Genomic DNA, 144,179 nt, shown 5'->3' with positions numbered 1-144,179 from the left:
CAGCAAAAGCAAGGATACCAGCGATATTTTACACTGGTAACCAGGGTAAACATCGGGTTACTAAGCGCAGGGCCGCGCTTAGTAACCCGATGTTTACCCTGGTTACCAGCGTAAAAGTTAAAAAAACAAACAGCACATACTCACCAGCGCGTCCCCCAGCCTCTGCTTCCTGACACTGACTGAGCGCCGGCCCTAAACTGAAAGTGAAAGCACAGCGGTGACGTCACCGCTGTGCTGTTAGGGCCGGAGCTCAGTCAGTGTCAGGAAGCAGAGGCTGGGGGACGCGCTGGTGAGTATGTGCTGTTTGTTTTTTTAACTTTTACGCTGGTAACCAGGGTAAACATCGGGTTACTAAGCGCGGCCCTGCGCTTAGCAACCCGATGCTTACCCTGGTTACCCGGGGACCTCGGCATCGTTGGTCGCTGGAGAGCGGTCTGTGTGACAGCTCTCCAGCGAACAAACAGCGACGCTGCAGCGATCGGCATTGCTGTCGCTATCGCTGCAGCGTCGCTTAATGTGACGGTACCTTAATAGTGACTGTACATTGAGTGGCTTAAGCTTTGTTTATTGATGTGTGCTTATATGCTAATAGTGCTACTTAATCCCATCACCATTGTGTACCTTATCTTGATGTTGAACTGAAAGACCCTGGGTAATTCTAAAAATAGCTTACATGCCTTAAGGTACCGTCACATTAAGCGACGCTGCAGCGATAGCGACAACGATGTCGATCGCTGCAGCGTCGCTGTTTGATCGCTGGAGAGCTGTCACACAGACCGCTCTCCAGCGACCAACGATGCCGAGGTCCCCGGGTAACCAGGGTAAACATCGGGTTGCTAAGCGCAGGGCCGCGCTTAGTAACCCGATGTTTACCCTGGTTACCAGCTTAAAAGTAAAAAAAACAAATAGTACATACTCACCTGCGCGTCTCCCAGCGTCTGCTTCCTGACACTGACTGAGCTCCGGCCCTAACAGCACAGCGGTGACGTCACCGCTGTGCTTTCACTTTCTCTTTAGGGCCGGATCTCAGTCAGAGACGGAAGCAGACGCTGGGGGACGCGCAGGTGAGCATGTACTGTTTGTTTTTTTTACTTTTACGCTGGTAACCAGGGTAAACATCGGGTTACTAAGCGCGGCCCTGCGCTTAGTAACCCGATGTTTACCCTGGTTACCAGTGTAAAACATCGCTGGTATCGTTGCTTTTGGTGTCAAACACAACGATACACGGCGATCGGACGACCAAATAAAGTTCTGGACTTTATTCAGCGACCAGCGACATCACAGCAGGATCCTGATCGCTGCTGCGTGTCAAACTAAACGATATCGCTAGCGAGGACGCTGCAACGTCACGGATCGCTAGCGATATCGTTTAGTGTGACGGTACCTTTAGGTATAAAATGACTCAGAGTTCACATCCTGAGAGTCTTAAGTAAAGGTACCTTCACACTGAACAACTTAACAACGATATCGCTAGCGATCCGTGACATTGCAGCTTCCTGGATAGCGATATCGTTGTGTTTGACACGCAGCAGTGATCAGGATCCTGCTGTGACATCGTTGGTCGGAGCTAGAAGGCCAGCACCTTATTTCGTCGCTGGATCACCCGCTGACATCGCTGAATCGGTGTGTGTGACGCGGATTCAGTGATGTCTTCACTGGTAACCAGGGTAAACATCGGGTTACTAAGCGCAGGGCCGCGCTTAGTAACCTGATATTTACCCTGGTTACCAGTGTAAATGTAAAAAAAACAAACACTACATACTTATATTCCAATGTCTGTCGCGTCCCCCGGCGTTCTGCTTCCCTGCACTGTGTCAGCGCCGGCTGGCCGTAAAGCAGGGCACAGCGGTGACGTCACCGCTCTGCTTTATGGCCGGCGCTTACACAGTGCAGGGAAGCGGACGCCGGGGGACGCGACAGACATCGGAATGTAAGTATGTAGTGTTTGGGGTTTTTTTACATTTACACTGGTAACCAGGGTAAACATCGGGTTACTAAGCGCGGCCCTGCGCTTAGTAACCCGATGTTTACCCCGGTTACCCGGGGACTTCGGCATCGTTGGTCGCTGGAGAGCTGTCTGTGTGACAGCTCTCCAGCGACCACACAGCGACGCTGCAGCGATTGGCATCGTTGTCTAGATCGCTGCAGCGTCGCTAAATGTGACGGTACCTTAAGACAGAGCTACCAGCCAGACATTCTGCAAACCACCCAACAGACAAGAGAAAGGACTGCAGCCAATTCATCATGGCACCATCACGAGGGACACTGATCTAGGATTCTATAGGATACAACCTAGGGGTTTTCGGCTCCGGTTGGAAGGACACAGAACTGATCCAGTGACCATCTCTGCACCATGGATATGTTTGGAGAAAGCCAGGGTTTGGACCCGCTGGTCTCCTGGTTTCATGGAGATGGTCAGATAAGCCAGGTGGTGACTCTCGTGTCAACTGGCTTTGGACCTTGTATGGACTCTATGGACAGTTCTTGGTCATCTCCCTATGCTTGTCGTTACCCCTTCTCTGTGCATTCATCCACAGATGGAGTAGCGACCCTGGGAGCTCTGACATCATGTCATACTGGAAACACGTGGAGGCGCAGTGATATTTTATATGCACCCATGTAAACAAACAATTCCAGTCATGGTGGTATTGTTCTGTTTGCTATTGTGTGTTGTGGTTCAATAAAGTATTGCCACACTGTTTTACCTTAACCCTGTGTTGTCTGTGTAGTGTATTGCCCACGGGGAGATAGAGCGGGCATTCAATAGTATGAGCCGTGGTCCATGCAGTCTTGCTAAAGACAGCCGGGCCAGCGGACGAGAGCACCCACTGACCCCGTTTCTCCACACCCATCCATGAAGCAAGCTACACCGCCTTCTTCCTTTCTCAATCTAACCCCTCGGCTCTGAAGTGTCCGCTCTCCCTCTAGCTCTCTCCTTCTCACAGGTGGACTACCGCGTGTATTCACACTGTGGCGAATCTTTTGGGCCCAGGCATAAGAAGTCGTCGAGGTAATGGATAATATGTGCCCTCTTAGAAACGTCCATGACGACCCATTCGAGGAAGCAACTAAATGCCTCAAATAGTGAGCAGGATATGGAGCACCCCATGGGCAAACAGTGATCTATGTAGTATGCTCCTTCACAGAAGCAGCCCAATAGGCGGACACTATTCAGAGGCACAGGTAGTAACCGGAACACCCCCTCAATGTCTGTTCTGGCCATTAGGGTGCCCCTTCCCAACTTCTTGACTCGCCTGATTGCCTCGTCAAAGGAGGTACAGTATATAGTACTGTACTTGGTTCCGCATCGATGTTGTCGTTTACTGACCTGCCCCTTGGATATCACAAATGGTGGATTAGTCTGAATATATTGGGTTCCTTTTTTGGCACGACTCCCAATGGGGATACCACTACATCTTCTAAGGAAAGTGTTCTGAATTGACCCGCCATTCTACCTAAAGATATTTCTTTTTAAAATTTTTTAGTCACGACGTCTGGGTGTTGGTAGGCTGATTTTAGATTTTTACTCCAGCCTTTCTTGATTTTAGAAGGGCATGACATGCCTATATCTGTGTCTCCTCCTCCTTTTACTCCTCCACCTCTTTTATTTTCGCATGAATATATGTAGTTATGACTTTTCCTTGTGTTTGTTGTGTCTTCTGAGCAGTTTGTCAGCTTTTTTGTCAGTGTTTTCTATGTGTATTCTATGTGTTTGTATGTGTTTGTGTTTGCCTGCCATTGGTTTCAATGGGGTTCGACGTTGTTTGTCGAATGTTCGACGTACATTCATCGAACACGCCCCAATTCGATGAACCGAACCAAACTCGAACACTAGGGGGTGGCTCAACACTAATCGTGGATCACGTGGAGCTTGTTGCAGATAGAGTTGGCATTCCAAAGTGCCCCAGAGAGAGGGAGCAGAGGGGTGGGGGTCAGTGGCACAGATTTTAAGTGTGAGAAGGATAGTGGTGAGGATTAGTGGGATGTATGAGGTGAGGGGGCCAGGATTGGGGGATATGTCGACAACAGTGAGAAGGAGCAGAGAGAGGGAAAGCAGGTGGGTGAAGGAGAGTGATCGGCTTATATTATATTTTAGTAGGAGAGGTCCGATGTTAAGGAGCAGGGCTGCAGATGAAGCGAGGTGGGTGGTTAAAGAGAGGAGAAGATAGTTATTTGGTTCGAAGGTGCAGGGGTTTGGGGATAGCGAAGGAGAGTGAGGATTAGTGGAGCAAAAACGGTGAGGGCAAATGTGAGCATGGTTAAAGAGCTGGGGAAGAAAAGAAAGGCAAGTAAAATTAGAAAACAGTGATTACTCTTACCTTCTGACCGATTTCTGGACTATTTCTGGTATATTTCTAATGTTACACTTTAAAGATGTCATTTCAAATGATGTCATGTTTGGGGCAGCATGGTGGCGCAGTGGTTAGCACTGCAGCCTTGCAGCGCTGGGGTCCTGGGTTCAAATCCCACCAAGGACACTATCTGCAAAGAGTTTGTATGTTCTCCCCGTGTTTGCGTGGGTTTCCTCCGGGTACTCCGGTTTCCTCCCACATACCAAAGACATACTGATAGGGAATTTAGATTGTGAGCCCCAACGGGGACAGCGATGATAATATGTGCAACCTGTAAAGCGCTGCGGAATATGTTAGCGCTATATAAAAATAAAGATTATTATTATTATTATTATTATTATGTCAAGTTTGACCTGCTCCATTCAAATTATACCATTCAAATGTCCATGAAATGAAGCCAGGTGAGAGAGAGGGGAGGAGGATGGAGCGGGAGGACAGTTCACAGCAGGGAGCAATTAACAGATTGCAGCTAATAGAACATTTAATTAGCATCAAAGCTGATGAAATACAGAATAAGATGGAAGGATTGGGCTAGGTGTGAGGAGCATGGATATATCAATATGCATTCAGTAGATTTTAAGTATGATACATGGAATTAAAGCCAGGGAAAAAAGCAGCAGTATACCAGTTAGGGCAGAGGAAGACGAGTACATGGGATTCTAGGGTGCAGTGTGTATTCTGGATTCCCGACCTGTGACACAGCGTATGCATCATGAAAGTCGGTGCCAACCCGACTTCTGATGCATATGCTGTGTCACAGAATGCGGGTTGGGTGACCGGGGTCAATGAAAGGTCATCCGATCTGCAGGTACAGGAGGACCTATACTTGACCCCGGGGGGTGGCTTTGCCCCCCCCCCCGTGGCTACGATCGCTCTGACTGGCTGTGGAAAGTGACTGTTTCATTTTCACTTTCAATCAGAGCGATTATAATATTTCACCAATGAAACTTGGTGAAATATTACAAACCAGCCATGGCCGATGCTGCAATATCATCGGCCATGGCTGGAGACCGCAATCTGCCCCCGCCACGGACTGATGGCGGCGATCTGTCACCACCGTCAGTCTTTCCTCCCCTCTGTCCTGTCCTCCGCTGCCCTCCTCTCCCCTCTGTCCTGTCCTCTGCTCCCCCCACAGTCCGATCCCATCCCCCGTACCTCCCGAGTCCCGGTGTCCCTCCATGGTGTCCTCTAACGATTGGAGCTAATTTTCCATTCAAAAAGTCAAATGGTGCTCCTTCCCTTCCGAGCTCTGCCGTATGCCCAAAGAGTGGTTTATGACCACATACGAGGTATTGGTGTACTCAGGAGAAATTGCCCAACAAACGTTAGGATCCATTGTATCCTGTTACCCATGTGAAAATGAAAAAATTGAGGCTAAAATTAATTTTTTGTGAAAAAAAGTACTTTTTCATTTTTATGGATCAATTTGTGAAGCACTCACTATGCTCACTATGCATCTAGATAAGTACCTTGGGGGGTCTAGTTTCCAAAATAGGGTCACTTGTGGGGGAGCTCCAAAGTTTAGGCACACAGGGGCTCTCTATACACGACATGGTGTCCGCTAACGATTGGAGCTAATTTTCCATTCAAAAAGTCAAATGGCGCTCCTTCCCTTCCGGGCCCTGCCGTGCGCCCAAACAGTGGTTCCCCCACATATATGGGGTTTAAGCGTACTCAGGATAAATTGGACAACAACTTTTGGGGTCCACTTTCTCCTTTTACCCTTGGGAAAATAAAATTAAATGTTGCTAAAAGATCATTTTTGTGACTATAAAGTTAAATGTTCATTTTTTTCCTTCCATGTTGCTTCTGCTGCTGTGAAACACCTGAAGGTTTAATAAACTTCTTGAATGTGGTTTTGATCAGCTTGAGGGGTGCAGTTTTTAGAATGGTGTCACTTTTGCTTATTTTCTGCCATATAGACCCCTTAAAGTGACTTCAAATAAGAGGTGGTCCCTAAAAAATGGTTTTGTACATTTTGTTGTAAAAATGACAAATTGCTGGTCAACTTTTAACCCTTATAACTTCCTAAGGAAAAAAAAATGTTGTTTCCAAAATTGTGCTGATGTAAAGTAGACATGTGGGAAATGTTATTTATTAACTATTCTGTGTCACATAACTCTCTGGTTTAACAGAATAAAAATTAAAAATTTTAAAATTGTGAAATTTTCAAAATTTTCACCAAATTTCATTTTTTTTCACAAATAAACGCAAAAATTATCGACCTAAATTACCACTAATATGAAGCCCAATATGTCACAAAAAAAAGTCTCAGAATCGCTAGGATCCGTTGAAGCGTTCCTGAGTTATAACCTCATAAAGGGACACTGGTCAGAATTGCAAAAAATGGCCAGGTCATTAAGGTCAAAATGTTCAGACGTACCAGTTAGGGCAGAGAAACAGGAGTACATGGATTCTGGGGTGCAGTGGGTATTCTGGATTAAGAGATTGTTCAGACGTATCAGTTAGGGCAGAGGAAGAGGAGTACATGAGATTCTGGGTGCAGTGGGTATTCTGGATTATGAGATAGTTCAGATGTACCAGTTAGGACAGAGGAAGAGGAGTACATGAGATTCTGGGGTGCAGTGGGTATTCTGGATTAAGAGATTGCTCAGACATACCTGTGGATGAAAGCAGATGGGTCAGGGCATGACAGCATGAAGGAGACTATACCATGGGTTACCATTCTGGTATATTTCTGATTTTAAACTTTAAAGATGTCCCTTCTAATGATGTTGCATCTGACCAAGGTCATATCTGACCTGCTCCATTCAACTTTACCTCACAAAATGTATCCTCTGCGATCTCGTGCTGTAATGTCAGTATTGTCTTTTGCTTCCTCCCCTGCCCAGGAGCTATGGCACATTCTGTTCACGGTCAGACACAGTCAATTTTTCAAATGAACTTTCGTTTGTGGGAAAACCCCTTTAAAAAGCAAATATCAATGCCAACACGGCTCCTTCTAAAAACTACGCCAATGACAATGAAAGGAAAGCAGTAAAGGCACAACATCGAAGACAACAACGGGCAAATGAGACTCTTGAAGAGCAACAGCATCTCTGGGACAAAAACAATGCATATAAGTGCAACGGGACAGCATATGAGGGGAGAACACAGCACAGGAAGGATAGAGACAGCAGACAAGGGGGATAGCACATGGGGTAGACAGGTCAAAGAAGAGAGCACAGACGTGAGAAGTCAGCACATGGGGAAAGAGAGAGTGGGTAGGTGGGTGAGCACATGGGGGGAGAAATTCTCAATGCTGTAAAGCCTTCCCCCATTGTGATATTACCACCCTCCTGATGAGATAGCATCATGCCTCTATCTAGTCTATATATAAATATATATTCAGCTCTGGCAAAAATTAAGAGACCACCACATCAAAAACCCTGTCATTGGCAGCCCAATCTCCAGACCTGAACCCCATTGAAAACCTCTGGAATGTAATCAAGGGGATGATGGATAGTCACAAGCCACCAAACAAAGAACTGCTTAAACTGCTTAAATTTTTGCACCAAAAGCAGTGTGAAAGACTGGTGGAAGGCATGCCAAGACGCGTGAAAGCTGTGATTAAAATACATGGTTATTCCGCAAAATATTGATTTCTGAACTCTACCTGAGTTAAAACATTAGTATTGTTGTTTCTAAATTATTATGAACTTGTTTTCTTTGCATTATTTGAGGTCTGAAAGCAGAGGGTTTTTTTTTTAATTTTGACCATTTTTCTTTTTCAGAAAAAAAATAAAAAATGTATTGCTTGGAAATTCGGAGACATGTTGTCAGAAGTTTATAGAATAAATGAACAATTTTTCATTTTACTCAAAAAAATACCTAGAAAGAGAAAAATCAGACAAACTGAACATTTTGCAGTGGTCTCTTACTTTTTGCCAGACTGTGTATATATATAAACCTAAGGAAAATCATCCAGCACACTAAGGCTAGGTTCACATTGCGTTAGGGCAATCCGTTTAGCGCTAGCGCTTGCGGATTGCGCTAACGCAATGTTTTTGTAGGGGCCGCGTTCAGGGGTCACGCTAACGTCCCCGCTCTCGCAGATCCCCGATCTGTGAGAGCGGGGAACGGAACTCGGGCGCGCCGCGGACGCTGCAAGCAGCGTCCGAGGCGCGCTGCAAAAGAACGGCACATCGCTAGCGCGAGCCGAAATAGACACGCGCTAGTGATGCGCTACAGGCAAAATTTACATTGCTGTCAATGGGTGCGCTAACGGACCTGTTGCACGGCGTTAATTGCGACATTTTCGCCGTGCAACGCTGTCCGTTAGCGATCACCCACTAACGCAATGTGAACCTAGCCTAAGTGATGAGAGGGGTTAATGTTATGGTTCTCAATGGCAAGAGAACATAGCCCAGCAAACATACGAACTAGCTCTTGGAAGGATGGAAACTAAACTGACCATGAACTAAACCTGCCGCACAACTAACAGTAGCCGGGTAGCGTAGCCTGCGTTTTATCCCTAGACGCCCAGCGCCGGCCGGAGGACTAACTAATCCTGGCAGAGGAAAATATAGTCCTGGCTCACCTCTAGAGAAATTTCCCCGAAAGGCAGACAGAGGCCCCCACAAATATTGGCGGTGATTTTAGATGAAATGACAAACGTAGTATGAAAATAGGTTTAGCAAAATTGAGGTCCGCTTACTAGATAGCAGGAAGACAGAAAGGGCACTTTCATGGTCAGCTGAAAACCCTATCAAAATACCATCCTGAAATTACTTTAAGACTCTAGTATTAACTCATAACATCAGAGTGGCAATTTCAGATCACAAGAGCTTTCCAGACACAGAAACGAAACTACAGCTGTGAACTGGAACAAAATGCAAAAACAAACAAGGACTAAGTCCAACTTAGCTGGGAGTTGTCTAGCAGCAGGAACATGCACAGAAAGGCTTCTGATTACAATGTTGACCGGCATGGAAGTGACAGAGGAGCAAGGCTAAATAGCGACTGCCACATCCTGATGGAAACAGGTGAACAGAGAGGATGATGCACACCAGTTCAATTCCACCAGTGGCCACCGGGGGAGCCCAAAATCCAATTTCACAACAGGTTAATCATCCATGTTTAGTGCTAGTATGATTGAATAGCAGTAGAGTAGGAGGATTCCAGAGGATAAATACCAGAGGATAAATACCCAACTTTCTAGAGCATTTGAGTGCGGGTGGGTGTGGAGGGGCAAGTTCCGGAGATGTTTTTTTGGTGTTAAGTAAAGCTGGACGTATGGAGAATGCAGGTATCCTGGATTAAATGTCCTTTGCCATGTACTAAGCCATGTGGGCTAACCAGCACAATTGAATGGACTTGTTACTTTATATTTTACCTTCTGCCAGACAAATGCTGTATTTTGTAAGTTTTCTGGTAACATGGTTAAATAAGAGTGCAATAAACCAGGCGGCCTTTAACCCCTTCCTGACATGCATCGTACAAGTACGGCGCTGTGGGAGCTGTGTTCCCGCAAAATACCACATAGGAACGGCGCCACGATAGCGCGGGCTCACACTATGTGAGAGCTGACACCCTGCAGCAACACCCACGATGGGTGCTAGCACCGATTGCAGATGTTTAATCACTCTGATGCCGCTGTCAATAGTGACAGCAACATCGAGGAGCATCACAAAGGGAGTAAGTTCGCTCTCTGCTTTCATCGGCACAATGCGATGCAAACACGTTGTGTAAATGGACTGCATTGTGACCCCAGGCCACAAGATGGCCGCGTGGCCCTTCAGGGTTCTGCAGGACAGGTGGCCTGTGAGCGCCTGCGCAGGCATTGACATGCCTCCTCCCTGCCTGTCAGACGCTGCTCTGATGCCCTGCAGTGCAGAAGCATTGCAGAGTATCAGATCAGCAATCTGTCACTATACAGTGATGTCCCTTACTTGGACAATGTATAAAAGTAAAAAAAATTATTAAAGTGTAAAAGTATTTAAAAAATCCCCAAATAAAGACCAAAAAAAGAAAATATATTAATCCAATCAATACATTTATTTAGGTAGAAAAATAAATTATCAAAAAAGTACACATATTTGGTACCGCCATGTCCGAAACAACCAGACCTATAAAATTGTCCCACTAGTTAACGCTTTCAGTGTACACCATAAAAAAAGCCAAAAAACTATGCCTTATCATAATACTACCAGACAAAAAGTGCAATAAATGTGATAAAAAAGACGAATGTAAATAAATATAGTACACCTGAAAACATAATCTTGTCCTGCCAAAAACAAACCTCCATAAAGCTCCGTCAGAAAAATAAAAAGTTATAGCTCTCAAAATAAAGCGATGCAAAACGAATGATTTTTTCTATAAATTAGTTTTTATTGTGTAAAAGCGCCAAAGCATAAAAACATGATATAAAAGGGGTATCGCTGTAATCATACTGACCCGAAAAAAAAAAGCTGCTTTAGTCATTTTGCCATATGGGGACCGGTATAAAAAAAATGTAAAAAAACTATTCCTGAATTGCTGGCTTTTCTTAATTCTACCTCCCAAAATTTGGAAATCCCGATATAAATCTGGTATCGCTGAAATCACACCAACCCAAAGAATAAAGTGGTCTAGTCACTTATACCATATGAGGAACTGCATAAAAAGATTTTTTTAAAAAGCAATTCTTCACCTGCTGTAGATTTTTTCATTCTGCCTCCCAAAGATCGCAGTAAAGCTCGGTGAACATTTATCCTGCCCTCTGCGTTGAGCGCTTACACCAGGGCTTCTGAGTAAATCTCTGAAAAACGTGATTCAGATGGAACCTCTAGCAGAAGATTCCCTATACTGAGGCAGATGGAGGCACTGTGGATGACATAGGACCTGTGTTCCGGTGGTGTCCGCCTTTTTAGGCGAGCATAAAAGCGAGGTTGACCACAGTTTTCTGCACTTCTGAAAAGAAGGACAACACTGAAAAAAGGGCAGATGGAATCCAGAGTAACTCTGCTGCCTTATTATAATAAATGGATCCCTCGGGGGCTTCTTCTGTCACATCAATCAGAGATTTAGATGGAAACCTCAATGTAAATGCTCAGCGTAGAACGCCAGCTAAATGTTCCCACTAAAAGCTTCAACTCAGTCCACAAAAAAACCAAGTCCTCACTCAAGTGAAATGGTTCCATAACCCTCTAAAAGAAATTCAGCAAATTCTGCGCTCCCAAATCCAAATGCACCACTTCTTTTTGAACCCAAGTGTGTCTAAACCACATTTAGCATCCACATCTTAAGCATTTCTGTAGTGATGGTGGTGAAAGTCCACCCTATTTACCTCTGCGTGTCTCCAAAAGGATGAGCTTGTCATAATGTACTGTTCACTACAACATACTGGTCATTTCAATGTATTGGTCACAACAATGGCAGTTTGCAATTTTCCTCAGCAACATCCATTACCATTTGTTTCTGGAAAACACCCAGAGAGTCAAAATTGTCATTACACCTGTAGATAAATTCCCCAAAGTGGTTTAAGCTCCAAAATGGGATTCCTTTGGGGGGTGTTCTTATTTTCTAGCACTTAAGGGCTCTGTATATGGAGTCTGCGAACTATTCTAGGAAAATCTGCACTCTAGGAAGTACATAACGCTCAATTCCTCCCAAATCTCGCCATGCGGCTAAGCAGTACTGCACAGCCATGTCACGGTTTTACCCCTCAGGGTGTCTGGGATGCAGTTACTGACAGCTCGGCCGTCTAATCCAGTACAGGGGCATGCTGAAGCTGTCAGTACTTTGATTGACAGCATGGCTATCCAATCTGGTTCAGGGGTGTGCTGAGCTGTCAGTGTGTTGATTGACAGCTCGACTAGCCAGTCTGTGACTGGGAGGCGTCAGCTGTCTCCAAGTGTTCACTATCCTGGATGACTGCCATGCTTACTTAACTGAACAGCTTCTCCCAGACCACTGCCAGACGTACATCCAACTAGTGAGGTTTGTGCCCCTCTGTGCCTGGAGTTCTGTATGTTTGATCTGTTGTCTGACCTTGGACTTCGTTCTGACCATCCACCTGCTTAACCCCTTTAGCTCTGATCCGTTATCCTCCTGGTACTCTGACCTCGGATCCATCTCCTGTTTTGTGTTGGATAAATTACCTGCTGGATTGGTACTGGGGTTTCCATGGTTGCAGATTCACAATCTAGTTATAGATTGGTGTCAGAAGGAGATTGTGAAATGTCTAAAGAATGTAGAAATATGCTCTGCTAGTCTGGAGGGTCTTTCTGGGTACCTGAAGGACTTCGGAGACGAGTTCTCAGAAAAAGAGGCGGAAATACTACCTCCCCATCGTCCCTATGATTGCACTATTGACCTTATTCCTACCTCCAAGTTGCCAAAAGCTTGCCTTTACAATTTGTCAGAGTCTGAATGGGCTGCCATGAAAGAATGTTACCAAAAGTTTACAGAAGGGTCATATCCGTGTTTCCTCCTCCCCTATAGCTGCTGGATTTTTCCTTGCCTTGATTTCAAAGAACTAAATAAGATCACTGTTAAAAATACTTACCCACTTCCACTCATGCCCGACCTATATAATCAGCTTCTGGGGCCCAGGGTGTTTTCTAAACTTCATCTTAGAGGGGCTTACAATTAAATATGCATTCAGAAAGGTAATGAGTGGAAAATGGCGTTTTTAACATGTGAGGGTCTATCAGAAAACCTTGTCATTCATTTCAGATTATGCACCTGCCGTGTTTTAAAATTTTATGAATGATATTTTCTCTGACTGCATTGGAAGATTTGTTGTAATATACCTTGATGTTATTATAATTTTCTCGCCAGACTTGCACACTCACCAGGAACATGTCCGCGTTGTTATACAGAGATTGAGGGAGAACTCTCTGTTTGCTAAATTAGAGAATTGTGTTTTTTTCTGCGCAATAGATCGCATTCTTGGGGTTTATCTTGTCAGCAGAGGGGTGTAAGATGGACCCTGGGAAGGTGCAGGCCATAATTGATTGGGTGCAACCTTGTGATCTTAAGGCTTTGCAGCGTTTTCTGGGATTCACCAACTATTACAGAAAATTTATCAAGGGGTTTTCACAGATTGCTAAACCACTTACTGACCTTGCATGTAAGGAGATGAATCTCAAGGTTTGGTCGCCAGGTCCTATCAGGGCTTTTGAAAGATTAAAAGAGTGTTCTATTCTGATCCAACCAGATCTCCAAGAACCATTCATTGTGGAGGTGGATGTTTTGGAGATTGGAGTGGGGGCAGTCTTATCACAGGGGCACAAAACTCTGGCTAACCTGCGTCCATGTGCTTTTCCTTCTAAAAAATTTTCACCAGTGGAGAGGAACAAAGATGTTGGGTATCGGGAGTTACTTGCTGTCAAATTGGCCTTTGAGGAATGGAGGCATTTTTTGGAGGGGGCAGTTCATCCAGTTACGGTGATCACCGATCACAGGAATTTAGCTTACATTGAATCTGCTAAAAATTGACTCCTAGACAGGCCAGATAGTCCTTGTTTTTCTCTTGATTTAATTTTTATATTACATTCAAGCCAGGGTTTAACCCCTTCATGACCCAGCCTATTTTGACCTTAATGACCTGGCCGTTTTTTGCAATTCTGACCAGTGTCCCTTTATGAGGTAATAACTCGGGAACGCTTCAACGGATCCTATCGGTTCTGAGAATGTTTTTTGTGACATATTGGGCTTCATGCTAGTGGTAAATTTAGGTCGATAATTTTTGCGTTTATTTGTGAAAAAAATAGAAATTTGGCTAAAATTTAGAAAATTTTGCAATTTTCTAAATTTGAATTTTTATTCTGTTAAACGAGAGAGTTATGTGACATAAAATAGTTAATAAATAACATTACCCACATGTCTACTTTACATCAGCACAATTTTGGAAACAAAATTTTTTTTTGCTAGGAAGTTATAAGGGTTAAAATTTGACCAGCGATTTCTCATTTTTACAACGAAATTTACAAAACCATTTTTTTTAGGAACCACCTCACATTTTAAGTCAGTTGAGGGGTCTGTATGCCACATTCAAGAAATTTATTAACCCTTCAGGTGCTTCACAGCAGCAGAAGCAACATGGAAGGAAAAAATGAACATTTAACTTTTTAGTCACAAAAATGATGTTTTAGCAACAATTTTTTATTTTCCCAAGGGTAAAAAGAGAAACTGGATGCCAAAAGTTATTGTACAATTTGTCCTGAGTATGCCGATACCTCATATGTTGGGGGGAACTACTGTCTGGGCGCACGACAGGGCTCGGAAGGGAAGGAGCGCCATTTGACTTTTTCAATGAAAAATTGGCTCCAATCTTTAACGGACACCATGTCGTGTTTGGAGAGCCCCTGTGAGCCTAAACATTGGAGATCCCCCACAAGTGACCCCATTTTGGAAACTAGACCCCCCAAGGAGCTTATCTAGATGCATAGTAAGCACTTTGAACCCCAAGGTGCTTCACAAATTGATCCGTAAAAATGAAAAAGTACTTTTTTTTCACAAAAAAATTCTTTTAGCCTCAATTTTTTCATTTTCACATGGGCAACAGGATAAAATGGATCCTAAAATGTGTTGGGCAATTTCTTCTGAGTACATCGATACCTCATATTTGGTCACAAACCACTGTTTGTGCACACAGCAAGGCTCGGAAGGGAAGGAGCGCCATTTGACTTTTGAATGAAAAATTAGCTCCAATCGTTAGCGGACACCATGTCGCGTTTGGAGAGCCCCTGTGTGCCTAAACATTGGAGATCCCCCACATGTGACCCCATTTTGGAAACTATACCTCCCATGGAACTAATCTAGATGTGCGGTGACCACTTTAAACCCCCAAATGCTTCACAGAAGTTTATAACGCAGAGCCGTAAAAATAAAAAATAATTTTTCTTTCCTCAAAAATTATTTTTTAGCCCGCAATTTTTTATTTTCACAAGAGTAACAGGAGAAATTGGACCCCAATGGTTGTTGCCCAGTTTGTCCTGAGTACGCTGGTACCCCATATGTGGGGGTAAACCACTGTTTGGGCACACGTCAGGGCTTGGAAGGGAGGGAGCACCATTTGACTTTTTGAATGTAAGATTGGCTGGAATCAATGGTGGCGCCATGTTGCGTTTGGAGACCCCTGATGTGCCTAAACAGTGGAAACCCCTCAATTCTAACTTCAACACTTACCCCAACACACCCCTAACCCTAATCCCAACTGTAGCCATAACCCTAATCACAACCCTAACCCCAACACACCCCTAACCACAACCCTAACCCCAACACACCCGTAACCCTAATCCCAACCCTAACCCTAATCCTAACCCTAATCCCAACCCTAACCCTAATCCCAACCCTAACCACAACTGTAACCCCAAAACACCCCTAACCCTATCCTTAACCCTAACCACAAGCCTAATCTTAACCCTATTTCCAACCCTAGCCCTAATTCCAACCCTAACTCTAATTCCAACCCTAACCCTAAGGCTATGTGCCCACGTTGCGGATTCGTGTGAGATTTTTCCGCACCATTTTTGAAAAATCTTAGGTGAAAGGCACTGCGTTTTACCTGCGGATTTACTCCGGATTTCCAGTGTTTTTTGTGCAGATTTCACCTGCGGATTCCTATTGAGGAACAGGTGTAAAACGCTGCGGAATCCGCACAAAGAATTGACATGCTGCGGAAAATACAGCACAGCATTTCCGCACGGTATTTTCCGCACCATGGACACAGCGGATTTGGTTTTCCATAGGTTTACATGGTACTGTAAACCTGATGGAAAACTGCTACGAATCCGCAGCGGCCGATCCGCTGCGGATCCGCAGCCAAATCCGCACCGTGTGCACATAGCGTAATTCTAACCCTAACCCTAGTTCTAACCCTAATTCTAACCCTAATTCTAGCCCTAACGCTAACCCTAGCCCTAACGCTAGCCCTAACCCTAACCCTAACCCTAGCCCTAACCCTAACCCTAACCCTAGCCCTAACCCTAACCCTAACCCTAACCCTAGCCCTAACCCTAGTGGGGAAAAAAAAATATTTATTTATTTTATTATTGCCCCTACCTATGGGGGTGATAAAGGGGGGGTTTGTTTATTATTTTTTTTATTTTGATCGCTGTGATAGAACCCATCACAGCGATCAAAATGTATCTGTAATGAATTTGCCGGCCGGCAGATTCGGCGGGCGCACTGTGCATGCGCTCACCATTTTGAAAGATGGCAGCGCCCATAGAGCAGATGGATGGACACCGGGAGGGACACCGGAGGTTGGTAAGTATGAGGGGGGGAAATTGGACAATGGGGGGGATCGGACTGCCGGGGGAGCGGACAGGAGGACGGAGGGGAGCGGAGGACAGCAATGACAGGACGGAGGACGGAGGGGAGGAGATCGGTGGCAGTGGAGGGGGCAGATCACGATCTCCAGCCATGGCTGATGCTATTGCAGCATCCGCCATGGCTGGATTGTAATATTTCACCAATTTTCATTGATGAAATATTACTATCGCTCTGATTGAAAGTGAAAGTGAAACGTCATTTTTAGCAGCCACCCCCCAGGCTCAAGTACCACTCCCCCTGTCCCTGCAGGTCGCGTGAAATTACAGTTAACCCTTTCACCCGGCTTGCAAGAGCGTGATCCGACCATGACGCATATGCTGCGTCACAGGTCAGATTGGCACAGGTTTTCATGACACATACGCTGCGTCAAAGGTCGGGAAAGGGTTAAGAATGTGAAAGCTGATGCTTTATCAAATAGTCTAGATTCCATTTCTCCTCCAGAACCTCCATCCTCTGTTATTCCTCAGGGTATTGTGGTGTCTATGGTAACCTCGGAGCTGGAAGAGGAGATTCGTATAGCCCATTCATTGGCTCCTACTACTTCCCCAGGGTCCAAATTATTTGTACCTAAGATTGCGGGTGTTACAGGAATTTCATGATTCTGTTTTAAGTGGTCATCCTGGGGTTACTGCCACAAGGAAAGCCATTGCTAGACTTTTTGGTGGCCATCCATGCATAAGGATATTAAAGATTTTGCATCTGCTTGTGAAGTCTGCGCACGCGCCAAAGTCAGGCATAGCGGCCGGCTGGGGAATTGGCTCCATTGCCTATTCCAGAAAGACCATGGACTAATTTGTCCATGGATTTCATTACAGATTTACCTATCACTGATAGGAAGACTGCTATTTGGGTGGTAGTTAGTGTTGAGCGATACTTTCCGATATCGGAAAGTATCGGTATCGGAAAGTATCGGCCGATACCGTCAAAATATCGGATCTAATCCGATACCGATACCCGATCCCAATGCAAGTCAATGGGACGAAAATATCGGAATTAAAATAAACCCTTTATAAACTTGTAGGTTCATTCTGCATGAAGGAAAACAACTAAGAATAATGTAGGATGTATTGGGGGACGTGGCGGAGACATTAAAGGCACAGAGGTTTAGCCCAATGTAATAGAATAGCAGGTTTTTGTTTTTTTTTATGACGTTCGGCGGTAGAAAGATTTTGACTATGTTAATTTTTTTTTATTTTGTCAGATATTGATGTTTCACTACTTCCACGCCCTTCACCTTCTTTTTTACTTCTCCCACACTTTCTTCTTCATTATCCTCATCATCAGCTTCTTTGACATCAACTTCTTCACCTTATTCATCTTCTTCTTCATCTTCTACCTATTATTTTTTTTCTTACATTGTTCATATTCTTTTTATTTTACTATTATCTTCATCATATTCTACTTCTTCATCATATTCTTATTTGTGACAGGCATTCCCGTAGTTGTTATCTATAAAAGTTTGAAGATTACACCTTCCGTTCTGCCTGTCACAAAAGAGTTACATTTGTCCGCGTTCAGTTTGGCCTGCAGCATCAGGCTTTATCCAGGGGCACCACGAGGAGGAACGGACTCACCCCCATACACTGCTTAGTCTTCTTCTGCTTATAATTTAGATAATATTTTTTGCTCTGATATTTAGTGTTATGCTTAATGTTCTTCTGCTCTTTGTTCTGCAGCCTCTTGTTCTTCTGCTTCTCGGTCTTCCAGGTCGTCGTCGTCTCCAGGGTCGTCGTCTCCGGGGTCGTCGTCATCGGGGTGGTCTTCAGGGTCGTCGTCTCCGGGGTCGTCGTCATCGGGGTGGTCTTCGGGGTCATCGTCTCCAGGGTCGTCGTCATCACGGTGGTTGTCGTCTCTGGTGTCGTCGTCATCTTAGGGGTGGTCTTCCGGGTCATCGTGTTTAGTCTCTTCAACTTGGAAATGTAGCAGAAGGTACAAGAAGGCTGAGAAAATGCCGAGAACCAGCTGATGGAACTGGAACTCGGATGGCTACCCGAAGGTCCAAGAGCCAATGGAACTACCGAGGACCAGCTGACGTTACTGGAACCCGGTTACTAAGCAGGAGGTACCCGTGCCTGAAAGCACTACCAAGGACCACCTGACGTTGGTGGAACTCGGATACCCAGAGGGAGGCACCTAAGCCAAAGGCTCTGCCCGGAACCAGCTGACGGTACTGGAACCAGGATGGGGAGCAGAAGGTACAAGAGCAAAAGACACTGCCGAGAACCAGCTGACGGTGCTGGAACCCGGATGGGTAGCCGAAGGTCCAAGAGCCAATGGAACTACCGAAGACCAGCTGACGTTACTGGAACCCGGTTACTAAGCAGGAGGTACCCGTGCCTGAAAGCACTACCAAGGACCACCTGACGTTGGTGGAACTCGGATACCCAGAGGGAGGCACCTAAGCCAAAGGCTCTGCCCGGAACCAGCTGACGGTACTGGAACCAGGATGGGGAGCAGAAGGTACAAGAGCAAGTGGCTGCGTGGCTTTTGCAGGACACGATGCCGGCTGCACAGCAGGGGAACAGCTGGCGGTGCTGAACCCCACTGACACATTGGCTGGTGTTTTTCTCTGTGCAGCTAGCAGTACCGGGCCCCAACTGGCGGTGTTAGAGCCCGGGGTCAGCAGGAGGAGGAGATGGAGCAGAGTGTAGGCCGAAGCCTGCACTGGCGGCAGCTTTGGGTCTGTTGTGCCTGCGTGGCTGTTGCAGGACACGTTGCCGGCTGCACAGCAGGGGAACAGCTGGCGGTGCTGAACCCCACTGACACATTGGCTGGTGTTTGGCTCTGTGCAGCTAGCAGTACCGGGCCCCAACTGGCGGTGTTGGAGCCCGGGCTCTGCAGGGGGAGCAGAGTGTAGGCCGAAGCCTACTTGAACCAATTTCAAAGGTAACCTTTAACCCCCCCTCAGGGGTTACAAAGTAGAAGAGCCACAGCTTATGCAGCAGTAGTGCTGCACAAGTCAAAGGTTGCTCTTTTAATTTTGCTCCTTGCACACGCTGAATGAAACACGTATAACATTTAGCCCTTTATACAGTCAAACTGTGTTGGAGGCGCGAGTTCCCTTTGTAATGAGACGCAGCACAGATGTCAAGAATCCCACCTTGGTGCTGGGTGCAGCCTCCTGAGCGTTGTTATTTGCTGTACAGGAGTCTGCGCTGTCGTGTTATCCCTTGGCCTAGCGCTGTTAGCGCTGCCCATCTTCTGACATCATTTAATGTCGGTCGGTGCGGTTCGCGATGACTAGGGTTGAGCGAAACGGGTCGATCATTTTCAAAAGTCGCCGACTTTTGGCTAAGTCGGCGTCTCATGAAACCCGATCCGACCCCTGTGCTTGTCGGCCATGCGGTACGCGACTTTCGCGCCAAAGTCGCGTTTCAATGACGCGAAAAGCGCCATTTCTCAGCCAATGAAGATGAACGCAGAGTGTGGGCAGCGTGATGACATAGATCCTGGTCCCCACCATCTTAGAGAAGGGCATTGCAGTGATTGGCTTGCTGTCTGCGGCGTCACAGGGGCTATAAAGGGGCGTTCCCGCCGACCGCCATCTTACTGCTGCTGATCTGAGCTTAGGGACAGGTTGCTGCCGCTTCGTCAGAAGCAGGGAGAGCGTTAGGCAGGGTCCACTAACCACCAAACCGCTTGTGCTGCAGCGATTTCCACTGTCCAACACCACCTTCGGTGTGCAGGGACTGTGGAAGCTATTTTTTTTTTTTTTTCCCCTCAGCGCTGTAGCTCATTGGGCTGCCCTAGAAGGCTCCGTGATAGCTGTATTGCTGTGTGTACGCCACTGTGGAAACCAACTGCTTTTTTCAAAGCACATATCCTCTTGTTCCTTCCTTTCTGCACAGCTATCTTTTTTGTTTGTCCACACTTTTTATTTAATTTGTGCATCAGTCCACTCCTATTGCTGCCTGCCATACCTGGCTTACATTACTGCAGGGAGATAGTAATTGTAGGACAGTTTTTTTGTTTTTTTTTGTTTTTTTTTTGTGGGAGATTAAGATTGGCATTTCTGCTACAGTGCCATCCCTGTGTGTGCCATCTCTCACTGAGTGGGCCATAGAAAGCCTATTTATTTTTTCCGTGATTTGTGTTCTAAAATCTACCTCAACACAAAAACACTACATCAATCAGTGGGAGAAAAATATTGGCCTCAGTCAGGGCTTGTGTGCCACTGCTGTGTGTGCTATCTCTCATTCAGTGGGCTATAGCAAGCCTATTTTTTTTTTTTTTTTTTAATATTATTTGGTTTCTAAAGTCTCCCTGAAAAAAAAAAAAAACCTAAAAAAACAGTGGGAGAGTAATATTGCCCTTTCAGCTTGTGTGCCAGTCTTGACTCCTGGGTGTGCCACCTCTCTCCCTCTCATTCAGTGGGCCATAGAAAGCCTATTTATTTTTTTTTTTAAATATTATTGGGTTTCTAAAGTCTCCCTGAAAAAACAAAAAATACATAAAAAAACAGTGGGAGAGTAATATTGCCCTTTCAGCTTGTGTGCCAGTCTTGACTCCTGGGTGTGCCACCTCTCTCCCTTTCATTCAGTGGGCCATAGAAAGCCTATTTATTTTTTCCGTGATTTGTGTTCTAAATTCTACCTCAACACAAAAACACTACATCAATCAGTGGGAGAAAAATATTGGCCTCAGTCAGGGCTTGTGTGCCACTGCTGTGTGTGCTATCTCTCATTCAGTGGGCTATAGCAAGCCTATTTTTTTTTTTTTTTTTTTTTTTAATATTATTTGGTTTCTAAAGTCTCCCTGAAAAAAAAAAAAAACCTAAAAAAACAGTGGGAGAGTAATATTGCCCTTTCAGCTTGTGTGCCAGTCTTGACTCCTGGGTGTGCCACCTCTCTCCCTCTCATTCAGTGGGCCATAGAAAGCCTATTTATTTATTTTTTTTAATATTATTTGGTTTCTAATTCTCCCTGAAAAAAAAAAAAAAAACCTAAAAAAACAGTGGGAGAATAATATTGCCCTTTCAGCTTGTGTGCCAGTCTTGACTCCTGGGTGTGCCACCTCTCTCCCTCTCATTCAGTGGGCCATAGAAAGCCTATTTATTTTTTTTTTTAAATATTATTGGGTTTCTAAAGTCTCCCTGAAAAAACAAAAAATACATAAAAAAACAGTGGGAGAGTAATATTGCCCTTTCAGCTTGTGTGCCAGTCTTGACTCCTGGGTGTGCCACCTCTCTCCCTTTCATTCAGTGGGCCATAGAAAGCCTATTTATTTTTTCCGTGATTTGTGTTCTAAATTCTACCTCAACACAAAAACACTACATCAATCAGTGGGAGAAAAATATTGGCCTCAGTCAGGGCTTGTGTGCCACTGCTGTGTGTGCTATCTCTCATTCAGTGGGCTATAGCAAGCCTATTTTTTTTTTTTTTTTTTTTTTTTTTTTTAATATTATTTGGTTTCTAAAGTCTCCCTGAAAAAAAAAAAAAAACCTAAAAAAACAGTGGGAGAGTAATATTGCCCTTTCAGCTTGTGTGCCAGTCTTGACTCCTGGGTGTGCCACCTCTCTCCCTCTCATTCAGTGGGCCATAGAAAGCCTATTTATTTTTTTTTTTTAATATTATTTGGTTTCTAATTCTCCCTGAAAAAAAAAAAAAAAACCTAAAAAAACAGTGGGAGAATAATATTGCCCTTTCAGCTTGTGTGCCAGTCTTGACTCCTGGGTGTGCCACCTCTCTCCCTCTCATTCAGTGGGCCATAGAAAGCCTATTTATTTTTTTTTTTAAATATTATTGGGTTTCTAAAGTCTCCCTGAAAAAACAAAAAATACATAAAAAAACAGTGGGAGAGTAATATTGCCCTTTCAGCTTGTGTGCCAGTCTTGACTCCTGGGTGTGCCACCTCTCTCCCTTTCATTCAGTGGGCCATAGAAAGCCTATTTATTTTTTCCGTGATTTGTGTTCTAAATTCTACCTCAACACAAAAACACTACATCAATCAGTGGGAGAAAAATATTGGCCTCAGTCAGGGCTTGTGTGCCACTGCTGTGTGTGCTATCTCTCATTCAGTGGGCTATAGCAAGCCTATTTTTTTTTTTTTTTTTTTTTTTTTTAATATTATTTGGTTTCTAAAGTCTCCCTGAAAAAAAAAAAAAAACCTAAAAAAACAGTGGGAGAGTAATATTGCCCTTTCAGCTTGCGTGCCAGTCTTGACTCCTGGGTGTGCCACCTCTCTCCCTCTCATTCAGTGGGCCATAGAAAGCCTATTTATTTATTTTTTTTAATATTATTTGGTTTCTAATTCTCCCTGAAAAAAAAAAAAAAAACCTAAAAAAACAGTGGGAGAATAATATTGCCCTTTCAGCTTGTGTGCCAGTCTTGACTCCTGGGTGTGCCACCTCTCTCCCTCTCATTCAGTGGGCCATAGAAAGCCTATTTATTTATTTTTTTAAATATTATTGGGTTTCTAAAGTCTCCCTGAAAAAACAAAAAATACATAAAAAAACAGTGGGAGAGTAATATTGCCCTTTCAGCTTGTGTGCCAGTCTTGACTCCTGGGTGTGCCACCTCTCTCCCTCTCATTCAGTGGGCCATAGAAAGCCTTTTTTTTTTTTGGTTTTTTTAATATTATTTGGTTTCTAAAGTCTCCCTGAAAAAAACAAAAAAAACATAAAAAACAGTGGGAGAGTAATATTGCCCTTTCAGCTTGTGCGCCAGTCTTGACTCCTGGTTGTGCCACCTCTCTCTCTCTAATTGTGGGCCATAGAAAGCCTTTTTTTTTTTTTTTTTTTAATATTATTTGGTTTCTAAAGTCTCCCTGAGAAAAAAAAATAAATAAATTAGGTGGGAGATTAATATTGACATTAGTGCTTGAGTGACAGTCCTGCGTGTGTGTCATCTCTGTGATTTTGTGCCACAGAAAACAGAGTGTGTAACATTGTGCCTGATTTTCCTTGTGGTCTCACCAACCTGTTAAGGGATATTGAAATCATACTGAAGTTATAGCTCACCGTGTAAGTTGTTTGACAGCAACAAATAAAGTTACTTTGGTTAAGATTTTAAAACAATGAGGAAGTCTGGTGCAAGAGGTCGTCGTGGGCGTTCATTGTCAGCTGGTAATGATGGTAGTGGTAGTGGAGCATCAGGTGGTCGTGGGGATAAAAATATTCCACCTAAGTCTGGAGCTGTGGAGCCAGTTTCGTCGTCAGGCTACACAAGGCCTCGAACGCTCTCTTTTCTGGGAGTAGGAAAACCGCTTTTAAAGGCGGAGCAGCAACAGCAAGTTTTGGCTTACATTGCAGACTCAGCCTCTAGCTCTTTTGCCTCCTCTTCCGAAACTGGTAAATGTAAAAGCAGCGCGTCGCTTGTGGATGTTCACGGTCAGGGACAAGTCGCTTCCTTGTCCTCCTCAGCAAAAACTACAACAAGAGAGAAGGATGCAGCAGGCGACACAACGGGTCACTCCATGGAGCTCTTTACACATACCGTCCCTGGCTTAGAAAGTGAAACATTTAACAGGCCATGCCCATTACAAGTATATTCTGACATGGAGTGCACTGATGCACAGCCACAGCCAGAGTACTATGCTGCTCCTTTGACTCAGACCACCACATTGCCCTCTCAGGGTACAGATCCACAATCAGACCCTGATGAGACTATGTTGCCCCGCCACGAACGCTATACCACCGACCGACACAGTGACACAGACGAAGTTGCACACGAGCTCGAAGAGGAGGTAATAGATGACCCAGTTATTGACCCCGATTGGCAGCCATTGGGGGAACAGGGTGCAGGCGGCAGTAGTTCAGAAGCGGAGGTGGAGGAGGGGCCGCAGCAGGCATCAACATCGCAACAGGTTCCATCTGCCGGGCCCGTATCTGGACCAAAACGCGTGTCAAAGCCAAAACCTGTTGGAGCACAGCGTTGCCATCCGGTTAAAGCTCAGTCTGCAATCCCTGAAAAGGGATCCGAGTCTAGGAAGAGTGCAGTCTGGCATTTTTTTAAACAACATCCAACTGATCAGCGCAAAGTCATCTGTCAAAAATGTTCAACTAGCTTAAGCAGAGGTCAGAATCTGAAAAGTCTAAATACTAGTTGCATGCATAGACACTTAACCACCATGCATTTTCAAGCCTGGACTAACTACCAAACGTCCCTCAAGGTTGTAGCACCCTCGGCCAATGAAGCTAGTCAGCAACGCAACATCCCTTCCGTCACTGTAAGGCCACCATTTTCCGCACCATCGGCAGTATCTGTGCAGGTTTCTTTGCCAGCCAAAAGCAGTCAGGGTCAGGGAATCACCAGTTTTGTAGGAGGAAATATTGCATCTAGGGCACCGGCGGAAACAATACCGTCTCCAACCGTCTCTCAGTCTGCCATGTACACCGGCACACCCGAAAGTTCAACGATCTCCAGCTCTCCAGTCCAGCTCACCCTACATGAGACTCTGGTTAGAAAAAGGAAGTACTTATCCTCGCATCCGCGTACACAGGGTTTTAACGCCCACATAGCTAGACTAATCTCGTTAGAGATGATGCCCTACCGGTTAGTTGAAAGCGAAGCTTTCAAAGCCCTGATGGAGTACGCTGAACCACGATACGAGCTACCCAGTCGACACTTTTTTTCCAGAAAAGCCATCCCAGCCCTGCACCAGCATGTTAAACAGCACATCGTCCATGCACTCAGGCAATCTGTGAGTACAAAGGTGCACCTGACTACAGATGCATGGACCAGTAGGCATGGCCAGGGACGTTATGTGTCCATCACGGCACACTGGGTGAATGTGGTGGATGCAGGGTCCACAGGCGACATCAATTTAGGGACAGTTGTGCCTAGCCCACGGTCTAGGAAACAGTTGGCTGTAGGCGTTCGCACCCCCTCCTCCTCCTCCTCCTCGTCCTCCTGCAGAAGCTACAGCTCTTCCACAGAACGCAGTCTGCCAACCACTCCATCGGCAGATGACACTGTTGCACACCAGTTGTCCCATTATGGGCCAGCTACTGCCAAGCGTCAGCAGGCTGTATTGGCTATGAAGTGCTTGGGCGACAATAGACACACCGCGGAAGTTCTGTCCGAGTTCTTGCAACAAGAAACGCAGTCGTGGCTGGGCACAGTAGATCTTGAGGCAGGCAAGGTAGTGAGTGATAACGGAAGGAATTTCATGGCTGCCATCTCCCTTTCCCAACTGAAACACATTCCTTGCCTGGCTCACACCTTAAACCTGGTGGTGCAGTGCTTATTGAAAACTTATCCTGGGTTCTCCGACCTGCTCCTCAAAGTGCGTGCACTTTGCTCACATATCCGACGTTCGCCTGTACACGCCAGCCGTATGCAGACCTATCAGCGGTCTTTGAACCTTCCCCAGCATCGCCTAATCATAGACGTTGCAACAAGGTGGAACTCAACACTGCACATGCTTCAGAGACTGTGCGAACAGAGGCGTGCTGTTATTTATTTGTGGGAGGATACACGGGCAGGCAGTAGGATGGCAGACATGGAGTTGTCAGGTGTGCAGTGGTCTAAGATACAAGACATGTGTCAAGTCCTTCAGTGCTTTGAGGAATGCACACGGCTGGTTAGTGCAGACAACGCCGTAATAAGCATGAGCATCCCCCTAATGCGTCTGCTGATGCAAAGTTTGACGCACATAAAGGAGCAGGCGTCTGCACCAGAGGAAGAGGAAAGCCTTGATGACAGTCAGCCATTGTCTGGTCAGGGCAGTGTACAGGACGAGGTAGCGGGCGAAGAGGAGGTGGAGGACGAGGAGGATGATGGGGATGAGTATATTTTTAATGCCGAACCTTTCCCGGGGGCACAGGAATTTGGTTGCGTGTCACGGCCGGGTTCTGGTTTTTTGAGGGACACAAGTGACGTAGATTTGCCTGCAACTGCCCCTCAACCAATCACAACCGGAGATTTGACAACTGGAACTTTGGCCCACATGGCGGATTATGCCTTACGTATCCTAAAAAGGGACACACGCATTACGAAAATGATGAACGATGACGATTACTGGTTGGCCTGCCTCCTTGATCCACGCTATAAAGGCAAATTGCAAAATATTATGCCACATGAGAACTTGGAACTAATATTAGCAACCAAACAATCAACTCTTGTTGACCGTTTGCTTCAGGCATTCCCAGCACACAGCGCACGTGATCGTTCTCACACGAGCTCCAGGGGGCAGCAGACTAGGAGTGTTAGGGGTGCACACATCAGAAGTGGCGTTGGACAGAGGGGTTTTCTGACCAGGTTGTGGAGTGATTTTGCTATGACCGCAGACAGGACAGGTACTGCTGCATCAATTGAAAGTGACAGGAGACAACATTTGTCCAGTATGGTTACTAACTATTTTTCATCCCTTATCGATGTTCTCCCTCAACCGTCATTCCCATTTGATTACTGGGCCTCCAAATTAGACACCTGGCCAGAATTGGCAGAATATGCATTGCAGGAGCTTGCTTGCCCGGCAGCAAGTGTCCTATCAGAAAGAGTATTCAGTGCTGCAGGTTCAATATTAACCGAAAAAAGGACTCGTCTGGCTACCCAAAATGTTGACGATCTAACATTCATTAAAATGAACCACAACTGGATTTCGAAATCTTTTGCCCCACCTTGCCCGGCCGACACCTAGCTTTCCTATGAAAAGCTCTTGCCTGTGAATTACTTTTCTAATGTCTAATTTGCTGCAGCTGATTGTACAGCATACGACATGTTTACACCTCCCTAAATGGCAAAACTCCCCACACGGGGCCGTGGTATCGCGACTTGGCGCAAGCACCCGTGAGACTGCTGTTTGTCTGAAGAGGTGGGTGTGCTCGCTTTTGGTTGACGGCATTGCTACTGGGTCCCTCATAGTACAATGTAGTGTCTCTGGCGGTGGTGGTGCGCACCCAACGTCAGACACACCGTTGTAACATGAGGGGCCCTGGGGCGGTCCCGCCGGCCTCAAGAGAGTTCCCCCCTACCCCAGCTCAAAATGTGCTCTACCACGTGCAAAATTATGTCGCACAGCTCCACCAATCTTTAGTCTATTCGCTGACATCATTCAATGTCTGGCACTGACAATACAAATTTGTAGACATCTATGATGCAACTTAAAGTAGTCTGTGTCTGTGTCCTATATTGGCACCATTAAATAGTTACTGCCAAATTACTATGTCAGAAACTCAGTAGATGAGCCCACCCCTGTACCTAAGTATGCCACCTTTTTTTTTTGTTTTGGTTGTTTTGCGAGACATTAACATCTATTTATATTTTGGGAGTACTGGGACAGACACTCCTTGCACTACTCCTCCACTCACCACCAAGCTGCCTGTGTATCCATGTAACCGCTGTAAAACTGCCATGAGCCTATTGTTTGTTATTTTAGGCCTTTGATAGCCTGTCTGCGGCCCCTACTTGCAATACTCCTCCACTGACCACCAAGCTGCCTGCCCGTGTATCCATGTAACCGCTGTGAAACTGCCATGAGCCTATTGTTTGTTATGTTAGGCCTTTGATAGCCTGTCTGCGGTCCCTACTTTAAATACTCCTCCACTGACCAGACCACTGCTGCCCGTGTACCCCTGGAACCAATTATAAAGTGCCTACAGCCAGCCCATTTTCTTATGTTAGGCCTTTGAAGCCTGTCTGCGGTCCCTACTTTAAATACTCCTCCACTGACCAGACCACTGCTGCCCGTGTACCCCTGGAACCAATTATAAAGTGCCTACAGCCAGCCCATTTTCTTATGTTAGGCCTTTGAAGCCTGTCTGCGGTCCCTACTTTAAATACTCCTCCACTGACCACCAAGCTGCCTGCCCGTGTATCCATGTAACCGCTGTAAAACTGCCATGAGCCTATTGTTTGTTATTTTAGGCCTTTGATAGCCTGTCTGCGGTCCCTACTTTAAATACTCCTCCACTGACCACCAAGCTGCCTGCCCGTGTATCCATGTAACCGCTGTAAAACTGCCATGAGCCTATTGTTTGTTATTTTAGGCCTTTGATAGCCTGTCTGCGGCCCCTACTTGCAATACTCCTCCACTGACCACAATGCTGCCTGGAGTGCCTGCCTGTGTATCCATGTAACCGATGTAAAACTGCCATGACTGCCTACTGTTTGTTATTTTAGGCCTTTGATAGCCTGTCTGCAGCCCCTACTTGCAATACTCCTCCACTGACCACACCAATGCTGCCCGTGTACCCCTGGAACCTATTTAAAAGTTCATAGAGCCTAGTTATATATTTTATTTACTATTAATAAGGCCATGATGGACTACGCTGTACCACGCTACAAGCTAACCAGTCGACACTTCTTTTGCGAGAAAAGCCATCCCAACCCTCCACCAGCATGTAGAAGACCGCATTGTCCATGCACTCTGGCAATCTGTGAGTACAAAGGTGCACCTGACAACAGACGCATGGACCTGTAGGCATGGCCACGGAAGATTACGTGTCCATTACGGCGCAATGGGTTAATGTGGTGGATGCATGGTCCACAGGGGACAGCCTACTAAGTCTGTCTGCAGTCCCTAATTCAAATTGTCCTCCACTGTCTAAATCGGAACTTCCACCTTCTGGCTTTCGGCCTATAGTATCAGAAATTAAACTGCATTTGGCCTTCAACTTTGGTTAGGGCCTACTAACGGCTTCTGCCCCTCCCTGGTGTTGCCCTCAACTAAATAAAGCTGAGCTTCAACCTTCTGCTCCAAATTACCATTTTGAAAAATGCAATAGGCTTTTCAGGCCTACTAAAGGTGTCTGTCTGTGTGCCCCTCCCTGGTGTTGTCCTCAACTAAATAAAGCTGAGCTTCAACCTTCCGGCTCTCATTATGTGGTTTTAAAAAAAAAAATGGTGGTTAGGGCCTACTAACGGCTTCTGCCCCTCCCTGGTGTTGTCCTCAACTAAATAAAGCTGAGCTTCAACCTTCCGGCTCTCATTATGTGGTTTTAAAAAAAAAAATGGTGGTTAGGGCCTACTAACGGCTTCTGCCCCTCCCTGGTGTTGTCCTCAACTAAATAAAGCTGAGCTTCAACCTTCCGGCTCTCATTAAGTGGTTTTAAAAAAAAAAATGGTGGTTAGGGCCTACTAACGGCTTCTGCCCCTCCCTGGTGTTGCCCTCAACTAAATAAAGCTGAGCTTCAACCTTCTGCTCCAAATTACCATTTTGAAAAATGCAATAGGCTTTTCAGGCCTACAAAAGGTGTCTGTCTGTGTGCCCCTCCCTGGTGTTGTCCTCAACTAAATAAAGCTGAGCTTCAACCTTCCGGCTCTCATTATGTGGTTTTAAAAAAAAAAATGGTGGTTAGGGCCTACTAACGGCTTCTGCCCCTCCCTGGTGTTGTCCTCAACTAAATAAAGCTGAGCTTCAACCTTCCGGCTCTCATTATGTGGTTTTAAAAAAAAAAATGGTGGTTAGGGCCTACTAACGGCTTCTGCCCCTCCCTGGTGTTGTCCTCAACTAAATAAAGCTGAGCTTCAACCTTCCGGCTCTCATTAAGTGGTTTTAAAAAAAAAAAATGGTGGTTAGGGCCTACTAACGGCTTCTGCCCCTCCCTGGTGTTGTCCTCAACTAAATAAAGCTGAGCTTCAACCTTCCGGCTCTCATTAAGTGGTTTTAAAAAAAAAATGGTGGTTAGGGCCTACTAACGGCTTCTGCCCCTCCCTGGTGTTGCCCTCAACTAAATAAAGCTGAGCTTCAACCTTCTGCTCCAAATTACCATTTTGAAAAATGCAATAGGCTTTTCCGGCCTACTAAAGGTGTCTGTCTGTGTGCCCCTGCCTGGTGTTGCCCTCAACTAAATAAAGCTGAGCTTCAACCTTCTGCTCCAAATTACCATTTTAAAAAATGCAATAGGCTTTTCCGGCCTACTAAAGGTGTCTGCCCCTCCCTGGTGTTGTCCTCAACTGAACAAAGCTGAGCTTCCACATTCTGGCTTTCGCCCTATACTATCAGATATTAAACTGCATTTGGCCTACTAGTGTGGTTAGGCCCTTGAAACAGTGTCTGCTGCTCTTGGGTTTGCTACTCCACTGAACAAAGCAATGCCGCCTGTTTAGTCCTGTTACCAATTTTGAACTGCATGTAGCCTACTTTATTCTTTGGCCCTATATCTGTTTCCTCCTCATCCTGCCCATTGCCCAGCCACTGCTAAATGAGTCTGCTGGTACATTGACCTAGACCACTACATTCCCCTTGTACTCTACACAGCCAGAATCTGTCCCTGCTGAAAGTAAGGTTCCCCTTCCCGCATGTTATACCACCTTACACAGGGACAAAGAGGAAGGTGCAGATGAAAGTGCAGGTTCCTTCATCAGGTGGGGGGGCATACTCGTTGGCGACGTCACTGGCACAGGGCCCCTCAGAGTACGCAAAAGTGTCGCTGCTGGTGGGAGGCGCCCCCGCCATGCAAACACACCGCCGTACTTTGAGGGGCCCTGTGCCAGTGGCAATGCGAACGAGTGGGCCCCCCCCCTGCTTGCTCAGGATCACAGCACTTGCAACTTTTAAATACTTACCTTTCCCTGCAACACCGCCGTGACGTAGTCCGCATTTCCTGGGCCCACGAAAAACTTGAGCCAGCCCTACTCCCCCCACAACTTTCCCCCAATTCCCTATGCCCAACTATTATTATACAGTTAATTAAGATTGGCAAGCTTCAGAAACAAGAATGGATGTTTTTGGCATTAAAATGGGCACTGTAGGTGTTTTCCTGGCCTCCACTCACTGCCGACTATGCTTCCCCATTGACTTGCATTGGGTTTCGTGTTTCGGTCGATCCCCGACTTTTAGCGATAATCGGCCGACTGCACTCGACTCGACTCTGGACAAAATCGGGTTTCCCAAAACCCTACTCGATCTTAAAAAAATGAAAGTCGCTCAACCCTAGCGATGACCATGAATCCCAGCCCCGCAGTGTCTTAACATTGTTAAAACACTGCGGGGCTGGGATTCATGGCCTGGCGCAGTACATATGTTCGCCTCTCGCACTCGGGTCCTTACACCCGCTGCAGACTGTGCGGCGTCAGCTGATCCCTTATCGCATGCCACGGCCATGAAGCCGCACAGTCTGAAGAAGGCGGAAGGAGATGAGGGACAGGCGAACTGATGCACTGCTCATGCCCATCAATCACACCCTCGCAGTCCCAAGAAATAAGACACAGAGGGGCGTTGTGTGGGTCAGGGCGGCCGCAGAGGCGCAGGCAGCCAAACAATGATGCCAGAAGACGGGCAGCGCTACCAAGGGGGTTGCAGCGTGTCATTACAAAGGAAAGTCACACCCCCGGGACGGTTAAATGGTCACACAGAGGACACATTTCAGACGTGTTTTCAGTTCCACATGTGCGAGGAGAATACGTTTATGAGCCACCTTGCACACATGCAGCATTACCGCTGTACAAGGTGGCCTTAAAAACGTACAAACGCCTGGGGGAGGGGGGACAGGTTCCCTTCAATTTCAGTTCTTGTGTCTGCGTGGCTTTTGCAGGACACGATGCCGGCTGCACAGCAGGGGAACAGCTGGCGGTGCTGAACCCCACTGACACATTGGCTGGTGTTTTTCTCTGTGCAGCTAGCAGTACCGGGCCCCAACTGGCGGTGTTAGAGCCCGGGGTCAGCAGGAGGAGGAGATGGAGCAGAGTGTAGGCCGAAGCCTGCACTGGCGGCAGCTTTGGGTCTGTTGTGCCTGCGTGGCTGTTGCAGGACACGTTGCCGGCTGCACAGCAGGGGAACAGCTGGCGGTGCTGAACCCCACTGACACATTGGCTGGTGTTTGGCTCTGTGCAGCTAGCACATCTGGGCCCCAACTGGCGGTGTTAGAGCCCAGGGTCAGCAGGAGGAGGAGAGGGAGCAGAGTGTAGGCCGAAGCCTGCACTGGAGCAAGTTGAAAGGGAAACTTTAACCCCCCCCCCAGGCGTTTGTAGCTGAAAGAGCCATCGTGTACAGCACTAATGCTGGAAAAGGTAAACTTAGCTCTTTTAATTATGGTCCTTGCACATGCTGAACCTAACACTTATAAAAAGGGTCCCCTCCTACCGTGATACCGTCCGGTAGGTATAACTTTCCTTTGTGATGTGACGCAGCACAGCCGTCATTCTTACCCCCTTGGCGCCGTGCGCCGCCTCCTCAGCGTTGTTTGAATCAGTCCCGGAGCCTGCGCTGTTAGGTTAGCCCTTGGCCATGCACACATTTTGCGCTGCCCGTCTTCTGACATCATTTGGTGTCAGGCTGGCTGCGCCTGTGCGGCTGCGCTGGCCGAGAGCCCGCCTCGTACTGTCTTCTGATTTAATCCCACTGGGGGCCAGAGATCCATGGACATGCGCAGTGCATATCTGAACCTCCACCTCTCACTCATCTCCCTACGGCTTCTTCTGACTGTGCGGTGTCACGGCCGTGGCATGCTATTAGGGACCAGCTGACACCGCACAGTTTGAATAAGCCGTAGGGAGATGAGTGAGAGGTGGAGGTTCAGATATGCACTGCGCATGTCCATGGATCTCTGGCCCCCAGTGGGATTAAATCAGAAGACAGTACGAGGCGGGCTCTCGGCCAGCGCGGCCGCACAGGCGCAGCCAGCCTGACACCAAATGATGTCAGAAGACGGGCAGCGCAAAATGTGTGCATGGCCAAGGGCTAACCTAACAGCGCAGGCTCCGGGACTGATTCAAACAACGCTGAGGAGGCAGCGCACGGCGCCAAGGGGGTAAGAATGACGGCTGTGCTGCGTCACATCACAAAGGAAAGTTACACCAACCGGACGGTATCACGGTAGGTGGGGACACTTTTCATAAGTGTTAGGATCAGCATGTGCAAGGAGCACCACGAAAAGAGGCACTTTTTCCCTTTGCATCATTACTGCTGCACAAGGTGGCTCCTTCAGTAACAAACGCCTGGGGGGGGGGGACAGGTTCCCTTAAATTTAACTTGTTGTGCCTGCGTGGCTGTCGCAGTACACGTTGCCGGCTGCACAGCAGGGGAACAGCTGGCGGTGCTGAACCCCACTAACACATTGGCGAGGTGTTTTGCTCTGTGCGGACAGCACTTCTGGACGGCAACTGGCGGTGTTGGAGCCCAGGGACAGGAGGGGGAGGTGGAGGAGGTAGGAGGGATTGCCACACACACAGCTGGGGAACAGCTGACGTTACTGAACCCCAATAACAGAGGAGGGACTGTTGACTGTGCGTACAGCACTTCTGGACGGCAACTGGCGGTGTTGGAGCCCAGGGACAGGTGGAGGAGGAGGAGGTAGGAGGAGGTAGGAGGGATTGCCACACACACAGCAGGGGAACAGCTGACGTTACTGAACCCCAATAACAGAGGAGGGACTGTTGACTGTGCGTACAGCACTACTGGACGGCAACTAGCGGTGTTGGAGCCCAGGGACAGGAGGGGGAGGTGGAGGAGGTAGGAGGGATTGCCACACACACAGCTGGGGAACAGCTGACGTTACTGAACCCCAATAACAGAGGAGGGACTGTTGACTGTGCGTACAGCACTTCTGGACGGCAACTGGCGGTGTTGGAGCCCAGGGACAGGTGGAGGAGGAGGAGGTAGGAGGAGGTAGGAGGGATTGCCACACACACAGCAGGGGAACAGCTGACGTTACTGAACCCCAATAACAGAGGAGGGACTGTTGACTGTGCGTACAGCACTTCTGGACGGCAACTGGCGGTGTTGGAGCCCAGGGACAGGTGGAGGAGGAGGAGGTAGGAGGAGGTAGGAGGGATTGCCACACACACAGCAGGGGAACAGCTGACGTTACTGAACCCCAATAACAGAGGAGGGACTGTTGACTGTGCGTACAGCACTACTGGATGGCAACTAGCGGTGTTGGAGCCCAGGGACAGGAGGGGGAGGTGGAGGAGGTAGGAGGGCTTGCCACACACACAGCTGGGGAACAGCTGACGTTACTGAACCCCAATAACAGAGGAGCGACTGTTGGGACTGTGCGGACAGCACTTCTGGACGGCAACTGGCGGTGTTGGAGCCCAGGGACAGGTGGAGGAGGAGGAGGTAGGAGGAGGTAGGAGGGATTGCCACACACACAGCAGGGGAACAGCTGACGTTACTGAACCCCAATAACAGAGGAGGGACTGTTGACTGTGCGTACAGCACTTCTGGACGGCAACTGGCGGTGTTGGAGCCCAGGGACAGGTGGAGGAGGAGGAGGTAGGAGGAGGTAGGAGGGATTGCCACACACACAGCAGGGGAACAGCTGACGTTACTGAACCCCAATAACAGAGGAGGGACTGTTGACTGTGCGTACAGCACTACTGGACGGCAACTAGCGGTGTTGGAGCCCAGGGACAGGAGGGGGAGGTGGAGGAGGTAGGAGGGATTGCCACACACACAGCTGGGGAACAGCTGACGTTACTGAACCCCAATAACAGAGGAGCGACTGTTGGGACTGTGCGGACAGCACTTCTGGACGGCAACTGGCGGTGTTGGAGCCCAGGGACAGGTGGAGGAGGAGGAGGTAGGAGGAGGTAGGAGGGATTGCCACACACACAGCAGGGGAACAGCTGACGTTACTGAACCCCAATAACAGAGGAGGTACTGTTGACTGTGCGTACAGCACTTCTGGACGGCAACTGGCGGTGTTGGAGCCCAGGGACAGGTGGAGGAGGAGGAGGTAGGAGGAGGTAGGAGGGATTGCCACACACACAGCAGGGGAACAGCTGACGTTACTGAACCCCAATAACAGAGGAGGGACTGTTGACTGTGCGTACAGCACTTCTGGACGGCAACTGGCGGTGTTGGAGCCCAGGGACAGGTGGAGGAGGAGGAGGTAGGAGGAGGTAGGAGGGATTGCCACACACACAGCAGGGGAACAGCTGACGTTACTGAACCCCAATAACAGAGGAGGGACTGTTGACTGTGCGTACAGCACTTCTGGACGGCAACTGGCGGTGTTGGAGCCCAGGGACAGGTGGAGGAGGAGGAGGTAGGAGGAGGTAGGAGGGATTGCCACCCACACAGCAGGGGAACAGCTGACGTTACTGAACCCCAATAACAGAGGAGGGACTGTTGACTGTGCGTACAGCACTTCTGGACGGCAACTGGCGGTGTTGGAGCCCAGGGACAGGAGGGGGAGGAGGAGGAGGTAGGAGGGATTGCCACACACACAGCAGGGGAACAGCTGACGTTACTGAACCCCAATAACAGAGGAGGGACTGTTGACTGTGCGTACAGCACTTCTGGACGGCAACTGGCGGTGTTGGAGCCCAGGGACAGGTGGAGGAGGAGGAGGTAGGAGGAGGTAGGAGGGATTGCCACACACACAGCAGGGGAACAGCTGACGTTACTGAACCCCAATAACAGAGGAGGGACTGTTGACTGTGCGTACAGCACTACTGGACGGCAACTAGCGGTGTTGGAGCCCAGGGACAGGAGGGGGAGGTGGAGGAGGTAGGAGGGATTGCCACACACACAGCTGGGGAACAGCTGACGTTACTGAACCCCAATAACAGAGGAGCGACTGTTGGGACTGTGCGGACAGCACTTCTGGACGGCAACTGGCGGTGTTGGAGCCCAGGGACAGGTGGAAAAGCAGAGGAACACAATGTAGGCCAAAGCCTGAGAAAGTCGAAAGGGAACCTTTAACCCCCCCCCCCCAAGGCGTTTGTAGCTGAAAGAGCCAGCTTGTGCAGCACAAAAGATGCAAAAGGAAAAGGTGGCTCTTTTCATCACGCTCCTTGCAAACACAGAACTAAACACTTATAAAATGTGTCCCCTGAAACCGTGAAACCGTCCCGGAGGTGGGACTTTCCTTCGTAATATGACGCAGCACAGCCGTCATTCCTACCCCCCCCGGCGCCGCGCCCCGGCTCCTCAGCGTTGTTTGATTCCGTCCAGGAGCCTGCGCTGTTAAGTTATCCCTTGGCCAGGCACACTTAGCGCTGCCCATCTTCTGACATCATTTGGTGTCAGGCTGGCTGCGCCTGTGCGGCCGCGCTGGACGAGAGCCCACCTCGCAGTGTCTTCTGATTTTATCCCACTGGGGGCCTGGGATCCATGGCCATGCGCAGTGCATATCCTCGCCTCTCACTCCCCTCCCTACGGCTTCTTAAGACTGTGTGGTGTCACGACCGTGGCATGCTATTAGGGACCAGCTGACACCGAACAGTCTGAAGAAGCCATAGGGAGATGAGTGAGAGGTGGAGGTTCAGATATGCAATGCGCATGTCCATGGATCCCAGGCCCCCAGTGGGATTAAATCAGAAGACACTGCGAGGCGGGCTCTCGGCCAGCGCGGCCGCACAGGCGCAGCCATCCTGACACCAAATGATGCCAGAAGACGGGCAGCGCTAAGTGTGCCTGGCCACGGGATAACATAACAGCGCAGGCTCCGGGACGGAATCAAACAACGCTGAGGAGCCGGGGCGCAGCGCCGGGGGGGTAGGAATGACGGCTGTGCTGCGTCATATTACGAAGGAAAGTCCCACCTCCGGGACGGTTTTACGGTATCAGTGGACACATTTTATAAGTGTTAAGTTCTGCGTGTGCAAGGAGCTAAACCAAAATAGCTACCTTTTCCTTGTGCAGCATTACTGCTGCACAAGGTGGCTCTTTCAGTAACAAACGCCTTGGGGGGGGGGACAGATTCCCTTACATTTCAGTTGTTGTGTCAGCGTGGCGGTCGCATGACACATTGCCGGCTACACAGCTGCGGATCAGCTGACGTTACTGAAACCCAATAACACTGGGTCGCATGTTTTGACTGTGCAGACGGCACTTCTGAGCCTCAACTGGCGGTGTTGGAGCCCAGGAATTTAAGTTCAGGTGGTAGAAAGATGAACACAACAGGAGACCTGGATAACGTATACAGTGACCTAATTATTTAATCAGGAGGAGGAGTGGCAAATTCCTGCGAGATCCAGGCCTTGTTCATTTTCAGGAAAGTAAGCCGGTCAACGTTATCGGAGGATAGTCGCATGCGACGGTCAGTTAGTACACCACCTGCAGCACTAAAGACACGTTCCGATAATACACTGGCCGCAGGGCAAGACAGCACCTCCAATGCATACTGGCTTAGCTCTGGCCATGTATCCAGCTTTGAGACCCAAAACTTGAAAGGGGAAGAGCCGTCTGGGAGTACAGCAAGAGGGCAAGACATGTAGTCTGTCACCATCTGACGGAACCGTTGCCTCCTGCTGACTGGAGCCGTCTGTGATGGTGTAGACTTTTGTGGGGGGCACAGAAAACTGTGCCACAGTTGGGCCATACTGGTCTTGCCTTGGGCAGAGGCACTGCTTCTGCTCCCTCTTTGTGCAGAGCCTCCACCACTGCCTGGACGCACTGAGCTGCTTTGGAATGCACTAGCAGCACTTCTCTCAGTTGGAATGGAGAAGATGATGGAATTGACCAGTGTGTCTTGGTACTCCCGCATTTTTCGCTCCCGGTTCAACGGTGTGATGAGGCTTTCTACGTTGTCCCGGTAGCGAGGATCGAGGAGGGTGAACACCCAATAATCAGACATGTTGAGAATGTGGGCGATGCGGCGGTCGTTTCTCAGGCACTGCAGCATGTAATCCACCATGTGCTGCAGACTGCCAACTGCCCAAGAAACGCTGTCCCCTGCTGGAGGCGTGGTCTCTGCCCGCTCGTCATCACCCCACCCTCGCTGTACACACTGAGTACTGGACAATTCGGTAACTCCCTCCTCTGGACGGATGTCTTCCTCCTCCATTGACTCCTCCTCATCCTCCTCACAAACTGTCCCCTGCCTACGCGTTTGTGAGGAATAGGGTTGAGCGAAACGGGTCGATCATTTTCAAAAGTCGCCGACTTTTGGCTAAGTCGGCGTCTCATGAAACCCGATCCGACCCCTGTGCTTGTCGGCCATGCGGTACGCGACTTTCGCGCCAAAGTCGCGTTTCAATGACGCGAAAAGCGCCATTTCTCAGCCAATGAAGGTGAACGCAGAGTGTGGGCAGCGTGATGACATAGACCCTGGTCCCCACCATCTTAGAGAAGGGCATTGCAGTGATTGGCTTGCTGTCTGCGGCGTCACAGGGGCTATAAAGGGGCGTTCCCGCCGACCGCCATCTTACTGCTGCTGATCTGAGCTTAGGGAGAGGTTGCTGCCGCTTCGTCAGAAGCAGGGAGAGCGTTAGGCAGGGTCCACTAACCACCAAACCGCTTGTGCTGTAGCGATTTCCACTGTCCAACACCACCTTCGGTGTGCAGGAACAGTGGAAGCTATTTTTTTTTTTTTTCCTCAGCGCTGTAGCTCATTGGGCTGCCCTAGAAGGCTCCGTGATAGCTGTATTGCTGTGTGTACGCCACTGTGGAAACCAACTGCTTTTTTCAAAGCACATATCCTCTTGTTCCTTTCTGCACAGCTATCTTTTTTGTTTGTCCACACTTTTTATTTAATTTGTGCATCAGTCCACTCCTATTGCTGCCTGCCATACCTGGCTTAGATTACTGCAGGGAGATAGTAATTGTAGGACAGTCCCTGTTTTTTTTTATTTTTTTTTTTTTTGTGGGAGATTAAGATTGGCATTTCTGCTACAGTGCCATCCCTGTGTGTGCCATCTCTCACTGAGTGGGCCATAGAAAGCCTATTTATTTTTTCCGTGATTTGTGTTCTAAATTCTACCTCAACACAAAAACACTACATCAATCAGTGGTAGAAAAATATTGGCCTCAGTCAGGGCTTGTGTGCCACTGCTGTGTGTGCTATCTCTTATTCAGTGGGCTATAGAAAGCCTATTTATTTATTTATTTTTTTTCTTATTATTTGGTTTCTAAAGTCTCCCTGAAAAAAAAATAAATAAATAAAAAAACAGTGGGAGAGTAATATTGCCCTTTCAGCTTGTGTGCCAGTCTTGACTCCTGGGTGTGCCACCTCTCTCTCTAATTGTGGGCCATAGAAAGCCTTTTTTTTTTTTTTTTTTTTTAATATTATTGGGTTTCTAAAGTCTCCCTTAAAAAACAAAAAATACATAAAAAAACAGTGGGAGAGTAATATTGCCCTTTCAGCTTGTGTGCCAGTCTTGACTCCTGGGTGTGCCACCTCTCTCTCTCATTCAGTGGGCCATAGAAAGGCTATTTATTTTTTTGGTTTTTTTAATATTATTTGGTTTCTAAAGTCTCCCTTAAAAAACAAAAAATACATAAAAAAACAGTGGGAGAGTAATATTGCCCTTTCAGCTTGTGTGCCAGTCTTGACTCCTGGGTGTGCCACCTCTCTCTCTCTCATTCAGTGGGCCATAGAAAGGCTATTTATTTTTTTGGTTTTTTTAATATTATTTGGTTTCTAAAGTCTCCCTGAAAAAAAAAAAACATAAAAAAACAGTGGGAGAGTAATATTGCCCTTTCAGCTTGTGTGCCAGTCTTGACTCCTGGGTGTGCCACCTCTCTCTCTCATTCAGTGGGCCATAGAAAGGCTATTTATTTTTTTGGTTTTTTTAATATTATTTGGTTTCTAAAGTCTCCCTTAAAAAACAAAAAATACATAAAAAAACAGTGGGAGAGTAATATTGCCCTTTCAGCTTGTGTGCCAGTCTTGACTCCTGGGTGTGCCACCTCTCTCTCTCATTCAGTGGGCCATAGAAAGGCTATTTATTTTTTTGGTTTTTTTAATATTATTTGGTTTCTAAAGTCTCCCTGAAAAAAAAAAAAAACATAAAAAAACAGTGGGAGAGTAATATTGCCCTTTCAGCTTGTGTGCCAGTCTTGACTCCTGGGTGTGCCACCTCTCTCTCTCATTCAGTGGGCCATAGAAAGGCTATTTATTTTTTTGGTTTTTTTAATATTATTTGGTTTCTAAAGTCTCCCTTAAAAAACAAAAAATACATAAAAAAACAGTGGGAGAGTAATATTGCCCTTTCAGCTTGTGTGCCAGTCTTGACTCCTGGGTGTGCCACCTCTCTCTCTCTCATTCAGTGGGCCATAGAAAGGCTATTTATTTTTTTGGTTTTTTTAATATTATTTGGTTTCTAAAGTCTCCCTGAAAAAAAAAAAACATAAAAAAACAGTGGGAGAGTAATATTGCCCTTTCAGCTTGTGTGCCAGTCTTGACTCCTGGGTGTGCCACCTCTCTCTCTCATTCAGTGGGCCATAGAAAGGCTATTTATTTTTTTGGTTTTTTTAATATTATTTGGTTTCTAAAGTCTCCCTTAAAAAACAAAAAATACATAAAAAAACAGTGGGAGAGTAATATTGCCCTTTCAGCTTGTGTGCCAGTCTTGACTCCTGGGTGTGCCACCTCTCTCTCTCATTCAGTGGGCCATAGAAAGGCTATTTATTTTTTTGGTTTTTTTAATATTATTTGGTTTCTAAAGTCTCCCTGAAAAAAAAAAAAAACATAAAAAAACAGTGGGAGAGTAATATTGCCCTTTCAGCTTGTGTGCCAGTCTTGACTCCTGGGTGTGCCACCTCTCTCTCTCATTCAGTGGGCCATAGAAAGGCTATTTATTTTTTTGGTTTTTTTAATATTATTTGGTTTCTAAAGTCTCCCTGAAAAAAAAAAAAACATAAAAAAACAGTGGGAGAGTAATATTGCCCTTTCAGCTTGTGTGCCAGTCTTGACTCCTGGGTGTGCCACCTCTCTCTCTCATTCAGTGGGCCATAGAAAGGCTATTTATTTTTTTGGTTTTTTTAATATTATTTGGTTTCTAAAGTCTCCCTTAAAAAACAAAAAATACATAAAAAAACAGTGGGAGAGTAATATTGCCCTTTCAGCTTGTGTGCCAGTCTTGACTCCTGGGTGTGCCACCTCTCTCTCTCATTCAGTGGGCCATAGAAAGGCTATTTATTTTTTTGGTTTTTTTAATATTATTTGGTTTCTAAAGTCTCCCTGAAAAAAAAAAAAAACATAAAAAAACAGTGGGAGAGTAATATTGCCCTTTCAGCTTGTGTGCCAGTCTTGACTCCTGGGTGTGCCACCTCTCTCCCTCTCATTCAGTGGGCCATAGAAAGCCTATTTATTTATTTTTTTAAATATTATTGGGTTTCTAAAGTCTCCCTTAAAAAACAAAAAATACATAAAAAAAACAGTGGGAGAGTAATATTGCCCTTTCAGCTTGTGTGCCAGTCTTGACTCCTGGGTGTGCCACCTCTCTCTCATTCAGTGGGCCATAGAAAGCATTTATTTTTTTTTTCCTTGATTTGTGTTCTAAAATCTACCTCAACACAAAAACACTACATCAATCAGTGGGAGAAAAATATTGGCCTCAGTCAGGGCTTGTGTGCCACTGCTGTGTGTGCTATCTCTCATTCAGTGGGCTATAGAAAGCCTATTTATTTATTTATTTTTTTTCTTATTATTTGGTTTCTAAAGTCTCCCTGAAAAAAAAAAATACCTAAAAAAACAGTGGGAGAGTAATATTGCCCTTTCAGCTTGTGTGCCAGTCTTGACTCCTGGGTGTGCCACCTCTCTCTCTCATTCAGTGGGCCATAGAAAGGCTATTTATTTTTTTGGTTTTTTTAATATTATTTGGTTTCTAAAGTCTCCCTGAAAATAAAATAAAAAAAACTTAAAAAAACAGTGGGAGAGTAATATTGCCCTTTCAGCTTGTGCGCCAGTCTTGACTCCTGGGTGTGCCACCTCTCTCTCTCTAATTGTGGGCCATAGAAAGCCTTTTTTTTTTTTGTTTTTTTTTTAATATTATTTGGTTTCTAAAGTCTCCCTTAAAAAACAAAAAATACCTAAAAAAAACAGTGGGAGAGTAATATTGCCCTTTCAGCTTGTGTGCCAGTCTTGACTCCTGGGTGTGCCACCTCTCTCTCTCATTCAGTGGGCCATAGAAAGGCTATTTATTTTTTTGGTTTTTTTAATATTATTTGGTTTCTAAAGTCTCCCTGAGACTCCCTCCCTGAGTGGGCGTTCATTGTCAGCTGGTAATGATGGTAGTCAGGGCCGGACTGGGACTAAAATTCAGCCCTGGCATTTGAAGTTACACAGGCCCACTTGTCACATGGTGACTGTATAATATCTTTGTACACTTGTAGGCAGGGCCGGTTTTAGGCAAAGTGGGGCCCTAGGCAAAGTTTAAAATGGGTCCCCAAATGCTAACATATTGCACATCACACAGAAGCCTTTCTGTTGTATTTACGTGCGCTGAGTTCAGGCCGCTAAACGAGTTTGATCGACAATACTGAAGTTGTTCAACGCTTGTTTCCCGGCCTCTTTCCACCAGCTGAGGAATAATGATGAGACAGAACGATCACTAATAGATCACCATACAGTATCATGTTTTCAGCAGCACATCTACAGTTTACACTGGCAATGTGCTGCTGACAACAAGGCTTTTTGTTCCAGCAAAAACAATCCGAATATGCAGCATTTTACTTGTTTAGTAAAATACACCCCATAGTCCTCCATATATTATAATGTGCTCCATAGTCCTCCATATAGTATAATACACTCCCTATAGTCCTCCATATATTAAAATACACTGCTCAGTCCTCCACATAGTATAATACACTCCTCATAGTCCTCCATATAGCATAATACAATCCTCATAGTCCTCCATATAGCATAATACAATCCTCATAGTGCTCCATATAGTATAATGCACCGCCACAGTCATCCATGTAGTACAATTCACTTCCCATAGTATAATGCACCCCATAGTTCTTCATATAGTATAACGTATTCCCCATAGTCCTCGATACAGTATAATGCAGCCCACATATAGTATAATGCAGCCACCCCAGAGTATAATGCAGCCACCCCAGAGTATAATGCAGCCACCCCAGAGTATAATGCAGCCACCCCAGAGTATAATGCAGCCACCCCAGAGTATAATGCAGCCACCCCACAGAGTATAATGCAGCCACCCCAGAGTATGTAACCCCCATAGAATATAATACAGCCCACCTCCCCATAATATATAATGTAGCCCCCCATAGAATATAATGCAGCCCCCATAGTATATAACGCAGCCTCCCCCATAGAATATAATATACCCCCACAATAGTATATAACACAGCCACATAGTACATAACATGGCCTCCCCCATAGAATATAATATACTCCCCATAGTATATAGCAAAGCCCGCATATTATATAGCACAAACCGCATAGTATACAGCACAGCCTGCATACTATAGCACAGCTCGCGTAGTAGATAACACAGCCCACACAGCAGTATTCAGCACAGACCACACAGTAGTATACAGCACAGACCACACAGTAGTATACAGCACAGCCCACGTAGAAGTATACAGCACAGTCCACACAGTAGTATACAGCACAGCCCACAGAGTAATATATACAGCACAGCCCACAAAGTAATATATACAGCACAGCCCACAAAGTAATATATACAGCACAGCCCACAAAGTAATATATACAGCACAGCCCACAGAGAACTATATACAGCACAGCCCACAGAGAACTATATACAGCACAGCCCACAGAGAACTATATAAAGCACAGCCCAGAGTACTATATACAGCACAGCCCAGAGTACTATATAAAGCACAGCCCAGAGAGTACTATATACAGCACAGCCCAGAGAGTACTATATACAGCACAGCCCAGAGAGTACTATATACAGCACAGCCCACAGAGTACTATATACAGCACAGCCCACAGAGTACTATATACAGCACAGCCCACAGAGTACTATATACAGCACAGCCCACAGAGTACTATATACAGCACAGCCCACAGAGTACTATATACAGCACAGCCCACAGAGTACTATATGCAGCACAGCCCACAGAGAACTATATACAGCACACAGTAGTATACAGCACAGAGCACAGCCCACAGAGAACTATATACAGCCCACAGTAGTATACAGCACAGAGCACAGCCCACAGAGAACTATATACAGCACAGAGCACAGCCCACAGAGAAATATATACAGCCCACATCTCTCCTCTTCCTCCCCTCACCTCCTCCGAGAATGGCCCCACAGTCCAGAAAAAAAAAAAAACTCTCCTCACCTCTCCTCGTGCCCAGCGTTGCTTCCTGGTTCCTGCTCCTGTCTCAGCAGCTGCAGTCTGCCCGGGACACAGCAGGTGCGCGATGATATGACATCATCGCGCACCCGCAGTGTCAGAGGCAGAGCGGGGAATGATGAGAGAGGAGCGTCTGTAGACGCTCTCTCCTCCATCATTGCATTCAACTGTACCGGCGTCTATACGCCGGTATAGTTGAATGCGACGGCGGGGGCGGCGGATTGAGCGGCCCACCACTGGCACCGGCCCTTCTGGCATTTGCCAGAAGTGCCCTATGGCCAGTCCGGCCCTGATGGTAGTGGTAGTGGAGCATCAGGTGGTCGTGGGGATAAAAATATTCCACCTAAGTCTGGAGCTGTGGAGCCAGTTTCGTCGTCAGGCTACACAAGGCCTCGAACGCTCTCTTTTCTGGGAGTAGGAAAACTGCTTTTAAAGGCGGAGCAGCAACAGCAAGTTTTGGCTTACATTGCAGACTCAGCCTCTAGCTCTTTTGCCTCCTCTTCCGAAACTGGTAAATGTAAAAGCAGCGCGTCGCTTGTGGATGTTCACGGTCAGGGACAAGTCGCTTCCTTGTCCTCCTCAGCAAAAACTACAACAAGAGAGAAGGATGCAGCAGGCGACACAACGGGTCACTCCATGGAGCTCTTTACACATACCGTCCCTGGCTTAGAAAGTGAAACATTTAACAGGCCATGCCCATTACAAGTAGATTCTGACATGGAGTGCACTGATGCACAGCCACAGCCAGAGTACTATGCTGCTCCTTTGACTCAGACCACCACATTGCCCTCTCAGGGTACAGATCCACAATCAGACCCTGATGAGACTATGTTGCCCCGCCACGAACGCTATACCACCGACCGACACAGTGACACAGACGAAGTTGCACACGAGCTCGAAGAGGAGGTAATAGATGACCCAGTTATTGACCCCGATTGGCAGCCATTGGGGGAACAGGGTGCAGGCGGCAGTAGTTCAGAAGCGGAGGTGGAGGAGGGGCTGCAGCAGGCATCAACATCGCAACAGGTTCCATCTGCCGGGCCCGTATCTGGCCCAAAACGCGTGTCAAAGCCAAAACCTGTTGGAGGACAGCGTGGCCATCCGGTTAAAGCTCAGTCTGCAATCCCTGAAAAGGGATCCGAGTCTAGGAAGAGTGCAGTCTGGCATTTTTTTAAACAACATCCAACTGATCAGCGCAAAGTCATCTGTCAAAAATGTTCAACTAGCTTAAGCAGAGGTCAGAATCTGAAAAGTCTAAATACTAGTTGCATGCATAGACACTTAACCACCATGCATTTGCAAGCCTGGACTAACTACCAAACGTCCCTTAAGGTTGTAGCACCCTCGGCCAATGAAGCTAGTCAGCAACGCAACATCCCTTCCGTCACTGTAAGGCCACCATTTTCCGCACCACCGGCAGTATCTGTGCAGGTTTCTTTGCCAGCCAAAAGCAGTCAGGGTCAGGGAACCACCAGTTTTGTAGGAGGAAATATTGCATCTAGGGCACCGGCGGAAACAATACCGTCTCCAACCGTCTCTCAGTCTGCCATGTACACCGGCACACCCGAAAGTTCCACGATCTCCAGCTCTCCAGTCCAGCTCACCCTACATGAGACTCTGGTTAGAAAAAGGAAGTACTTATCCTCGCATCCGCGTACACAGGGTTTTAACGCCCACATAGCTAGACTAATCTCGTTAGAGATGATGCCCTACCGGTTAGTTGAAAGCGAAGCTTTCAAAGCCCTGATGGAGTACGCTGAACCACGATACGAGCTACCCAGTCGACACTTTTTTTCCAGAAAAGCCATCCCAGCCCTGCACCAGCATGTTAAACAGCGCATCGTCCATGCACTCAGGCAATCTGTGAGTACAAAGGTGCACCTGACTACAGATGCATGGACCAGTAGGCATGGCCAGGGACGTTATGTGTCCATCACGGCACACTGGGTGAATGTGGTGGATGCAGGGTCCACAGGCGACATCAATTTAGGGACAGTTGTGCCTAGCCCACGGTCTAGGAAACAGTTGGCTGTAGGCGTTCGCACCCCCTCCTCCTCCTCCTCCTCGTCCTCCTGCAGAAGCTACAGCTCTTCCACAGAACGCAGTCTGCCAACCACTCCATCGGCAGATGACACTGTTGCACACCAGTTGTCCCATTATGGGCCAGCTACTGCCAAGCGTCAGCAGGCTGTATTGGCTATGAAGTGTTTGGGCGACAACAGACACACCGCGGAAGTTCTGTCCGAGTTCTTGCAACAAGAAACGCAGTCGTGGCTGGGCACAGTAGATCTTGAGGCAGGCAAGGTAGTGAGTGATAACGGAAGGAATTTCATGGCTGCCATCTCCCTTTCCCAACTGAAACACATTCCTTGCCTGGCTCACACCTTAAACCTGGTGGTGCAGTGCTTATTGAAAACTTATCCTGGGTTCTCCGACCTGCTCCTCAAAGTGCGTGCACTTTGCTCACATATCCGACGTTCGCCTGTACACGCCAGCCGTATGCAGACCTATCAGCGGTCTTTGAACCTTCCCCAGCATCGCCTCATCATAGACGTTGCAACAAGGTGGAACTCAACACTGCACATGCTTCAGAGACTGTGCGAACAGAGGCGTGCTGTTATTTATTTGTGGGAGGATACACGGGCAGGCAGTAGGATGGCAGACATGGAGTTGTCAGGTGTGCAGTGGTCTAAGATACAAGACATGTGTCAAGTCCTTCAGTGTTTTGAGGAATGCACACGGCTGGTTAGTGCAGACAACGCCGTAATAAGCATGAGCATCCCCCTAATGCGTCTGCTGATGCAAAGTTTGACGCACATAAAGGAGCAGGCGTCTGCACCAGAGGAAGAGGAAAGCCTTGATGACAGTCAGCCATTGTCTGGTCAGGGCAGTGTACAGGACGAGGTAGCGGGCGAAGAGGAGGTGGAGGACGAGGAGGATGATGGGGATGAGTATATTTTTAATGCCGAACCTTTCCCGGGGGCACAGGAAATTGGTTGCGTGTCACGGCCGGGTTCTGGTTTTTTGAGGGACACAAGTGACGTAGATTTGCCTGCAACTGCCCCTCAACCAATCACAACCGGAGATTTGACAACTGGAACTTTGGCTCACATGGCGGATTATGCCTTACGTATCCTAAAAAGGGACACACGCATTACGAAAATGATGAACGATGACGATTACTGGTTGGCCTGCCTCCTTGATCCACGCTATAAAGGCAAATTGCAAAATATTATGCCACATGAGAACTTGGAACTAATATTAGCAACCAAACAATCAACTCTTGTTGACCGTTTGCTTCAGGCATTCCCAGCACACAGCGCACGTGATCGTTCTCACACGAGCTCCAGGGGGCAGCAGACTAGGAGTGTTAGGGGTGCACACATCAGAAGTGGCGTTGGACAGAGGGGTTTTCTGACCAGGTTGTGGAGTGATTTTGCTATGACCGCAGACAGGACAGGTACTGCTGCATCAATTGAAAGTGACAGGAGACAACATTTGTCCAGTATGGTTACTAACTATTTTTCATCCCTTATCGATGTTCTCCCTCAACCGTCATTCCCATTTGATTACTGGGCCTCCAAATTAGACACCTGGCCAGAATTGGCAGAATATGCATTGCAGGAGCTTGCTTGCCCGGCAGCAAGTGTCCTATCAGAAAGAGTATTCAGTGCTGCAGGTTCAATATTAACCGAAAAAAGGACTCGTCTGGCTACCCAAAATGTTGACGATCTAACATTCATTAAAATGAACCACAACTGGATTTCGAAATCTTTTGCCCCACCTTGCCCGGCCGACACCTAGCTTTCCTATGAAAAGCTCTTGCCTGTGAATTACTTTTCTAATGTCTAATTTGCTGCAGCTGATTGTACAGCATACGACATGTTTACACCTCCCTAAATGGCAAAACTCCCCACACGGGGCCGTGGTATCGCGACTTGGCGCAAGCACCCGTGAGACTGCTGTTTGTCTGAAGAGGTGGGTGTGCTCGCTTTTGGTTGACGGCATTGCTACTGGGTCCCTCATAGTACAATGTAGTGTCTCTGGCGGTGGTGGTGCGCACCCAACGTCAGACACACCGTTGTAACATGGGGGGCCCTGGGGCGGTCCCGCCGGCCTCAAGAGAGTTCCCCCCTACCCCAGCTCAAAATGTGCTCTACCACGTGCAAAATTATGTCGCACAGCTCCACCAATCTTTAGTCTATTCGCTGACATCATTCAATGTCTGGCACTGACAATACAAATTTGTAGACATCTATGATGCAACTTAAAGTAGTCTGTGTCTGTGTCCTATATTGGCACCATTAAATAGTTACTGCCAAATTACTATGTCAGAAACTCAGTAGATGAGCCCACCCCTGTACCTAAGTATGCCACCTTTTTTTTTGTTTTGGTTGTTTTGCGAGACATTAACATCTATTTATATTTTGGGAGTACTGGGACAGACACTCCTTGCACTACTCCTCCACTCACCACCAAGCTGCCTGTGTATCCATGTAACCGCTGTAAAGCTGCCATGAGCCTATTGTTTGTTATTTTAGGCCTTTGATAGCCTGTCTGCGGTCCCTACTTTAAATACTCCTCCACTCATCACCAGCTGCCTGCCCGTGTATCCATGTAACCGCTGTAAAACTGCCATGAGCCTATTGTTTGTTATTTTAGGCCTTTGATAGCCTGTCTGCGGTCCCTACTTTAAATACTCCTCCACTCACCACCAAGCTGCCTGTGTATCCATGTAACCGCTGTAAAACTGCCATGAGCCTATTGTTTGTTATTTTAGGCCTTTGATAGCCTGTCTGCGGTCCCTACTTTAAATACTCCTCCACTCACCACCAAGCTGCCTGTGTATCCATGTAACCGCTGTAAAACTGCCATGAGCCTATTGTTTGTTATTTTAGGCCTTTGATAGCCTGTCTGCGGTCCCTACTTTAAATACTCCTCCACTCATCACCAGCTGCCTGCCCGTGTATCCATGTAACCGCTGTAAAACTGCCATGAGCCTATTGTTTGTTATTTTAGGCCTTTGATAGCCTGTCTGCGGTCCCTACTTTAAATACTCCTCCACTCATCACCAGCTGCCTGCCCGTGTATCCATGTAACCGCTGTAAAACTGCCATGAGCCTATTGTTTGTTATTTTAGGCCTTTGATAGCCTGTCTGCGGTCCCTACTTTAAATACTCCTCCACTCACCACCAAGCTGCCTGTGTATCCATGTAACCGCTGTAAAACTGCCATGAGCCTATTGTTTGTTATTTTAGGCCTTTGATAGCCTGTCTGCGGTCCCTACTTTAAATACTCCTCCACTCACCACCAAGCTGCCTGTGTATCCATGTAACCGCTGTAAAACTGCCATGAGCCTATTGTTTGTTATTTTAGGCCTTTGATAGCCTGTCTGCGGTCCCTACTTTAAATACTCCTCCACTCACCACCAAGCTGCCTGTGTATCCATGTAACCGCTGTAAAACTGCCATGAGCCTATTGTTTGTTATTTTAGGCCTTGCCTGTCTGCGGTCCCTACTTTAAATACTCCTCCACTCATCAGCAGCTGCCTGCCCGTGTATCCATGTAACCGCTGTAAAACTGCCATGAGCCTATTGTTTGTTATTTTAGGCCTTTGATAGCCTGTCTGCGGTCCCTACTTTAAATACTCCTCCACTCATCACCAGCTGCCTGCCCGTGTATCCATGTAACCGCTGTAAAACTGCCATGAGCCTATTGTTTGTTATTTTAGGCCTTTGATAGCCTGTCTGCGGTCCCTACTTTAAATACTCCTCCACTCACCACCAAGCTGCCTGCCCGTGTATCCATGTAACCGCTGTAAAACTGCCATGAGCCTATTGTTTGTTATTTTAGGCCTTCGAAGCCTGTCTGCGGTCCCTCCTTCCACTAGGCCTCCACTGACCAGACCACTGCTGCCCGTGTACCCCTGGAACCAATTTTAAAGTGCCTACAGCCAGCCCATTTTATTGTGTTAGGCCTTTGAAGCCTGTCTGCGGTCCCTCCTTCCACTAGGCCTCCACTGACCAGACCACTGCTGCCCGTGTACCCCTGGAACCAATTTTAAAGTGCCTACAGCCAGCCCATTTTATTGTGTTAGGCCTTCGAAGCCTGTCTGCGGTCCCTCCTTCCACTAGGCCTCCACTGACCAGACCACTGCTGCCCGTGTACCCCTGGAACCAATTTTAAAGTGCCTACAGCCAGCCCATTTTATTGTGTTAGGCCTTCGAAGCCTGTCTGCGGTCCCTCCTTCCACTAGGCCTCCACTGACCAGACCACTGCTGCCCGTGTACCCCTGGAACCAATTTTAAAGTGCCTACAGCCAGCCCATTTTATTGTGTTAGGCCTTCGAAGCCTGTCTGCGGTCCCTCCTTCCACTAGGCCTCCACTGACCAGACCACTGCTGCCCGTGTACCCCTGGAACCAATTTTAAAGTGCCTACAGCCAGCCCATTTTATTGTGTTAGGCCTTCGAAGCCTGTCTGCGGTCCCTCCTTCCACTAGGCCTCCACTGACCAGACCACTGCTGCCCGTGTACCCCTGGAACCAATTTTAAAGTGCCTACAGCCAGCCCATTTTATTGTGTTAGGCCTTCGAAGCCTGTCTGCGGTCCCTCCTTCCACTAGGCCTCCACTGACCAGACCACTGCTGCCCGTGTACCCCTGGAACCAATTTTAAAGTGCCTACAGCCAGCCCATTTTATTGTGTTAGGCCTTCGAAGCCTGTCTGCGGTCCCTCCTTCCACTAGGCCTCCACTGACCAGACCACTGCTGCCCGTGTACCCCTGGAACCAATTTTAAAGTGCCTACAGCCAGCCCATTTTATTGTGTTAGGCCTTCGAAGCCTGTCTGCGGTCCCTCCTTCCAATAGGCCTACACTGACAAAGGTACACCTGACAACAGACACATGGACCTGTAGGCATGGCCACGGAAGGTTACGTGTCCTTTGTGGCTCAATGGGTTAATGTATTGGATGCATGGTCCACACAGGGGACAGCCTGCTAAGTCTGTATGCAGTCCCTAATTCAAGTTGTCCTCAACTGAATAAAGCTGAGCTTCTACCTTCTGGCTCTCATTAAGTGTTTTTTAAAAAACAAAATGGTGGTTAGGGCCTACTAACGGCTTCTGCCCCTCCCTGGTGTTGCCCTCAACTGAATAAAGCTGAGCTTCTACCTTCCGGCTCTGATTAACTGCTGTTTTTAAACACATTGCTGGTTCCGGCCTACTAACGGTGTCTGCCCCTGCCTGGTGTTGCCCTCAACTGAATAAAGCTGAGCTTCAACCTTCTGGCTCTCATTAAGTGTTTTTTAAAAAACAAAATGGTGGTTAGGGCCTACTAACGGCTTCTGCCCCTCCCTGGTGTTGCCCTCAACTGAATAAAGCTGAGCTTCTACCTTCCGGCTCTGATTAACTGCTGTTTTTAAACACATTGCTGGTTCCGGCCTACTAACGGTGTCTGCCCCTGCCTGGTGTTGCCCTCAACTGAATAAAGCTGAGCTTCAACCTTCTGGCTCTCATTAAGTGCTTTTTAAAAAACAAAATGGTGGTTAGGGCCTACTAACGGCTTCTGCCCCTCCCTGGTGTTGCCCTCAACTGAATAAAGCTGAGCTTCTACCTTCCGGCTCTGATTAACTGCTGTTTTTAAACACATTGCTGGTTCCGGCCTACTAACGGTGTCTGCCCCTGCCTGGTGTTGCCCTCAACTGAATAAAGCTGAGCTTCAACCTTCTGGCTCTCATTAAGTGTTTTTTAAAAAACAAAATGGTGGTTAGGGCCTACTAACGGCTTCTGCCCCTCCCTGTTGTTGCCCTCAACTGAATAAAGCTGAGCTTCTACCTTCCGGCTCTGATTAACTGCTGTTTTTAAACACATTGCTGGTTCCGGCCTACTAACGGTGTCTGCCCCTGCCTGGTGTTGCCCTCAACTGAATAAAGCTGAGCTTCAACCTTCTGGCTCTCATTAAGTGTTTTTTAAAAAACAAAATGGTGGTTAGGGCCTACTAACGGCTTCTGCCCCTCCCTGGTGTTGCCCTCAACTGAATAAAGCTGAGCTTCTACCTTCCGGCTCTGATTAACTGCTGTTTTTAAACACATTGCTGGTTCCGGCCTACTAACGGTGTCTGCCCCTGCCTGGTGTTGCCCTCAACTGAATAAAGCTGAGCTTCAACCTTCTGGCTCTCATTAAGTGTTTTTTAAAAAACAAAATGGTGGTTCCGGCCTACTAACGGTGTCTGCCCCTGCCTGGTGTTGCCCTCAACTGAATAAAGCTGAGCTTCAACCTTCTGGCTCTCATTAAGTGTTTTTTAAAAAACAAAATGGTGGTTAGGGCCTACTAACGGCTTCTGCCCCTCCCTGGTGTTGCCCTCAACTGAATAAAGCTGAGCTTCTACCTTCCGGCTCTGATTAACTGCTGTTTTTAAACACATTGCTGGTTCCGGCCTACTAACGGTGTCTGCCCCTGCCTGGTGTTGCCCTCAACTGAATAAAGCTGAGCTTCAACCTTCTGGCTCTCATTAAGTGTTTTTTAAAAAACAAAATGGTGGTTCCGGCCTACTAACGGTGTCTGCCCCTGCCTGGTGTTGCCCTCAACTGAATAAAGCTGAGCTTCCACATTCTGGCTTTCGGCCTATACTATCAGATATTAAACTGCATTTGGCCTACTAGTGTGGTTAGGCCCTTGAAACAGTGTCTGCTGCTCTTGGGTTTGCTACTCCACTGAACAAAGCAATGCCGCCTGTTTAGTCCTGTTACCAATTTTGATCTGCATTTAGCATACTTTATTCTTTGGCCCTATATCTGTTTCCTCATCATCCTGCCCATTGCCCAGCCACTGCTAGATGAGTCTGCTGGTACATTGACCTAGACCACTACATTCCCCTTGTACTCTACATAGCCAGAATCTGACCCTGCTGAAAGTAAGGTTCCCCTTCCCGCATATTATACCACCTTACACAGGGACAAAGAGGAAGGTGCAGATGAAAGTGCAGGTTCCTTCATCAGGTGGGGGGGCATACTCGTTGGCGACGTCACTGGCACAGGGCCACTCAGAGTACGCAAAAGTGTCGCTGCTGGTGGGAGGCGCCCCCGCCATGCAAACACACCGCCGTACTTTGAGGGGCCCTGTGCCAGTGCCAATGCGAACGAGTGGGCCCCCCCTGCTTGCTCAGGATCACAGCACTTGCAACGTTGAAATACTTACCTCTCCCTGCTCCACCGCCATGACGTAGTCCATGTTTCCTGGGCCCACTAAAACCTTGAACCAGCCCTACCCCCACAACTTTTGCCAAATGACCACCAATTTCCAGTGCCCAACTATTATTATGAAGTTAATTAAGATTGACAAGCTTCAGAAAACAAGAATGGATGTTTTTGGCAGTAAAATGTGCACTGTAGGTGTTTTCCTGGCCTCCACTCACTGCCGGCTATGCTTCCCCATTGACTTGCATTGGGTTTCGTGTTTCGGTCGATCCCCGACTTTTAGCGATAATCGGCCGACTTCACTCGACTCGACTCTGGACTAAATCGGGTTTCACAAAACCAGACTCGATCTTAAAAAAATGAAAGTCGCTCAACCCTAGTGAGGAACCACGTGGCGCTGACTGTCCAGAAGATGATGGAAATGGTGAATCCTCATCCTCCACCTCTTCCACAACATCATCCCTTAGCGCTTGCAGTGATTTTTCAAGCAGGCAGATAAGGGGGACAGTCATGCTGACTAGTGCATCATCTGCACTCGCCATCCGCGTGGAATAATCAAAGGGACGCAAAACCTGGCAGACGTCATTCATAGTGGCCCACTCTGTGGTTGTGAAGTCTGTACGGCGCTGACTGCGACTTCTTTGCGCCTGAAGCAGCTGGTACTCCATTACAGCTTGCTGCTGCTCACACAACCGCTCCAACATATGTAACGTGGAATTCCACCTGGTAGGTAGGTCACATATGATGCGATGTTCCGGCAGGCGGTGTCGGCGCTGCAGAGCCGCAATGCGCGCTTTTGCCATGCTGGAACGCCGCAAGTGAGCACACTCTAGGCGGACCTTGTGCAGCAGTGCATCAAGATCCGGATAGTCCCTCAAAAAGCTCTGCACGACCAAATTGAGCACATGTGCCAGACATGGGATGTGAGTGAGGTTGCCGAGGCCCAGAGCTGCCACCAGATTTCGGCCATTATCACACACTACCATGCCTGGCTGGATATTCGCTGGCACAAACCACACATCGCTCTCCTGCTTGATGGCATTCCAGAGCTCCTGCGCTGTGTGGCTACGATTCCCCAAAAAAATTAATTTCAAGACGGCCTGTTGACGTTTGGCCACGGCTGTGCTCATGTCGGTCGTAACAGGTACACGTTCATCACGGGTCCATGTGGAGGTGGACTGTGACGGCTCCTGCAGCGATGATTCTGAGGAACTGGTGTAAGAGGAGGAGTCAATGCGTACAGAATGGATTCCTGCAATCCTTGGAGTGGGCAGGACACGTCCTGCGCCACTCGCACGGTCTGTACCCGGCTCAACGACATTAACCCAATGGGCAGTGAGGGAAAGGTATCGCCCCTGTCCATGTTGACTGGTCCACGCATCGGTGGTGAGGTGGACCTTGCTACTGACGGCGTTCAGTAGCGCGTGTTTTATGTGTCCCTCCACATGCTTGTGCAGGGCAGGGACGGCTTGCCTGCTGAAGTAAAAGCGGCTGGGCACATTGTACTGTGGGACTGCCAATGACATCAAGTCACGGAAGCTGTCAGTCTCCACCAGCCTGAATGACAGCATTTCCAGTGAAAGAAGTTTGGCAATGCCTGCAGTCAGAGCCTGTGCTCGTGGGTGGTTTGATGAGAAAGGCCGCCTTTTCTCCCATGCCTGTACTACCGATGGCTGTAGACTGGGCTGGGAGTGTGTGGATGACTGGGAAAGTGGTGCTGCGGGTGGAATTACAGCGGGTCTCTGGACAACAGGGCCAGAGGTTCTTCCACGGCGATCCTGGGAGGAAGCCGAACCAGCTGCGTGTGAGCTAGAGGAAGAGGCAACACGAGCTGAAGAGGTGGTAGCTGCCGCTGTTGGTTGGCCTAGCTCTTCAGTGTGTTTTTCTAACTCCGCCGGGTGTCTGTTGCGCACATGTTTCCACATGTTGGAGGTATTGAGGTTGCTGACATTTCGACCTCTTTTGACTTTTTGATGACACACCTTGCATCTGACATAGCAAATGTCATCTGCAACTGTGTCAAAAAAGGACCAGGCACTGCAAGTCTTGGGAGCGCCCTTTTTGGCTTTTGGAAGAGACATGCTCCTAACGGGTACCAAAGCGGAGGCTGCAGGATCCGCAGTCTTCCCCCTCCCTCTCCCTCTTTGGGCCGTACGGGGAATCTCTTCCTCAGAGCTGCTCCCACCACCTTCCTGTCCCTCACGCCAAGATGGGTCAAGGACCTCATCATCTACACTACCCTCTGCCCCCAACTGCTCCTCCTGGGTAGTCTCAGCAGCAGAGCACGCACCAGTAAGTGGCACCTGAGTGTCATCATCAGCTGATGCGGCCTGCGATGTGGTGACCGGAGCCACTGGCCCACCCGCCTCTTCAGAGGAAGAGAGAAAAAGCTGTTGGGCATCACTGCACCCTGCCTCTTCTTCCATTTCTCCAATGCTGCTTGGCTGGCCCCCTGTTTCCAAGCCAAGAGATTCAGAGAACAGAAGTAGAGACGGCTCCTGTCCTGGGCTCTCTGTCTGCCTGGGCAATTTGGCAGGTGGTGAAGAGACAGATGGCTGCTCTCCAGTGCTCTGTGTCTGAGAGGATGTGGCACTAATTGAAGTTGATGCATTAGCTGCCATCCATCCGACAACGGCTTCAATTTGTTCTTCACGCAGCAGCGGTGTACGGCGCTCTGACACAAAGCTGCGCATGAACGACTGTTGCCTGGTGAATGTGGGTGCTGATGAGTCACCGGTGCCCGCAGCAGGCACAGAATCCCCACGTCCCCTCCCTGCTCCGCGCCCACGCCCACGTGCCTTACTCACTGCCTTCTTCATCTTGGTTGACTGATAAAGATAAGCAGAAAAGTACTAACGGCTTTGTGTGCTTATTCCTGAACAACTCCTCCTAACAGGTATAAGAAACACTAATTTTCTAAAGTGTGGACTAGACTTTAATATGAGCTAATGTGGCCTACACAAATGTAAAGTGGTGTAACTGGTGTGTTTGGTGAACTTTATTATTTATTTATTTTTTGGGGGCTGAACTGACAACGGATAGAGCTGCAGTCACACGGAGACCGTGCAGACAGACGTAAACGGCGCTGCAAGGCCCAAAAACCCTCCTCTACGTTATCCTATGTAGTGTTTTTCCACAAGTTAGCTGGAGACGGGTGGAAAGACACTAATAGGAATTTTTTGAAAAAATGTGCAGCAGCCTGCACTACTTTAAACAAAATGAAAATTGATTTGGCGGTATGACGCAGTGAACAACCCTGAGCTGGAGACAACCAGGCTACGGCTGCTCACAGACTACAGGGCGAGCTGCAGTCACACGGAGACCGTGCAGACAGCCGTAAACGGCGCTGCAAGGCCCAAAAACCCTCCTCTACGTTATCCTATGTAGTGTTTTTCCACAAATTAGCTGGAGACGGGTGGAAAGACACTAATAGGATTTTTTTGAATAAATTAGCAGCAGACTACACTACTTGAAAAAAAAAAAAAAAAAGAACAGTATGAGGCAATGAACCACCCTCCCTGAACTGAATACAACCAGCTATGGATGGCCTATGTGGCTGCACTCAGACTAGAGAGTGGGCTGCACTCACACACACACACACACAGACCTTGCAGATCGCTGTGAAAACAGCGCTACAAGGCAAAAGCAAGGTGAATAGTAGGTGAACACAGCGGTTGCTAAATTAGCCTTTGGAAAGCACAAAGAAGCAAATCGCTATCTCTAAACTGTCCCTCAGTCAGCAAACAGCGTCCTGTCACTAACTGAATTCACAGCAGAGTGATCGCAAAATGGCGCCAGCGACTTTTAAACTGCATCATGACATCATTTCAGCAGCCAATCACAGCCTTGCCAGTAGTTTCATGCCCTCCATGCTAAACAGGATGTGCCCACACTTGGAATCATTCTCATTGGCTGAATTTCTGCATTTTGAATCTTGGAACTTCCGATTCCGGTATCCGATACGCGGCAAGTATCGGAATCCCGGTATCGGAATTCCGATACCGCAAGTATCGGCCGATACCCGATACTTGCGGTATCGGAATGCTCAACACTAGTGGTAGTTGATCGATTCAGCAAACAAGCTCATTTTGTTCCTTTGTCAGGATTACCTAATGCAGAGACACTCTCCAGGTTGTTTATTTCTCATATTGTAAGATTACATGGGATCCTTCTGAACATTTTGTCTGATAGGGGAGTACAATTTGTCTCTAAATATTGGAGAGCATTTTGCAATTGACTTGTCATTTTCATCTTCTTATTACCCTGAAACTAATGGTCAGACTGAGAGGACAAATCAATCTTTGGAACAAATTTTAAGGTGCTTTGTGGCAGTGCGACAGGAGGACTGGTCTTCATTGTTACTTCTCGCTGAGTTTGCTTTCAACAGTCAAGTAAATCAATCTACCGGAACCTCACTATTCTTCTGTAATTATGGTTTTCATTCCTATCTTGGCGAATTTTCTAGGATTAGTTCTGAATGCCCTGGGGTGGAGGTCACCGTGCAGAGACTTGGGGATGTCTGGAGGGAGGTTCACAAGAATATTGAGACTGCACAGATTCGCCAAAAATAAAAGGCCGATAGAAGACGGTCAGTGGGTCCTGTTTTTAAGATTGGGGATAAGGTTTGATTCTCAACTAAGAACATTAAACTTAAGTGCTGTCAGCGAAGTTGGGTCCAAAGTTTATTGGTCCATATGAGATCCTAGAGGCAGTCAATCCTGTGGCATTTAGGTTAAAGCTTCCTCCATCCCTTCCCATCCCTAATGTATTCCATAAATCCCTATTGAAGGAGTATGTCTCTTCTGCATTTTCCCCCTCATCCCCGCCTCCTCCGATTTCAGTAGACAGTGGCCTGGAGTATGAGGTTCAGAGATTTGTGGATTCTTTGAGGTCCCACAAATCCCTCTAGTACCTCATCCACTGGAGGGGATATGGACCAGTGGAGAGCTCCTGGGTCCCTGCTCGAGATGTGAAGGCCAAACAGTTAGTCAGGGCCTTCCATCTAAAATTTCCTGGGAAGCCTGGGGGGTCCAGTGGACCCCCCTATAAGAGGAGTACTCTCACGGTTCCATCCCTCAGGGTGTCTGGGATGAAGTTACTGACAGCTCGGCTGTTCAATCCGGTACAGGAGCGTGCTGAAGATATTAGTACTTTGATTGACAGCATGGCCATCCAATCTGTTTCAGGGGCATGCTGAGCTGTCAGTGTGTTGACTGACAGCTCGACTAGGCAATCTGTGACTGTGAGGCATCTGCTTTCTCCAAGTGTACACTATCCTGGGTGATTCCATGCATACTTAGCTGAGCAGCTTCTCCCAGACCACTGCCAGATGTACATTCAACAAGTGAGGTTTGTGCTCCCTGTGCCTTGAGTTCTGTATGATTGATCTGTTGCCTGACCTTCGACTTAGTTCTGACCATCCGCCTGTTTAACCCCTTCTGCTCCGATCTGTTATCCTCCCGGGACTTTGACCTCAGAACATTACCTGACTACGTTTTTGTCTCTTCCTTCTGTTTATGACGTACCCTTCTAGCTTCTGACCTTGGACTCCTTGACCGTGAGAAGTGACTAGTGTCACAGCCATACATAGGTTATGAGTACATTCACCAGAAATAGTGGGACAAATTTTGGTGATATTTTTACTCATTTCCGAGTATGGAAATGTAAAATTTGGAATTAACGCACAATCTTGGTGGTAAAAATGTAAATTATTTTTTCTTCACTAACTAATGGTATAAAATTTTGTGACACACCTGTGCTGTCCATTTGATCACTGCACCCCTAGATGAATTCATTGAGTTGTGTAGTTTGTAAAATAGGGTTACTAATGATGGGTTCTGCTGATCAGGCACCTCAGGGGTTCTGCCAATGTTACATGGCACCCTCAAACCTGTGCAGCAAAATCTGCACTGTAATATGGCGCTTCTTCCCTTCTGATCTTTGCACTGTGCCTCAAAAGTAGTTTTCAACCACATATGGGGTATTAGTGTACTCAGGCGAAATTGCACCGCTAATTTTGGGGTCCAATTTCTCCTGTTACCCTTATGAAAATGTAAAATTCGGGGCTAAAAAAACATTTTTGTGGGAAAAATTTTTATTTTCATGGCTCAAAGTTACACACTTCTGTGAAGCTCCTGGGGGTTCAAGGTCTCAATACACATCTAGATAATTTCCCTGAGGGGTCTAGTTTCTAAAATGGTGTCACTTGTGGGGGTTTCCACTGTTTAGGCATATCAGAGGCTCTCCAAAAGTGACGTGGTGTCCGCTAATGATTCCAGCAAATTTTCAATTCAAAAAGTCAAATGGCGCGCCTTCGTTTCCATGTTCTGCCGTGCAACCAAACAGGAGTTTTCCTCCACATATTGTGAATCAACATGCTCAGGAGAAAGTGCACAATAAATGGTGTAATTTCTCCTGTTACTCTTATGAAAATGAAAAATTTGGGGCTAAAAAACACTTTGGGGGGAAAATGTGATTTTAGTATATTCACGGCACAACGTTCGGGGGGAAAATGTGATTTTAGTATATTAACGTTCTCAATACACATCTAGATAAGTTCCCTGAGGGGTCTAGTTTCCAAAATGGTGTCCACTGTTTAGGCATATCATGGGCTCTCCAAACACGACATGGCATCTTCTAATTATGCCAGCAAAATTTACGCTCAAAAAGTCAAATGGGGCTCCTTTCCTTCCAAGCCCTGCTGTGCACCCAAACAGGGGTTTTCCCATACATGTGTTGTATCGGTATGCTCAGAAGAAATTGCGCAACAAATTGTATGGTCTATTTTCTCCTGTTACCCTTGAGAAAGTAAAAAAATATTGAGTCTAAAGAAAAAATGTGAAAAAAAGTTGAATGTTTATTAAATGGTTATTTTTTTTCCTTCCACATTCCATTAATTGTGTAGCACTTAAAGGGTTAATAAACTTATTTAATGTGGTTTTGAACACCTTGAGGTTGCAGTTTTTAGAATAGTGTCACTTTTGGATATTTTCTACCATATAGGCCTCTCAAAGTCACAAAGGTGATGTGGTTCCTAAAAAATGGTTTGGTAAATTTTGCTTGATGTGGTGATGTAAAGTAGACATGTGGGATGTGTTTTTTATTAGCTATTTTGTGTGACATGACTCTCTAATTTAAGGGCATAAAAATTAAAATCGTGCTGAACACACGAGCAATTTCCAAAATTTTGACAAGTCCTGAGTTTCATAGAAAATTGTTTAACCCATAACATGAAAGTAAGATTAATATAACTTTCATTACTATATCTTTAGCTTTTCTCAAATTAGTTGATGCAAAAATGAGTACACCCCACATCAAAACACCACATCTAGTATTTTGTATGACCTACATGATTTTTAAGGACATCACCATGTTTTCTAGGCATGGGCTGAACAAGTTGGCAACATATTGCAACATTTCTCTTTTCCATACTTCTAAAACAACCTCTTTTAAAGCCTGGATGCTTGGTGAAGAGTGATGCTCAACTTGTCTCTTCAGTGTTCTCCATAGGTGCTCTATGGGATTGTACACTCCCTGACAGAAGTTATGTCACTTATCCATGTTATGTAAATAAAAGCTTATAACCTGACGTTAAATTCATCCATTGGTTGTATAAATTATTCTTTTGAAAGCTGAAACCCTCCAAAATGTGGTTTAGGGTTAGAAAATAAGTTGGCATCAATGCAGAAATATTGATCAGTTAATGGACACAGAATGGTCAGATTTTGGCAAGACAAAAGTTTTGTTGCCTGGTCATATAATGCACCCAATTCTAGTTTACATCCTCACCTGTGCTCAGTAAATGATCAGTTAATTAGTGTGTGTGTATAAAAAGAAACCCAGCACCCCAGACCTTCACTTGAACTGCAACTTAAGCTCTGACAACATGCCACAAATCCACCCTGCCACCAAAGCATCGATTATCTAGAGGCTGAAGACCCGATCCACTGCAGTGGTGGCTGGCATCTTTAATGTGTCTCAGCATCAAGTACAAAGAATTTAAAAAAGATTTGAAGAGACTGGAGATGTGTTTGACAAGCCCAGGTCCGGCAGACCCCGCAAGACAACTGCTCAGGAGGAACGTTTGTTGGTTAAAAAATCCAAAGAAAACCCTTCTTCCACTGCAGCAGAGCTCCAACAGGACTGGTCACCTCAAGTCCCTGTGTCAACTAGAACAGTTTGTAGGATTCTGTCTCGAAATGGCCTCCATGGTCAAATCAGTGTCCAGAAGCCAGCACTAAAAAGGCAAAATAAAAAACCGTGTGGCATTTGCAAAGTCCCACAGCCTGCTAAACAGCTGAACGCTGGAAAAGTGGCAGAAGGTGTATTTCTCTGATGAATCTTCAGTAGAATTACACCACAGCTGCCGCAAATACTGCAGGAGACCTACTGGAGCCTGTATGGATCCACAATACACCCAGAAAACAGTTGCATTTGGTGGTGGAAAGATCACGGTCTGGGGTTACATTCAGTATGGGGGTGTGCAAAACATTTGCAAGGTGGAAGGCAATATCAATAGCCTAAAATATCAAGAAGTATTAGCTACCTCTTATATTCCAAAACATAAAAGGAGTCAAATTCTGCAGCAGGATAGTGCTGCATCTCATACATCCATCTCTACAACAAAGTTCCTGCAGGCAAAAAAGATCAAGGTGCTCAAGGACTGGCCAGCCCAGTCACCAGACATGAACATCATTGAGCATGTTTGGGGTAGGATGAAAGAGGAAGCTTGGAAGACAAAACCAAAGAATCTAGATGAACTCTGGGAGGCATGTAAGACTGCATTCTTTGCTATTCCTGAAGACTTCATTAATAAATTGTACGAATCATTGTTGAACCACATGGATGCAGTCCTTCAAGCTCATGGAAGTCACACAAAATATTAAATATGACTCTAATAGCACCACAACTTCATTCACCAATGTTATGCAACATATATTTGTATTTTAAGTTAATTATTTGTTTGAATATCAGATTACTTTCGGTGGGCGACAAAACTTGTCTTGCCAAAATCTGACCATTCTGTGTCCATTAACTGATCAATATTTCTGCATTGATGCCAATTTATTTTCTTAACCTAAACCACATTTCGGAGGGTTTCAGCTTTCAAAAGAATAATTTATACAACCAATGGATGAATTTAACGTCAGGTTATAAGCTTTTATTTACATAACATGCATAAGCGACATAATTTCTGTCAGTGAGTGCATAAGCGACATAATTTCTGTCAGTGAGTGTAGTGCTAAGATATTAATGACCATCGGGAGCCCATATTGGAACTACCAGTAGAGCTTTAGTAGATATATTATTAGATATAACTATAGATTATTTGTTATTAATTCACTATCATGGGTGTCAAGAGTTTGAAGGTATGGGGTGTTTTAATTTGTCAGATCATAGACAGAATTTGCAGTCTCAGATAGACCAGTTACATGATGATGTTGATTGCATCACACAAAGTAATGGTAACTGGTGGGATTGGTTATTTTCCTGGTTGCCTGATTTTGGTTATCACATCTGAGAGCGCAGGAAATTCCAGAATTTTTTGTGGTACTGTAGCATTTTTTGGAATGTCTTATAAACTTTTTTGACACCATTTTGCTGACCAAAAAAATATTTATCTAACCAAAAAATATTTAGCTGCTCAAAAGATATTTAGCAGGCCTAAAAAGATTTAGTTGCCAAAATAAAATTAGCTGCCCCAAAAATTTTTAGCTTGCAAAAATAATTTAGCTGCCAAAAAAATAATTATGTGAAAAAAAAATATTTAGATGCTCAAAAAATATTTAGCTGCCCAAAAAAGATTTAGCTGTCAAAAAAAAAATATCTGCCCAAAAAATATTTAGCTTGCAAAAAAATATTTAGCTGCCCAAAAAATATTTAGCTACAGTTCATATATTTAACACTGTATCTGCCACTCGCATCGCATATCATTGCGCTAAATATTTTACAATTTTAGTCCTCCAAATAATTTTTTGGGAGTGTCATAGCCTAGCTATTGACACAATTTTGGTGTGCAAAAAAAAAACGCAGGCCATATATTTAACAGTGTTCTATCTCCGTCAGAAGCCTAATCTATATGTGGCCTACAAATTTTGTGGCATTTCAGGACTTTTTTTTAACCTGTGTCTTACCATAATTCTATACTGTATTTTTCAATAAAAAACAAACATACAGGCCACATATTGAACAGTCTGGTGTCTCCGTCAAATGCCAGATCTATCTTTGGGCTACAAATTGTGGCATTTCAGGGCTACATTGCCCTTTTCTTGCTGTGTCTTACCCTAGTTCAATATACTACTTTGGGTTAAAAAATTTAAAAATACAGGCCACATATTGAACAGTCTGGTATCTCCGTCAGATGCCTGATCTGTCTGTGGGCTAAAAATTGTGGCATTTGAGTGCTCCTTTGAACTGGTTTTCCTGTGTCTTACCCTAGTTATTAACAATATTTAAAAAAAAAATTACCTACATTCCAGAGAATTAAAACTTTGGTTTTTATGCACACTGATCACATATAAGTTTGTTCCAAATTCAGCCATTTGTAGGGAACGTGGAAAATATTTTAATAGTCCACTGAAAATGGGAAAGGTGCTTGGCAAGGGACGGGGAAGTGGATGTGATGCTGATGGTGCATGCGGAGGCCAAAGCCGTGGGCAAGCTGAAAGTGGGCCACAACAAATACCCACATTTTCTCGCTCGACCTTCCTATCCCAATTACTAGGGGACCGCAGCACTCCACTATTGAACCCAGAGCAGTGTCAAAAGGTTGTTGGTTGGATAGCGGATGATGCTTCCAGTCACTTTGCCACCACCACCACCACGTCTTTCACATGTTCAAATCTGAGTAGCCGTGAGTCTGGGCCGCATATTACTCACCCTGATCCTCCTTCCTCCCACCATGCCAAGTGCCCGAAGACAACTGATCCCACACTTGGACACTCCCAAGAACTGCTCACGTTTCCATTTATAGATTCAGAACTCTCGGCTGGTACACTTGAATTGGGGCAAGATGAGATCGCATGTAGCGATGCCAAAATATTTGAGCAGCCATGGTCACATGAAAACGGCGGTGGGAAAGTGTCACAGGAGGTGGACAATGATGAGACACAATTGCCAGAAAGTCAGGAGGAGGACCAGGGTGCGGATGTGGAAGAAGAGGGGGTGGATGATATAGTAACTGACCCAACCTTGCAGGAGGACATGCAGAGCGAGGACAGAAGTACACATGGGGAAGGAGGCATAGCACCCAAGCAGGCAGGAAGAAGCAGTGTGGTGGCTGCAGACAGAAGGCGTGCATCCGTTCCCCGTATCAGCAACATGATGGAAGTTGCCTTTCCGTCTTTTAGGTCTTCCCGAGTCTGGTTATTTTTTACAGACTCTGCCGATAACCCCAAATAGGCCATTTGCACCACCTGCCATGCCTGTATCAGCGAGGTTAGCAAAACTACCAGCCTGACCACCACCAGCATGATCAGGCACATGGTGTCACGACTCCCAGGTGTAACTGCTGTGGGGAGAGCTGCACACAGCAGCAAGGGAGCGGAGCAAAGTGCTGGGTTACTAACCAGGTAACAAACTGGACCTGAACCATGTGACAGAGTGGGAGATGGTCGGGTGCGGAGCCAGACGCCGGGGTTTAGAGGAGATGATACACACAGGAGAGTAGTCAAACAAGCTAAGATCAGAACCAGGAGATCATGAGGTACCAAAGAGGAGAGACAGGGTATAGTCAGAAGAGAAGCCAAGGGTCAGAAATCCAAGAGAACAAATGAGCAGAGTAAAGTATGGAGAGCATGGAACAAAATTGCAAACTGAGCACACACTCCAGGGGTCAGGCACACAGACAAGATGAAAGTATAACTGACAGGGAATCCTAGTCTGGAGTGAGTATAAATACCTTTCCCAGATGCAAAGGGAGGCCATCAAAATTAACCCTGAGAGAACAGGACATTAACCATGTCCTAACCATGACAGTACCCCCTCTTAACGGGGGGCCACTGGACCCCCAGGCTTCTCAGGGTATCTGGCATGAAAAGCCTGCACCAGTCGTTCAGCGTGCACAGAACTGGCCGGAACCCATGACCAATCCTCAATGGAATATCCCTACCAGTGGATTAGGTACTGAAGCCCCCGGCGCACCCACCGTGATTCAATGATGTGCCCTTTCTCATACTCTAGCTAAGCCTCTACTAGCACTGGCGGAACATTGGATGAGGAATCTTCTCTAACTGTCCCCACAGGTTTTAATAGGAACCTGTGGAAGACATTAGATATTTTGAAGGAGGTGCGTGCTAGGAGTCAAGTTCCCGCCGCTGCACAGGGTGAATCTTAAACCATGTCTGCTGCGGTCTCCCATTCTCCTCCAGCCGTAGTGGAGCCTGCACAGCAGAGACATCAATCCCAGCATCTAGCTCAAGCAGATACTGTGCATTTGGTTACAGCTGCCTTTCCAAGCTCAGCCTTCGTAACCAGCATTGATCAGACGTTTCAGGGACTAAGTCCTGCTTTTCTTTTACTGAGCATGCCCATGGGACGACCTCTCAATCGGCTCCGATTGGATCACTAGGAAGGTCCCGCAAGGCTACAGCTGTAAAAGGTTCGCATGGCCGCTCGGCCATGCGCTAGTATAAATCTGAAAGGGTGTGTGTGTGGAAGTATGACTGAAACTGGTGAAAGCTCCTTAATCATTACCATCCCTAGTGTTGTTGAAAGTATTTGAGTTATTGGGCTACCTAGCGCCAGATTGTGCCATCCAGCACTAGACATGAATTATTGCATCAATTAGCAGCCACCGCGCGCAACCAGTGCGCTTTCCTAGCTCTAGTTAGGGTGGTTAGTGGTGTCCGGCAGAGCGGCGCTGTACACACTCTGTGCAGTTAATCTTTAGTTAGTCCTGACAACCGGTCAGTGTACGGTGGGAACTCCCACTTGGACTCAGCATCTGACTCAGGGTGTCCTCAGGTGTGGGCTCAAAAGCCACTGAGGGTCAGAGCAATCCAATCACCAGCATAGAGGGCGTGAATCATAGGGATCCCACCAGCATCCACCAGCTGCACCCAGTGACTATTAACAGGGCACAGCGTTCATTTAAGTGACTCTGTGAAGCAACAAAGTTAATTTCTATTCACACTGGGTGAGGTCTAACCCTCGTGTGAGAATCCACCGCGCTCATCCGCCATTACTCAGCAGCAGGTTCCATCTCTGCACGGTGGACCCCGGGCTGCGAATGCATCTCATATCTCCCTTTATGTTATTTGGTTCATTCCGTTAGCCCTAAAATTATACTAGCACCAGTGTCTGGTTAGTAATGGCAGATGATCAACGACTACAGTGGTACATCCAGCAGCTGGGGGGCAGGTTGGCGGCTCTTGATCGCACAACCTCGGCCGTGGATGTTACCGCAGTTGCTGTTCAGGCTGCTAGCATTGCTGCAGATACTTTGTCCACTGCCACCCCTGCTCTGACTTTATCCCATCTCCCGTTGCCAGATAAGTTTGCTGGTGACAGTAAACTGTGTCGGGGATTCGTGAGCCAGTGTGCTATACATCTTGTGCTTCTGGCTGCACATTTTCCCACAGAACGGGCTAAGGTAGTATTAATTATATACCTTCTGTCAGGCAGGGCGTTGGAGTGGGCAACGCCGCTGTGGGAGCGCAACGATCATGTGGAGTAGAGTGCTCCGCAGTTCTTGGGCACTCTGTAACAGGTCTTTTTGGGACCTTGTGTCACCCGTGATATGGCACTCCAACTGCTGGCATTGACACAGGGTTCATCCATGGTCAGCCATTTTGCCGTCCAATTCCGGACTTTGGCATCTGAGCTGGAGTGGCCGGATAAAGTCCTTATCCCAGTATTTTGGAAGGGACTGGCTGACCATGTGAAGGATGCCTTGGCCACTAGGGAGATTCCCGCCACACTGGAGGAGCTAATAGCAATATCTACCTGCATTGACCAACGTTCTAACGAACGAATGTTGGAGCGAGCCCAGTGTAGGCAGAGGTTTCGGCTGGCTCCCACCTTCGCCAGACCCCTGTTATCTCCGGTTCAGGTGTCCGAGCCACATGAGGCCATGGAGGTTTCTTGAGCGGGATCTAACTCCTGAGCCGCTCGAATACCCATGGCCTGTACTGTCTGCCAGAAGTCAGGACATTATGCCAGGAAATGTCCTCAGTGGTTGAGAAACGATCTCGTCTAGAAATTTTTGGAGGAGGTTCACTAGACACAGCGGCGTTTTCCTCCAAACTGTCCTTCAATGGGACAATTACCTTTGGCCCTTCCACTCTTATGGTAGAGCTTTGTGTGGATTCTGGGACAGAGGGAAATTTTAAGTCTTCTGCCTTCGCCCAACGGCACGCAATACCCCTGGTGATGCTCGCCAAAACTGTGACTGTACGAGTGGTAAATGGGCCGACACTGCCCTTACAGATAACACACCAAACCATCCCATTTACTTTACCGATGTCTCCATCCCATCAGGATATTATCCTGATGGGATTATTCCAGAGGGAATTGATGAGGTTCTGTTAGGGATACCATGGCTACGTTGCCAGTCTCCTCATATAGAGTGGTCCTCTGGGAGAATATTGGGATGGAGTGAATCCTGTGAAGGTAGATGTCTGAGGGAAGTGCGTTCAGGTTGCTACTACCGAAGTATCCAAAGATCTTTCCTCTCTCCCCAAGCACTATTGGCCCTATGCGGATGTGTTCTCCAAGAGGGCTGCGGAGACTCTTCCACCCCATCGTCCCTATGACTGTCCTATTGACCTCTTGCAGGGTGCTGAGCCTCCCCGGGGTCGAGTCTATCCCCTGTCTCTCCCGGAGATGGAGGCAATGACCCAATATGTCCAGGAGAATCTGGCAAGAGGATTCATTAGGAAGTCAGTGTCACCTGGAGGGGCGGGGTTCTTCTGTGTGCAGAAGAAGAACAGAGAACTACGTCCATGCATAGATTACATAGGTCTTAACGACATCACCATTAAGAACAAGTACCCTCTGCCACTGATATCTGATAGCGAGGGTATTTACTAAACTTGATCAGCGGGCTGCTTACAACCGGATTCGCATTCGTGAGGGTTGTAGTTTACCTGGATGATATTCTCATCTACTCTCCAGATATAGACTCCCACCGGAGAGATGTTTGCAAGTCTTCGACCTCTTAGGGGCAAACTACCTCTATGCCAAGTTGGAAAAGTGTGTGTTTGAGCAGGAGTCTTGCCTTTCCTGGGCTATATCATCTCCACCCAGGGATTGGCTATGGATCCTGCCAAGCTGCAGGCTGTAATGGACTGGCAAGAACCCCATTCTCTCAAAGCGATGCAGCTCTTTATGGGATTCATTAACTACTATCGCCAGTTCATTCCCAACTTCTCAACTCTGGTAGCTCCCTTGGTTGCCCTCACCAAGAAGGGAGCAAATCCCAAATTGTGGTTGGAGGAGGTCTCCAAGGCCTTCCTCTCTATTAAGTCCCACTTTGCTAGTGCTCCCATTCTGCATTGCTCTGATGTAGATAAACCTTTTATAATGGAGGTGGATGCCTCATCTGTCGATGCTGGAGCAGTCCTATTCCAAAAGGATGCTCAGGGTTGGAAGCATCCTTACATATGTTACTATGTAAGGATGCATCCTTACTTCTTTTTCTCGAAGACCTTCACACTGGCAGAGAGGAATTATTCCATTGGGGACAGGGAGTTGGTAGCTATGAATTTGGCGTTCTCGGGGTGAAGACACCTCCTGGAGGGGGCTCATTTTCCCTTCCAAGTTTACACCGACCACAAAAATTTGGTGTATCTACAGACTGCCCAACGGCTAAATACTCACCAGGCTAGATGGTCCCTGTTCATCTCCCGGTTTCATTTAACCCTACATTTCCTCTCCGGGGAGAAGAACATTCGTGCCAAAGCTCTCTCCCGCTCTGTAGTATCATCTGAGGAGGAGGAGGAGCCTTGGCTTATTGTCCCTTCAGAGAGACTGAGAACTGATTTCACTAGAGTCTGTGCCCCCAGGCAAGACTTTCATTCGACCTAATTTGCGACCGGAGGTTCTCTCTTGGGCTCACTCATCCAGGGTGGGTGGACCAAGAGGACATCTGAGCTTCTGACGAGGACGTACTGGTGGCCGCATATGGCCTGTGATGTTGGGGACTATATTCGGATATGTGTCTCCTGCACCAAGAATCGGACTCTTTGGCAACGGCCTGCTGGATTACTTTATCCCCTGCTGGTGGCAGACAGGCCCTGGGAGATGGTCGGGATGGACTTTGTGGTGGGCTTACCCAAGGCTCGTAGCTGCACCGTTATCTGGGTTGTCACCGACCATTTTTCCAAAATGGTGCACTTAGTGCCTCTTCCATGGGTACCTTCTGCACGGGCCTTGGTGGCGTTGTTTATTAAACATGTTTTCCGCCTACACGGTATGCCAGACAAAATTGTCAGTGACCGGGGTCCCCAGTTTGCTTCTCGGTTCTGGGGAGAGCTTTGTCGTTTACTCAGCATGGAGCTGAATCTCTCTTCAGCATACCATCCTGAGATGAATGGGTTGGTAGAGAGGGCCAACCAGACTCTGGTCACATACCTGCAACATTTTGTCTCCGCCAGGCAGGATGACTGGGCATGAAGCAGAAAAAACTTCCTCAATATTATTCCTCAATTATATATTACTATATAATAGTAATATTGAACCCTTCAAACATACAGCTTATACCAATTGAGAACAACTGAAGGATCAGTCAATTGAGTAATAAAAATATCAAAATTTTATTAGACAATAATACATGTCATAACCACAGAGAATTAATAAAATATGACTATACATGTGTACATAGCAACAACTATGACCAAATACAGCAGACATACCATAGCATATGTCAATTTCATAACAGTATTGATTCATTAAAGTAACAATTCATATGTCTATGTTATATCCCAATAAATGAACACTATGACAGAAGATTATAACATGGCTATGATGCAAAAGGGACCACAAATATCTAACATATTACATCAGTGAATAGTATGATCCCATTGGAGGAGATGCCTATGAGGCTGCAGTAAATTATAGCTAGTAATACCAAAAATAATCAGTACATATACATATACAGTCCTCTGTACACATGTATAGTCCTATTTTATTAATTCTTTGTGTTTATAACATGTATTATTGTCTAATAAAATGTTTATATTTTTATTACTCAATTGACTGATCCTTCAGTTGTTCTCAATTGGTATAGGATGACTGGGCATCCTTGCTATCTTGGGCGGAATTTGCATTGAACAGCGCTGTAGCCGACTCCACTGGGCAGACTCCATTCCTCCTTAACTATGGCCAGCATCCACGTGTCCCTGTTCCCATGCCCATGTCATCCACCGATTCTAGGTGGCAGACTGGGTGGTGGAGGCATGTGACATTTGGGACCACACACAGGATGCCATCCGGGCCTCCAAAGAGAGAGTGAGGGTTTCTGCTGATGCACACCGGCGCCCCGCTCTGACCTTTGCTCCTGGCAACTTAGTGTGGCTCTCCACCCTTAACATCAGGCTGCGAGTTGAGTCCACTAAGTTTGAGCCTTGCTACATAGGTCCCTTCAAGGTCCTGGAGCAAGATAATCCTGTGTTCAACTGGTTAGCTCTTCCTCCACACCTAGGTATCACCGACACCTCTCATGTGTCCCTCCTAAAACCTGTTCACATGTCCCGGTATTCCGAGTCATCTGCCGGGACATCGGGTTCATCCACGAACGATAACGAGGTGAACGCTATCATTGGGTGTAAGGTGGTACGTGGCAAAAAATTCTATCTGGTGAATTGGAAGGGTCATGGCCCAGAAGACAGGTCCTGGGAGCATATTGAGCACATTCAGGCTCCTCAGCTCATTGCTACCTTCGAGCGTAGCAAGGCTCAAGGAGGGTGAGGCCCTAGGAGGGGGGTAATGTTAGGTGTCGAGTTCACACCGCTGCACAGGGAGAATCTCGAACCATGTCCGCTGCGGTCTCCCATTCTCCTCCAGCCGCAGTGGAGCCTGCTCAGCAGAGATGTCGATCCCAGCGTCTGGCTCAAGCTTATACTGTGGTTTGGCTACAACTTCCTTTCCAGGCTCAGCCTTTGTAACCAGCATTGATCAGCGGCGAGCAGACGTTCCAGGGACTTTTCTTCTACTGAGCATGCCCACAAGATGACCTCTCATTGGAGGTCGGGGGTCACATGCTCAGGTCCTGTAGCAGCTCCGTTTGGATCACTAGGAAGGTCCTGCAAGGCTACAGCTATAAAAGGTTCACATGGCCACTCAACCATGTGCTAGTATAAATCTGAAATCGTGTGTGTGTGGATGTATGACTGAAACTGGTGAAAGCTCCTTAATCATTTCCATCCCTAGTGTTGGTGAAAGTATTTGGGTTGCTGAGATACCTAGTGCCAGATTGTGCCATCCAGCACTAGACACGAATTACTGCATCAATTAGCAGCCACCGCCAGTGCTGCACCGTGGGCAACCAGTGCACTTTCCTAGCCCTAGTTAGGGCAGTTAGTGGCGTCCGCCAGAGCGGCGCTGCACGCACTGTGCGGTTAATCTTTAGTTAGTCCTGACAACTGGTCAGTGTAGGGTGGGAACTCCCACTTGGACTCAGAATCTGACTCAGGGCGTCCTCAGGTGTGGGCTCAAAAGCCACCAAGGGTCAGAGCGAGTCCAATCACCAGCATAGAGGGGGTGAATCATAGGGATCCCACCAGCATCCACCATCTGCACCCTGTGACTATTAACAGGGCACAGCGTTCATTTAAGCAACTCTGTGAAGCAACAGAGTTCCCTTCCATTCACACTGGGTGAGGTCTAACCCACATGTGAGCAAGCGTTCATCCGCCATTACTCAGCAGCAGGTTCCATCTCTGCACGGTGGACCCTGGGCTGCAAATGCATCTCATATCTCCCTTTATATTATTTGGTGCATTCCGCTAGCCCTAACAGTGGGCAAGTGTAATCTATAGGCCACCAGGTTGATCACCTCTACAATCTTGTATGGACCTATATACCTGGGGCCCAACTTCATAGAGGGTATCTTAAGTTTGATGTTACGGGTAGACAACCACACCTTCTCCCTCACAGCCAATGCAGGAGCTGACCCCCTCCTCCTGTCCACAAAATGTTTGTACTTCTTCTGGGCTTTGGAGATGTTCCCTTGAACCTTCTTCCAAAGGGTTCTTAACTGTTACACAATACCCTCAGCACCAAGACAACCAGAATCCATGCGGGAAAATTTTCCAAACTGCAGAACAAACCCATAATTGACCTGAAAGGGAGATTTACCAGTAGACTGATTAATACGACAGCTGAACCCAAATTCTGCCATGGGCAGTACCTCACACCAGTCTCCCTGTCTAGAAGAGGCCAGGCATCTCAAAATTTGTTCCAACAACTGATTCTTTCGTTCAGTCTGTCTGTTAGATTCCGGGTGATAAGCAGAGGAGAAAGACAACATAACCCCCAACTTCTTACAAAAAGCCCTCCAAAACCTGGCCACAAACTGCACACCCCTGTCAGAAACCACATTCACAGGTACCCCATGCAACCAGACTATGTGCTGTATAAAAAAGCGAGCCAAGGTTTCAGCAGAAGGTAATGCAGGTAACGGCACAAAGTGGGCTGAAAACCTATCAACCACTACCCATACTACTGAGTTGCCCTTGGAAGACGGAAGACTAGTGATAATGTCCATGGACAGGTGTGTCCATGGTTTATCTGGAAATGGCCAAGGTACCAATTCCCTGGCCGGCCGGACATGAGAGCTCTTAGAGCGAGCTCACACCCCACAAGTATTTACAAACCTTTTGATATCAGTACCCATAGAGGGCCACCAAAAACTCATAGCTACTGCCCCCCGGGTTGCTGCAATCCCAGGGTGAGCACTTAACACAGAAACATGAAATTCTTGCAGGAATGTGAGACGGAAATGTTCGGGTACAAACAATTTACCTGGGGGTTTATTTCTGGGAGCTTGTGCTTCCAAAATCTCCCTCTGTAATTCAGATGAGACTTCTGCCATAACCACTCCCGGTTGAAGAATGGAGGAAGGAGGTTCTGGAGGGGACAGAGAATCAAAACTTTGGTATAAGGCATCTGCCTTTACATTTTTAGACTCTGGTCAGAACGTAATGCTAAAATTATATCGAGAAAAAAAAGTGCCCACCGAGCCTGTCTGGGGGTCAATCTCTTAGCGGACTCGATATAGGCCAGGTTTTTATGATCAGTGATGATCGTAATGGGATAAACTGCCCCCTCTAGAAAATGTCTCCATTCTTCGAAGGCCAATTTAACCGCCAACAATTCTCTGTTGTCGACATCATAATTTCTCACTGCCGAAGAGAATTTTTTTAGAAAAAAAGACACAGGGTTTAAGGTTAGTAAGGGTGAACGTTCCCTGGGACAACACTGCTCCCACCCCCACCTCCAAAGCGCCAACCTCCATGATAAAAGGTCTTGATGGATCAGGTTGTATCAACCCGGGTGCTGAAGTAAAACATTTCTTCAGTGTCTGGAAGGAATTTTGGGGGGCCACGGACCAATTTTTTACATCCGCACCTTTGAGAGTGAGGTCCATCAAGGGTTTCACCACCTGCGAAAAACCTTTAATGAACTTCCTATAGTAAATAGCGAAGCCCAGGAATGGTTGCAACCCCTTCAGGTCATGAGGTTGCACCCAATCTGAAATGGCCTGAACCTTCGCCGGATCCATGCGGAATCCCTCCCCGATATAACTAAACCCAGAAAAGACAGTTCTTGCATAAAGAATGAACACTTCTCCAGTATCATAAGAATCGAACTTAGATTGTGTAAGTGTGACTGACTGTCCTCTGAGTATATCAAGATGTCATCCAGGTAAAAGACCACATAGTGCCCAATCAAGTCAGAAAAAACAACATTAATGAAATTCTGGAAAACAGCAGGGGCAATAGTGAGACCGAAGGGCATAACCAAATTTTCAAACAACCCTTCAGTCGTCAGAAATGCTGTTTTCCATTCATCTCCCTCATGGATCCTTATAATGTTATAAGCCCCTCGTAAGTCAAGCTTAGAAAACCATTTGGCCACCGTGAGTTGATTACATAAATTGGGAATCAGAGGAAGAGGGTACGTGTTCTTCACAGTAATCTTATTCAGATCCTGAAAGTAGAGGCACGGTCGCAAACCACCATCTTTTTTCTTCACAAAGAAAAACCCTGCTGCCACTGGTGAGACAGAGGGCCTAATATGCCCCTTGCGGAGGCTCTCTATGATGTACTCTTTCATGGCTTGGCGCTCAGGCCCGGACAAATTGTACAGACGAGCCTTGGGTAATTTGGCTTCTGGGACTAAATCAATAGCACAATCACAAGGTCGATGTGGTGGAAGTGCCTCAGCCTTGTAACAACCCTGCCAGCATCACTGCATGGCCTTCCATCCCCCACCTGCCTGTTACATCAACTCACCCAGTGCCATGCTGTGATATCTGTCTGCTGCCGGCTCCATGCCGTGTGCTCCATGACCGCTTACTCTGTGTACACTTCCTGGTTGTGTGCATAGGGGGCGGCGCCAGCAACTCCGGATTCTTATTGAGACTGTGTGTACCTCCTTAAGGTGTCCCTGGCCAATAGCCTAGAGGCCTCTGATACTTAAGGCATCCTCACCTATTGGAGGACGCCTGAGCAAACATACTTCCTCAGACATTACTTTGCTGCTGAGGTGTCTGGTTCTGTCTCTGTGTTTGACACCCAGTGGGGTGTGGTATCCTGGTCTGTGTTCTGTGTTTGCCACCCAGTGGGGCATTGTACCCTGGTCTGAATCTGTGTTCCGTTACTTCTGTGTCTGAACTCTGGTCTATGTCCGTTCCCTTTCCTTCTTTGTTTGTTTGTCATTCCCACTCTGCTGTGTTTACCTCTGCCTTATCTCTCTACTCTGTTTGCCACTACCAGTGGCTCTGCACCTTTCTGCTCTGCTCGCCACTGTCAGTGGTTCTGTGCTTCTCTGCTCACCACAACCTGTGGCTCTGCGCCTTCTGGCTCTAGGCTTTGCCTCCTGCGGTTCTGGCTCTTGGCGTTGCCTCTTGCAGTTCTGCTCTTGGCTCCGCCTCCAGCGTCTCCGCTCTTGGCTCCGGCTCCAGCATCTCCACTCTGGGTTCCTCCTCCAGCGGCTCCATCTTTAGCTCTGCCTTCTCCTTCCCTGTTCTTAGCTCTGCCTTCCCCTTCTCTGTTCTTGGCTCTGCCTTCTCCTTCTCTGCTCTTGGCTCCGCCTTCCTCTTTTCTGCCCTTAGCTCCATCTTCTCCTTCTCTGCTCTTACCTGCATTTCTGTTCCTAGCTCCGCTTCCTGCATTTCTGCTCTTAACCCCGCCCCCTGGGGTTCAGCTTTGCATCCGCTCTTGCTCCACCTCTGTTCTGAACTTGCCATACAGGTTTCTACCTGTTTCTTAATATATTCACCAGTCCAAACAGGATCTTACCTGTCTCCATACACCCGCCTGTATATCAGCTCCTGCCAGAGTGCCAGCCATGCCCGCCTGTCTGCCAGAGTGCCAGCCATGCCTGCCTGTCTGCCAGAATGCCAGCCATGCCCGCCTGTCTGCCAGAGTGCCAGCCATGCACGTCTGCCTGCCTGTATCTCCGTCAAGCCAGTCTGCCCATCAGGGCCTTTGCCATACCTGTCCGTCAGCCAGTGTCACTGCCGAGCCTGCCTGTGTCCTGTCTCCTGATGGGATCAGCATCCACAGTCAGACTCCACCCTGGAGTGGTACCTGGTAGCTACCTGCTGCACAAGTCTGACCTCACCATCAGAGGCTCCAGGGAACACCTAGGAAGCTACTTAGTAATGCACCTTCCAGGGAAGCCTGGTCTGTGGTCCAGTGGGGCCATACCACTGCACGTCCGCACCAACCAGTCTGGGCGCGAGTGTTAACAGATTGCTCAGGCCATGGTTTCCACTGAGTGCCATGAACCATCGCTCTCGGAGCGAGATGAACTTTCTGCTTACCAGCATAGGCGAACAAAAAAGGTTTTTACCCAGTCTGAAATACAGTCCTTCACTGCTCCACCCACATTCGTCATCTCTAATGAGCTGTTTGATCGACTTGAAGCTTGCGCTCCTGATGTAGAACCCGACCCAGAAGATCCTCCATACTACGATGGGGATCCAAATCACTGTCATGTGTTCTTGGAAAAGTGCTTGTGTTATTTCCAGTGACGTGCTCCATATTTCTCCACAGAATTGGTTAAAGTAGGACTCTTAATGACTTACATAGCAGGAGATGCTTTTGACATGGCTCAACCCCCTCTGGGGAGCAGGTGATCCCATCACCTCGAATCTGCCGGCCTTCCTGGTGGCCTTCAGTAAAGCCTTCGATAAGCCTAGTACTGCTGTCATGGGGAGACTAGGTGAGCGAGAGCTAATAACCCGGGCCCCTGCAATTTCCCTCAGACTAGGGAAATACTGGCTGACCCTCTACCTGAAGTTTACACTGATGGTGTGCATGTCCAGGCCTCGAACCTCACCCTCCCTCCTGTTTCAACCCTAAGCTGAAACCTCCGCCCATCACCCAGTGAAGAAGTAATTCACCAATACCCACAGTTAGCACAGACAAGGATAAAGGAAAATATACACCACGCCGCAGTCACTCAGGAATACACTATAAAAGTGCAGGGCAAAATAAATACAAATATAGGAAGGAGTAAATAAGACAAAGGAAAATACACCACCAGCAACGAATCTCCAACAACCAGCTCTCCACTCCAGACCGAGATAACAACGCACAAGACAGAAGCTATAATCGGCGACACCCAATGATCAGGAGAGCTATTTAAAGGCAATGGGCATGGCCCAGCTTCCAATCTGAGGATCAGGTAAATTAACCCCGGAACAGCTAGATAAAATCTAGCCGATGCCAATGAGCAAATAGTGGTCAAAAGCGGAATTACCGCTGTCTGTCGAACGACCTGGTCTGAACAGCATCCGACATGACAGTACCCCGCCTTCTACGAGGGACCCCAGGGCCCTCACGGCTTATAGGACCTGGCTTGTCTGGATGGCGACGATGAAAAACCTGACCAGCCGATCCGCATGAATGTCCGAGGCTGGTACCCAAGACCTCTCCTCAGGCCCATAACCACGCCAGTGTACCAAGTACTGTAAAGTGCGGCGCACTACACGAGAGTCAACCACCTTGGAGACTTCAAACTCCAAATTACCATCCACCAAGACTGGAGGTGGCATAGGCGCCGCGTCCACAGAACTTACAACCTTCTTTAAAAGAGACCTGTGGAACACGTTGTGTATCTTATACACCGTAGGAAGCTCCAATCGGTATGCTACTGGGTTAATGACGGCGGTGACCCTAAATGGACCAATAAACCGTGGACCCAATTTAAGGGACAGTATTTTGACTCTTATGTTTTTTGTGGATAACCACACCCAGTCATCCACACTCAGGTACGGACCGGGCACATGCCTATTGTCAGCCACACGTTTGTACCTAGCACCCACACTCAGCAAGCGCTGTTTAACTCTCCTCCAGACTGATGACAATTGTGCTCCTAACTGGTCCTCCTCCAGAACGCCGGAAAAGCCCCTCTGACTCAAAGTACAAAATTGAGGATGTAGCCCGTAAACACAAAAAAACGGAGACTCCCCAGACGACTCCTGGCGGTGATTATTGATGGCAAACTCAGCCAAAGGAAGGAACGTCGACCACTCCTCCTGATTATCAGAGACAAAGTAGCGTAGGTACTGTTCCAAATTCTGGTTCATACGCTCAGTCTGACCATTTGACTGAGGATGAAAGGCCGAAGAATGAGACAACTTGATCCCCAGCCGTGAGCAAAATGCTTTCCAAAATTTTGCCACAAACTGAGTACCCCTATCAGACACGATGTCAGACGGAACCCCATGAAGTCTGACCACCTCCTGCACAAATACCTGAGCCAGAGTCTTAGCGTTAGGCAACGAAGGCAAAGACACAAAGTGCGACATTTTAGAAAACCGATCAACAATCACCAAGATGACCGTGTTCCCAGCTGATGAGGGCAAATCAGTGATGAAATCCATGGAGATTTCCGTCCATGGCTTACTAGGTACCTCAAGAGGAAGTAGTGTGCCAACAGGACGGGAGTGGGGCATCTTAGCCCTAGCGCACGTGGTACAAGCTGACACGTATGAGACCACGTCCTGTCGGATCTTGGGCCACCAAAACCGACGTGACACCAACTCCAAGGTACCTCTAACCCCTGGGTGGCCAGCCAAAACAGCATCATGATGCTCCGCCAAAATCTTTAAGCGGAGATGAAGCGGTACAAAAGATTTGTTGATGGGAAGCTCAGATGGTACCTCCTCCTGAGCCTCGGCAATCTCAGCCTCAACCTCGGTAGTGAGAGCCGAAACAACTACACCCTTTTGGAGGATGGGTACTGGATCCTCCCGAGGTTCTCCCACCGGAAAACACCTGGACAGAGCATCCGCCTTAGTGTTTTTAGACCCCGGTCTATAAGTGACAACAAAATTGAACCGCGTGAAAAACAATGCCCAGCGAGCCTGCCTGAGGGACAGACGCTTGGCTGACTCCAAATACAGCAGATTCTTATGATCGGTAATAAAAGTTAACTGATGTACCGACCCTTCCAAGAAGTGTCGCCATTCCTCAAAGGCCAGCTTAATTGCCAACAACTCCCTGTTGCCGATATCGTAGTTACGTTCGGCGGACGACAGTTTCTTGGAGAAATAGGCGCACGGATGCAAACCACTCAAAGATGAGCCTTGAGATAGTACCGCCCCCACACCAACCTCAGACGCATCGACTTCCACAACAAAGGGTTTTGATACGTCTGGCTGCACAAGAATGGGGGCTGAAACAAAACTGTTCTTAAGAAATTCAAATGCGCGCACAGCAGCCTCAGGCCAAACGGAGAAATTGGTACCCTTTTTAGTCATGTCAGTTAGCGGTTTAGCAATGATGGAAAAATCCTTGATAAATTTCCTATAGTAGTTAGAAAACCCAAGGAACCGCTGAAGTGCTTTCAGGTTATCAGGACGTTCCCAATGCAGCACCGCTTGCACCTTAGCGGCGTACATTTTAAAACCAGAAGCAGACACAATATAACCCAAGAAAGGCAACTCTTGAACAGAAAATACACATTTCTCAAGTTTAGTATACAGCTTATTCTCTCTGAGAAGCTGTAACACCTGCCTGACATGATCTAAATGAGCATCGCGGTCGCAAGAATATATGAGAATGTCATCTAGGTACACGATAACGAATTTCCCCAAAACATGTGAGAACACATCATTGATGAAATGTTGGAACACTGCAGGTGCGTTAGTCAACCCAAATGGCATCATCAAATTTTCAAAATGACCCTCAGGGGTATTAAAAGCCGTCTTCCACTCATCACCTTGACGGACTCTTATGAGGTTGTACGCCCCCCTGAAGTCAAGCTTGGTAAACCACTTAGCGCCTGCCACCTGGTTGAACAAATCTGGTATCAGTGGCATAGGGTATGGATCACGAACCGTAATCTGGTTCAACTCCCTGAAATCCAAACACGGGCGTAATCCACCATCTTTCTTCTTCACGAAGAAGAACCCTGCTGCCACCGGCGAGGATGATGGCCTGATGTGCCCTTTGCTCAAGCTTTCAGCAATGTAATCTTTTAACGATTGTCTCTCCAGACCGGAGATGTTAAACATCCTTGCTTTAGGCAATTTGGCCCCTAGTTTAAACCTGATAGAACAGTCATAGGGACGATGTGGCGGTAACTCTGAACAACCCTTCTCAGAGAACACATCCACAAAATCCAGAAGTGACTCCGGCACGCTTGAAGTCACCGCAGCCACACATGTGGCCAGGCAATTCTCCTGGCAGAACTCGCTCCACCGAATTATGTCCTGAGTTTTCCAGTCAATCACCGGGTTGTGCATAGACAACCAAGGAAAACCTAAAACCACCTGAGCAGGAAGATTCCTGAGCACCTTACATGTAACCTGCTCGGAATGTAGAACTCCAATGTGGAGTTTCACCTCAGCCACAAATTCAGTAATCTCCCCCTGAGAGAGAGGAGCAGCATTGATGGTGACCACGTGGATAGGATGAGACAGTTTTTCAATCCTAAAACCTGCTGTGCGCGCAAACTCCTCATCAATGAGATTTGTGGCTGAACCACTATCCACAAAAACAGTAATTGGCAGCTCACTGCCAGCGATAAAAACCTTAGCAGGGAGCATGCATTGAGAAACCACCATGGAGGATATACATAAGCTCAGACTGGTCTCCTCCACACCCTCTGAGCTTAGAAGTTTTCCGCCATTGCGTTTTTCTTAGACAGCAGAGGACAGATGTTAATAAAATGACCAGTTTTACCACAGTAAAACAGGCTCCCTGCTTCCTGAGCTCAGGGACTAGACGCTTCACATGTGACACCCCTGCGATTTGCATAGGCTCCGTGGGCTCACCTGCAGCAACCTCACGTGAGCCTAAACCCTCTCCTATAGGCGGTGTCTCATGCTCCCCCTGACGCAAACGGCGATCAATGCGGACAACCAGACTCATAGCGGAATCTAGAGAAGTAGGAGTCTCGTACATCAGAAGGGCTTTTTTAACCCTTCCAGAAATCCCATATATAAACTGACTCCGCAATGCTGGATCATTCCATTGTGTATCGATCGCCCAGCAACGAAATTCAGAACAGTAATCCTCTGCAACTCGCTCCCCCTGGCGAATAGTGCGTATCTTAGATTCTGCTAGAGCCATTTTCCAAGAGAGGAAAAAAAAACTCTCCACAGAGTCAAATACCGCAGAATCAGATGGCAAAGAAAACGCCCATGCTTGGGGATCCCCGCTTAACAATGACAACACCAGTCCCACACGCTGAGCCTCATTACCCGAGGAGATCGGGCGCATATGGAAATATAGTTTGCAAGCTTCACGAAAAGAAATAAATTTACTGCATTCCCCAGCAAATTTTTCAGGCAAAGGAAATTTAGGCTCAGCAACTCTTCCTGTCGCTCCAGCTTGCACATTAGATACTACAAGTCCCAGTTGCTGTACTGCCCCCCTTAACTCATTGACTTGTAGGGACAGCGCCTCCGACTGGCGGGTTATGGAAGTCATGGGATCCATGACAAACACACAAAATAGAAACCCCTTTTTTTTGGGGGGGGCAATTATAATGTCACAGGGAGACTAGGTGAGCGAGAGCTAATAACCCGGGCCCCTGCAATTTCCCTCAGACTAGGGAAATACTGGCTGACCCTCTACCTGAAGTTTACACTGATGGTGTGCATGTCCAGGCCTCGAACCTCACCCTCCCTCCTGTTTCAACCCTAAGCTGAAACCTCCGCCCACCACCCAGTGAAGAGGTAATTCACCAATACCCACAGTTAGCACAGACAAGGATAAAGGAAAATATACACCACGCCACAGTCACTCAGGAATACACTATAAATGTGCAGGGCAAAATAAATACAAATATACGAAGGAGTAAATAAGACTAAGGAAAATACACCACCAGCAACGAATCTCCAACAACCAGCTCTCCACTCCAGACCGAGATAACAACGCACAAGACAGAAGCTATAATCCGCGACGCCCAATGATCAGGAGAGCTATTTAAAGGCAATGGGCATGGCCCAGCTTCCAATCCGAGGATCAGGTAAATTAACCCCGGAACAGCTAGATAAAATCTAGCCGACGCCAATGAGCAAATAGTGGTCAAAAGCGGAATTACCGCTGTCTGTCGAACGACCTGGTCTGAACAGTGTCCGACATGACAACTGTGTCTCCTGAAAAGTCTTCCCCTCCAAGTTCTCAGTGACAGTCCAGACAAAAGAAACCTGTGGGAAAACCGTCACTTCCATCCATGACCGTTCAAGACTCACCTGTTCCTCTACCTGTCCCAGCAGCTACCTAAGCAAATCCCTAGAAGGCTGATAAAAGTGGGCTGGCAAAGCAGCAGCCCGAATCCAGCCACAAGAAGGGAACGCGGTATTGCTGCGGTTGTAAGGAACATCCAGATGGTCTCTGCTCTGTGAATCTTAAACTCCGAAACCCTGGGCCAGCAGGAAAGGCTGCCCTTGGTGAGAGTACTCCCTCTCCATCAAAATCAAAGACTATGTCTCTGTTTTTCGGGAGCTTTGGAGTGGTAAAGTTGCCAGCCATTTGTAGTCGGTGTGTGGTCTTCGCCATACAGCTCCATAACCCGGTGAGGGCGTTGTCTGAAGTTGGTCAGGCCCTACTCAAAAACAGTCTAGTCCTTCAAGGACAACTACAGCCCCAGGTTGGAGTCTTGTACTCAAAGGAGTTTGTCTCCTGTATGCTGTCTGTTATGCCCATGGGTCATTCTGAGCCAAGGACTCTATCACCTGCTCTGGTCAAGAGTTCCAGCAAAATGCTCCATTTGAATTTACCCAGTTGCGAGAAGTGTCTGATTCCCATGCGTCAAAGTCAGTCAACTGTGTCGTCTTCTTCTTCTGCTGGTCTGCTAGTCGTTGAGTCAAGGTGTGCTGACGTTACCAAAGATGGGAAAGCGGTAAAATTCTCTCCACACAACTCCAACGACTATACCTATAACTTGTTCATGGAAACATCTCCTCCTCTTGGATGTTTTCTTCTGGATAACGGGAGGAAGATGGTTCATATGTGGGTACCTTCATCGTCCATGTGGCCGGTTGGTAAAGATTCCGAAACAGAAGTTTCCTGCTCTCAGTTTTTTCTGATCCGGTGGAGCTGTTGTTCTCCACAGTCAGCTCCGATGATTTTTCCTGTGTTCAGTACTCTAGAACATCTCTGCTACCTGAAAGTTTGTCTCTGGATATCGGGCAGAAGATGTATCCTATGAGAGTTCCCTCAGGTTCCGTGTGGCCGGTTGGTGAAGATATCAAGTCAGTATCATCCAAGTCCCTGCTTCCTATCTACCTGGTGGAAGTGGTCCAGCCCATTGAGGAAATTAACCCCGTTGAGCATAAAGAGACTTTACTATCTGAGATTCCTGGTTACCCGTCTGCTTGCTTCTACTCTAAAGATGTTATGATGACTTGGACTGTGAGTGGACCCTTTCTTCTTGTATGGATCATTCTGGTGGGTTTGAAGAAGAGGGGGCGTAAAGGAGGGGGTACTGTATCAACCCTGCCAGCATCACTGCATGGCCTTCCATCCCCCACCTGCCTGTTACATCAATCCACTCACCCAGTGCCATGCTGTGATATCTGTCTGCTGCGGGCTCCATGCCGTGTGCTCTATGGCCGCTTACTCTGTGTACACTTCCTGGTTGTGTGCATAGGGGGGCGGCACCAGCAACTCCAGATTCTTATTGAGACTGTGTGCACCTCCCTAAGGTGTCTCTGGCCAATAGCCTAGAGGCCTCTGATACGTAAGGCATCCTCACCCATTGGAGGATGCCTGAGCAAACTTACTTCCTCAGTAAGTACTTTGCTGCTGAGGTGTCTGGTTCTGTCTCTGTGTCCGCCACCCAGTGGGGTGTTGTACCTTGGACTGTGTTCACCACCCAGTGGGGTGTTGTACCCTGGTCTGTGTTTTATGTTCGCCACCCAGTGGGGCATTGTACCCTGGTCTGAATCTGTGTTCCATTACTTCTGTGTCTGAACTCTGGTCTATGTCCGTTCCTGTTCCTTCTTTGTTTGTTTGTCATTCCCACTCTGCTGTGTTTACCTCTGCCTTATCTCTCTACTCTGTTTGCCACTACCAGTGGCTCTGCACCTTTCTGCTCTGCTCACCACTGTCAGTGGTTCTGTGTTTCTCTGCTCGCCACAACCTGTGGCTCTGCGCCTTCTGGCTCTAGGCTTTGCCTCCTGCGGTTCTGGCTCTTGGTGTTGCCTCCTGCGGTTCTGCTCTTGGCTCCACCTCCAGCGTCTCTGCTCTTGGCTCCATCTCCAGCGTCTCCTCTCTTGGCTCCGCCTCCAGTGTCTCCACTCTTGGCTTTGCCTCCAGCGTCTCCGCTCTGGGTTCCACCTCCAGCGGCTCCATCTTAACTCTGCCTTCTCCTTCCCTGCTCTTAGCTCTGCCTTCTCCTTCTCTGCTCTTGGCTCCACCTTCCTCTTCTCTACCCTTAGCTGCTCTTACCTGCATTTCTGTTCTTGGCTCAGCCTCCTGCTCTTAACCCCGCCCCCTGAGGTTCAGCTTTGCATCTGCTCTTGCTCCACCTCTGTTCTGCAACTTGCTGTACAGGTCTCTATCTGTTTCTTTATATTCACCAGTCCGAACAGGATCTTACCTGTCTCCATACACCCGCCTGTATATCAGTTCCAACCAGAGTGCCAGCCATGCCTGCCTGTCTGCCAGAGTGCCAGCCATGCCCGCCTGTCTGCCAGAGTGCCAGCCATGCCCACCTGTCTGCCAGAGTGCCAGCTGTGCCCATCTGCCTGCCTGTATCTCCATCAAGCCAGTCTGCCAGTCAAGGCCTCTGCCGTACCAGTCCGTCAGCCAGTGTCACTGCCGTGCCTGCCTGTGTCCTGTCTCCCGGTGGGATCAGCATCCACAGTCAGACTCCACCCTGGAGTGGTACCTGGTAGCTACCTGCCGCACAACTCTGACCTCACCATCAGAGGCTCCAGCGAACACCTAGGAAGCTACTTAGTTATGCCCCTTACAGGGAAGTCTGGTCTGTGGTCCAGTGGGGCCACAGCCCCGCACACCCACGCCAACCAGTCTGGGCGCGTGCGTTACAAGCCTCACTTTCGGAAAACACGTCTTCGAAGTCCTTCAGATACTCCGGAATACCCTCCAGTCGACACAGATACAGACTTTACCAGGTTAACAAAAGGTCCCAGGTTACAACACGGACCAATATCCTTACATCCCCATTGAGTGATTTCCCCCGCCACCCAATCATTGACAGGATTGTAGCCTTGCAGCCAGGGCATCCCCAGTACCAAACAAATTCCATCCCGGGTAAGAGGGGATAAATCAGCAGCCACAATTTTAACAGGGTCTTTCAGCCTGACTGTCCCTATCTTATTACGAGTCACAACTTGGGCATCAATCAAACTAATGGAAGAACCACAGTCAACAAAGGTGGTGGTCACCACAGGACCACCAGCATGTTCCAATTCCACCTGGAGCACAATTTCTGCAAGTGAGAAAAAATGTACCTGGGTGTCTGGACAACTTCCTCGATTGTTGCCCAGACTCAGTCGTTTCTCTGATGGTTTCACTGAAGAAGGACAGGTGGCGCAGTTCCTTTTCCAATCTCCAGAGGCGCCACAGTAAGAGAATAGTAGGTTGTCTCTATGGTGCTGTCATGTCGGACGCTGTTCAGACCAGGTCGTTCGACAGACAGCGGTAATTCCGCTTTTGACCACTATTTGCTCATTGGCGTCGGCTAGATTTTATCTAGCTGTTCCGGGGTTAATTTACCTGATCCTCGGATTGGAAGCTGGGCCATGCCCATTGCCTTTAAATAGTTCTCATGATCATTGGGCGTCGCCGATTATAGCTTCTGTCTTGTGCGTTGTTATCTCGGTCTGGAGTGGAGAGCTGGTTGTTAGAGATTCGTTGCTGGTGGTCTATTTTCCTTAGTCTTATTTACTCCTTCCTATATTTGTATTTATTTTGCCCTGCACATTTATAGTGTATTCCTGAGTGACTGCGGCATGGTGTATATTTTCCTTTATCCTTGTCTGTGCTAACTGTGGGTATTGGTGTATTACCTCTTCACTGGGTGGTGGGCGGAGGTTTCAGCCTAGGGTTGAAACAGGAGACAGGGTGAGGTTCGAGGCCTGGACATGCACACCATCAGTGTAAACTTCAGGTAGAGGGTCAGTCAGGATTTCCCAAGTCTGAGGGAAATTGCAGGGGCCCGGGTTATTAGCTCTCGCTCACCTAGTTCCCCCGTGACATTATAATCGGCCCAACAAAAAAAAAGGGGTTTCTTTTTTTTTTCTTTTGTCATGGATCCCATGACTTCCTTAACATGCCAGTTGGAGGCGCTGTCCCTACAGGTCACTGAGTTGAGGGGGGCAGTTCAGCAACAGGGACTAGCAGTATCTAATGTGCAAGCTGGAGCGACAGGAAGAGTTGCTGAGCCTAAATTCCCTTTGCCTGAAAAATTTGCTGGGGAACGCAGTAAATTTGTTTCTTTTCGTGAAGCTTGCAAACTATATTTCCGTATGCGCCCGATCTCCTCGGGTAATGAGGCTCAGCGTGTGGGCCTGGTGTTGTCATTGTTAAGCGGGGATCCCCAAGCATGGGCGTTTTCTTTGCCATCTGATTCTGCTGCATTTGACTCTTTGGAAAGTTTTTTTTCCTCTCTTGGAAAAATCTACGATGAACCTGACAGAATGGCTCTAGCAGAATCTAAGATACGCACTATTTGCCAGGGGGAGCGAGTTGCAGAGGATTACTGTTCTGAATTTCGTCACTGGGCGACCGATACACAATGGAATGATCCAGCATTGCGGAGTCAGTTTATTTATGGGGTTTCTGGAAGGGTTAAAAAAGCTCTTCTGATGTACGAGACTCCTGCTTCTCTAGATTCCGCTATGAGTCTGGTTGTCCGCATTGATCGCTGTTTGCTTCAGGGGGAGCATGAGACACCGCCTATGGGAGAGGGTTTAGGTTCACATGAGGTTGCTGCAGGTGAGCTCACAGAGCCTATGCAAATCGCAGGGGTGTCACATGTGAAGCGTCGAGCCCCTGAGCTCAGGAAGCAGGGAGCCTGTTTTTACTGCGGTAAAACTGGTCATTTTATTAACATCTGTCCTCTGCCGTCTAAGAAAAACACAACGGCGGAAAAGCTCAGAGGGTGTGGAGGAGACCAGTCTGAGCTTATGTATATCCTCCATGGTGGTTTCTCAATGCATGCTCCCTGCTAAGGTTTTTATCGCTGGCAGTGAGCTGCCAATTACTGTTTTTGTGGATAGTGGTTCAGCCACAAATCTCATTGATGAGGAGTTTGCGCGCACAGCAGGTTTTAGGATTGAAAAACTGTCTCATCCTATACGCGTGGTCACCATCAATGCTGCTCCTCTCTCTCAGGGGGAGATTACTGAATTTGTGGCTGAGGTGAAACTCCACATTGGGGTTCTACATTCGGAGCGGGTTACATGTAAGGTGCTCAGGAATCTTCCTGCTCAGGTGGTTTTGGGTTTTCCTTGGTTGTCCATGCACAACCCGGTAATTGACTGGAAAACTCAGGACATAATTCAGTGGAGCGAGTTCTGCCAGGAGAATTGCCTGGCCACATGTGTGGCTGCGGTGACTTCAAGCGTTCCGGAGTCACTTCTGGATTTTGTGGATGTGTTCTCTGAAAAGGGTTGTTCAGAGTTGCCGCCACATCGTCCCTATGACTGTTCTATCAGGTTTAAACTAGGGGCCAAATTGCCTAAAGCAAGGATGTTTAACATCTCCGGTCCAGAGAGACAAGCGTTAAAAGATTATATTGCTGAAAGCTTGAGCAAAGGGCACATCAGGCCGTCATCCTCGCCGGTGGCAGCAGGGTTCTTCTTCGTGAAGAAGAAAGATGGTGGATTACGCCCGTGTTAGTATTTCAGGGAGTTGAACCAGATTACGGTTCATGATCCATACCCGATGCCACTGATGCCAGATTTGTTCAACCAGGTGGCGGGTGCTAAGTGGTTTACCAAGCTTGACCTCAGGGGGGCGTACAACCTCATAAGAGTCCGTCAAGGTGATGAGTGGAAGACGGCTTTTAATACCCCTGAGGGTCATTTTGAAAATTTGGTGATGCCTTTTGGGTTGACTAACGCACCTGCAGTGTTCCAACATTTCATCAATGATGTGTTCTCGCATGTTTTGGGGAAATTCGTTATCGTGTACCTAGATGACATCCTCATATATTCTTGCGACCATGATGCTCATTTAAATCATGTCAGGCAGGGGTTACAGCTTCTCAGGGAGAATAAGCTGTATGCTAAACTTGAGAAATGTGTATTTTCTGTTCAAGAGTTGCCTTTCTTGGGTTATATTGTGTCTGCTTCTGGTTTTAAAATGGACGCCGCTAAGGTGCAAGCGGTGCTGTATTGGGAACGTCCTGATAACCTGAAAGCATTTCAGCGGTTCCTTGGGTTTTCTAACTACTATAGGAAATTTATCAAGGATTTTTCCATCATTGCTAAACCGCTAACTGACATGACTAAAAAGGGTACCAATTTCTCCGTTTGGCCTGAGGCTGCTGTGCGCGCATTTGAATTTCTTAAGAACAGTTTTGTTTCAGCCCCCATTCTTGTGCAGCCAGACGTATCAAAACCCTTTGTTGTGGAAGTCGATGCGTCTGAGGTTGGTGTGGGGGCGGTACTATCTCAAGGCTCATCTTTGAGTGGTTTGCGTCCGTGCGCCTATTTCTCCAAGAAACTGTCGTCCGCCGAACGTAACTACGATATCGGCAACAGGGAGTTGTTGGCAATCAAGTTGGCCTTTGAGGAATGGTGACACTTCTTGGAGGGATTGGTACATCAGGTTACTGTTATTACCGATCATAAGAATCTGCTGTATTTGGAGTCAGACAAGCGTCTGTCCCCCAGGCAGGCTCGCTGGGCATTGTTTTTCACGCGGTTCAATTTTGTTGTCACTTACAGACCGGGGTCTAAAAACACTAAGGCGGATGCTCTGTCCAGGTGTTTTCCGGGGGGTGAACCTCGGGAAGATCCAGTACCCATCCTCCAAAAGGGTGTTGTGGTTTCGGCTCTCACTACCGAGGTTGAGGCTGAGATTGCCGAGGCTCAGGAGGAGGTACCATCTGAGCTTCCCATCAACAAATCTTTTGTACCACTTCATCTCCGCTGAAAGGTTTTGGCGGAGCATCATGATGCTGTCCTGGCTGGCCACCCAGGGGTTAGAGGTACCTTGGAGTTGGTGTCACGTCGGTTTTGGTGGCCCAAGATCCGACAGGATGTGGTCTCTTACGTGTCAGCTTGTACCACGTGCGCTAGGGCTAAGACGCCCCACTCCCGTCCTGTTGGCACACTACTTCCTCTTGAAGTACCTACTAAGCCATGGACGGAAATCTCCATGGATTTCATCACTGATTTGCCCTCATCAGCTGGGAACACGGTCATCTTGGTGATTGTTGATCTGTTTTCTAAAATGTCGCACTTTGTGTCTTTGCCTTCGTTGCCTAACGCTAAGACTCTGGCTCAGGTATTTGTGCAGGAGGTGGTCAGACTTCATGGGGTTCCATCTGACATCGTGTCTGATAGGGGGTCTCAGTTTGTGGCAAAATTTTGGAAAGCATTTTGCTCACGGCTGGGGATCAAGTTGTCTCATTCTTCGGCGTTCCATCCTCAGTCAAATAGTGAGACTGAGCGTATGAACCAAAATTTGGAACAGTACCTACGCTGCTTTGTCTCTGATAACCAGGAGGAGTGGTCTACCTTTCTTCCTTTGGCTGAGTTTGCCATCAATAATCACCGCCAGGAGTCATCTGGGGAGTCTCCGTTTTTTTGTGTTTACGGACTACATCCTCAATTTTGTACCTTGAGTCAGAGGGGCTCTTCCGGCGTTCCGGAGGAGGATCAGTTAGGAGCACAATTGTCATCAGTCTGGAGGAGAGTTAAACAGCGCCTGTTGAGTTGTGGGTGCTAGGTACAAACGTGTGGCTGACAGTAGGCGTGTGCCAGGTCCGGACCTGAGTGTGGATGACTGGGTGTGGTTATCCACAAAAAACATAAGACTCAAAATACCGTCCCTTAAATTGGGTCCACGGTTTATTGGTCTATTTAGGGTCACCGCCGTCATTAACCCAGTAGCGTACCGATTGGAGCTCCCTACGGTGTATAAGATACACAACGTGTTCCACAGGTCTCTTTTAAAGAAGGTTGTGGGTTCTGTGGACGCGGCGCCTATGCCACCTCCAGTCTTGGTGGATGGTAATTTGGAGTTTGAAGTCTCCAAGGTGGTTGACTCTCGTGTAGTGCGTCGCACTTTACAGTACTTGGTACACTGGCGTGGTTATGGGCCTGAGGAGAGGTCCTGGGTACCAGCCTCGGATATTCATGCGGATCGGCTGGTCAGGTTTTTTCATCGTCGCCATCCAGACAAGCTGGGTCCTATAAGCCGTGAGGGCCCTGGGGTCCCTCGTAGAAGGCGGGGTACTGTCATGTCGGACGCTGTTCAGACCAGGTCGTTCGACAGACAGCGGTAATTCCGCTTTTGACCACTATTTGCTCATTGGCGTCGGCTAGATTTTATCTAGCTGTTCCGGGGTTAATTTACCTGATCCTCGGATTGGAAGCTGGGCCATGCCCATTGCCTTTAAATAGTTCTCCTGATCATTGGGCGTCGCCGATTATAGCTTCTGTCTTGTGCGTGGTTATCTCGGTCTGGAGTGGAGAGCTGGTTGTTGGAGATTCGTTGCTGGTGGTGTATTTTCCTTAGTCTTATTTACTCCTTCCTATATTTGTATTTATTTTGGCCTGCACATTTATAGAGTATTCCTGAGTGACTGCGGCATGGTGTATATTTTCCTTTATCCTTGTCTGTACTAACTGTGGGTATTGGTGTATTACCTCTTCACTGGGTGGTGGGCGAAGGTTTCAGCCTAGGGTTGAAACAGGAGACAGGGTGAGGTTCGAGGCCTGGACATGCACAACATCAGTGTAAACTTCAGGTAGAGGGTCAGTCAGGATTTCCCTAGTCTGAGGGAAATTGCAGGGGCCCGGGTTATTAGCTCTCGCTCACCTAGTTCCCCCGTGACAGGTGCCTTCTCTCTTTCTCCACAACCGAGACTGACCCAATCTCCATGGGCTCAGATACAGGTGCAGAGTCACACAATTTGGAATACAAGGAAGTCTCTTGTTGCATTACTCTTCCAGCATGGAGTCTCCGGTCCATCCGGACATCCTGCGTCATGGCATCCTCCAGGGTATGCATCCTTTAGATGGTCAGACAAGCCCTTGCGGAACAACCCCTTCAGAGCGGTGCCATTCTAAGATACTTCGGAACATCTAAATTCTGAGCAGAACCATTCAGCGGAGTGCCTCCCCTGTGTCACACTCATCACCATATCCTCTGCCAGATGCACTCTATCAGGCTCATCATAAATGTGCCACAGAGCCTCAAAAAACAGGTTCACAGACATACATTCAGGAGCAGAGGAAGAGAGAGAGAAAGCCCATGCCTTTGGGGCCCCCCTTAACAAGGACATTACGATCCCCACCCTCTGCCTTTCATTTCCAGAGGCCCGGGGATGCAATTCGAAAAACAGCTTGCATCCCTCCTTGAAGACCCTAAAAAAAATTTTATCTCCAGAAAAATTGTAGGGTAACTTTACCGTTGGCTCAGGGTCCTCTAGAGATAATCAGTGGGACCCCATTCCCATAACCCCATCGGAGCAGACCCCTGAAAAGCACCTGCCACATCTCTCTCCACCTGTTGGTGCGAGTGGACCAGGGCTTGCTGCTCCATGGACAGCTTCTGCATAAGCTGGGAGAGCTCATTATCCTACCCCGTGAGAGCCTGTACCGGACCCATAATATACTAACACCCCACCACCAAGGAAAGATTGCATGGTCAGCAAAGCGACGGGTTACTAACCAGGTAACAAACAGGACCTGAACCATGTGACAGAGTGGGAGGTGGTTGGGGCAGAACCAGACGCCGGGGTGCAGAGGAGATGATACACACAGGAGAGTAGTCAAACAAGCTAAGATCAGAAACAGGAGATCACAAGTTATCAAAGAGGAGAGACTGGGGATAGTCAGAAGAGAAGCCAGAGGTTAGAAATCCAAAAGAACAAACGAGCAGAGTAAAGCACGGAGAGCAAGGAATATAATTGCAAACCAAGCACACACTCCAGTGGTCAGGCACACAGACAAGACGAAAGTATAGCTGACAAGGAATCCTAGTCTGGAGTGAGTATAAATACACCTCCCAGATCCAAAGAGAGGCCAGCAAAATTAACCCTGAGAGAACAGGACATTAACCACGTCCTAACCATGACACATGGCGGCAAAGCACCTGACCTTGTGGGCTGAAACCCAGACTCCAGGAACAGTGTCTGCGAGTGACACCATCGCTTCTTCCACTGCTTTGCATGCAAGCCAATCCACTGTCCACGGTGCATGCAAAAATGCCTTGTGCCCTGCACCTGTTGTTGCCCACAGTCAACTAGCACCATCATCAAGCATGTCTACGTCCTTGTCCCAGAGCAGCCTTCAGTTGTCCATACGCCAATCATGGGAAAGCAAGCGGAAATGCGGAGCAAATGCCCCACAGGCCACAGTACTAAATTCACACATTTCTCGTCTGCTTGCAGTCGAAATGTTGCCTTTTAGGCTCAGGGAGACAGAAGCTCTCCCAAACCTGATGGCAGTGGCCGTCCCAAGGTACTCGGTGCCCAGCTGCCACTATTTGTCCTGGTATGCTGCATCGGCATTACACCAGTACGTGTCCCACAACATTACCCGTGCCTTCAACAATGCTGTTACTGAGAAAGTCCACCTAACCACAAATACATGGACAAGTGCTTGTGGGCAAGGACGATACATCTCACTGATGGCACACTAGGTTAACATAGTGATAGCCGGGACCCAGTCTGACCTTGGGATGGAATACGTCCTCCCGACACCGAGAATTGCTGGCCCTATGTCAAACATGGTTGCCCCCACAGTCTACAGCTCCTGCACCCCCTCCTCCTCTTCATCCTCCATCTCTGATATGAGCACATCAGTCACAAGCTTTAAGCACTGCAGCGCTGCCTCAGCCAAGCGGCAACAGGCTGGGCTGAAGCTAATGTGCTTAGGTGACAAACCGCACAATGCAGAAGAGTTGTGGACAGCTCTGAAAGAGCAGTCAGATTTGTGGCTGACACCGCTGAACCTACAGCTAGGTATGGTCATGTGTGACAATGGCCGGAATCTGGTGGAGGCTCTGAGGTGAGGTGAGCTCACACGCGTACCATGCCTGGCCCAAGTGCTTAACCTTGTCCTTAAAAGGTTTCTCAAAAGCTACCCGGAGCTGTCAGATCTGCACTTGAAAGTACGCCTCCTGTGTGCCCATTTTAGAAAGTCAGCAACAGCTTCAGCCGCCCTTGCTGTGCTTCAGCCGCCCTTGCTGTGCTTCAGCATCGTTTGAGCTTCCGGCTCACCGACTGGTGTGTGATGTCCCCAAGCATTGGAACTCTACACTGCATATGTTGGAAAGGATTTGTGAGCAGAAGAGGGCAGTTGTTGACTACCAGCATCAACAAGGTGATCGTTATTCAGTTCAGACTCAACACATAAGACCTCAGGAGTGGACATGGATGTCAGACATATGTACCATCCTACAAAACTTTGAAGACTCCACCAAGATGTTGAGCAGCGATGATGCCATAATTAGCGTCACATCACGCTTCTCTGCATTCTGAAAAGCTCTCTGTTCACAATGAAAGAGGATGCATTGCAGGCAAAGCACGAGGACATGGAGCAACGTGGATTGGTAGACAATGAGGAAGAGGAGGAGGAGGAAGAACAGGAGCTACTTTCATGGGCTATAGACGGTACTACAAGCACAACTGTCATACTGTCTGTTCAGCATGAATGGCTTGAGGACAGGGAGGAGGACAGCATGGTCAGTCGTCCTGTTGGTGAGGACACGGAAGTCTTGCCTGTTAGCAGTCTGGCACGCATGGCTAACTGTATGTTGCTCTGCCTTTCCCGTGACCCTCGCATTATGAAAATTTTCGGTGACACTCATTACTGATTGGTGACACTTCTAGACCCATGCTACAAGGAGAAGTTTCAATCTCTTCGTCCAGAGGCAGACAGATCTACTAAAATTGTGCAGTACCAGAGGGCCCTTGTTGCGGAATTACTAAAAAAATTCCCATCTGAGAACGCTGGCAGCAGACGTCATAGTTCGTTGGACCACCAAGGAGTATAGGCGAGAGAGACACTACTCCAATCCAGCAGAGGCAAGGGAACACTGGCAAAGTTCTGGGAGAGGTTTCTCAGACCCTCCCATCACCCTCGCACAGAGGCAAGGGGTACTATTACAAAGAGTGCAATGTTTTGGAAGATGCTGAGGAGTACCTTGCTGACTGTACCAACATCCTCCGTGATTCCTCTGTGCCTTTTAATTATTGGGTATCCAAGCTGGCATGTGGCATGAACTGGCTCTCTATGTCCTGGCCTGCCCTGCCACTAGCATTTTGTCAGAGCGGGTATTTAGTGCCGCTGGTGGAATTATAACTGATAAGCGCATCCGCCTGTCAACAGAAAATGCTGACAGGCTGACTCTTATAAAAAATGAATAAGGGCTGGATTGGGCCAGACTTCTCTACACCACCAAATGATAACAGCAAAACATAACCTCCAATACAGCATCTTTTTTTGGGAGGTGTATTCCCATGCACCTCTTCACACCCACACATGGGTATACGCTTCCTGATTTTGGCTATTTGGTGTTATCCACCTCCTTCTCATCCTCATCATCCACCATCACTAGAACACCAGGGGTAACGTGTTCCGTGATGCTACAGCCACTCTATTTTTTGCAAGGATGTTTATGATGCCCGTAAATAATTAAATAAATAAAAAATGTGTACCCCCTAGGGGGAAATGTTTTCCAAACATTCCAAATATAGGAGATCTGCTCCTTTAAATTGGGAATAGATTCTTAGGAGGACATCCTCCATGTCTCTTCAGACACCACTAGAACACCAGAGTAAACATATGATGTGTCACACACCACATGGCCAGCTAAGGTTGTTCAATGTTACAATGACATTTCCCAGTGAATGCATTTGTATTGGTTGAAAGCAATGCTAAAGTTGAAAAATGCATAAAAAATGCTAGGTGTGAACATAGCCAACGTGATGGAGGAACATTTTTGTTTTTGGTTAATTATTTTGCCTTATATATAATTCAATACCCCGGAAAGGATGTTCATTAATATATTTCTCAGGAAAATCCATTTTGGTTTCGTTTTTGTACATGTTTAATGAATAATTAGACTTACCTGTAGTGGAATTCTTGTTAGTTTGAATGTTATAATCTAAATTTTAGTTTTGCGCCTAAGACTTACATTGAGAATGTACTCATTTTTCAACATGGCCATGAATAAATTTGTTAGAAAAATAACAAATCTTGATTGCAATCAATGGCCCACATTTGTGAGTATTTTGTAGTATGGTATCTCAAAAAAAATATTGATTCTGAAAGAAAGCTAAAGGTTTTCTGACAAATATATCAGGGTGGTACACTCTTCAGCATTAAAACTGCATCACCAAGAAGGAAGTGTTGTGGAATTGTAAAAGTCATTGGATTGACAGACATTTTAACAACATTCAAATGATGAGAAACATTATGAAAATAATGTGCAAACATGTCGAGTAATTTAGTATCAAGTATGAATGCATGCGCAGAAATAGATGCACTTACATGCCTTGTTATGCTATCAATTAGGTTTTTAATATTTTCTGAGTAATGTTCTGCCATGGTGAGCATGCAAATAATCTAGATCCACTGGCAGCTCCTTTCCCAATTGACAATAAATGACATCTCAAATGTAACGTGGGAGACAAGTCAGGAGACACTGCTGTCCATGGTAGCACATTTACACCACATACAGTACGCTGCTCACAGAAGCACAAGCAACATGCGACTTGGCATCATTGTATTAAAAAATGACTACTAGGATACTTTGATACCACCGGTTCCATGAAGAAATCCACGTCACGTCAATCAGTTAGTGTATCTGGAATAAAGCCCAGAGTGGCCCAACTATCGTACACCATGCCACCCCACAATATAGTATTGGGAGTAGGACTGTTGTGATATTTTCTCATGAAGGCCTCTTTATGATGACATAAGGCCTCTTTATGATGTAACATCACAGACAAACCAGCACCAATTTTATAGGACATCAATAGTAATTTATCAAGACAGCTGATCTTTATGCCTGTCTTGAATCTATAGCCCACTGGGGAAAAGTGTGCCAAATTTACTGATTTAAGCAAATCAATTAACGATTAAATAGAAATGTATTGCATTTAAAAGCACAAAGGTGGTTCAATACAGTCCTAGGAGACCTCAAATTGTTATACACATCTTTTTCAGGCAAGTAGATGCTGCAGAGTCAGTGTGACTGAATTGATTGTTTTGTGGTATACTGCAGTAACAGCACTTTAATATCGCAACTTATTTTTCATTCTTGATGAACTGCTGACAAGTAGCACATTTCATTGTCCACAGTACAATATTACACCTATACAGGTTTCCCAAAGACCTGGTGCCTTTTGGGGCTTGAAACTGGAGATTGTCTTGTCCCATCCTTTTCTACTCCCTGGATATGTTTAGGTTACTTGGACATTACTAAGGATGTGTTTGCATTAAAAAGCTCAAATGGGGTTCACTGCAGTTCTAGTAGTTTTTAGAGTGTTATGCACAATTATTTCTGACAATTAGAGGCTTTGCAGTATTGAGATTCACGGTAAATGAATTTTCTGCTAATCAAGTTTTTGCAAAAAAAATTTCATAGAAGGCAAATTTCAATTTGAAAAGATTAACTCTTCTTCCTAGGGGTTACCATCCATGTGTATACTAAAGTCACTTTGACATTACTAAGGCTGTGTTTGCAATACAGATATTAAAAGGGGCTGGATACCATCAAAGATTACTGTTGGGGTTCCTCAAGGATCAGTCCTAGGCCCCCTCCTCTTCTCTTTGTATACTGCCCCTATTGGACAAACAATCAGTAGATTTGGTTTCCAGTACCATGTCTATGCTGACGACACCCAATTATACACTTCTTTTCCTGTTATCACACCGACCTTTTTAGAAAACACCAGTGATTGTCTTACCGCTGTTTCTAACATCATGTCCTCCCTCTATCTGAAACTGAACCTGTCAAAAACTGAACTCCTCGTGTTCTCTCCCTCTATTAACCTACCTTTGCCTGACATTGCCATCTCCGTGTACGGTTCCACCATTACTCCAAAGCAACATGCCCGCTGCCTTGGGGTCATACTTGATTCGGAGCTTTCATTCACCCCCCACATCCGATCACTGTCTCGCTCTTCTTATCTGCATCTCAAAAACATTTCTAGAATTCGCCCTTTTCTTACTTTCGACTCTGCAAAAACTCTTACTGTTTCACTTATTCATTCTCGTCTGGACTATTGTAACTCTCTACTAATCGGCCTCCCTCTTACCAAACTCTCCCCGCTCCAATATGTCCTGAATGCTGCTGCCAGGATCATATTCCTCACCAACCGTTACACCGATGCCTCTACCTTGTGCCAGTCATTACACTGGCTACCCATCCACTCCAGAATCCAGTACAAAACTACTACCCTCATCCACAAAGCACTCCATGGCTCAGCACCACCCTACATCTCCTCTCTGGTCTCAGTCTACCAACCTACCCGTGCCCTCCACTCCACAAATGACCTCAGGTTAGCTTCCTCAATAATCAGAACCTCCCACTCCCGTCTCCAAGACTTTACACGTGCTGACCCGACTCTTTGGAATGCACTACCTAGGTTAATACGATTAATCCCCAATCCCCACAGTTTTAAGCGCGCCCTAAAAACTCATTTGTTCAGATTGGCCTACCGCCTCAACACATTAACCTAACTATCCCTGTGTGACCCATTCAAAAAAACATAATCAGGTTCCTCACATCATGTTCTCATACACTTCATGCAGTTAATAGCCTCTGTGTCTGTACTGCTACATACTTAGGCAGTTAACTGGTTCATGCAGCTTTACATGAACACACGAGCCTTACACTATGGCTGGTCTCAATAACTAAAGCAATTGTTACCATCCACCTCTCGTGTCTCCCCTTTTCCTCATAGTTTGTAAGCTTGCGAGCAGGGCCCTCATTCCTTTTGGTATCTATTTTGAACTGTGATTTCTGTTATGCTGTAATGTCTATTGTCTGTACAAGTCCCCTCTAGAATTTGTAAAGCGCTGAAGAATATGTTGGCGCTATATAAATAAAATTATTATTATTATTATTATTATTATTATTATTATTATTAAAGGAAACCTCAGAGAGTTATACACATATCTTCCTGTACAATTGGAGTACTTGCAGTATGCTGTGAAGTTATTTGCTGCAAATCAAATTTTTGGGAAATATTTGCAGAACCTGACAAATTCAAATTTCTAACAATTTAATCATCTCTAATTATGAGAAGAAACTGTGGTATCCTAGTACAATACCATTCTTGGATCCAGTGAGATCTTTAGAGTCACTCTTTTTATTCACAAATTTTTGTAAAGGCTACATTCCTGATTGCAGTGCCCAGCGTAAACAGGAGAATATTCCATTGAAGTTTCTCAGAAAAATAAAGAGCTTACACTTTATTCCATACTGGTCTTTGATTGGAAAATGTGTGTTAGTAAATCAAATGTGTTCAAACACCGAAATTGGTTGGAGAGTTGAAATTTGCATACTGGCTTGGATTTACCATCATGATTTAGCTGAAATTTATTTGGATTCCTTGTAAATTTGAACTCTTTATTTTACAAGAAAACTGCTCTGGGTACCACAGCTACATAAACCCACAAAATCTCTCCAAATAATACCTGATGTTGAGTTGATTGATTTACAAATACCAAAAGCAGATCTCACACTTTACAAATCAAATTATCAAGGTATTTTCATCCATTGGAAATTCAATGGGGCAGGTGTGAGCTTCGCAAAACAGATTCACAAATCAGTAAAGCTCTAAATGGAAAAAGAATCACTGATCAGTAGTTGCCAAATCAAATCAGTGTTTTCATGGAGACTTCTATGAAGGTTGTCTGATCATATGTGAGTTTTTTGAATGCAGAGTAAAGAGTGATGATTGTATTCATATGATGCTCCACTATAAAGGCCTACTTAGATATTAAATAACATTACATGCGAACCTAAATTGCAGTCATTAAATCATGTAATCATACAGATGGACTACAATATGCACACCGAATTATCATTAGTACATTTTTTTGTGCACACAGAACACTGTGTTATCAGCAGCACATCTAGTTTTAACCCACTAATGACCGCCAATACGTCTTTTTGCAGCGGCAGTTAAAGGTACTTATTCCTCAGCGCCACTTTTAAACGGCACTGGGAAATAAGGTTATAGCGCCCCCCCAGCTTTGGAAATTCTCCAGGGTCTGGAGACACTGGAGAGAATTGCGATCACCAATATTCACAGAATAACGGCGACCACAAAAAAATGTCCGATTTCCCATTTAATTTCTCTCTACTCTGATATGATCTAGCACAGCAAAGGAGAGAGAAATGGGGTCCCTGAACCCCCTGGTACCTCCAGTATTCCTGGACCCCCTGCAACCCCCGGTCATTGGCATGTTCTTCTTGGAAGAAAATGGCAGGCCATGTGCAGTGCGCCAGCCGAGATCTGTCGGCCAGCACCCAGCAACAATAGGACATTTTTCCTATTGGTTCATTTTGATCAGTGTGATAGACCCTATCACACTGATCAAAATAAAAAATAGTAAATCAAACCCCCTTATCACCCTCTTAGCTAGGTAAAAATAATAAAATAAAAAAAATGTTTTCCATTTTTCCATTAGGCTTAGGGTTGAGCTAGGGCTAGAGGTAAGGGTGGGGCTAGGGTTTGGGCTTGGGTTAGGGTTGGGCTAGGGTTAGGGTTGGTACTAGAGCTAGAATGAGGTTGGGCTAGGGTTAAGGTTGGGCTAGGTTTAGGGTTGGGGCTAGAGCTAGAGTGAGGTTGGGCTAGGGTTGGCCTAGGGTTAGGGTTGGGGCTAGAGTTGGGGTTAGAGTTGTTTTGGGGTTAGGGTTGTGGTTAGGGTTATGGTTGTGGTCATGGTTGGGATTACGGTTAGGGTTGGGATTAGGGTTAGGGGAATGTTAGGGTTAGGGTTGTGATTAGGGTTAGGGTTGGGATTAGTGTTTGGGGTGTATTGGGGTTAGCGTTGTGGTTAGGGTTATGGTTAGGGTTGGGATTAGGGTTAGGGGTCTGTTGAGGTTAGGGTTGGAGTTAGAATTGGGGGGTTCCACTGTTTAGGTACATCAGGGGGTCTACAAACGTGACATGGTGCCCACCATTAATTCCAGCCAATTTTGTTTTCAAAAAGACAAACGGTGCTCCCTCCCTTCTTAGCCCTGCCATGCGCCTAAACAATGGCTTTCCCCCACATACGGGGCATTGATGAACTCAGGAGAAATTGCACAACAAATTTTGAGGTCCTATTTCTTCTGAAACCCTTGTGAAAATAAAAAAAATTGGTTCCAAAGTAAATTTTTTGTGAAAAAAGTAAAATGCTCATTTTTTCCTTCCACATTGCTTTAGTTCTTGTGAAGCACCTGAAAGGTTAATAAACTTCTTGAAAGTGGTTTTAACCCTTTCACGACATGCGCCGTACTATTACTGCGCATGTCGTGTCTCCCCTTTTGATGTGGGCTCCGGCGGTGAGCCCACATCAAAGTCATGACATGTCAGCTGTTTTGTACAGCTGACATGTGCGCGCAATAGCGGCGGGTGAAATCGCGATTCACCCGCCGCTATTAACCTGTTAAATGCCGCTGTCAAACGCAGACAGCGGCATTTAACCGGCCCTTCCGGCCGGGCGGCCGGAAATTGATCTCATCGCCGACCTCCGTCACATGATCGGGGGTCGGCGATGCATCAGGATGGTAACCATAGAGGTCCTTGAGACCTCTATGGATACTAATTCCGGCCTGCTGTGAGCGCCACCCTGTGGTCGGCGCTCACAGCACACCTGCATTTCTGCTACATAGCAGCGAACATCAGATCGCTGCTATGTAGCAGAGCCTATCGGGTTGTGCCTGCTTCTAGCCTCCCATGGAGGCTATTGAAGCATGGCAAAAGTAAAAAAAAAATGCTTTTAAAAATATGAAAAAAAAAAATATGGAAGTTTAAATCACCCCCCTTTCGCCCCATCCAAAATAAAACAATTAAAAAAAAATCAAATCTACACATATTTAGTATCGCCGCATTCAGAATCGCCCAATCTATCAATAAAAAAAAGCATTAACCTGATCGCTAAACAGCGTAGCGAGAAAAAAATTAGAAACGCCAGAATTACGTTTTTTTGGTCGCCGCGACATTGCATTAAAATGCAATAACGGGCGATCAAAAGAATGTATCTGCACAATTGTGGTATCATTAAAAATGTCAGCTCGAAACACAAAAAATAAGCCCTCACACGACCCCAGATCACGAAAAATGGAGACGCTACGGGTATCAGAAAATGGCGCTTTTTTTTTTTTAGCAAAGTTTTGAATTTTTTTTCACCACTAGATAAAAAATAACCTAGACATGTTTGGTGTCTATGAACTCGTAATGACCCGGAGAATCATAATGTCAGTTTTAGCATTTAGTGAACCTAGCAAAAAAGCCAAACAAAAAACAAGTGTGGGATTGCACTTTTTTTGCAATTTCACCACACTTGGAATTTTTTTCCCATTTTCTAGTACAAGACATGGTAAAACCAATGATGACTTTCAAAAGTACAACTCGTCCCGCAAAAAACAAGCCCTCACATGGCCATATTGACGGAAAAATAAAAAAGTTATGGCTCTGGGAAGGAGGGGAGCGAAAAACGAAAACACAAAAACGAAAAAGGGCCGCGGCATGAAGGGGTTAAGCACCTTGAGAGGTGTAATTTTTAGAATGGTGATACTTTTGGCTATCTTCTGTTATATTGGCCCCCCAAACTCACTGCAAATGTGAGGTGGTTCCTAAAAAGAAAGGTTGTGTAAATTTTGTTGGAAAACTGAGAAATCGCTGGTCAACTTTTAACCCTTTTACCATCCAAACAAAAAAAAGTTTCCAAAATTATGCTTATGTAAAGTTGACATATGGGAAATGTTATTCATTAACTATTTTGTGTGATACCACTCTCTGATTTAAGGGTACACAAATTAAAAGTTTGAAAATTGCAAAATTTTCCAAACTTTTTGCCAAATTTCCATTTTTTTCATAAATAAATGCAAGTTATATCAATGAAATTTTACCACTAACATGATGTACAATATATCATGAAAAACATTCCCAGAATCAGTGGGATACGGTGAAGTGTTCCAGAGCTATAACTTCATAAAGTGACAGTGGTCAGGATTGTAAAAATTGACTTAAGGAGTTAAAACAGAATGATGTGATGATGAGAATGTTACATTTTAAGCAAGTTTAAAGGGAATCTGTCAGCTGGATTTTGCTATGTAAACGGAAGAAAGGAGAAGATAGAGGCTGAAACACAGAATTCAGGGATGTGTCAATTGTCAAAGTGTGCGCTGTTGTTTACTAACTGTTAAAGATTTATCACTAAAGGTACCTTCACACTAAGCGACGCTGCAGCGATACAGACAACGATGCCGATCGCTGCAGCGTCGCTGTTTGGTCGATGCCGAGGTCCCCGGGTAACCAGGGTAAACATCGGGTTGCTAAGCGCAGGACCGCGCTTAGTAACCCGATGTTTACCCTGGTTACCAGTGTAAAACATAAAAAAACAAACACTACATACTCACCTTCGCGTCCCCCGGCATCCGCTTCCTGCACTGACTGTGAGTGCCGGCCCTAACAGCAGAGCGGTGACGTCACCGCTGTGCTTTCACTTTACGGCCGGCGCTCAGTCAGTGCAGGAAGCGGACGCCGGGGGACGCGAAGGTGAGTATGTAGTGTTTGTTTTTTTACATTTTACACTGGTAACCAGGGTAAACATTGGGTTACTAAGCGCGGCCCTGCGCTTAGTAACCCGATATTTACCCTGGTTACCATTGTAAAACATCGCTGGTATCGTTGCTTTTGCTGTCAAACACAACGATACACGCCGATCTGACGACCAAATAAAGTTCTGAACTTTAACCAACGACCAGCGATATCACAGCAGGATCCAGATCGCTGCTGCCTGTCAAACTCAACGATATCGCTAGCCAGGACGCTGCAACGTCACGGATCGCTAGCGATATCGTTTAGTGTGAAGGTACCTTAAGAGATTAACGTTGCTGGACTACACTGTTCTGGCAATACCTCCTCCTGTGATAAGCACCTTACTGTCTATGGACTTTGTACAAAGAGAGCCTGGTGTGGGTGGAATTAGCTTTCTCAGCTCTGCTTCATTCTAATTCTAAAATCTCTGTGCGAGGAAGGCTGAACCCAGTAATCTAAGCAATAAATTGTTGGTTTCAGCTTTTCTTTGTCTACATTATGCTGCTTTCAGAGGAGGTAGCAAAAATAATAAATAAATAATAAATTCACTTTAATGATCATCTCAACAGACAAATGAGCATTTTGCTTGTTCCTCAGGTAATTACCAGAATGTCTAAATAGATCATTAGGGCATATTCCATAAAAAAAAGGAAAACTAGTTGGCACCACCTTCATGAGGATATTAAATTTAGCAAATTTTTGTGTAGACAAATTTAGCAACAAGCTTGTGTAATCAGCTTGAGGGACTAGGTGTAAGGCCATCTTCACCATCGCCATCTGTTTTCTTTTCTTTCTTTCACACACCTGGGTTTCCAGTGCGTTTCCAGTACGTGTTGTATCTGTGTTTTTCACACATACCACATGTACCCATTATAAGTTTAACCCATGCTACTATGCGTCTGTGTGTCTGTGCAAAAACACAGGGAGACATCCTTTTTTTTCCAGCACAGATGAAAAGGGCCAATACAAGTCTATGGGTCCATGAAAAACATGTACAGCACATGGATGACATCTGTGTAACATCTGTGTGCTGTCCATTTTTAACATTGCAGAGTATAGTGGAAGCTTTATAATTTAATTTAATTCTTTCTTTATCCATACTGGAAAATCACTGATGACTGATGACACAGGGATGGTAAAAAGGTACACACGGACACTGATGACACACCAATGGAAAACACTGCTGATTAGTGTTGAGCATTCCGATACCGCAAGTATCGGGTATCGGCCGATACTTGCGGGTATCGGAATTCCGATACCGAGATCCGATACTTTTGTGGTATCGGGTATCGGTATCGAAACAACATTAATGTGTAAAATAAAGAATTAAAATAAAAAATATTGCTATACTCACCTCTCCGACGCAGCCTGGACCTCACCGAGGGAACCGGCAGCGTTCTTTGCTTAAAATGCGCGCGTTTACTTCATTCCGTGACGTCACGGCTTGTGATTGGTCGCGTGCCGCCCATGTGGCCGCGACGCGACCAATCGCAGCAAGCCGTGACGTAATTTTCAGGTCCTGAATGCCTAATTCTAGGCATTCAGGATTTTAAAATTACGTTCCGGCTTGTGATTGGTCGCGTCGCGGTCACATGGGCGACGCGACCAATCACAAGCCGTGACGTCACGGGAGGCAGGAAACGCGCGCATTTTAAAATTATGTCACGGCTTGTGATTGGTTGCGTGCCGCCCATGTGACCGCGACGCGACCAATCACAGCAAGCCGTGACGTAATTTCAGGTCCTGAATGCAGAATTAGGCATTCAGGACCTGAAAATTACGTCACGGCTTGCTGTGATTGGTCGCGTCGCGGCCACATGGGCGGCACGCGACCAATCACAAGCCGTGACGTCACGGAAGGAAGTAAACGCGCGCATTTTAAGCAAAGAACGCTGCCGGTTCCCTCGGTGAGGTCCAGGCTGCGTCGGAGAGGTGAGTATAGCAATATTTTTTATTTTAATTCTTTATTTTACACATTAATATGGATCCCAGGGCCTGAAGGAGAGTTTCCTCTCCTTCAGACCCTGGGAACCATCAGGGATACCGTCCGATACTTGAGTCCCATTGACTTGCATTGGTATCGTGTATCGGTATCGGATTAGATCCGATACTTTGCCGGTATCGGCCGATACTTTCCGATACCGATACTTTCAAGTATCGGACGGTATCGCTCAACACTACTGCTGATACCAACACTAGTGCAAGTTTTTCACGTTTGTGTTTTATATGGACATATGAAGGAGGCCTAAAGTAGAGTCAATAGATGAATATTCCACATTATTATTATTATTATTTATTTATATAGCACCATTGATTCCATGGTGCTGTACATGAGATAAGGCAGGTAGATACTGCACTCAGTTGTCAAAAGTGGAAGCAATAAAATGCTCTTTATTACAAAAAAATGCACATCAGCTGAAAGGAAATACAAAGCAAAAAGCCTATGGACATTTCAACCAGTCAGCATTTTCTCAAGATATGATAGGATTAGCAGACACATCAGCTTAAATCTTCTACTATGATCATGTGAAATACAAACATAAAAAAACATTTTTGAAAAAAGTTAGTCATAATTAAATGCAATGAAAAACAATTACTTTATACTGTACTAATAATATTTAAATATATTAGCAATTTTATAAGAATGTTGATACATTATTTAACCTTAGAGGTACCAGTGCCTCTCTGGTAATTAGCCAATCTGCTTCACATCTAAGTAGTTCTTAGGCTACACTCCCATGATGAGCTATTGATGCGTTTTTGATGGTGTTTATTTTTGCTGGGTCAGCATCGCAGCATTTTAGGCTATGTGCACATGTTGCGGATTGTATGCGTTTTTGCCGCGAAAATGCATACACAACACAACCCATTGAATAAAATGGGATTCCGCAATGCTGTGCTAATGCCACGTATTTTTCTGCGGTGGAATCGCAGAAAAATATGCAGCATGCTCATACTTTGTGTGGAATCGCGGTGATTCTGCACACATAGGAATGCATTGATCCGCTTACTTTCCACATGGGGCTATACCCACCATGCGCAAAGTAAGCGGATCATGTGCGGGTGGTACCCGCGTGTGGAGGAGAGGAGACTCTCCTCCAGGCCCTGGGAATAAAAAATAGTTATAATACTCACCTTCTGGCGGCCCCCAGATCCAGCCCAGGCCTTAGCGATGCTCCCGGCATCTCCCGTTCCCAGTGATGCCTTGCGACAATGACCTGTGATGATGTAGCGGTCTCGCGTAATGCTACATCATCTGGGTTCATTGTCGCAAGGCATCGCTGTGAACGGGAGTTGCCGGGAGCATCGCGAGGAAAGCTGTGGGGGCCGCTGGAAGGTGAGAATATCATGATTTTTATTTTTTTTTATTATTTTTAGCATTCTATCTTTTACTATTGATGCTGCACAGGCAGCATCAATAGTAAAAAGTTGGTCACACTTGTCAAACACTATGTTTGACAAGTGTGACCAACCTGTCAATCAGTTTTCCAAGCGATGCTACAGATCGCTTGGAAAACGCTAACATTCTGCAAGCTAATTACGCTTGCAAAATGCTAGTGTTTAGCGGGAATACTCATGCCAATTCCGCATGCATATTTCCTGCAGCAGGGAGTTGTGGAATTGCCACGTAAATTTCTGCGACAATTCTGAACATGTGCACATAGCCTTACTGTTTCAGCAAAGTGGATGGAATTTATAGAATTCTCATGGCCACTGTGCTTTTATTTTACTCAGCGTAAACTGACCTGCGGTGCATGTTTCACATCAGCAACATGTTAATTTTTCTTGCAGGTAGGCTGAGTTTTCTTTGCAGACTTTCCTTGTAGACTTACATTAGATGCAGAAAATCCGCAGATAAAAAGTGCATTTTAGTGCATTTCGGAGGCTGAAACGCAACAAAGTATATCAATAAAGTTTTGTCAAGGTCAAAGCCAAATACCAGGAAGTATCAAAAACCAAACAGCTTTATTTAAAACATGACATAGTAAAAAGAGGAAAAAGGCTGCATGTTCAAAAACGCTATAAAAACTCGTTAAAAAAACACTCAAAAACGCAATGAAAAACCACAAGTAAGCTAACTTACATAAAAGGTGCAGAGATTTAGCAGCATCATAAACTCACCAAAAGCTCATTGTGGGAACATAGCCTTAATGTATGTCACTCCCATTCATTGGGTCGGTCCACGATTTAAACCCATGAATGAAAGGACAGAGGGATCTGCATTATGGAATTTTTGAATATGTCTAATCAATCCAAGGCTATGTTTTCCTGTACATATAGAATTGAAGTGTTCTCTGAAGTAAATAGAAAGAGGACATATAGTGTTCCCTTTTATCATGTTCACACAATGTTTTTTTCAAACATTGAGTTTTTCAGATGGAAATCACTTCATGAAAAACCTGTGTTTATTCTGAAGTATCTACTTTAGCATTTGATTATGATTTCTCCAAAGCATTTTGCTAACATTTTTCTTTGGTGTTTTCTATTTTAGATTTTTGTGTTTTTTGAAAATTTCCAGATGTGTTTTTACAGAAATTAATCAATAAATATAGCACTTTTTTATAAGCAAAAACGCAAAAAGCTCAAAAACCTCTGACATCTGTTCCAGGTGTCCCTTAGGATTTTAATTGACTTCTACTATAAAGTATGGAGCTGCTTTATAGCAGAAAACGCCTGAAGAATGTTCCACTCACTTCTTTTAACCACTTGGCATGTTGGAAACCTGAAACATTTAAAAGACACTGAAAAGGCTGAACATGTAAGCAACAAAGTAGTTTCACAATAGAAATGGTTAGGAGTAGAATTACAAGCATTTTCTGAACAATTTTTCAGGTCCCTTTTGGACGAATATCTGGAAAGATATCTGCAAGAAAATCAGACCAATTATTCTGATCATTCTCCATTCTGTCCGCCTGTGAAAATCAGACCTCATTCGGATGTCATCCAAGTGTGGTCCACTTTTTAATGGACCCGTAACCTTGCAGTGTCGATTTTGATCCCATCTTTGCTGGAACACAAATGTATAGACAATTATTTTACAAAAAACTATACTAGTTTAAGCCTGAATTAAAGTCCATTGGTCTTGCATTTATTAGTGATGAGTACAGTATGCTTATAGTACAATCAGGTTAAAGGTTATACGAAGGTCAGAGTTTTTGCAAGTGACAGATCCCCATAGAGATCTAGGTTCATCCCAATGGTCATACCAAACAACTGGGTGGAAATTTTCCAGTCTAAGTGTGAACCATTCAAAGGTCAGTATAGCTCTAATTATTTTATGGTCTGTCACTTTTCCAGTTACACAGAGACAAATGTGGTGCATTTCTCGGAATATAAACAAACATCAATGGTATTTATGACCTCTAAATGGATAGTACTAGCAAGTTGTCAAAATATGTGTTGTATTGGTCTTGTCATGATTTGCAACAACCATAAAACAATAGCTGTGTGACACTAAGTATGAGTAGTTTACAATGTTAAATGTTTTTTTTTTCAGGAGCATTTTTTTTATTGCATAAACTTGCTTTATTATTATTATTATTTATTTATATAAAAATACAACAAGAACTATACTAACCCACTGTTTCTACAGTCTGGTCATTAGTGACAGGCAGCAGCAGTGATGTCACAAATACAGCCTGTGACCGCTGTGGTTAATCACTGGACTCAGTGGTCATGCTGACTACTCTGACATCTCCAATGAGCCAGAAAAGTTCATTTTGTTATTTTTACACTATGCAAGCCTCAATCCTCGAAAATCTTTTTAGAACATGTATTTTTTGTATATTTTGCATTTTCTGTTTTACCGCATGGAATAATCTCTTCCTGTGCATTTTTATAGATTAGTTAAAAATAAACAAAAATAGTCTACGGTGATAAAACTGGATTTAGGTCATTATTTCCTTTTAAAAACTCAATGGTTCTATGTTTATGTTTGCCATTGGTAATTACTTTAGTGTTATCATTCTTTGCAATAGCATTATGCTTGATAACGTAGAGTAATACGATTTATTCAATCTCTTCCGTGTTTCAGATGAGACTCGGCCTATCAAGCCTAAAAGAATCAGATCCCATATGGATCAACCATATTGCATCTTATTTTTATGAATATATTAACATTATTGGCCTAAGAAACTGTATTTGATCATGTATATTTTAAACTGTTCATATATGAATACGGATGCACGGTATGAACACATGGATGGCACAAGGATGGAGTACAATATGGTTGAAAATTGTTCAAGCTTGCTTAAGGATGAAAATTAGACAATTTTTCCTATGTTTGTCTGATCCCGGCCTAAGGCCTCCTTCACACTTCCATAAAAAACATGTATGTGAAAAAACAGTGGCGGTGTCATCAGTGATCCCCATCAGTGTGTCATCAGTGTGACATCCACGTGTCAACCGTGTGTCAATTTTTACTATCAGTTTGCTATTCATGTTTTTCTGATATGGATAAAGAAAGAATGAAATTACAAAGCTTCTCCTATACTTCCTATTGTAGAACATGTACAGCACCCTTGTGCCATGCCTGTACTGTACCTATTTTTCATAGACACATAGACTTGTATTGGCCCTTGTCATCCATGCTGCTGAAAAAAGGATGATCAGTATTGGCACCGTCCATATCTGCTTAACCCCTTAGATGCTGCTGCCCATAGTGACTACATCATATAAATGGATAACAGAGTGTGGGGGCTCCCTCTTGAACCCCATTGGCACCCTGAGATCATGATTGTGTGGTCCTTATGTGTGCCATGGCAATTCACGGCCAAATAGCGGCCTTAGAGTCAGAATTTTCTGAGTCTCAACTTTGTTAACCTTTTCATCAAGCTGTATGGATTTTTTGTACTATTTTTGGGGCACATATAACTTTTTTATTCTATTTATTCTTTTGTTAGAAAGACAAAATACGGTAACCCAAAATGTGCAATTTTGGCATTTGGGTTTTTAAGGTTTTATGTCCACTGCTACAGTGTGTCTTATTCAGTGGGTATACTAATATAATAGTATACGAGCAAGATATTTTTATATCAACATTTGTTTGGAAATTTAAATTTGTGCCAGTTTTATTCTAATTTTTTATATATTTTTATTTGTCAACCATAGACAAAACTAAAGATCCACATAAAACTAAAGATCCACATCCACATATCTTGATTTCATTTAGCAAATAAGTTGCTTGCTTTAAAGCTGTATAACTGGAAAGGCATTACACTGGATATTTTTACCATCAATGGTAATTACTAATTTTCTGTGAAAGTAAAAGTTCAATTAAACACGCTTTTTTAAAGTCACTAAATATAATCTGTCACATACTTAGAAGACATAATCAATAATTCAAGTAAGCAGGGTTTACTTCTCCTGACCTTCACTTACACCTTTTTAACATACCCCCTACAGCCTCAAAAGATTTGCATATAAATAAACATCACAAATCAGTACATGTTGAAGTGATGGCTGTGGTGCTACAGTGATAATGAGATTACAGAGCTAAGCAAAGGGTATGCCTAGTCACAAATTTGTCCTTAAGAGAGTTCTTGGTAACTAAGCCATTCCATCCACAAGTATATGTGATTGATTACCTATATATTTTGGAAATTAATTTCATTCCGACCCAGTGGATTAAGTTAAAATCAGCAACAAAAATCTAAACCATAAATGTTATCAGTAAGATGCAAATGGTTTTACAATCTTTATAGAACTGTTCTCTATATGGTACTAATGATGGTCAATTTGTCTAATGAAGAACTATTACATTTGTTGGAAAAGGCACAGATGTTAAAGACTAAAAATGTAATTAGTAAACAGTAATAAAGTGCTGTGAAAAAGTATTTGCCACTTTCCCAATCTCTTATACACTTGCGTATCTGTCACAATTAAACTTTACAGAACATCAAACTACTTTTAATATTGGAAAGAAAAAATCCAAGCAATCACTAATGCTGTTTACAATTATATTTTCATTTATTGAATTATTTGGAATACATTTTTATCATTCTTTAATTAAATGATCACTTTATCCTTTTCCGCCAAAGCTTGTTTTCACCTTCCCCACAAGGCCAAACTTTACAATTCCAACCAGTGTCAATTTATGTAATAATAGCTCTGGATTGCTTCAACTTATTCAGGAGATTACTGAGATTTTTTTTTTTCATGTCACATTGTACTTCATATTAGTGGTAAATTTAGTTCGATATGATTTGAACTTATTTATGAAAATATGGAAAATTTGACAAAAAAAATTTAAAATGTCACAATTTCACATTTTGAATTTGTATGCCCTTAAATCAAATAGCTATTCTGCACAAAATAATTAATAAATAACATTTACCATATGTCTACTTTATATCAGCATCATTTTTTAAACATTTTTTTGTGAGGACGTTGGAAGAGTTAAAATTTAGCTGTAATATTTAATTTTTCCAAATTTACAAATCCTAGTTTTTTAGAGACCACTTTACTTTTGAAGTAACTTTGAGAGTCCTATATGGAAGTGGAATAAAATAATGAAAAATTATTTTTTTTGCCCCAAAATGTCGCTTTAGCTCCACATTTTTCATTTTCACAAGAGTAACAGAAAAAAATGACCACCCAAATTGTTGAGAATTTTCTCCTGAGTACTCTGATGCCCAATATGTGGTGAAAAACTATTGCTTGGTCATACGGCAGGTCTTGGAAGGGAAGGAGCGCTATTTGACTTTTCAAGCACATATTTGTTTGGCATAAATTGCAGATGCGATGGTGCATTTAAAAAGCTCCCAAAGTTGCAAAACAGCAGAATCCCCCATACATGACCCGATTTTGGAAACGACACCCTTTAAGGCCGGTTTCACATGTCCTGATACTTCCGGTACTGGAAAAATCGGTACTGGAGATGTCAGTTTCTGTGTGTCCTCGTGTCCTTCTGTGTACTATGTGCGGCACACGAGTGGCAACCATGTGCCGCATCAGTACCACATGGATGGCCGCCAGGGAAGCAGCGCTACAGTAAGCGCTGTTCCCATGCATGTGGTGCTGAACGCGGCTTTCATCCATTGTCCCCTGCTCTGCCAGCTGCAGTAAGAAAAAAGCATTTTAATGAAATCAAACAATAAGCACAGTTTTGCCATCTTTATTAGTCTGCCATTCCAAGCAAAATACTCGATCTCCTGTAAAAAAGTCAAAATAAAAAAACAACAATATACCCATACCTGTCCGGCGTACAGTCAGTTCCATGCAGTAATCCATATGTAGGGGAATGTACAGTTTACAACCATGAGCGGCGCTAATAATAATAATCTTTATTTTTATATAGCGCTAACATATTCTGCAGCGCTTTACAGTTTGTACACATTATCATTGCTGTCCCTGATAGGGCTCACAATCTAAATTCCCTATCAGTACATCTTTGGAATGTGGGAGGAAAATGGAGTACCCGGAGGAAACCCACGCAAACTTCTTGCAGATGTTGTCCTTAGTGGGATTTGAACCCAGGGCTCCAGTGCTGCAAGGCTGCAGTGCTAACCACTGAGCCACCGTTCTGCATGAAATGTGATTTCTCCTGGCTGTAAACTACTGGGGAATGATTGAGATGTTGGGGGCGCAGACTCAGTAACTAGCGGTGAAGTCACCGAGTCTGTGCTTGCTGCTTCTCGTTCATTCCCCAGTAGTTTACAGCTGGGAGCGGTTGCATTAGCACTGCTCCCGGTTGTAAACTGTATTTTCACCTAGATATGGATTATTGCATGGGACTGACTGTACGTTAGGTCCACAGGGGGAATCTCAAACCATCTCCACTGCAGTCTCCCATTCTCCTGCAGCCGCAGTGGAGCCTGCTCAGCAGAGAAGTCGGTCCCAGCGTCTGGCTCAAGCTGATACTGTGCAGCTGGTTACTGCTGTCCTTCCAGGCTCAGCCATCATAACCAGTACTGATCAGCGGTGAGCAGGCACTCCTGGGACTAAGTCCTGCTTTTTTTCTTCTGAGCATGCCCAAGGGACGACCTCCCATTGGAGGTCGGGGGTCACATGCTCAAGTCCTGTACCAGCTCCTATTGGACCACTAGGAAGGTCCCGGAGAGCTTCCGCTATGAAAGGTTTGCATGGCCGCACGGCCATGCGCTAGTATAAACCTGTTATCTTGTGTGTGTGGATGTATGCCTGTTCTGGTGATTGCTCCTTAATCATTCACATTCCTAGTGTTGCTGAATGCTCGCGAATGTTGGAGCTACCTAGCGCCTGACAGTGTTATCCTTAACACAAGAGCACGGTACTTACTGTGTCAAACCAGCAGCGACCACCAGTGCGGCGCCATGCACAATCAGTGCGCTTACCTTGCCCTAGCTAGGGTGGTTAGTGGCATTCACCAGAGCAGCACTGTACGCACTCTGTGGGGTAATCTTTAATTAGTCCTGACAACAGGTCAGTGTAGGGTGGGACCTCCCACTTGGACTCAGCATCTGACTCAGGGTGTCCTCAAGTGCGGGCTCAAAAGCCACCGAGGGTCAGAGCGAGATCAATCACCAGCATAGTGGGGGTGAATTTCAGGGATCCCACTAGTGTCCATCTGCTGCACCCTGTGACTGCTAACAGGGCACAGCATTTCCTTTGTTTCCCTTCGACCCTGTGAAGCAACAGAGTTCACATCAGTTCATACCGGGTGACGGAACCGGTGTTTATTCTGGCATAGTACCGCCATATAGTGCCACCATTACCTAGCAGCAGGTTCTATCTCTGCACGGTGCACCCCGGGCTGCGAACGCACCTTTTACTATCTTTATAGTAATTCGGTGCGTTCCGCCAGCCCTAATACTGTATGCCGGACAGGTATGGGTATATTGTTGGCTTTTTATTTTGACTTTTTTTTACAGGAGATCGAGGGCGTCACTTGGAATGACAGACTAATAAAGATGGCAAAACTGAATTTATTGTTTGATTTCATTAACTCCTTAGTGACGGAGCCAATTTGCAGCTTAATGACAGGACAATTTTTACAATTCTGACCACTGTCAATTTATGAGGTTATAACTCTAGAACGCTTTAACAGATACCTCTGATTCTGAGATCATTTTTTCATGACATATTGTACTTCATGTTAGTGGTAACATTTCTTCGATATTTCTTGCGTTTATTTATAAAAAAAAACAGAAATATGGTAATTTTTTTATATTTTGCAATTTTCAAACTTTGAATTTTTATGCCCTTAAATCAGAGAGATATGTCACACAAAATAATTAATAAATAACATTTCCTATATGTGGGGGTAAACCACTGTGCGCACAGCAGAGCTTGGAAGGGAAGGAGTGCCGTTTGACTTTTTCAATGCAGAATTGGCTGGAATTTATATCTGACGCCATGTTTCGTTTGGAGAGCCCCTGATGTGCCTAAACATTGGAAACCCCCCACAAGTGACACCATTTGGGAAACTAGACCCCTTAAGGAACTTATCTAGATGTGTGGTGAGCTCTTTAAAGCCCCTAGTGCTTCACAGAAGTTTATAACGTAGAGCCGTAAATATAAAAAATCTTATTTTTTCCACAAAAATGATCTTTTTGCCCCCAAATTTTTATTTTCACAAGGAAAACAAGAGAAATTAGAACAAAAGTTGTTGTGCAATTTGTCCTGAGTACGTCAATACTCCATATGTGGAGGTAAACAACTGTTTGGGCGCACAGCAGAGCTTGGAAGGAAAGGAGCGCCGTTTGACTTTTTCAATGCAGAATTGGATGCCATGTCGCATTTGGAGAGCCCCTGATGTGCCTAAACAGTGGAACCCCCACACAAGTGACACGATTTTGGAAACCCAAATCCCAACCCTAACCCTAACCACAACCCTAACCCCAACACACCTCTAACCCGAATCCCAACCCTAACCATAACCATATCACAACCCTAACCCCAACACACCCCTAACTCTAATCCCGACCCTAACCATAACCCTAATCACAACCCTAACCCCAACACTCCCCTCAAACTTATCCCAACCCTAACCCTAATCCCAACTCTAATCGCAACACATGCCAAACCCTAATCTCAACCCTAACCATAACCCTAACAGCAAACCTAACCTGAATCCCAACCCTAACCCTAATCCCAACCCTAACCCTAATCTCAACCCTAACCCTAATCCACACCCTCATCCCAACCCTAACCCTAACCAGAACCTTAATCACAACTAGAGTTGAGCGACTTTCATTTTTTTAAGATCGAGTCGGGTTTTGTGAAACCCGATTTTGTCCAGAGTCGAGTCGAGTGCAGTCGGCCGATTATCGCTAAAAGTCGGGGATCGACCGAAACACGAAACCCAATGCAAGTCAATGGGGAAGCATAGTCGGCAGTGAGTGGAGGCCAGGAAAACACCTACAGTGCCCATTTTAATGCCAAAAACATCCATTCTTGTTTCTGAAGCTTGTCAATCTTAATTAACTTTATAATAATAGTTGGGCATAGGGAATTGGGGGTCATTTGGCAAAAGTTGTGGGGGGAGTAGGGCCGGCTCAAGTTTTTCGTGGGCCCAGGAAATGCGGACTACGTCACGGCGGTGTTGCAGGGAAAGGTAAGTATTTCAACGTTGCAAGTGCTGTGATCCTGAGCAAGCAGGGGGGGCCCACTCGTTCGCATTGGCACTGGCACAGGGCCCCTCAAAGTACAGCGATGTGTGTTTGCATGGCGGGGGCGCCTCCCACCAGCAGCGACACTTTTGCGTACTCTGAGGGGCCCTGTGCCAGTGACGTCGCCAACGAGTATGCCCCCCCACCTGATGAAGGAACCTGCACTTTCATCTGCACCTTCCTCTCTGTCCCTGTGTAAGGTGGTATAACATGCGGGAAGGGGAACCTTACTTTCAGCAGGGTCAGATTCTGGCTGTGTAGAGTATAAGGGGAATGTAGTCGTCTAGGTCAATGTACCAGCAGACTCATCTAGCAGTGGCTGGGCAATGGGCAGGATGAGGAGGAAACAGATATAGGGCCAAAGAATAAAGTAGGCTAAATGCAGTTCAAAATTGGTAACAGGACTAAACAGGCGGCATTGCTTTGTTCAGTGGAGTAGCAAACCCAAGAGCAGCAGACACTGTTTCAAGGGCATAACCACACTAGTAGGCCAAATGCAGTTTAATATCTGATAGTATAGGGCGAAAGCCAGAATGTGGAAGCTCAGCTTTGTTCAGTTGAGGACAACACCAGGCAGGGGCAGACAGACACCTTTAGTAGGCCGGAACAGCCAATTGCATTTTTAAAAATGGTAATTTGGAACTGAAGGTAGAAGCTCAGCTTTATTCAGTTGAGGACAACACCAGGCAGGGGCAGACATTCACCTTTAGTAGGCCGGAACAGCCAATTGCATTTTTAAAAATGGTAATTTGGAACAGAAGGTTGAGGCTCAGCTTTATTCAGTTGAGGACAACACCAGGCAGGGGCAGACAGACACCTTTAGTAGGCCGGAACAGCCAATTGCATTTTTAAAAATGGTAATTTGGAACAGAAGGTTGAAGCTCAGCTTTATTCAGTTGAGGACAACACCAGGCAGGGGCAGACAGACACCTTTAGTAGGCCGGAACAGCCAATTTTTTAAAAAAACAGCAGTTAGTAAGAGGCAGAAGGTAGAAGCTCAGCTTTATTCAGTTGAGGACAACACCAGGCAGGGGCAGACAGACACCTTTAGTAGGCCGGAACAGCCAATTGCATTTTTAAAAATGGTAATTTGGAACAGAAGGTTGAAGCTCAGCTTTATTCAGTTGAGGACAACACCAGGCAGGGGCAGACAGACACCTTTAGTAGGCCGGAACAGCCAATGGCATTTTTAAAAATGGTAATTTGGAACTGAAGGTTGAAGCTCAGCTTTATTCAGTTGAGGACAACACCAGGCAGGGGCAGACATTCACCTTTAGTAGGCCGGAACAGCCAATTGCATTTTTAAAAATGGTAATTTGGAACAGAAGGTTGAGGCTCAGCTTTATTCAGTTGAGGACAACACCAGGCAGGGGCAGACAGACACCTTTAGTAGGCCGGAACAGCCAATTGCATTTTTAAAAATGGTAATTTGGAACAGAAGGTAGAAGCTCAGCTTTATTCAGTTGAGGACAACACCAGGCAGGGGCAGACAGACACCTTTAGTAGGCCGGAACAGCCAATGGCATTTTTAAAAATGGTAATTTGGAACTGAAGGTTGAAGCTCAGCTTTATTCAGTTGAGGACAACACCAGGCAGGGGCAGACATTCACCTTTAGTAGGCCGGAACAGCCAATTGCATTTTTAAAAATGGTAATTTGGAACAGAAGGTTGAGGCTCAGCTTTATTCAGTTGAGGACAACACCAGGCAGGGGCAGACAGACACCTTTAGTAGGCCGGAACAGCCAATTGCATTTTTAAAAATGGTAATTTGGAACAGAAGGTTGAAGCTCAGCTTTATTCAGTTGAGGACAACACCAGGCAGGGGCAGACAGACACCTTTAGTAGGCCGGAACAGCCAATTTTTTAAAAAAACAGCAGTTAGTAAGAGGCAGAAGGTAGAAGCTCAGCTTTATTCAGTTGAGGACAACACCAGGCAGGGGCAGACAGACACCTTTAGTAGGCCGGAACAGCCAATGGCATTTTTAAAAATGGTAATTTGGAACTGAAGGTTGAAGCTCAGCTTTATTCAGTTGAGGACAACACCAGGCAGGGGCAGACATTCACCTTTAGTAGGCCGGAACAGCCAATTGCATTTTTAAAAATGGTAATTTGGAACAGAAGGTTGAGGCTCAGCTTTATTCAGTTGAGGACAACACCAGGCAGGGGCAGACATTCACCTTTAGTAGGCCGGAACAGCCAATTGCATTTTTAAAAATGGTAATTTGGAACAGAAGGTTGAGGCTCAGCTTTATTCAGTTGAGGACAACACCAGGCAGGGGCAGACAGACACCTTTAGTAGGCCGGAACAGCCAATTGCATTTTTAAAAATGGTAATTTGGAACAGAAGGTTGAAGCTCAGCTTTATTCAGTTGAGGACAACACCAGGCAGGGGCAGACAGACACCTTTAGTAGGCCGGAACAGCCAATGGCATTTTTAAAAATGGTAATTTGGAACTGAAGGTTGAAGCTCAGCTTTATTCAGTTGCAGCTTCTTGGCAATAATATAAAGAAGACGAGACAGGACAACACTCGTTGGATGCCATATCTGTGTTTTCACTGGAAAAAAAACTGTCAGTTAACTACTTGTAGGAGAAAGTTTTCGTAGCTGGAGGCCACTTTTTGTATTGTACCAGTTTTCTGTTGTATGTTTGGAACTGAAGGTTGAAGCTCAGCTTTATTCAGTTGAGGACAACACCAGGCAGGGGCAGACACCTTTAGAAGGACGGAACAGCCAATTTTTTTAAAAACAGCAGTTAATCAGAGCCAGAAGGTAGAAGCTCAGCTTTATTCAGTTGAGGACAACTTGAACTAGGGACTGCAGACAGACTTTGCAGGCTGTCCCCTGTGTGGACCATGCATCCAATACATTAACCCATTTAGCCACAAAGGACACGTAACCTTCCATGGCCAGGCCTACAGGTCCATGTGTCTGTTGTCAGGTATACCTTTGGACTGACAAATTGACAGAATGCAAGGACAATGCGGTCTTTAACATGCAGGTGGAGGGGTGGGATGGCTTTTCTCGCAAAAGAATTGTCAACTGGGTAGCTCATAGCGTGGTATATCGTAGTTCATCCTGGCTTTATTAATATTAAATTAAATAAAAAAATAGGCTCTAGGCACTTTATTATTGGTTCCAGGGGTACACGGGCAGCAGTGGTCAGGTGAGTGGAGGCCTAGTGGAAGGAGGGACCTTAGACAGGCTTCGAAGGCCTAACATAATAAAATGGGCTGGCGGTAGGCACTTTATTATTGGTTCCAGGGGTACACGGGCAGCAGTGGTCTGGTCAGTGGAGGCCTAGTGGAAGGAGGGACCGCAGACAGGCTTCAAAGGCCTAACATAATAAAATGGGCTGGCTGTAGGCACTTTATTATTGGTTCCAGGGGTACACGGGCAGCAGTGGTCAGGTGAGTGGAGGCCTAGTGGAAGGAGGGACCGCAGACAGGCTTCGAAGGCCTAACACAATAAAATGGGCTGGCTGTAGGCACTTTAAAATTGGTTCCAGGGGTACACGGGCAGCAGTGGTCTGGTCAGTGGAGGCCTAGTGGAAGGAGGGACCGCAGACAGGCTTCGAAGGCCTAACACAATAAAATGGGCTGGCTGTAGGCACTTTAAAATTGGTTCCAGGGGTACACGGGCAGCAGTGGTCTGGTCAGTGGAGGCCTAGTGGAAGGAGGGACCGCAGACAGGCTTCGAAGGCCTAAAATAACAAACAATAGGCTCATGGCAGCTTTACAGCGGTTACATGGATACACAGGCAGCTTGGTGGTGAGTGGAGGAGTATTTAAAGTAGGGACCGCAGACAGGCTATCAAAGGCCTAAAATAACAAACAATAGGCTCATGGCAGCTTTACAGCGGTTACATGGATACACAGGCAGCTTGGTGGTGAGTGGAGGAGTATTTAAAGTAGGGACCGCAGACAGGCTATCAAAGGCCTAAAATAACAAACAATAGGCTCATGGCAGCTTTACAGCGGTTACATGGATACACAGGCAGCTTGGTGATGAGTGGAGGAGTATTTAAAGTAGGGACCGCAGACAGGCTATCAAAGGCCTAAAATAACAAACAATAGGCTCATGGCAGTTTTACAGCGGTTACATGGATACACGGGCAGGCAGCTTGTTGGTGAGTGGAGGAGTATTTAAAGTAGGGACCGCAGACAGGCTATCAAAGGCCTAAAATAACAAACAATAGGCTCATGGCAGCTTTACAGCGGTTACATGGATACACAGGCAGCTTGGTGGTGAGTGGAGGAGTATTTAAAGTAGGGACCGCAGACAGGCTATCAAAGGCCTAAAATAACAAACAATAGGCTCATGGCAGCTTTACAGCGGTTACATGGATACACAGGCAGCTTGGTGGTGAGTGGAGGAGTATTTAAAGTAGGGACCGCAGACAGGCTATCAAAGGCCTAAAATAACAAACAATAGGCTCATGGCAGTTTTACAGCGGTTACATGGATACACGGGCAGGCAGCTTGGTGGTGAGTGGAGGAGTATTTAAAGTAGGGACCGCAGACAGGCTATCAAAGGCCTAAAATAACAAACAATAGGCTCATGGCAGTTTTACAGCGGTTACATGGATACACGGGCAGGCAGCTTGGTGGTGAGTGGAGGAGTATTTAAAGTAGGGACCGCAGACAGGCTATCAAAGGCCTAAAATAACAAACAATAGGCTTATGGCAGTTTTACAGCGGTTACATGGATACACGGGCAGGCAGCTTGGTGGTGAGTGGAGGAGTATTTAAAGTAGGGACCGCAGACAGGCTATCAAAGGCCTAAAATAACAAACAATAGGCTCATGGCAGCTTTACAGCGGTTACATGGATACACAGGCAGCTTGGTGGTGAGTGGAGGAGTATTTAAAGTAGGGACCGCAGACAGGCTATCAAAGGCCTAAAATAACAAACAATAGGCTCATGGCAGCTTTACAGCGGTTACATGGATACACGGGCAGGCAGCTTGGTGGTGAGTGGAGGAGTATTTAAAGTAGGGACCGCAGACAGGCTATCAAAGGCCTAAAATAACAAACAATAGGCTCATGGCAGCTTTACAGCGGTTACATGGATACACAGGCAGCTTGGTGGTGAGTGGAGGAGTAGTGCAAGGAGTGTCTGTCCCAGTACTCCCAAAATATAAATAGATGTTAATGTCTCGCAAAACAACCAAAACAAAAAAAAAGGTGGCATACTTAGGTACAGGGGTGGGCTCATCTACTGAGTTTCTGACATAGTAATTTGGCAGTAACTATTTAATGGTGCCAATATAGGACACAGACACAGACTACTTTAAGTTGCATCATAGATGTCTACAAATTTGTATTGTCAGTGCCAGACATTGAATGATGTCAGCGAATAGACTAAAGATTGGTGGAGCTGTGCGACATAATTTTGCACGTGGTAGAGCACATTTTGAGCTGGGGTAGGGGGGAACTCTCTTGAGGCCGGCGGGACCGCCCCAGGGCCCCTCATGTTACAACGGTGTGTCTGACGTTGGGTGCGCACCACCACCGCCAGAGACACTACATTGTACTATGAGGGACCCAGTAGCAATGCCGTCAACCAAAAGCGAGCACACCCACCTCTTCAGACAAACAGCAGTCTCACGGGTGCTTGCGCCAAGTCGCGATACCACGGCCCCGTGTGGGGAGTTTTGCCATTTAGGGAGGTGTAAACATGTCGTATGCTGTACAATCAGCTGCAGCAAATTAGACATTAGAAAAGTAATTCACAGGCAAGAGCTTTTCATAGGAAAGCTAGGTGTCGGCCGGGCAAGGTGGGGCAAAAGATTTCGAAATCCAGTTGTGGTTCATTTTAATGAATGTTAGATCGTCAACATTTTGGGTAGCCAGACGAGTCCTTTTTTCGGTTAATATTGAACCTGCAGCACTGAATACTCTTTCTGATAGGACACTTGCTGCCGGGCAAGCAAGCTCCTGCAATGCATATTCTGCCAATTCTGGCCAGGTGTCTAATTTGGAGGCCCAGTAATCAAATGGGAATGACGGTTGAGGGAGAACATCGATAAGGGATGAAAAATAGTTAGTAACCATACTGGACAAATGTTGTCTCCTGTCACTTTCAATTGATGCAGCAGTACCTGTCCTGTCTGCGGTCATAGCAAAATCACTCCACAACCTGGTCAGAAAACCCCTCTGTCCAACGCCACTTCTGATGTGTGCACCCCTAACACTCCTAGTCTGCTGCCCCCTGGAGCTCGTGTGAGAACGATCACGTGCGCTGTGTGCTGGGAATGCCTGAAGCAAACGGTCAACAAGAGTTGATTGTTTGGTTGCTAATATTAGTTCCAAGTTCTCATGTGGCATAATATTTTGCAATTTGCCTTTATAGCGTGGATCAAGGAGGCAGGCCAACCAGTAATCGTCATCGTTCATCATTTTCGTAATGCGTGTGTCCCTTTTTAGGATACGTAAGGCATAATCCGCCATGTGGGCCAAAGTTCCAGTTGTCAAATCTCCGGTTGTGATTGGTTGAGGGGCAGTTGCAGGCAAATCTACGTCACTTGTGTCCCTCAAAAAACCAGAACCCGGCCGTGACACGCAACCAATTTCCTGTGCCCCCGGGAAAGGTTCGGCATTAAAAATATACTCATCCCCATCATCCTCCTCGTCCTCCACCTCCTCTTCGCCCGCTACCTCGTCCTGTACACTGCCCTGACCAGACAATGGCTGACTGTCATCAAGGCTTTCCTCTTCCTCTGGTGCAGACGCCTGCTCCTTTATGTGCGTCAAACTTTGCATCAGCAGACGCATTAGGGGGATGCTCATGCTTATTACGGCGTTGTCTGCACTAACCAGCCGTGTGCATTCCTCAAAACACTGAAGGACTTGACACATGTCTTGTATCTTAGACCACTGCACACCTGACAACTCCATGTCTGCCATCCTACTGCCTGCCCGTGTATCCTCCCACAAATAAATAACAGCACGCCTCTGTTCGCACAGTCTCTGAAGCATGTGCAGTGTTGAGTTCCACCTTGTTGCAACGTCTATGATGAGGCGATGCTGGGGAAGGTTCAAAGACCGCTGATAGGTCTGCATACGGCTGGCGTGTACAGGCGAACGTCGGATATGTGAGCAAAGTGCACGCACTTTGAGGAGCAGGTCGGAGAACCCAGGATAAGTTTTCAATAAGCACTGCACCACCAGGTTTAAGGTGTGAGCCAGGCAAGGAATGTGTTTCAGTTGGGAAAGGGAGATGGCAGCCATGAAATTCCTTCCGTTATCACTCACTACCTTGCCTGCCTCAAGATCTACTGTGCCCAGCCACGACTGCGTTTCTTGTTGCAAGAACTCGGACAGAACTTCCGCGGTGTGTCTGTTGTCGCCCAAACACTTCATAGCCAATACAGCCTGCTGACGCTTGGCAGTAGCTGGCCCATAATGGGACAACTGGTGTGCAACAGTGTCATCTGCCGATGGAGTGGTTGGCAGACTGCGTTCTGTGGAAGAGCTGTAGCTTCTGCAGGAGGATGAGGAGGAGGAGGAGGAGGGTGTTGTGAATTTGCTTTTTGCTCCCTCTAGTGGTTACTAGTTTTTTGACTCTGGTTTTTCTGTCATTCCTTTTATCCGCACCTGGGTCGTTAGTTAGGGGTGTTGCTATATAAGCTCCCTGGACCTTCAGTTCAATGCCTGGCAACGTAGTTATCAGAGCTAGTCTGCTGTGCTCTTGTCTACTGATCCTGGTTCCAGTTATATCAGCTAAGTCTGCCTTTTGCTTTTTGCTATTTGTTTTGTTTTTGTATTTTTGTCCAGCTTGTTCCAAATCTATATCCTGACCTTTGCTGGAAGCTCTAGGGGGCTGGTGTTCTCCCCCCGGACCGTTAGACGGTTCGGGGGTTCTTGAATTTCCAGTGTGGATTTTGATAGGGTTTTTGTTGACCATATAAGTTACCTTTCTTTATTCTGCTATCAGTAAGCGGGCCTCTCTGTGCTAAACCTGGTTCATTTCTGTGTTTGTCATTTCCTCTTACCTAACCGTCATTATTTGTGGGGGGCTTCTATCCAGCTTTGGGGTCCCCTTCTCTGGAGGCAAGAAAGGTCTTTGTTTTCCTCTACTAGGGGTAGCTAGATTCTCCGGCTGGCGCGTGTCATCTAGAATCAACGTAGGAATGATCCCCGGCTACTTCTAGTGTTGGCGTTAGGAGTAGATATATGGTCAACCCAGTTACCACTGCCCTATGAGCTGGATTTTTGTATTCTGCAGACTTCCACGTTCCTCTGAGACCCTCGCCATTGGGGTCATAACAGTTTGCCAGGCCGGTATTAAATGTTTAATGCATTGCAGAAGAGGGATTTTTTTTTTTCTCTTCTTCCCCTTTACCTCAGAGTGGCTATGCTTGCTGCAGACATGAATGTCCAGACCTTGATTACAAGTGTGGACCAGCTGGCTACTCGTGTGCAGGGCATACAAGACTATGTTATCAGAAATCCTAGGTCAGAACCTAAAATACCGATTCCTGAACTGTTTTCCGGAGACAGGTTTAAGTTTAGGAATTTCGTGAATAATTGTAAATTGTTTTTGTCCCTGAGACCCTGTTCATCTGGAGATTCTGCTCAGCAAGTAAAGATTGTTATTTCGTTCTTACGGGGCGACCCTCAGGATTGGGCTTTTTCGCTGGCGCCAGGAGATCCGGCATTGGCTGATCTTGATGCGTTTTTTCTGGCGCTCGGTTTACTTTATGAGGAACCCAATCTTGAGATTCAGGCAGAAAAGGCCTTGCTGGCTATGTCTCAGGGGCAGGACGAGGCTGAAGTGTATTGCCAAAAATTTCGGAAATGGTCCGTGCTGACACATTGGAACGAGTGTGCACTGGCCGCTAATTTTAGAAATGGCCTTTCTGAAGCCATTAAGAATGTTATGGTGGGTTTTCCCATTCCCACAGGTCTGAATGATACTATGGCACTGGCTATTCAAATTGACCGGCGGTTGCGGGAGCGCAAAACCGCAAATTCCCTCATGGTGTTGTCTGAACAGACACCTAATTCGGTGCAATGTGATAGAAAAACCGCAAATTCCCTCATGGTGTTGTCTGAACAGACACCTGATTTAATGCAATGTGATAGAATCCTGACTAGAAATGAGCGGAAAATTCATAGACGCCGGAATGGCTTGTGCTACTACTGTGGTGATTCTACACATGTTATCTCAGCATGCTCTAAACGTATAGCTAAGGTTGTTAGTCCTGTCACCGTTGGTAATTTGCAACCTAAATTTATTCTGTCTGTAACTTTGATTTGCTCACTGTCATCTTATCCTGTCATGGCGTTTGTAGATTCAGGTGCTGCCCTGAGTCTCATGGATCTCTCATTTGCTAAGCGCTGTGGTTTTACTCTTGAACCATTAGAAAATCCTATTCCTCTTAGGGGTATTGATGCTACACCATTGGCAGCAAATAAACCGCAGTATTGGACACAGGTTACCATGTGCATGACTCCTGAACACCGCGAGGTGATACGTTTCCTGGTTTTACATAAAATGCATGATTTGGTTGTTTTAGGGCTGCCATGGTTACAGACCCATAATCCAGTCCTGGACTGGAAGGCTATGTCAGTCTCAAGTTGGGGCTGTCGTGGTATTCATGGGGATTCCCTGCCTGTGTCTATTGCTTCTTCTACGCCTTCGGAAGTTCCGGAGTATTTGTCTGATTATCAGGATGTCTTCAGTGAGTCTGAGTCCAGTGCACTGCCTCCTCATAGGGACTGTGACTGTGCTATAGATTTGATCCCAGGCAGTAAATTTCCTAAGGGAAGACTGTTTAATCTGTCGGTACCTGAACATACCGCTATGCGTTCATATATCAAGGAGTCTCTGGAGAAAGGACATATTCGTCCGTCTTCTTCCCCTCTTGGTGCGGGATTCTTTTTTGTGGCAAAAAAGGACGGATCTTTGAGACCTTGTATTGATTATCGGCTTTTAAATAAGATCACTGTCAAATTTCAGTATCCTTTACCGCTGTTGTCTGACTTGTTTGCCCGGATTAAGGGTGCCAAGTGGTTCACCAAGATAGACCTTCGTGGTGCGTACAACCTTGTGCGCATTAAGCAAGGTGATGAATGGAAAACCGCATTCAATACGCCCGAAGGTCATTTTGAGTACTTGGTGATGCCTTTTGGGCTCTCCAATGCGCCTTCAGTTTTTCAGTCCTTTATGCATGACATTTTCCGGAAGTATCTGGATAAATTTTTGATTGTTTATCTGGATGATATTTTGGTTTTTTCTGATAATTGGGATTCGCATGTGGAGCAGGTCAGGTTGGTCTTTAAAATTTTGCGTGAAAATTCTTTGTTTGTCAAGGGCTCAAAGTGTCTCTTTGGTGTACAGAAGGTTCCCTTTTTGGGGTTCATTTTTTCCCCTTCTGCTGTGGAGATGGACCCAGTCAAGGTCCGAGCTATTCTTGATTGGACTCAGCCCTCGTCAGTTAAGAGTCTTCAGAAGTTCTTGGGCTTCGCTAACTTCTACCGTCGTTTTATCGCTAATTTTTCTAGCATTGTGAAACCTTTGACGGATATGACCAAGAAGGGCTCCGATGTAGCTAACTGGGCTCCTGCTGCCGTGGAGGCTTTCCAGGAGTTGAAACGCCGGTTTACTTCGGCGCCGGTTTTGTGCCAGCCTGACATCTCACTTCCCTTTCAGGTTGAGGTGGATGCTTCGGAGATTGGGGCAGGGGCCGTTTTGTCGCAGAGAGGCCCTGGTTGCTCTGTTATGAAACCTTGTGCCTTTTTCTCTAGGAAGTTTTCGCCTGCCGAGCGAAATTATGATGTGGGCAATCGGGAGTTGTTGGCCATGAAATGGGCATTTGAGGAGTGGCGTCATTGGCTCGAGGGTGCTAAGCATCGTGTGGTGGTCTTGACTGATCACAAAAATCTGATGTATCTCGAGTCTGCTAAATGCCTTAATCCGAGACAGGCCCGCTGGTCATTGTTTTTCTCCCGCTTTGATTTTGTTGTCTCGTATTTACCAGGTTCAAAGAATGTGAAGGCCGATGCTCTTTCTAGGAGCTTTGTGCCTGATGCTCCTGGAGTCGCTGATCCTGTTGGTATTCTTAAAGATGGAGTTATCTTGTCAGCTATTTCTCTGGATCTGCGACGTGTGTTGCAGAGATTTCAGGCTGATAGGCCTGAGTCTTGTCCACCTGACAGACTGTTTGTCCCGGATAAGTGGACCAGCAGAGTCATTTCCGAGGTTCATTCCTCGGTGTTGGCAGGTCACCCGGGAATTTTTGGCACCAGAGATCTGGTGGCCAGGTCCTTTTGGTGGCCTTCCTTGTCAAGGGATGTGCGGTCATTTGTGCAGTCCTGTGGGACTTGTGCTCGAGCTAAGCCTTGCTGTTCTCGTGCCAGCGGTTTGCTCTTGCCCTTGCCTGTCCCGAAGAGACCTTGGACACATATCTCCATGGATTTCATTTCTGATCTTCCGCTATCTCAGGGCATGTCCGTTATCTGGGTGATATGTGATCGCTTCTCCAAGATGGTCCATTTGGTTCCTTTGCCTAAGCTGCCTTCCTCTTCCGATCTGGTTCCTGTGTTTTTCCAGAACGTGGTTCGTTTGCACGGCATCCCTGAGAATATTGTGTCAGACAGAGGATCCCAGTTCGTTTCCAGGTTCTGGCGATCCTTTTGTAGTAGGATGGGCATTGATTTGTCGTTTTCGTCTGCTTTCCATCCTCAGACTAATGGACAGACGGAGCGAACCAATCAGACTTTGGAGGCTTATTTGAGGTGTTTTGTCTCTGCTGATCAGGACGATTGGGTGACATTCTTGCCGTTGGCTGAGTTTGCCCTTAATAATCGGGCTAGTTCCGCCACCTTGGTTTCGCCTTTTTTCTGCAAATCTGGTTTCCATCCTCGCTTTTCTTCGGGTCATGTGGAGCCTTCTGACTGTCCTGGGGTGGATTCTGTGGTGGATAGGTTGCAGCAGATCTGGAATCATGTGGTGGACAACTTGAAGTTGTCACAGGAGAAGGCTCAGCGCTTTGCCAACCGCCGCCGCGGTGTGGGTCCCCGACTACGCGTTGGGGATTTGGTATGGCTTTCTTCCCGCTTTGTTCCTATGAAGGTCTCCTCTCCCAAATTTAAACCTCGTTTTATTGGGCCTTACAAGATATTGGAAATCCTTAATCCTGTATCTTTTCGTCTGGATCTTCCTGTGTTGTTTGCTATTCACAATGTATTTCATAGGTCCTTGTTGCGGCGGTACATTGTGCCTGTAGTTCCTTCTGCTGAGCCTCCTGCTCCGGTGTTGGTTGAGGGCGAGTTGGAGTACGTGGTGGAGAAGATCTTGGATTCTCGCCTCTCCAGGCGGAGGCTTCAGTACCTGGTCAAGTGGAAGGGCTATGGTCAGGAGGATAATTCCTGGGTGGTCGCCTCTGATGTTCATGCGGCCGATTTAGTTCGTGCCTTTCATGCCGCTCATCCTGATCGCCCTGGTGGTCGTGGTGAGGGTTCGGTGACCCCTCACTAAGGGGGGGGTACTGTTGTGAATTTGCTTTTTGCTCCCTCTAGTGGTTACTAGTTTTTTGACTCTGGTTTTTCTGTCATTCCTTTTATCCGCACCTGGGTCGTTAGTTAGGGGTGTTGCTATATAAGCTCCCTGGACCTTCAGTTCAATGCCTGGCAACGTAGTTATCAGAGCTAGTCTGCTGTGCTCTTGTCTACTGATCCTGGTTCCAGTTATATCAGCTAAGTCTGCCTTTTGCTTTTTGCTATTTGTTTTGTTTTTGTATTTTTGTCCAGCTTGTTCCAAATCTATATCCTGACCTTTGCTGGAAGCTCTAGGGGGCTGGTGTTCTCCCCCCGGACCGTTAGACGGTTCGGGGGTTCTTGAATTTCCAGTGTGGATTTTGATAGGGTTTTTGTTGACCATATAAGTTACCTTTCTTTATTCTGCTATCAGTAAGCGGGCCTCTCTGTGCTAAACCTGGTTCATTTCTGTGTTTGTCATTTCCTCTTACCTAACCGTCATTATTTGTGGGGGGCTTCTATCCAGCTTTGGGGTCCCCTTCTCTGGAGGCAAGAAAGGTCTTTGTTTTCCTCTACTAGGGGTAGCTAGATTCTCCGGCTGGCGCGTGTCATCTAGAATCAACGTAGGAATGATCCCCGGCTACTTCTAGTGTTGGCGTTAGGAGTAGATATATGGTCAACCCAGTTACCACTGCCCTATGAGCTGGATTTTTGTATTCTGCAGACTTCCACGTTCCTCTGAGACCCTCGCCATTGGGGTCATAACAGGAGGGGGTGCGAACGCCTACAGCCAACTGTTTCCTAGACCGTGGGCTAGGCACAACTGTCCCTAAATTGATGTCGCCTGTGGACCCTGCATCCACCACATTCACCCAGTGTGCCGTGATGGACACATAACGTCCCTGGCCATGCCTACTGGTCCATGCATCTGTAGTCAGGTGCACCTTTGTACTCACAGATTGCCTGAGTGCATGGACGATGCGCTGTTTAACATGCTGGTGCAGGGCTGGGATGGCTTTTCTGGAAAAAAAGTGTCGACTGGGTAGCTCGTATCGTGGTTCAGCGTACTCCATCAGGGCTTTGAAAGCTTCGCTTTCAACTAACCGGTAGGGCATCATCTCTAACGAGATTAGTCTAGCTATGTGGGCGTTAAAACCCTGTGTACGCGGATGCGAGGATAAGTACTTCCTTTTTCTAACCAGAGTCTCATGTAGGGTGAGCTGGACTGGAGAGCTGGAGATCGTGGAACTTTCGGGTGTGCCGGTGTACATGGCAGACTGAGAGACGGTTGGAGACGGTATTGTTTCCGCCGGTGCCCTAGATGCAATATTTCCTCCTACAAAACTGGTGGTTCCCTGACCCTGACTGCTTTTGGCTGGCAAAGAAACCTGCACAGATACTGCCGGTGGTGCGGAAAATGGTGGCCTTACAGTGACGGAAGGGATGTTGCGTTGCTGACTAGCTTCATTGGCCGAGGGTGCTACAACCTTAAGGGACGTTTGGTAGTTAGTCCAGGCTTGAAAATGCATGGTGGTTAAGTGTCTATGCATGCAACTAGTATTTAGACTTTTCAGATTCTGACCTCTGCTTAAGCTAGTTGAACATTTTTGACAGATGACTTTGCGCTGATCAGTTGGATGTTGTTTAAAAAAATGCCAGACTGCACTCTTCCTAGACTCGGATCCCTTTTCAGGGATTGCAGACTGAGCTTTAACCGGATGGCCACGCTGTCCTCCAACAGGTTTTGGCTTTGACACGCGTTTTGGGCCAGATACGGGCCCGGCAGATGGAACCTGTTGCGATGTTGATGCCTGCTGCGGCCCCTCCTCCACCTCCGCTTCTGAACTACTGCCGCCTGCACCCTGTTCCCCCAATGGCTGCCAATCGGGGTCAATAACTGGGTCATCTATTACCTCCTCTTCGAGCTCGTGTGCAACTTCGTCTGTGTCACTGTGTCGGTCGGTGGTATAGCGTTCGTGGCGGGGCAACATAGTCTCATCAGGGTCTGATTGTGGATCTGTACCCTGAGAGGGCAATGTGGTGGTCTGAGTCAAAGGAGCAGCATAGTACTCTGGCTGTGGCTGTGCATCAGTGCACTCCATGTCAGAATATACTTGTAATGGGCATGGCCTGTTAAATGTTTCACTTTCTAAGCCAGGGACGGTATGTGTAAAGAGCTCCATGGAGTGACCCGTTGTGTCGCCTGCTGCATCCTTCTCTCTTGTTGTAGTTTTTGCTGAGGAGGACAAGGAAGCGACTTGTCCCTGACCGTGAACATCCACAAGCGACGCGCTGCTTTTACATTTACCAGTTTCGGAAGAGGAGGCAAAAGAGCTAGAGGCTGAGTCTGCAATGTAAGCCAAAACTTGCTGTTGCTGCTCCGCCTTTAAAAGCGGTTTTCCTACTCCCAGAAAACAGAGCGTTCGAGGCCTTGTGTAGCCTGACGACGAAACTGGCTCCACAGCTCCAGACTTAGGTGGAATATTTTTATCCCCACGACCACCTGATGCTCCACTACCACTACCATCATTACCAGCTGACAATGAACGCCCACGACGACCTCTTGCACCAGACTTCCTCATTGTTTTAAAATCTTAACCAAAGTAACTTTATTTGTTGCTGTCAAACAACTTACACGGTGAGCTATAACTTCAGTATGATTTCAATATCCCTTAACAGGTTGGTGAGACCACAAGGAAAATCAGGCACAATGTTACACACTCTGTTTTCTGTGGCACAAAATCACAGAGATGACACACACGCAGGACTGTCACTCAAGCACTAATGTCAATATTAATCTCCCACCTAATTTATTTTTTTTTTTTTTTCAGGGAGACTTTAGAAACCAAATAATATTAAAAAAACCAAAAAAATAAATAGCCTTTCTATGGCCCACTGAATGAGAGATAGCACACACAGCAGTGGCACACAAGCCCTGACTGAGGCCAATATTTTTCTCCCACTGATTGATGTAGTGTTTTTGTGTTGAGGTAGATTTTAGAACACAAATCAAGGAAAAAAAAAAATGCTTTCTATGGCCCACTGAATGAGAGAGGTGGCACACCCAGGAGTCAAGACTGGCACACAAGCTGAAAGGGCAATATTACTCTCCCACTGTTTTTTTATGTATTTTTTGTTTTTTAAGGGAGACTTTAGAATCCCAATAATATTTAAAAAAAAAAATAAATAGGCTTTCTATGGCCCACTGAATGAGAGAGGTGGCACACCCAGGAGTCAAGACTGGCACACAAGCTGAAAGGGCAATATTACTCTCCCACTGTTTTTTTATGTATTTTTTGTTTTTTAAGGGAGACTTTAGAAACCCAATAATATTTAAAAAAAAAATAAATAGGCTTTCTATGGCCCACTGAATGAGAGAGGTGGCACACCCAGGAGTCAAGACTGGCACACAAGCTGAAAGGGCAATATTACTCTCCCACTGTTTTTTTAAGTTTTTTTTTTATTATTTTCAGGGAGACTTTAGAAACCAAATAATATTAAAAAAACCAAAAAAATAAATAGGCTTTCTATGGCCCACTGAATGAGAGAGAGGTGGCACACCCAGGAGTCAAGACTGGCACACAAGCTGAAAGGGCAATATTACTCTCCCACTGTTTTTTTTTTTTTTTTTTTTTTTCAGGGAGACTTTAGAAACCAAATAATAAGAAAAAAAATAAATAAATAAATAGGCTTTCTATAGCCCACTGAATGAGAGATAGCACACACAGCAGTGGCACACAAGCCCTGACTGAGGCCAATATTTTTCTCCCACTGATTGATGTAGTGTTTTTGTGTTGAGGTAGATTTTAGAACACAAATCAAGGAAAAAAAAAATGCTTTCTATGGCCCACTGAATGAGAGAGGTGGCACACCCAGGAGTCAAGACTGGCACACAAGCTGAAAGGGCAATATTACTCTCCCACTGTTTTTTTATGTATTTTTTGTTTTTTAAGGGAGACTTTAGAATCCCAATAATATTTAAAAAAATAAATAAATAGGCTTTCTATGGCCCACTGAATGAGAGAGGTGGCACACCCAGGAGTCAAGACTGGCACGCAAGCTGAAAGGGCAATATTACTCTCCCACTGTTTTTTTATGTATTTTTTGTTTTTTAAGGGAGACTTTAGAAACCCAATAATATTTTTTTAAAAAAATAAATAGGCTTTCTATGGCCCACTGAATGAGAGAGGTGGCACACCCAGGAGTCAAGACTGGCACACAAGCTGAAAGGGCAATATTACTCTCCCACTGTTTTTTTAAGTTTTTTTTTTTTATTTTCAGGGAGACTTTAGAAACCAAATAATATTAAAAAAACCAAAAAAATAAATAGGCTTTCTATGGCCCACTGAATGAGAGAGAGGTGGCACACCCAGGAGTCAAGACTGGCACACAAGCTGAAAGGGCAATATTACTCTCCCACTGTTTTTTTTTTTTTTTTTTTTTTCAGGGAGACTTTAGAAACCAAATAATAAGAAAAAAAATAAATAAATAAATAGGCTTTCTATAGCCCACTGAATGAGAGATAGCACACACAGCAGTGGCACACAAGCCCTGACTGAGGCCAATATTTTTCTACCACTGATTGATGTAGTGTTTTTGTGTTGAGGTAGATTTTAGAACACAAATCAAGGAAAAAAAAAAAAATGCTTTCTATGGCCCACTGAATGAGAGAGGTGGCACACCCAGGAGTCAAGACTGGCACACAAGCTGAAAGGGCAATATTACTCTCCCACTGTTTTTTTATGTATTTTTTGTTTTTTAAGGGAGACTTTAGAAACCCAATAATATTTTTTAAAAAAAATAAATAGGCTTTCTATGGCCCACTGAATGAGAGAGGTGGCACACCCAGGAGTCAAGACTGGCACACAAGCTGAAAGGGCAATATTACTCTCCCACTGTTTTTTTAAGTTTTTTTTTTTTATTTTCAGGGAGACTTTAGAAACCAAATAATATTAAAAAAACCAAAAAAATAAATAGGCTTTCTATGGCCCACTGAATGAGAGAGAGGTGGCACACCCAGGAGTCAAGACTGGCACACAAGCTGAAAGGGCAATATTACTCTCCCACTGTTTTTTTTTTTTTTTTTTTTTTTCAGGGAGACTTTAGAAACCAAATAATAAGAAAAAAAATAAATAAATAAATAGGCTTTCTATAGCCCACTGAATGAGAGATAGCACACACAGCAGTGGCACACAAGCCCTGACTGAGGCCAATATTTTTCTACCACTGATTGATGTAGTGTTTTTGTGTTGAGGTAGAATTTAGAACACAAATCACGGAAAAAATAAATAGGCTTTCTATGGCCCACTCAGTGAGAGATGGCACACACAGGGATGGCACTGTAGCAGAAATGCCAATCTTAATCTCCCACAAAAAAAAAAAAAAACAGGGACTGTCCTACAATTACTATCTCCCTGCAGTAATCTAAGCCAGGTATGGCAGGCAGCAATAGGAGTGGACTGATGCACAAATTAAATAAAAAGTGTGGACAAACAAAAAAGATAGCTGTGCAGAAAGGAACAAGAGGATATGTGCTTTGAAAAAAGCAGTTGGTTTGCACAGTGGCGTACACACAGCAATACAGCTATCACGGAGCCTTCTAGGGCAGCCCAATGAGCTACAACGCTGAGGAAAAAAAAAAAAAAAAATAGCTTCCACTGTTCCTGCACACCGAAGGTGGTGTTGGACAGTGGAAATCGCTACAGCACAAGCGGTTTGGTGGTTAGTGGACCCTGCCTAACGCTCTCCCTGCTTCTGACGAAGCGGCAGCAACCTCTCCCTAAGCTCAGATCAGCAGCAGTAAGATGGCGGTCGGCGGGAACGCCCCTTTATAGCCCCTGTGACGCCGCAGACAGCAAGCCAATCACTGCAATGCCCTTCTCTAAGATGGTGGGGACCAGGATCTATGTCATCACGCTGCCCACACTCTGCGTTCACCTTCATTGGCTGAGAAATGGCGCTTTTCGCGTCATTGAAACGCGACTTTGGCGCGAAAGTCGCGTACCGCATGGCCGACAAGCACAGGGGTCGGATCGGGTTTCATGAGACGCCGACTTAGCCAAAAGTCGGCGACTTTTGAAAATGATCGACCCGTTTCGCTCAACCCTAATCACAACCCCAACACACCCCTAACCCTAATCCCAACCCTAACCCTAATCCCAACTCTAATCCCAACACACCCCTAACCCTAATCCCAACCTTAGCCATAACTCTAATCACAACCCTAACCCCAACACACCCCTAACCCTAATCCTAACCCTAACCATAACCCTAATAATAGCCCAACCCCAACACACCCCTAACCCTAATCCCAACCCAAACCATAACCTTAATCACAACCAACACACCCCTAACCCTAATCCCAACCCTAACCATAACCTTAATCACAACCCCAACACACCACTATCCCTAATTCCAACCCTAACCCTAATCCCAACCCTAACCCTAATCCCAACTCTAATCCCAACACACGCCTAACCCTAATCCCAACCCTAACCATAACCCTAACCACAAACCTCACCCTAACACACCCTTAACCCTAATCCCAACCCTAACCATAATCCTAATCACAACCCTAACCCCAACACACCCCTAACCCTAATGCTAACCATAACCCTAATAATTACACTAACCACAACACATCCCTAACCCTAATCCCAACCCTAACAATAACTTTAATCACAACCAACACACCACTAACCCTAATCCCAACCATAACCTTAATCACAACTCCAACCCCAACACACCCCTAACCCTAATTCCAACACTAACCCTAATCCCAATCCTAACCCTAATCCCAACCCTAACCCTAATCCCAACTCTAAACCCAACACACCCCTAACCCTAATCCCAACCCTAACCATAACCCTAACCACAAACCTAATCCCAACACACCTCTAACCCTAATCCCAACCCTAACCATAACCCTAATAATAACCCTAACCCCAACACACCCCTAACCCTAATCCCAACCCTAACCATAACCTTAATCACAACCAACACACCCCTAACCCTAATCCCAACCCTAACCATAACCTTAATCACAACCAACACACCCCTAACCCTAATCCCAACCATAACCTTAATCACAACCCTCACCCCAACACACCCCTAACCCTAATTCCAACCCTAACCCTGATCCCAACCCTAACCTTAATCCTAACCCTAACCCTAATCCCAACTCTAATCCCAACACACCCCTAACCCTAATCCCAACCCTAACCATAATCCTAACCACAAACCTAACCCCAACACACCTCTAACCATAATCCCAACCCTAACCATAACCCTAATCAAAACCCTAGCCCCAACACACCTCTAACCCTAATCCCAACCCTAACCATAACCCTTATCACAACTCTAACCCCAACACACCCCTAACCCTAATCCCAACCCTAACCATAATCCTAATCATAACCCTAACCCCAACACACCCCTCAACCTAATTCCAACCCTAACCCTAATCCTAACTCTAATCGCAACACACCCCTAACCCTAATCCCAACCCTAACCATAACCCTAAGCACAAACCTAACCCCAACACACCCTTAACCCTAATCCCAAACCTAACCATAACCCTAATCACAACCCTAACCCCAACACACCCCTAACCCTAATGCTAACCATAACCCTAATAATTACCCTAACCCCAAGACATCCCTAACCCTAATCCCAACCCTAACCATAACTTTAATCACAACCAACACACCACTAACCCCAATCCCAACCATAACCTTAATCACAACCCCAACCCAACACACCCCTAACCCTAATTCCAACACTTACCCTAATCCCAATCCTAACCCTAATCCCAACCCTAACCCTAATCCCAACTCTAATCCCAACACACCCCTAACCCTAATCCCAACCCTAACCATAACCCTAACCACAAACCTAACCCCAACACACCTCTAACCCTAATCCCAACCCTAACCATAACCCTAATAATAACCCTAACCCCAACACACCCCTAACCCTAATCCCAACCCTAACCATAACCTGCTCATTCTTGTGTGTGGAATTTCCGCACAGACTTGCTTTAGATGCCGTAAATCCGCAGTTAAAATGCACACGCATTGTAAGTGCATTTATGCAGGTATTTTTAGCCTGGTTTTCTGGTATTAATAGAGAAAAGGAAATATGTAGCACTGAAAAGGACTTTTGTTTTTAGGTAGCAGCAGCAGTATGCCTAGAGAAGGACTGTAAGGCTGCGCACCCACGATCAAGATTACGAGCGTTCTGGATGCAGCGTATTTTATTTTCATAAATAAATTTTAAAAAAGATGCGGGGTCTCCCCTATTTCTGATAACCAGCCAAGGTAAAGCAGACATCTGTGGCTTATATTACCAGGCTGGCAAGGTCTCTGATTATTAGGCCCTTCCCAGCCTAAAAATGCAAGCCGTCAGCCACCACGGAATTGGCACATCACATTAGATGCTCCAATTCTGGTGCTTAATCTTCGCTCTTCCTGATTGCTCTGCGGTGGTGGCAGTTGGGAATTTGTAGTTGGGCTTGATAACAGCTGTCAATTTGTCAAAAATCACGGCTGGCATCCAGCACTGGGGTTAGTAATGGAGATGAGTCTATCAGACACCCCTATTACTAACCCGGTAGTAAACAAATAAAAACAGACAAACAGAAAAAAAACACTTTATTTGAATACAAACTCCCACACACTATCCCTCTTTTAACAATTTATTATAAATAAATCCCATGCAGGTCTACTCTAATTCTCCGAATCTGAAGTAATTCAGAAAAAGATATCTGAAAGACATAAAAATACATAAAAAGACATAAAAAAGACAATACAGTAGACATTCCCTTGTTCACCAATTTATTGCTAAAGATGAGTGAACTTGTTCGGAAAACGTTTGCCAATTTTAAATTCAGCATGAACGTAGCACATTCGGATTCGTGTTCGCTTTAGCAAGCATTTTTACTCAAAGTCAGTAAAATTTGGTCACAGTTCGGTAAATCATTGTGTTTCCACTAATGCTTTTGCTAATACTTTGGCTAGGATAGTGGTGCTATTTGATGAGCGGGGTGCATGGGGGGACATATTTGATGAGGGGAGGGTGTGTGGAGAGGTTAGAGGAGCAGCGCACTCTTTTTTTCCCTTAACTTTTTGTGTGTTGATTCTGGCAACCAATCAGGGCACAGAAACCATCCATAAGTCATGACACAAGGTTTTCTGTGATTGGCTGCTGAAGTCACATGTCCCTGGCCGTATAAAAAGCAGACATCTTCTTTGATGGTGCTATTGTCTTATTGTCACAGTGCAGAAAAGCCGCTCCTGAGAGTGCTGCAAGTTTACTTGTTAGTTAGCTAGATAGGATCCTGTTATGTGTGGTCGATCTTCCAGCATCTAACTAGACTGAGCAAAAACTGTGTGGCAGTCTTTGAATGCACCATTTGCTAATCCAAATTGTTTGTGACAATATTGTGTTTCAGTGAGAAATCAGAAGGCCAGATTTCCACTAAAAAATCGTTAGGCCTCATACTGGGGTACAGCGAGGAGGTCCAATTAGCTAATCCAGATTGCTTGTGATAAAACTGTGTTTCAGAGACAAATCAGAAGACCAGATTTCCACTTAAAAATTGTTAGACCTAATATTGGGGTGCCAGCGCCATCTTGATGGAGAGAAAAAAAAATTTCAACTAGCAAAATGGCGCCGGCGGAGCAAGATCAGTAGCATCTATCGGATCGCCAAAAGATGCTACTGCACAGTGGTGGACAACGCCATTTTGAGGAAGATTTTTTTTCTGAAGAAATCTATACCACTAAATACAATATTTAAATGAATATTATAGATGCGATCGTGCTACAGCAAAGGTGTTTTATAAAACAATATTGTATTCATTATATAAAATGGGGGTAGGTCACTGAGGGATCAGTGAACTGTCATAAGCCATACAGATGCATATGTAAGCAGAGCACCACATAAAGACCCCCCCCCCCCCACAGACCCACCCCGAAGCATGAGAATTTCATTAACTGAGAACTACAAATAAAGATTAAACAACCACAAGAAGGATTTCATCAAACAAGGTATCATTTTAATCAGTATAACAGCGCCAACCTCACAGTGTCTATAGGTTACTCAGCACAATCCTGCTGACTAGAGATGAGCGAGTGTACTCGTTAATCGGGTTTTCCCGAGCACGCTCTGGTGGTCTCCGAATATTTGTAACTGCTCAGAGATTTAGTTTTCTTCGCCTCAGCTGCATGATTTACGGCTGCTGGACAGGCTGAGTACATGTGGGGGTTGCCTGATTCCTAGGGAATCCCCACATGTATTCAAGCTGTCTATCAGCTTAAATCATGCAGCTGAAGCAATGAAAACTAAATCTCCGAGCAGTTACAAATACTCGGAGACCAACCGAGTGTGCTCAGGAAAATCCGAGCAACGAGTACACTCGCTCATCACTACTGCTGACAGGTTGCCTTTAAAAATAGTTAGGCCTAATATTTTGGTACAGCCAGGAGGCCCAATTAGCTAATCCAAATGGTTTGTGATAAATCTGTGTTTCAGAGACAAATCAGAAGGCCAGATATCCACTTACAAACCGTTAGGTATAACAGTGTTGCTCAGGCACACTATCTGTAATAATTATAGGGGATAACTCAGGAGACTCTTTGCGTGGAACAAGACAACTACAGGACACAGTTTTATAAGTGGTAAAGTCTATATTATCACATGGTGATTCAAACAGGTGCAGAGAGAAACTCAAGTCCACAACACTTGGTGCAAATAATAAACACAGCTTAGCAGTCTATAGGAAACTTCAGAGGAGAATGCAATCAAGCAGAAAGTCTATGAAGCACAGTTATTCTTGAGGATACTTGACACGAATAAATCCTTGTCTTAGTCCAGGCACAGATAGATATGCTTATTAGGCAGTTCAAATCATATCTTAGCTCAACCAGGGAGGCCTGGTTAATAGTCTCAGGTTATTGCAAAGCAGAAACAGCTTACATGTCCAGCAAATGCAGATGGAAGTAAACACGAACAGCAGATGAAGGAGGATTACTGGAAACTTGTGTATGCAGCAGGAACTCAGAGCAGAGTTGCAGGATCACCACACAGGTTCACAGGAGCAGGTGTATAGCCAGGGAGTAATCAGAGGTCAGGAGCTGGATGCAAGGCAGAATACTCTAGCACAGAATGAAGGCTGGGGTGGAGTTTTATAGCAGGAAGACACAGTGCACATGAGACCAAAGACGCCATCTTGGAAAAGGGCAGTAATGCACAAAAGGTAAAAAATGTTCAGAGTCCTGACACTATCTAAGAAAATAAATGGTGATTGTTCAGGTGACTTACAGCTGTTGTTAGGGGTCGAGTTCCCACTGCTGCACAGGGGGAATCTCGAACCACTTCCGCTGCGGTCTCCCATTCTTCTTCAGCCGCAGTGGAGCCTGCTCAACGGAGACATCGGTCCCAGCATCTGGCTCAGGCAGATACTGTGCGCTTGGTTACTGCAGATTTTCCTGGCTCAGCCACTGTAACCAGCACTGTTCTGCGGAGAGCAGATGCTCCTGGGACTAAGTCCTGCTTTTCCTCTACTGATCATGCCCAAGGGACGACCTCTCATTGGAGGTCGGGGGTCACATCACATGCTCAGGTCCTGAAGCAGTTCCACTAGGAAGATCCTGGAGAGCTTCCTCTATAAAAGGTTTGCATGGTCGCACGGCCATGTGCTAGTATCAACTTTTGTTCATGAGAGTATGAGCTTAGCTACTTTGTGGTCTGTGTCAGCATGTGCTCAGGGTCGGCTGTAAGCTGTTAGAATTCCGGCACCACCGGAGACGAGTTTGTGTGTATGAACTCAGGGCTGGCGTATAGCCACTAGAATTCTGGCACCTCCGGAGAGGAGTTGTTTGAGTGCTGTTGCTGACTGTATGACCACGGTAAGCTACCTGCTCCGTTAGTGAGCTTTGATCCCCTGTGAGGTTAACAGGGCACAGCGTCATCTTTAATCCTGGCGACTCTGTGAAGTAACAGAGTTCGCTCCTATACAGACCGGGTGACGTAACCTGTGTCTATTCAGGCATAATACTGCCATATAGTGCCGCCATTTACTAGCAGTAGGTTCCACTCCTGCACGGTGGACCCTGGCTGCGAACGCACCTATACTATTTCTATATTTACTCGGTGCGTTCCACCAGCCCTAACAGCTATGGACCTAAAGATGTGAAACAGCAGGTTACAAGAGGGGAACGCTACATAGAACATGAGTGGGAAAAAGCAAGGTTGCGGTGGAAGGGGGAATATGCTTGATGTTCAACATGTACTTGGGTTAGGTGCTAATGTTAATGAAAGCTCAAATGAACAAACACCGTCTTGTCCTATCCAAAGACCACTGACAACATCTGTTACTGGAAGGGCTACTCCACCCCCTTTCTTTGGCAGCCACACAGCGGTTTGCCTTCTAGATGAGGGCCAGAAATAGCATGTGCTCCAGTGGATGGCAAGTGCTGCATCAAGTGGCATCTCCTCCTCTTCCTCCACCGTATCATCACAAACTGTACAATTCTCAGAGATTGCACCCCAATCACCCTTGATTCCCCCAAGTCACAAATTTCCAAATGCCCAACTGACTGTAGGGAATTGCAGATGGCCCATTCTGCAGAGCTGGCCACACATTTTATTCCATGGGCATCAGAGGTCTGCTCTGAAAATTCACAGAATCCAGAGGAGGAACGCATCTGCACGGATGCCCCAAATTTTTTCATGTTAAATCAGAGGCCGGATGAAGTAAAGTCTGAGCAGAATCCAAACCCTTGTCACCTTACGTTAAATACTAAAGGTACCGTCACACATTGAAATTTTCATCGCTGCGACGGCACGATCTGTGACGTCGCAGCGATCGTATGAATATCGCTCCAGCGTCGTAGACTGCGGTCACACGTTGCAATCACGGCGCTGGAGCGATGCCGAAGTCCCCGGGTAACCAGGGTAAACATCGGGTAACTAAGCGCAGGGCCGCGCTTAGTAACCCGATGTTTACCCTGGTTACCAGCGTAAACGTAAAAAAACAAACAGTACATACTCACCCGTCGGTGTCCTTCAGGTCCCTTGCCGTCTGCTTCCTGCTCTGAGTGCAGCCGTACAGTGAGAGCAGATCGCAGCACCGCTGTGATCTGCTCTCACTTTCCGGCCGGCACTCAGAGCAGGAAGCAGACGGCAAGGGACCTGAAGGACACCGACGGGTGAGCATGTACGGTTTGTTTTTTTACGTTTATGCTTGTAACCAGGGTAAACATCGGGTTACTAAGCGCGGCCCTGCGCTTAGTTACCCGATGTTTACCCTGGTTACAAGCGAAGACATCGCTGGATCGCTGTCACACACAACGATCCAGCGATGTCAGCGGGTGATCAAGCGACGAAAGAAAGTTCCATACGATCTGCTACGACGTACGATTCTCAGCAGGATCCCTGATCGCTGCTGCGTGTCAGACACTGCGATATCGTAACGATATCGCTAGAACGTCACGAATCGTAACGTCGTAGCGATGGAAATTTCAATGTGTGACGGTACCCTTAGGGTGGAGGTGATCCTGATGAGACTCAGATAACAGAGGCACACGTGGATTGTACTGTTGTGTCAGGGCAGGAAGAGGAGGAGGGTGACTCTCAGGGTGAGGAGTCTGCAAACAAGAGAGGATTATGATGAGGTTCTAGATCCCACTTGGTGTGAACCCAGAGGTACGCAGCTGAGTAGCTCAGCAGAGGAGGGGAAGGAGGAGGAAGATGAGGTTGCGTTGCGGCTTCCCACTCAGACACAATTGGATGACCCAACTGTCATGTCGGACGCTGTTCAGACTAGGTCGTTCGACAGACAGCGGTAATTCCGCTTTTGACCACTATTTGCTCATTGGCGTCGGCTAGATTTTATCTAGCTGTTCCGGGGTTAATTTACCTGATCCTCGGATTGGAAGCTGGGCCATGCCCATTGCCTTTAAATAGTTCTCCTGATCATTGGGCGTCGCCGATTATAGCTTCTGTCTTGTGCGTTGTTATCTCGGTCTTGAGTGGAGAGCTGGTTGTTGGAGATTCGTTGCTGGTGGTGTATTTTCCTTAGTCTTATTTACTCCTTCCTATATTTGTATTTATTTTGCCCTGCACATTTATAGTGTATTCCTGAGTGACTGCGGCGTGGTGTATATTTTCCTTTATTCTTGTCTGTGCTAACTGTCGGTATTGGTGTATTAACTCTTCACTGGGTGGTGGGCGGAGGTTTCAGCCTAGGGTTGAAACAGGAGACAAAGTGAGGTTCGAGGCCTGGACATGCACACCATCAGTGTAAACTCCAGGTAGAGGGTCAGTCAGAATTTCCCTAGTCTGAGGGAAATTGCAGGGGCCCGGGTTATTAGCTCTTGCTCACCTAGTTCCCCGTGACATTATAATCGGCCATACAACAAAAAAAAAAAAAAGGGTTTCTTTTTTTTTCTTTTGTCATGGATCCCATGACTTCCATAACCCGCCAGTTGGAGGCGCTGTCCCTACAGGTCACTGAGTTGAGGGGGGCAGTTCAGCAACAGGGACTAACAGTATCTAATGCGCAAGCTGGAGTGACAGGAAGAGTTGCTGAGCCTAAATTCCCTTTGCCTGAAAAATTTGCTGGGGAACGCAGTAAATTTGTTTCTTTTCGTGAAGCTTGCAAACTATATTTCCGTATGCGCCCGATCTCCTCGGGTAATGAGGCTCAGCGTGTGGGCCTGGTGTTGTCATTGTTAAGCGGGAATCCCCAAGCATGGGCGTTTTCTTTGTCATCTGATTCTGCTGCATTTGACTCTGTGGAAAGTTTTTTTCCTCTCTTGGAAAAATCTACGATGAACCTGACAGAATGGCTCTAGCAGAATCTAAGCTATGCACTATTCGCCAGGGGGAGCGAGTTGCAGAGGATTACTGTTCTGAATTTCGTCGCTGGGCGATCGATACACAATGGAATGATCCAGCATTGCGGAGTCAGTTTATTCATGGGGTTTCTGGAAGGGTTAAAAAAGCCCTTCTGATGTATGAGACTCCTGCTTCTCTAGATTCCGCTATGAGTCTGGTTGTCCGCATGGGAGAGGGTTTAGGTTCACGTGAAGTTGCTGCAGGTGAGCCCACGGAGCCTATGCAAATCGCAAGGGTGTCACTTGTGAAGCGTCAAGCCCCTGAGCTCAGGAAGCAGGGAGCCTGTTTTTACTGTGGTAAAACTGGTCATTTTATTAACATCTGTCCTCTGCTGTCTAAGAAAAACGCAACGGCGGAAAACTTCTAAGCTCAGAGGTTGTGGAGGAGACCAATCTGAGCTTATGTATATCCTCCATGGTGGTTTCTCAATGCATGCTCCCTGCTAAGGTTTTTATCGCTGGCAAATCTCATTGATGAGGAGTTTGCACGCACAGCAGGTTTTAGGATTGAAAAACTGTCTCATCCTATCCACGTGGTCACCATCAATGCTGCTCCTCTCTCTCAGGGGGAGATTACTGAATTTGTGGCTGAGGTGAAACTCCACATTGGGGTTCTACATTCCGAGCGGGTTACATGTAAGGTGCTCAGGAATCTTCCTGCTCAGGTGGTTTTGGGTTTTCCTTGGTTGTCCATGCACAACCCGGTAATTGACTGGAAAACTCAGGACATAATTCAGTGGAGCGAGTTCTGCCAGGAGAATTGTCTGGCCACATGTGTGGCTGCGGTGACTTCAAGCATTCCGGAGTCACTTCTGGATTTTGTGGATGTGTTCTCTGAAAAGGGTTGTTCAGAGTTGCCGCCACATCGTCCTTATGACTGTTCAATCAAGTTTAAACCAGGGGCCAAGTTGCCTAAAGCAAGGATGTTTAACATCTCCG

Source organism: Ranitomeya variabilis, chromosome 3 (assembly GCF_051348905.1).
Source record: "Ranitomeya variabilis isolate aRanVar5 chromosome 3, aRanVar5.hap1, whole genome shotgun sequence".
Classification (NCBI taxonomy): Eukaryota; Metazoa; Chordata; class Amphibia; order Anura; family Dendrobatidae; genus Ranitomeya; species Ranitomeya variabilis.
Note: the sequence above shows the minus strand (reverse complement) of the source record.